We start from the raw sequence: 109,960 nt of genomic DNA, 5'->3' as shown, positions 1-109,960 counted from the left end.
CATTAAAAGGAAGAGTAAACATTTCTCCACACATTTTGTCCACATTTGTTTAATGTAGCAAGGTGAAAAACACATATATGCTCTTTGAAATGCATGAAAACAAATAAGTGAAAAAATGTTCTTTGGACTTTACTACATGGGGTCCTGTCCAACCATTCATCAAATGAATTTGAAAGCCAGTGCTGCCAAATGAAATAATCATATGAATAAGATAATAAGGCTTTGATAGAGCCCATTTCTTATTCTCTCAGTATACTGAAATACAGTGTGAGGTGATAAGTAGGACAAAATACAGGTTTAAAGGCTTGGATTCACATCTGGAAGTACTGACATTACCCTTGTGCGAATCTTTCTTATGAATTGCAAGCACGCAAGAAAACTATTTCTCATTTCATAAAGACATGGACTAGAATTCGTGTCAGCGCTTTTTTTGAAAATAATTTGGCACGTTCTGTACCCCGTTTTTATATACTCAGAATTCGTGTCAGCGCTATTTTTTACAAATAATTTGGCACTTTTGTACCCCGTTTCAAAACACGTTTTGCGCTTATTTTTGTAAGGTCTAACAGTTAGACCTGATACAAGAAATATGAAGCTATTGGAGCCATACCTGATACAAGAAATGTGAAGCTATTGGAGCCATAGCAACCCTCGGAGTTGGTTACACTGCACGTGATTGTGTGTGATCCTACTCCAAAGGTGCCACCAGAGATCGTCACTCCAGTTCCGCCTCCAGAATCAGTACAAGTGATGATTGCACCCACAGCATCGGTGGCAGTCACAGCGGTCCAAGTCACAGGAAGTGTTGTTGCACCAACATCTAAACACTGCTGGCTGACGGTCGTCACATTCAAAGATGGTGGTGCTAAAAAAAACAGCATCAATGGTCAATTGCGTGCTAACAGGGACATGAACATCCCTATCGTGTCCAAATTGTAAATCTTTATATATATGCAGTGTATGAATTCAGATTTTTACAATCGCCTGATCAATAAGAGTCCATTTGTTCACAGTCTGTATTTGGATTAAAATTGTCCTGACTTTGTAACTGTCATAGCTGTCCTCACCAAAATAAGGTAATCGTTTTTGTTGGGACAATAAACCCAACTATCTTGGCCGATCTCCCGGTCGAACAAAACACATCTCTAAATACTGGCTTTCCCAATTATTGAGGGTTTTTCTTCGCGTCTGTAGACCGGCACCTTTGAATGGATTCTAGAGAAAATGTGCTACGTCGTCGTCGTGGGAAAATCCTCAGATTTTGCTGACTGCGTCCACATTAGGGCGATACACATTATTATGGGGACATATAACTGTCGCCTTTTTGTAAAAACGACTCTTAGGAAAGGAATGTTGGTGTCGCAAACCATCGACTATGATTATTATTAGAACAATATTATATAATATAGAAGTATCATAATTATGTAACCAATCTCTTACCACATACAGTTGTTTGCGAACTTGAAATTGCTTCATTAAGAGCGGTGGGTGTTTCATCAGGAGGTGTGGTTGGCGCATCAGGAGGGGTGGTTGGTTCATCAAGAGGTGTGGTTGGTTCATCCGGAGGGGTGGTTGGTTCAACAGGAGGGGTGGTTGGTTCATCAGGAGGGGTGGTTGGTTCATCAGGAGGGGTGGTTGGTTCATCCGGAGGGGTGGTTGGTTCATCAGAAGGGGTGGTTGGTTCATCAGGAGGGGTGGTTGGTTCAACAGGAGGGGTGGTAGGCTCATCAGGTGGGGTGGTTGGCCCATCAGGAGGGGTGGTTGGTTCATCGGGAGGGGTGGTTGGTTCATCCGGAGGGGTGGTTGGTTCAACAGGAGGGGTGGTTGGCTCATCAGGTGGGATGGTTTGCTCATCAGGAGGGGTGGCTGGTTCATCCGGAGGGGTGGTTGGTTCATCGGGAGGTGTAGTTGGTTCATCAGGAGGGGTGGTTGGTTCATCAGGAGGGGTGGTTAGTTCAACAGGAGGGGTGGTGGGCTCATCAGGTGGGGCGGTTGGCTCATCAGGAGGGGTGGTTGGTTCATCCGGAGGGGCGGTTGGTTCATCCGGAGGGGTGGTTGGTTCATCGGGAGGGGTGGTTGGTTCATCGGGAGGGGTGCTTGGTTCATCAGGTGGGGTGGTTGGTTCAACAGGAGGGGTGGTGGGCTCATCAGGTGGAGTGGTTGGCTCATCAGGAGGGGTGGTTGGTTCATCTGGAGGGGTGGTTGGTTCATCGGGAGGGGTGGTTGGTTCATCAGGAGGTGTGGTTTGCTCATCAGAAGGGGTGGTTGGTTCATCAGGAGGGGTGGTATGCTCATCAGGAGGTGTGGTTTGCTCAACAGGAGGGGTGGTGGGCTCATCAGATGGAGTGGTTGGCTCATCAGGAGGGGTGGTTGGTTCATCAGGAGGGGTGGTTGGTTCAACAGGAGGGGTGGTGGGCTCATCAGGTGGAGTGGTTGGCTCATCAGGAGGGGTGGTTGGTTCATCCGGAGGGGTGGTTGGTTCATCAGGAGGGGTGGTTGGTTCATCAGGAGGGGTGGTTGGTTCATCAGGAGGGGTGGTTGGTTCAACAGGAGGGGTGGGGGGTTCATCAGGAGGGGTGGTTGGTTCAACAGGAGGGGTGGTGGGCTCATCAGGTGGAGTGGTTGGCTCATCAGGAGGGGTGGTTGGTTCATCCGGAGGGGTGGTTGGTTCATCAGGAGGGGTGGTTGGTTCATCAGGAGGGGTGGTTGGTTCATCAGGAGGGGTGGTTGGTTCAACACGAGGGGTTGTGGGCTCATCATGTGGGGTGGTTGGCTCATCAGGAGTGGTGGTTGGTTCATCCGGAGGGATGGTTGGTTCATCGGGATGTGTGGTTGGTTCATCAGGAGGGGTGGTTGGTTCATCAGGAGGGGTGGTTGATTCAACAGGAGGGGTGGTGGGATCATCAGGTGGGGTGGTTGGCACATCAGGAGGGGTTGTTGGTTCATCCGGAGGTGTGGTTGGTTCATCCGGAGGGGTGGTTGGTTCATCAGGAGGGGTGGTTGGTTCATCGGGAGGGGTGGTTGGTTCATCAGGAGGGGTGGTTTGCTCATCAGGAGGGGTGGTTGGTTCATCAGGAGGGGTGGTTTGCTCATCAGAAGGTGTAGTTGGCTCAACAGGAGGGGTGGTGGGCTCATCAGCAGGGGTGGTGGATTCATCAGGTGGAGTGGTTGGCTCATCAGGAGGGGTGGTTGGTTCATCCGGAGGGGTGGTTGGTTCATCGGGAGGGTTGGTTGGTTCATCAGGAGGGGTGGTTTGCTCATCAGGAGGGGTGGTTGGTTCAACAGGAGGGGTGGTTTGCTCATCAGGAGGGGTGGTTGGCCCAACAGGAGGGGTGGTGGGCTCATCAGGTGGAGTGGTTAGCTCATCAGGAGGGGTGGTTGGTTCATCCGGAGGGGTGGTTGGTTCATCAGGAGGGGTGGTTGGTTCATCAGGAGGGGTGGTTGGTTCATCGGGAGGGGTGGTTGGTTCATCGGGAGGGGTGGTTGGTTCATCAGGAGGTGTGGTTGGCTCAACAGGAGGGGTGGTGGGCTCATCAGGTGGAGTGGTTAGCTCATCAGGAGGGGTGGTTGGTTCATCCGGAGGGGTGGTGGGATCATCAGGTGGGGTGGTTGGCACATCAGGAGGAGTGGTTGGTTCATCCGGCTGTGTGGTTGGTTCATCCGGAGGGGTGGTTGGTTCATCAGGAGGGGTGGTTGGTTCATCAGGAGGGGCTGTTTGCTCAGCAGGAGGGGTGGTTGGTTCATCAGGAGGGGTGGTTTGCTCATCAGGAGGGGTGGTTGGTTCATCAGGAGGGGTGGTTGGTTCATCCGGAGGGGTGGTTGGTTCATCAGGAGGGGTGGTTGGTTCATCGGGAGGGGTTGTTGGTTCATCAGGAGGGGTGGTTTGCTCATCAGGAGGGGTGGTTGGTTCATCAGGTGGAGTGGTTAGCTCATCAGGAGGGGTGGTTGGTTCATCCGGAGGGGTGGTCTGTTCATCAGGAGGGGTGGTTGGTTCATCAGGAGGGGTGGTTGGTTCATCGGGAGGGGTGGCTGGTTCATCGGGAGGGGTGGTTGGTTCATCAGGAGGTGAGGTTGGCTCAACAGGAGGGGTGGTGGGCTCATCAGGTGGAGTGGTAAGCTCATCAGGAGGGGTGGTTGGTTCATCCGGAGGGGTGGTGGGATCATCAGGTGGGGTGGTTGGCACATCAGGAGGGGTGGTTGGTTCATCCGGAGGTGTGGTTGGTTCATCCGGAGGGGTGGTTGGTTCATCAGGAGGGGTGGTTGGTTCATCGGGAGGGGTGGTTGGTTCATCAGGAGGGGTGGTTTGCTCATCAGGAGGGGTGGTTGGTTCATCAGGAGGGGTGGTTTGCTCATCAGGAGGTGTAGTAGGCTCAACAGGAGGGGTGGTTTGCTCATCAGGAGGGGTGGTTGGTTCATCAGGAGGGGTGGTTTGCTCATCAGGAGGTGTGGTTGGCTCAACAGGGGGGTGGAGGGCTCATCAGGTGGAGTGGTTAGCTCATCAGGAGGGGTGGTTGGTTCATCCGGAGGGGTGGTTGGTTCATCAGGAGGGGTGGTTGGTTCATCAGGAGGGATGGTTGGTTCATCGGGAGGGGTGGTTGGTTCATCAGGAGGTGTGGTTGGTTCATTGGGAGGTGTGGTTGGTTCATCAGGAGGTGTGGTTTGCTCATCAGGAGGGGTCGTTGGTTCATCAGGAATGGTGGTTTGACCATCAGGCGGGGGTGGTGTTTCATCAAGTGTGGATGGCCCATTAGGAGAGGTGGCTGGTTCATCAGCAGGGGTGGTTGGTTCAACAGGAGGGGTGGTGGGCTCATCAGGAGGGGTGGTTGGCTCATCAGGAGGGGTGGTTGGTTCATCCGGAGGGGTGGTTTGTTCATCAGGAGGGGTGGTTGGTTCATCAGGAGGGGTGGTTGATTCATCCGGAGGGGTGGTTGGTTCATAAGGAGGTGTGGTTTGCTCATCGGGAGGGGTGGTTGGTTCATCAGGAGGGGTGGTTGGTTCATCAGGAATTGTGGTTTGATCATCAGGAGTGGGTGGTGTTTCATCAAGTGTGGATGGCTCATTAGCAGAGGTGGTTGGTTCATAAGGAGGGATGGTTGGCTCATCAGCAGGGGTGGTTGGTTCGTCCGGAGGGGTGGTTGGTTCATTGGGAGGGGTGGTTGGTTCATCAGGAGGTGTGGTTTGCTCATCAGGAGGTGTGGTTTGACCATCAGGAGGGGGTGGTGTTTCATCAAGAGGTGTGGTTGGCCCAAAAGGAGGGGTGGTTGGTTCATCTAGATGGGTGGTTGGTTCATCAGGAGGGGTGGTTGGTTCATCTAGAGGGGTAGTTTGCTCATCAGGAGGTGTGGTTGGCTCATCCGGAGGTGTGGTTGGCTCATCCGGAGGTGTGGTTGGCTCATCAGGAAGGGTGGTTGGTTCATCCGGAGGGGTGGTTGGTTCTTGAGTGGATGTTGATTGTGGTATGGTGCCCATTCCTAGAGTGAAGGTCAAATACACGACTTATCAAAAATTTACCTTACATATCAGTTATTATTGATTTTGGGTTAAAGACTAGTTACGCATCAGCATCTATTGTGATCTAGTCATATCTCATTCACAATGGAATTCTTGTTTCCTTACAAAATAAAGGAAATTCAAATATTTAATATAACACAAAAAGTCAACCATTTATAAAGCAAAAAATATCGATTTCAACCAACAAAAGACAAACATAAATTATCTTCATATCGTAACCGGTTTGCCGAAGCGACGAATCCGTCTAAAGCCCGGTTCATACTTCACTCGAAAGCGGAAGCGAAGCGAAATTCGTGACGTCAACAATACATTCGAAGCCATCCAACATTGTTGATGACATGAATTTCGCTTTGGACTTGCTTTTGCGTGAAGTATGAACCGGGCTTAAAACCGAGAATTTAAGGAATCTGATATTTTCAGTTTTTCCAATATTTTTTGATATCCTCCACGTGATAACCAAATTTCGAAACACAAAATATCATCGTTCGTTCAGCACGCTAGTTACGCAAAGTAATGAAAGTGCAAAACACTCAGTTTTTCGTTTTGACGTCACTTAGTCTCATAGATTTTACATGTGTTCTATATTTAGATTTAGCCTCCATGGTTTGTATTTTGACGAAGTGACGAATCAGCGTCCTGAAATGTATACATTTTATATACGCACGCGTGCAGTGTACAAAAGTATGCCACATTTGTTTGACGAAGTAGAATGTCTGTTTTGAAGAAGTGACGAATATTAATGTCTCCTAATTAAACATGATTTGATGAAAACAGACGATTTGTTTTGGCTATTTATCTACTGAGCTATCGACTAAGTTATATATTTTTCAATTCTGGGGGAGAAATGTACATGGAAATGTGATTTGAAAACTCGACCAACTTCAAACACGATTTTCTCAAAACTTGGTTTTGCAGCTGTGTGCACAGATTCTTTACTTCGTCAAAACGGTGACGATTATGGTGATCATGAGCGCATCGAAAGCTAGCTGTCTTCGATTTGAAAAAAAAATACCTTATAAATGATACACACTTTTCATGGCATGTCATTTTCAATGTTTTCTCAGTGCATTTGCACACATATCAACAGTTCCTGATTTGATTGGCCAAACAGGTCATTGACTGTTCAATTAACTTGAACATAACATTCATGGCTTGATGTCTTCAATAATAAACTGTTATACAAAACAAACAAAACTGAAGAAAAAAAAGTGGTTTTAATGGTCAAAGTGGTTTAATTTGCAGTGACTGTGCGTAAATCTGTAAAGGTGTTTATTTGACAAGATTGTAATTTCTTTTTAAATTAGCTTGATTTTGACTGGGTAAACATGTCATTTGTTTTTTCCATGCAACTTAAACACACTACTTAATCTGACGGACTGGTTTTAGCATACAATGTCCTCAATCAAACTTGGTTTACAGCGCGTTCTTACTCCTATAGTTATTTCCCTCCTATATTAGTACACCTAGAAACATGATAGAAAAGAGTTTCAAATTGCAAAATTTTACTGTACAGTGTGACATTGCATTAATCATGGCTTATTACCCATGGAATGAGTCAAAAAAGTGTATCTATCAAGTAAGTTTCTTGAAAACAAGAATTTTGTATGTAAACGCCTTTTAGATAGAATTTTTGAATTAGAATTCCAATTCTATTCAGGATTTGAACCAGGTTATCAAAGGCATCTGAGTTTTAAAGGAAAGTGATTCGAAATATTCCCCACACATACTGGTTTTTATTTTTCTTCAAATAAAGGGCATGATACATGCAATTACATTACCAAAGAGTTAAACTTGATTGTTACTTTAAAGAGCAAGAGGGTTTGTTTATCAGTGTGTTATGAGTGGCTCTTTACTCACACCACGGATCCTTCACACAAGGATTAACGACTCGGCCAAGCTCCTTGTTAGACGCGTGATTTAGCGGCCCATACAAGTGGGGTTACGACTGTGGGCTTGTGACCTTTCGTGAGTAAAGGAGCCACTTATCAAACACTAACATGTCCTCTTGCTTGTGTCCTCGCGTGAGTAAAGAACCACCTATGAAACACTAACATGACCCCTTGAATATGTTAGTACTTGATTAAGGGCACATGTAAGAGGGCATGTTGGTGTTTGATAAGTGACTCTTTAGAAACGCGACGACACAAGCAAAAGGTATTGTTGGTGCTCTTTACTCCCAAAAAGACACAACCAGGAGGTCTTTACTCAAAGAACAAAAGCAAGTAGTAGTGTTTTGTTAGTGTTTGATTAATGGCTCTTTACTAATGCGAGGACACAAGCAAGAGGGCATTTCAGTGTTTGATAAGTGACTCTTTACAAACACGCCACAAGTAAGACGTATTTTTAGTGTTCCTCAATCTCAAAAAGAACACAACCAGGAGGACCTTTGTGCTTGATTAGTAGCTCTTTACTCAAGCAAGAACAAAAGCAAGTAATAGTGTAAGTGTTTGATTAAGATGTTTGGATCTTTACTTGCTTGAGGACACAAGTAAGATGACTTGGTGGTGTTTGATTAGTGTCTCTTTACTCACATGAGGCAACAAGCAAGCCATGTTACTGTTTTATTAGTTGCACTTTACTCACGAAAGGACACATACAAGAGGCCATTTTATTAAGCTAACATTGTTAAAGTTTGATTAGTGACTCTTAACTCGAGGACACGAGCAAGAGGTCAGAATTGTGTTTGTTGATTGACTCTTTACTCACACAAGCACAAATCTTATATGACATGGATCTGTGGCTTTTTACTCACAATAAGCAAGAGGTCTTAAGTGCTTGATTATTCTTCTGTCTCCATATCTACTTTAACCCAAATTAATTTGTTTTCAATTAACCTGTAAATGTAGTCAATAATCTCAATCCGGATATATGTGTTGTGTGATTCCCATTTACTTTTTTTTTTCAAAAAGGAACGCACAAGTAGAAAAAACGTTCACTTTGTGTGACCGTTTCTTTTTCAGTTAATATTATACCTTACCGAGCTCAGTACTTGGATCTAGAATGGAGGTTAGTTCTAGAGTAGTGGTTGGTTCTTCAGTGGGAGTTGATCCGACAGTCGACACCGTCACATTTATAGCTAAGAAAACAAATAAACAAATATCAGTATAAAATATGCAATATTTGTTCTTAAAGGGACATGCCAACATTGATATTTATTGTTGACAGCTGTGCCGTGGGATATGACGTTTTTAGCACCAGAGGGCGAGGGGAGCATTGCACCCACGGTGAAGCCGAGGGTGCTTTGTGCCGGCCCGATGGGGTTAAAAACGGCACATCACAGCAGTCAACCTTGTTTTTATATCCTGTGTCAAAAAGATAAACGGTTGTAACTTGACTCGTCATCTACGCGCAGAGATACGCTGAATCCTTTATGCACGCAGACATTTTGATTTCTAGACTATAGATATAAACTATATTGAATGTGCACCCTAAGGGTGCATACCTGCAAATAAACTCCCATAGACACTAGTGCTAAATGCCCGTACTTCAAAATTCTTTTAAAAATACTCAAAACTCTCACAGGTATTCAAGCTGCACAGAAAAATGATGATCAATGTGTCATCTTTCATTTTCTTTTCAATTTATGGTGGGTTGACCATTGACTTTTCGAGATATTTTCACGCAAAGAAGACGACACCTATTTTCCCCAAAGCGGAAAAGTAGCCATCTTGAAAAACGATCCCTCCACAACATGGCAAAATAGCGCCACTTTCGAGCCCAATAGCATCCAAAATGCTCAGAATTGGAAGCCCCAAGTCCGGGCTAGAGGTTCACTACCATATCTCTTCAATTCCCCAATTTTACGGCGCTCAGAACTCTCTAATATAGAATATTTTGAGGGTATAACTTTTATTCATGAGCTTGGCGGATCGATTTACAGGTGTGTACCCTATAATAGCAGGCAACTTTTAAATTTTAACACAAAATCACATTCAGGACAAGCAGAATATCTCCAAAGTCAATATTTTGAAAAAAAAAATGAAAGAAAAATATTATCCGAGGTAGATATTAAGCCCGAAAATAGTGATTGTTTTGCCCCTGCTAAGCTGTAGAGCGCCCCCAGCGACAATAAATTGAGTTCCAGCTACTTTTAAGCTCAAAATGCCCCCCCCCCCTTTTCAAGTATCAATTGTTGTAATCGGGTGATAGCCTACTGCTCCCTAATGATTTGGAAGCATCCGTTACGGCAAAAAACCCTTGTTGATACCTTTAAAACACTTTTTCCCCCTCCCCGTAGGTTCCGCCCACTGAAAAGACCACTGCCGCGGCACAGCGCATGCGCGAAACGGCCATCTTTGTGATTCTTTATAGGGTGCATACCTGCAAATAAACTCCCATAGACACTAGTGCTAAATGCCCGTACTTCAAAATTCTTTTAAAAATACTCAAAACTCTCACAGGTATTCAAGCTGCACAGAAAAATGATGATCAATGTGTCATCTTTCATTTTCTTTTCAATTTATGGTGGGTTGACCATTGACTTTTCGAGATATTTTCACGCAAAGAAGACGACACCTATTTTCCCCAAAGCGGAAAAGTAGCCATCTTGAAAAACGATCCCTCCACAACATGGCAAAATAGCGCCACTTTCGAGCCCAATAGCATCCAAAATGCTCAGAATTGGAAGCCCCAAGTCCGGGCTAGAGGTTCACTACCATATCTCTTCAATTCCCCAATTTTACGGCGCTCAGAACTCTCTAATATAGAATATTTTGAGGGTATAACTTTTATTCATGAGCTTGGCGGATCGATTTACAGGTGTGTACCCCTAAATGCAACGCGCCATACAATAAACGGAAACAACTGTTAAGCGCGTCACAACTTTTAAAAGCGTCACGGCAAAAATCGTCTGCAGCGATGCCATATGCTGTGTATTAAGTTCTCAAACAGTCAATACATGTACCTATCACAACAAATGTGAAGCTACTGGAGCCAGAGCAATTGCCGGAATTGGTAACATTGCACGTGATTGTGTATGATCCTGCCGAAAAGGTGCCACCAGAGGTCGTCACTGCAGTTGCGCTTCCAGTGACAGTGCAAGTGATGCTTGCACCCACAGCATTGGTGGCAGTTACAGTAGCCCAAGACACAGCAAGTGTGGTTGATCCTACTGGCAAACTCTGGGGGCTGACAGTCGGCACATTCACAGTTGGTGTTGCTGTGAAAACAAAGATACAATATCAGAATAAATGGGCAATTTCGTTCTAACTGGGACATGAAATCCCCCATCATATTTAAACTGTATGCATTTATATGCAGTGTATTTTAATTCAAGATTTTACAATCGCTAGAGAAGAGCAAGGCTATATGATTTGTGTAAGTAAATTGTCCATTTGACAGTCATTCACGGTTAGTATTGAGATTAAAAGCTGTCATGAGTATATAAATGTCATAATTTGTCCTTACACCAAAGAATATGATTTAAAAATGACATCAAACCAAAATGATATTAAATAACGACTGAATTGCCCAAAAACATCTTCAACAGTGCCGCAAAACTGTTAATTTATAAAGTAAGTAAAGATAGCTGCCATTTTATTTTAAATTGAAGGCAAAATGTTGGCAGTTTTAGTTAATTACATCTATAGACAGTGCAGTCTTGAGGAAAAATAATACACAGTGTTTGTAACTACTGAACAACGCATGAATGCCAAGGGTAATTGTATATGAAAAAAAAAATCTGCACTTTTTTGGGAAACCATCCATCATGTGTAAAACATATAAAATATACAATTTCATATTTCAAAAGGAAAACAGTATGGAATTCCCTGTCCCCATTGTAATGCCACCGTATGCACATGTATATATCTTGGTGTTGTGAAAAAGTTAAAAGATGTCTTTGGAACTTTGCTTCATGCGATCCAGTCACATCATCAAATAAATTTCAAAGCCACTGTCTAGGAATCAATACAAGTTAAGTAAATGGCTGCTTACTTTCAACGATGTGAGTTTAGGACATGTCACTGCAACTGTTTACATCACCACTATGCAAATTCCGTCTCGTGAACTCAAGAAGACATGGCCTCAACTTGGAGTCAAAGCTAGCTCTTTTGCAAATAATTTGGCATTTTTCGTATTCTGTTTCGTTGAAAATATCAGATCCCTCCCAATAATTCATATATTCATGCTTACATCTGTTCACCTAAGAAATCAAATAAAGACTCGGCTATTACACATTTTAACACAAGGATTAATTTTTCAAAACACGTTTTGCCCTTATTTTCGTCAGTTCTAAACACAGTCCATACCTGATACAAGAAATGTGAAGCTACTGGAGACAGAGCAACCCACGGAAATAGTTACAGTGCACGTGATTGTGTATGATCCTGCTGCAAAGGTGCCACCGGAGGTCGTCACTACAATTGCGCTTCCAGTGACAGTGCAAGTGATGGTTACACCCCCGACACTGGCGGTAACAGTGGCCCAAGTCACAGCAAGAGTGGTTGCACCAACAGGTAGACATTGTGCACCGACAGTTGGCACATTCACGATTATTATTACTGAAAAAAAAGAAAGTAACAATATCAGTCAACATTGGGCAATTCCATACTTACAGGGACATAGCAACCCGAATCATGTCCAAACTGTATAACTTTATATGCAGTGTATTTGATTGGATCTATCTTCAAGCAAACTTGAATCCTCGCTAAAAGGTTCATGTAAAGCGTTCTAATTCCAACCGTATGGTTGATATTACTCGTTATAAATATGTGCTTGCGACTAATTTGGATTCCAATTATCTGGAGTAACGTGCTTTATCTTGCTCTGACCTTAATTGTACTATACATTGTAAATGTATCATCAATGATCTGCATGACAATATTCCTTTAGCCTTATTAGACGCGAGTGAGCCGGCTATTCCTGTTCGTAGATCGGCTATTAGTAAATCTATTGTTGGCTTGAATACTTTTGTTGATGAGGTTTTTATGTATCTTTAATGTGGCATGATATTTGGAAAAGTTGTTCACAAGATGGTATATATTATTGCTTACTTGAGAAGGAAATCTAGGGTCCAGTATCATAAGGCCAAAAAAAAAGTCTCCGGTTTCTGGTATGCGCGCGCGTCGCCGTAGCCATGCGCGTCGGCAATATGAAAAAGTTATTTTTTTTCAGTGAAAGATGATGTCTCAAAACCGCCAAACTCACTGGTTTGACTGGAATCCTGCTGTTGCACAATTTTAACGTGTTTTTAGATTGTGTTATGGTTGAGAATAAGCTTTATGTGGCCTCTCTGGACTCCCATATATTTGCACCAAGTTTAGTCGGGCACCATTTGCAGTCATCAGCCGACATTTGAAGCAAAAAAATCAGATAAAAAAAAAAGCCGCGTCGCCGCACCACTTTTTGGGCAAGCTCCATACCAGAAACCGGAGACTTTTTTGTTTTGGCCTAAGGCTTACAAGTTGGTCCTGCAACATGAGGTTGAGATTAAGGCTATATATAACAGAATTGCTGAGACATGTTGATGGCTGTACTGAAGATTTTTGTAAAGAGGTCAAGAAATACCACTCAAAGAAAGTTTTGTTTTTATCCTAATGTTGTTGATAATTGTGTGGGTACTGCAAACATTGCTGATGTGTTTGCTGACAAATTTGATGATTTGTACAATTGTGTTGGATCTAATAGTTGTGATATGGAACAACTTTTTAATGATTTTAATTGTAACATTCATGAGGATTGCTTGTCTGATTGTGTGCATGGGTCTCATTGTATAGAAACTTGTGACGTATCTCTTGCTATTACAAAATGGAAGCATTTTAAGTTGCAGTTTAGTTTCAAGCAGGGTTCTTCTACTACTCGATGTACTGCCATGGTTAAAGAGTCAGTGTCTTATTTTATGTATAAAGGGAGGGATGTTTATACTTTCTTATAAGAAATCCGCTAGACTTTTGATAGGGTTAATTACTCTAAACTGTTTCGAGTTCTTTTGAATCGAGGTAATTATCCCATGTATTGCCAATTGCTTTTAGATATGTGTATTAACCAAAAGTTAAGAGTCAGATGGGATAATCAGTACTCTAAGTAGTTCTCAGTTACTAACAGCGTGAAACAAGGAGGAGTAAGTTCCCCCGTTTATTCTGTGTGTATATGGATGGACTACTAGAGGAATTAGTTAATAGTGGAATCAGTTGTCACATGGGCAATGTTTATGCTGGGGCTTTTGCTTATGCTGATAATTTGAATTGATTGTCTCCGAGTGTAGTTGCCTTACATAAAATGGTTGGCGGTTGTGAGAAGTACGCTTATTGTTTTAATAAGGGAATAAGTGTGTTCGGGAGGTACTATAACACTTTTCAAGACCGGTGGGAGTCTGAATAGGTGATAACTACACCAGCCCAGCTGCGTTTTGCGCGACATCGCGCAGTATGCACGACGTGCACGCCAATGTCCTTATAAGGTAACGAGTTGTGGAGGGGCATTCCATATTATAGTCAGAGGGGTGTTTCGTAAAACATGAAGTAAAATTGTTGAACAAAATGGTTGGCATCGTCTAGTTTTTGACTTGCTTTGTTTTTGTTTTAAACGAAAAGATATTTATGAATGGGATTAAATATGTGTTCGGTCGGTATTAAACACTCTGTTTAAGACAAGTGGGAGTCTGGATGGATGATAAAGTATTGCACATGCATACACAAGGATTGTGAACGTTCAACTAATGAAAAGTTAAAAGGTACCGATTTCATGGGAGTCCAAATTTCATGTGACACTGGAAAAGTGTTTAAGACCGGGGCCCAATTTCATAGAGCTGCTTAAGCATAAAATTTGCTGAAGCACAAAAAACTTTGCTTAATATAATCATGTAACAGACCAAAACTCCAAGCGATGTACATTTCTTGTGACTGGTATTAAGCTGTTGTTTACTTCACATAACAATCGCATGGAGTTTCGGTGGGTAAACTGATCATATTAAGTAAACTGTATTTGTGCTAAAGCAAATGTTATGCTTAAGCAGTTCTATGAAATTGGGCTCAGCAGCTAGCCATGTCTTTTTCATCCGTTTAAGACCGGCCACGTGACAGGCTCTCGACCAATAGGAATGCGTAAACTGTCTTAGGTATGTACGAATATCAAATTTAATGCTACCAAAAGCCAGTTGATTGTTTTTACACATGATAATGACATTGAAGAATGTTGTTATTAATGAAGCTAAGGTGGGAGTTGTGGATAATATTATTCACTTTGGGCACATGCTGTCAATCAATATTTTGACCATTTTGGCACAAAGTGTGTTAATGATTGTAATCATCAGTGTAATATGTTTGTATCTGGCATGGCCGTCAATCGGTTGGGGACGGAGGGGACAAGTCCCCCATCACACTTTTTAAGTGTGTGTGGGGATATCATATGATTTGTCCCCCCCCCACACCTTTTTTCGTCCATTATGACTTTATAGCGCAGAATATCTGATTCAATGACTCCAAACTCAAAAATGATGTTTAAAAGAGGATCTTTTGCTCAAAACATGGTTTAAGCAGTCAGAAATTGCCTCAAATCGCTCCACAGAGCGTCTAGAGCGTCTTTTTTTTCGGGGCCCTTAAGCGGGCCCCGAACCCCACGCGCTCGCATTTGTGTTCATCAATGTATGTCCCCCACACTTTTTAGAAGCGATTGACGCCCCTGGTATCTCATTTTAATTACACTAATTTTTATGTAAGAAATACTCTGGAGAACTCATTGTTCTCTGCTCCCTGATAAATTATTGTCTTAGTGTATGGATATGGATTTTTGGTTTGCCAAGAGGTGCATTAAATTCATTAATACGGCATTAAACTGTAATAACCGTACCGTGAATACTATTTGTAAAATGGCCAAGTTTGGTTCTTACTCTATTATGGGGGGGGGGGGGTAATTTTAGGTTTCTGCATAATTATGCTCCAGACATAACATGATGTGCACCTATAATGTTATGAAGGAATGGAATGCTTTTTGTTGTCGACATGAAAACAGTTTCAGGGTTGCTAATCAGATTAAGAAGATTACTGCTATGAGAGACAGCCGATTTCTTCAGTAGGACCGAATGTAATGATATATTTTAAGAGCTTTTGTTTACTGTTTTATGTGTATTTTTGTATTTGTATTTTATGTGTGTGTAATTTGTATAATGTATACAATTTGAATTTCTATTTATTGTGCATTTTATGCGAATAAAGAATCTGAACTTAACTGTAGGCTACTGTGCGTCAGATTAGCTTGAAGTTAAATTTGTTATCTCGCTTGCTAGTCAATAGGCTTGTGGTAGCCCATAGGCCTATGCATTTGGGGGTACATGCTTTGAAACTCTCAGGATCACTAAAAGATACCTCAGGAAATTCAAAAACCACTTGGTGCCATTTTTGGCCCTTTTATGTGCGTTGCCATGACTTTCAAAAGTGGCGGTTTCGTGCGCAAAAATGAATCAGATAATTTCTCTTTTCTTTTTAGCATTTGGACAGCTCACGCAAGTGCTACATCACGAAAAGAAATTCCAGAATTTTGCCTTTTCGGGGGTGGGCTACATTTTATAAAAGCGGTGGACAAATGTCATCTACCGACAGAAAATCGAGCTGTAACGGAAATTTGTTTTGGTTTTTGATGTTTGTTTCCATTCATTACAGTAAACCGGCTGGACAAAATGTTATGTCAAATCATTAAAAAAAAGTTTCGCTTTGGGGGTGTGTCACCTTTTTTCAAAGAAGAGGGCATATTTCAAAAGTGGGGTTTGGGAGAGCCCATATGCATATGAGATATATATTCTTTGAAACTGTGAGGATCACCTTTATTGGACACCTCAGCAAGGCCAAAAAAATCGCCTCTGTCCCATTTTTAACCCAACTCTCCTAGGGTTGTCATTTTGAATTTCCAAATGGCAGCCATTTCAAACATCTATCCTTAGATGTTGTACATGCCGTACACATTGACAAAATAATTAAAAATTGGTAGTTACATTTTGTGGGAAACTTATAGGGCTTATTTTGATCAATTTTTGAGGACAGACGTATACAAAATAAACGCGCTTGCACATAGATCGAAACAAAACTGCTGTTCCGAAAGCCATCAAGAGTGAATTTTATGACCACGGCTTGGCATATTTGGTCAATATTTTTTTTCAATTCTTTGATCAATCTTTGGGGACAGACAGATGGACCGACTGACCGACCGACCGACCACCAAGTGGCATGTATAGAAGCTCCTGCCAATGCTAAAATATTGAGAGAAAATTACAAAGCTGTTTATAGCCCTGTTCATTTTCAATGGGCCGCTTTTGCTTTTTGTCTTATGGTCCATTTATGCACATGCGTGCAATAATTTGAAATTATTAGGGAATTGGTATAACGCTTAACGTAAGCATGTAATTTTCTGTTACAGTAAGCAGTCAGATTGGAGTCAGACTGTACTAAGTATGTTATTGATTTGTCTCCATGCACACAAAATAATATAATTTAAAAGTTACATGCCAAAAGGGTGATGTAAACGATTGAAATACCCAAAACATCTTAAACTGCGCCACAAAAATGTTCTAATTTTTTTAACCTGAAGGCAAAATGTTAGCAATTTCGAGAGTAATTATATCCATCCATTGTGTAGTTTTGTCATTCATGAAGAAATCACAAAAAAATTCACAAAGTTTGTAAGTGCTGAACAACTCATGGAAGTCAAGGGTACATAAAACAATAGTCAAGGATGGAAAAATCTTAAGAGCCTGTTCATGGGAAACCAGCTTTCATTATGTAAGCATTATAAAATTAACTGATTCATACACAATTTTCAAAAGAACAAATGTATTATGAATTTTCAAAAGAACAAATGTATTATGAACTTGTAACCATATACGTGGGTTTTTGTGTATTTCATGGAGTCGTGTTAAAAAAATATCAATAACGCATTCTTGGAGATCAAACTTATGCATATACCAACAAATACTTTTAGAAATTACCCTATAACACCCTTTCTAAAGTCAAAAGTAACTCTGTAAGCTATTCATACTCTATTAAAGCGAAATATTTACCACACGTGAATAGTGTTGTTTGAATGGAGGGTGTTCCTGGAGCGTTGGTTGTTGCTGGAGCTGGGGTTGGTCCTGGAGTTTGGGTTGGTCCTGGAGTGTTGGTTGGTCCTGGAGTGTTAGTGGGTCCTGAAGTGTTGGTTGGTCCTGGAGTGTTGGTTGGTCCTGGAGTGTTGGTTGGTCCTGGAGTGTTGAATGTTCCTGGAGTGTTGGTTGGTCCTGGAGTGTTGGTTGGTCCTGGAGTGTTGGTTGGTCCTGGAGTGTTGGTGGGTCCTGGAGTGTTGGTTGGTCCTGGAGTGTTGGTGGGTCCTGGAGTGTTGGTTGTTCCTGGAGTGTTGGTTGGTCCTGGAGTGTTGGTTGGTCCTGGAGTGTTGGTTGGTCCTGGAGTGTTGAATGTTCCTGGAGTGTTGGTTGGTCCTGGAGTGTTGGTTGGTCCTGGAGTGTTGGTTGGTCCTGGAGTTTGGGTTGGTCCTGGAGTGTTGGTTGGTCCTGGAGTGTTGGTGGGTCCTGGAGTTTGGGTTGTTCCTGAAGCGTTGGTTGGTGCTGCAGTTGGGGACACAAGCAAGATTTTTTTGATGTAGAGTTTGACTAATGATGGCTTTTTACACACGCAAGGACAGCCTCGAAGCAGGACATGTAAATTATTTGATTGGTGGCTCTTCACTCACGCAAGGAGACAAGCGAGAGGACATGAAAGGCCAAGTTCGGGCAAGGACCATTAGTCGACTAGTGGTTGATTTGTGACGTACCTTACGCCTGCGCACTGGTAGCAACGTGCGAACGGCTCTAGTCAAACGCTGGTCAAAATGTCATCGCAAAACTTCTGGATCCTGGCTCTCTGCTAGCGTTATGAATGCGCCAGTAGGCTGGTTCCAAATAGTCGACTAGCGTAGTCAACCATCGTCGACTAGACAGAGTTCGGGCAAACGTTAGTTAACCATTGGTCAACTATAGTCCTTGCGCGAACTTGGCCTTAGTGTTTGATTAGCGATTCTGTACTCACGAGAGGACACGAGCAAAATGACATGTTTGTGTTTGATAAGTGACTATTTGCTCAATCACGCGACGACACAATCAAGAGGGCATGTGAGTGGCTCTTTATACTCGAAGATGAAGGCTCAAGCAAGAGGACATGAGTTTTGTTAACCCTCCTGCTATTAATGTTTGATAGGTGGCGCCTCACGTTGATAGGTGGCGCCTCACGCCCGGACACAAGCGAGAAGGCATGTCAGTGTTTAATTTATATTAGTGGCTCTGTACTCACAAGAGAACACAAGCAAGAGGACATGTTATTGTTTGATAAATGGCTATATTTTGCTCGATCACACGACGATACAATAAAGAGGGCGTGTGAGTGTTAGATTGGTGGCTCTTTATACTCGATGACGAAGATTCAAGCAAGGGGACATGTCTTGTTAACCTGCCTGCTTTTAATGTTGTAGCGCATTACTCATGCGCGGACACAAGCGAGGAAACATGTCAGTGTTTGATTTATATTCGTGTCTCTGTACTCACAGGAGGACACAAGCAAGAGGACTTGTTATTGTTTGATTATAGTGGCTCTTGACTTGCTCAAGGATAAAAAGCAAGAGAAAATGTTAGTGTTTGTTTAGTTGCTGTTTTCTCACGTGTTTGATTTTGCTCACCCGCCTGAAATGGTAAACAAGTTAGTAACATATGTGTGGCTGTCTGCATTTCTATTTTCACATCACATGTAATTTTTATTTGATAAGTCCAGTTTATTTTTCTCTGTGAGATTGTAAGATTCAATGTAAGATTCAAGGCATGATTTTGAAAAATTAATGGTAACTTTTTCCGGTCTTACCCGATATCTCGAGCGACAACGGGGATTTATCGTTTCGATCCCCGTTTGTCTCAGGAGTTATAATCGGGGAATGTTTTCCTTCGCCAGGAATTGGTTTTCCGCATATCTATTAAGCCTTACAGACATCAATCGGCATAATCAAAAAGATTGTCCCCTCCAATATTCTTTGTTTTTGTGAACCGACATTTTTTTTCCGCCGAGTTCCGTATCCTGAGCTTCAATGGTGTCAATCACCAGTGTCAATGAGACCGACTACTAAAACTGTCTGTGGATTAGATTGATGGCGTAACAACGGAGGCGGATTCACTTGGAACCGTCCGTTTTTAGGTGGGTATACATGTGCCAGAGCGGCATAGTTGCGTTCGGGAACATTCAATTTGCTCAGTGTCTGTAGCAGAAAAGCAGATGGCCAATGTAAAACCACCATGACAAAACGTTTGATCTGCTTTTCTGGTAGTAGAAAAGCAGAAAAGTGGAAGAAAATATTCACTGTTATCAAACGCCTAATCAGCTTTCTGATATTCTGTTAGTAGACAAGCTGAAGTCCACTTTTGAACCTCCATACAAAACACACTGCGCAGTAGATTGTAAACGTAGGTAAAGTGGTATTTTCGTTTTCACAAAGAGACGGGCATCGTTGCCGATAACTTTTGTTAATTAACCACAGTTTCAGTTATTATTACTGGATTCACTAGAAAGTTGAGCTTTCATGGACGTTTTATTCACTGCATATCGCAGATGCATTGTGGTATATCTCTGTCGATTATCTCGAAACTTGTTTTTCATCTGAACATATCCGTCCCTCAGTGAGTTAACCAAACAATGACAAAAAGTGATCAGACTGTGTGCAAAGGTCTTTTTTTAAGTTCTGCACAAAAGAACATGATGTAATTTGGTGACATAATTCAGATCAAATTTTTTCAATACCCCCATTTCAATAGTCTATAATTCAACAGGCTTCCTACCAATTAGGATTTGTTTTTATTGCAAGGGTCCGATTTCGGTGTGTGTTTTTTTAACTAAAAAAAAATTTAATTCACAAAATTGCGGAGTCATAGTTTGAATTAAAAGTAGAGTACATCATTTGTAATTTCTGCATTTTGTTCGAATGGAGCAACACAAGAGCTCAACCTTTAAAGAAGGGTACTTGACAACTTACCTGATAGAGTTTCTATGGTTTCTTTATAATTTAAAGGTACAGTCCATCATTTGCAGCTATCCAAAAAGAAAATGACGTAATTATTGTAATTATTGTTGAAAAAACATACTTGGTTAGAAGCGTCATCGCATAGAATAATAAGCCGCATGTAGAATAATATGCCGTGTCAATCATAGATATAGTTCTATATCTATGGCGTCAATATGCCGCGTCCGCGCATGGAATAGAGGGTAAATAAACAATGGTACACTTTTCTTCCTCATAATCGTGTGCGTTGTTTGCACGAAAAGTTCTCAAAAACGCAGCGGTCAAGCAATTTGCCCCTCCCGAACAGGCACATTTTCAACTGGCCCTGCACTAGTCTATATTATACAACACCTGAATAAATCCCCGTCATCTGATTGGTGGATCGTTGATCACATGTCATTGAATTATTCGTACCAACGCACGGCGCGCAAAAACACGCCGAGTGACGCTAATGAATATGCTAATCTACAATACGATATTGTGTGGCTTAACCGAAATAGCGCCTAAGGCGCTTTGCTGAACAATGCATGTGACTTGGGTCGGCAGAAATCATCATCGAAATTTTCCATGGAGATCCTTCAAATTGTAGCACTAGCATTTGCAACAACATATTAGGCTGAAATTCGCAAAAAACTTGGATGATATAAGTGTTCAACTACTCCTGAAATAACAATTTGGAGATTCCTAGAAATTGATATCAATACATAGATTTGGGGAACGATTTCTTCCAGACTTGAAGGTCAGCTATACCAGTAACCAGTATTGACGTTTCGGCATCGATGACGGCGATTTTTTTCACTGACATGAAGCTAAGAATATGTTCTTCCGTTATAATTTAACTTTTCAATCATACTGTGCCTGTTTTCTGAGAAACACAACTTTCAAAAGGCCATGTTTGTTTGTGGTGCATAAATTTCACTGCCCTGCTATAGCGTCTAAGTGCTAATCGGATTAGCTTTGCTGAACAACGGCAGACGCTTTGCCTTAGCAACCACATGACTGGATGTGCCGCCGATTGATTACCGCATACGACACGACTTACGATGAGAGCATTGACCAAGGCTAACTCGAATGTAACCTTCCATGTGTTACCCCGCGAAGTTATTGTTACCATTGCACTCAGACATTACTACAGATCGACAGTCTATTTTTATATATATATTATTATATATATATTTGTGGGAGTCCCAATATTGTAGGAAACCTTGGCTATGGGTCGTTCTATAACTCAGTAGGGGTTCCATTTTGCTATGACATCGCTGCTGTGTATTGCGTGCGGGGGGGGGTACGGTTCTTCCAAATGGGGGCGCTCTTCAAAACTGACTATTATTATGCATACTTCATGTTATATGGACATTATCACGGCGCATTGGAATGGTTGTTGAGCGGGTTTTCTTTGGTGGGATTGATGTCAGAAGAACTCTATGAACATTTATTTAAATTATTGCTGACAAAAAAAATTGCCAAACAAATCCGCCGGGGGGGGCAAAGTCCCCCCCCCCCCCCCCCCCCCCCACTGGATACGCCACTGATTTTATCAGTGTAAACTTAGCAAAAACTTTGTTAACAAAATTAATGTTTCTGCGTACATGACTGTGTTACCACGTATAGTTCTATGTATTTTCACAGCGCAGGCGAAACGCACGTGCAGTCACCACTCAATTTATGAGATCGAGACACCGTTAAGGCTTGACTGACCTGGGTAAGGTTTTAATTAATTTATTATTGTTGAAGACAACTTACAATGTGTCTACAACTCAGATATGATTATCAAGCTTGTATATCTATGTAATAAATAGGCACTACTTTTTATGTTTTTTTGTTTTTCTGTTGTCCAAGCATCTTGAATAAAGTAACGAGAAGTCACTGAGTTGTCCAGCTTTATCAATCTTTCAATAGTGGACGGGCCCCAACCCTAGACTAAAAGTAGAGCAGACCACCACGTATTTATTTTGTACGTAGTTTTGGGCCAAGACGGCAGTCATCAAGAGTGATTTTAGTTATTGTTGTAGTGCGCCAACGTTCAACTGTTTTCCATTTTCTCTCACTAACGTCTTGGGAATTTCGAAGGAATAGGGGCGTGCCCGTTTTATGTTAGACCGTTGGTTGGTTCCTAGCCGGCATGCAAGTATATCATTAACAGTCAAAACATCGACAATCAGATCAAATTAGACATAAAAGAATAACCAAATTTTAAATTTGCATGAAATCATCAAATACTCGGTGTGCAACTATAGAGTATAAAAAAATCAACCATGATAGTCAGTTATTAATTGGATTATGATTTATTATAATTATGAGGCCCATATTATGGCTAAAATGAAAAGCAGAGCTATGAAAAGTGGCACGATTAACGCGCGCCAAGGCTGCCCAACCATGCCACGCATCAACCGGCCGGACGGCCTGCCGCACTCCGCACGTAAGTACACGGTGTTTAGCGCTTTGGGTACAATCAACTGTATGCATCAACTTAAAAATTCCTGCCCAAATCGCGGTACAGAACCGGAAAACCGCGGGCTGAAACACGGGCTGCGCCGGCACAAATGATGTCACCGTGCACAACGCTACTGTCACTTTGACCTTAAATCCAAAAAAGAAACTTTGAAAGATTTTTTTTTTTAAAGTCAAAAATAGCGCAGGGAACATTGCAACTTTAACTCACTGTGGAACACTCTTAACAGAACGTCAATTTTCAAGACACTACTGTCAAGCTTGTACATATCGTTTCCATTTATGCTTTCGAAAATAAAAACAAAAACCCTTTAACTCTTTTTAAGGTACGGAGGGTGAACGTGTTTATTTTCGCGTGTGTTTCTCTATGATTGGAAAAGGCGCGAGTTATGTACACCATTGTCCCAACGGAGGTTTTCTTTCAGAAACTAGGTTCCTGTATATAGGTTTTAGAGTAAAGGTGGAAAATGTGGCCCTACGACGTGTTAAAAATTAACAAAATAGGCTTTTTATTATAGGTTTTTACCGCTATTTTAAAAGACTTTTCACTCAAATTCACCATCTCTATCATTTAATTTCGTCCACGAAAAATGTCACACGCTTTTAACAAAACCAATTTAGTCATTAACCATTCAATTTCAAAGTTTGGTCATCCTCTTTAGTCACTGGGTCGAGAATATTCGTCCTTACGGATCACATTCGTCTAAGCTGTTGCCGAATGGCAGCATTCAGAAATCAAATTCGTCTATATAAATCAGTTAGACGAATTTGATTTCTGAATCACACGATTCGGCGTAGACGAGACGAAATCGAATACTCCGGGTCGAAAACGGGTGCTCATTGATTGAACTTGTTTGGACTAAATTTGAATTGTCTGACAAAAGCTGAAATTAAACATTAGAAGTGCACTAAATTGATGTTGATGGACGAATTAATAAGAATCAGTGAATTCGAAGGAAAAATATATTAACATAGCCGGGAAAACCTATAGTAGGCCTATATAGGTTTCCCCGGTGATTTTAAAACGTTTTTCATTCCAATTAATTCCGTTTCCATTCCAATGTATTAAATTCATCCATAATATCAGATTCTTTTGGCAAAATCAATTTAGTCACTAATCATTCAGTTTCAAAGTTTTTTCAACCTTAGTTTTTTCCAACTCAGAGTGTTAAGAGCCCGTTCTAGACGCCGTGCTACTGCCCTACCTACAGTGGGGTAGCCAGGAATTTTTCAGTGGGGGCGCTGAGGGGGCTGGAACATTTCATGGGGGGGGGGGCGTCATGTAGGGGCGTCAATCGCTTCTCAAAAGTGGGGGGGACATACCTTGATCAGAACTGATGCAAGCGCGAAGCGCGAAGCGCGAAGCGCGAAGCCCTTACGGCGTGGGGGTTCGGGGCCCGCTTAAGGGCCCCGAAAAAAATTGGATTCTAGATGTTCTGTGGTGTGATCTGAAGCAATTTCTTACCACTTTCCTCCATGCTTTAAATAATATTTTCTCAGCAAAAGATAATTATTTGAACATCGTTTTCGAGGTTGGAGTCATTGAATCAGCTATTGGTATTCTGAGCTGTAGGCGTGGGGTTCGGTGCCCGCTTAAGGGCCCCGAAAAAAATGGATTCTCGATGCTCTGTGGTGTGATCTGAGGCAATTTGCTGTCGTCGTTCCGAATGGCTGTGTAGGCGCGGCACTGTTTTAAACGCCGTGCCATTGCCATTGCCGAACTCAAATAATTCGAAGTTGGGGCAAACATTTTAGGAATGCGCGAATAATTTGATCGCGTTGAATGTGAACGTTCATTGAACGGCTTGAATTGCTTTATCACTCATTTCGATGAAGTTCGGTGCGGTGCGGCAGTAGCGCGGCGTCCAGAATGGGCCTCATCGTGGTGATTAAAGGGGCACTACAGGTCCTGAAATCCCCGAAAATGTTATGTTTTGGTTGTTTACTTAGCCTATTTCAAACATCTGGTTGAAAGGAAACCAACCTAATGTCTTACCGTTCCCGAGAAAAGACGAAAAAAAAACCCCGCTTGTTTACATCGGACATGACGGAGTACGAATACATATTTCGTGTCGTTCTCATGTACGCTATACACGTTGTGTGTCTCAGGAACAGCGCGCGGTGACCAATCACCAATGCAAATTGTAGTTTCTTCAACGTCCGCAAAAGGCAAACACTTTACGCGTACGAATGAAATCACAACTAGCATCCAAACAGCTCGAATTTATGGGGTCGCAAAAGTGGACCCCGAAATTCGTTCTCGCACGCATAATACAGGAATAACATGTGTGGATGTTTATATCCTACTTTAAAAGTTATTTCCGATTATCATCATTTCGTTTAAAGCGCGTTTTGTAGCCCAATTGGGCTGTTCCAGGACCTAGTGTCCCTTTAACATCCGCAACACCCCGACACCAACCCGTATATCTGGCCCCGCGTCTCTCTCCTCGCGTCATGCATGGCATGGTTATTGTCGCGGTCCACTCGATTCACTCGCTTTGCAATGCTCTTTCCGGTATACTACTCCCAACAATTTCCCTCCTATTTTGTTGGAAATAGTTTCATATTTAAAGTATAGTACATGTGTAAATAAAGTTCAGCCAATTTGTTTTTGAAAACATAACATGGAATCGATCTTCACAAACTTGACAGTCGTGTCCAGAAAATGGAATTATAGTTGAGAGCGTTCCATTCCAAACCAAAAAAAAAAAACCAACTGAAACCCTCAACTCTTTCAAACTAAGGTGCATGACAATGGAAAAGGCGCGAAAGATAATACAACAATGTCCCAAAAGTGTTTTTCTTTCAAAAACCAGGTTCCTGTGTGTTTCAGTGAAGGTGTTAATTTTGACCCTGTGTCGTGTAAAAAGTTACAGTGGGCTTCACGTTAGTTTAAAAAGTTTTGCCAATAAAATAGCAGCGGCATTGTTGGTAGAAACCAGGGGAATCGAGTGGCAGCCAGACCGGATTGAGTGTTTCGCAGGCCCTAGGCACCACCTGTGTTTGTAGGCCCGACTCCGCCCGAGGCACCGGCATCAAATTCATCTTGATGTATTAAAGTACAAAGCACTGTACAAATAAGTTTGGTGTGGGGGGCTGTAATGTAGACCGGTTATTTTCTCCGGACACTTAGGCCTCCGAAAATCAAAGGGGGAGGGGCTAGTGTACCATATTTTCAAGGGGAGCGCTAATAAAATCCTACAATCCTTCTAACATTTTGCTACTGTCATTTTTTATGGAATATTTATTGGGGGGGGGGCTAGACACAATTTTTAAGCCCCCCCCCCCCCAGTAGAACTGCGCCTGGTCAATCTCTTCTTAAACTTGAAAGTTATTGTTACATACATGTATCTTGATCAGAACTAATAAGAGTGCGAAACCTTAACGGCGTGTGGTTCGGGGCCCGCTTAAGGGGACCGATCTGAGGCAATTTCTGATCACTTTAACAAGTTAAAAAGAAAATGTGATCATTTTAACATTTTTAATTTGGCGTAATTGAATCAGCTATTCTTAGCTATAGAATGAAATATAAGCCACATATGATATTTGTTATATTTGGGGACCGTGCTTCAGAACGACTTTACACGTAAATGTTTTAAGTAGGGGCTACATGTATGCCTATGGTGTACAGCGTCAGTTGGTGAAATCGAACATTCTGAGTGAGACCCTAAAACTTTTTTAAAACATTTCTGTGTGTGTACGTGTTGGTGATGTTAGCTTGATTATTGCCTTTTTTCAATACACACATTTTATACAGTTTCTGTGAAACACTTTGAATTAAAAACTACCGGTATATAACATACTTTCAATTGACTGCATTGTCGAGTTTTTAAATTCGAATAAATACAGATTCATTCATCCCAATTGCTGTCTTTGATCTGTCGGATTAAAAATAATATGTCAAGTTAACCTTTCAATCCAAAAGCGTAAGTGCTCTTGCTTTTAAATGATTATATTGAATTTTAATATCGGTTGAATTCAACAAGTCTTAAAACAGCCATGAAAAGTTGGTTTTCGCCCGCATCATTCCATGGAAGCACTTATAACGTTCTTTAATTGTGTCGCAATTGAGGGATCACGCAGTTCCTCTTAATATTTTACAGGGGTTTTAATCCCGCTTTCCATCTGAAATGGAAACGATTGTTGGCCGAAAACAGAAAAAAAAAACACGTCGAAGTCAAATGATATATTACTATATTATAAATCAGAACTTACCCGCTGACGCTTGGATAATTACGACGAAAAACAGAAAGGCCGCGAAGAGCGCCTCCGGACTCCGTCGTTGACGCATTTTGCTCGCCTGGGATGGGGCGGCCGGCGATGGCCTTGCCTTGAAATTCGCCCAGAAATCCCGCTGTATCACTGTCAATAATTCGATCCAGCCACGTACAGGTGAAACACTGCTACTAGATCAATCTATAGGAGCGGTCTGGTAATATCATCGAGGTGACACGTCGGGTATTGGGGCTTGGATTGGAAGGCCCCTCCCCTATATCTGTGATAGACAGCTCGGAGTGTGATTGTCACGCATATTCAGTGCATTGTAACTCCGATTCGTTTTAACAGTCTTTTTTTTTCCTTACAAAAAGCATGACGTCATAGGGGAGCCAACTCGAAAGGCCTGGTGCATCAACACAAGGTTTTTTTCTCCGATATCGAATTTGCACTTGATGGTGCCTATTAAAAAAAAAACAATTCACAGACCATGTCCATGGTTTTTTTTCATAGAGAGCATCGAAAAATGCTGACTTTCTTTTTTCCAAAAAGAAATAAACTTGAAGGACTCGGCCAACGTGAACACCTGATGAATGGCGGCCTACACCTTTTAAACCTCAGGACCATTATCCAAGTTTGGTATTATAGCTCCTGTATTTCAACAAAACTTTGCCATATAGGCCCTCCGTTTTCTGTTAACCGCATGTTTTCATTATTATTAAGCGACATGTAGGGTAACTCGTTTCTAAACGCATTTGTATTATTTCTCGGCAACGATCTCAACAGAACTATGTAAAATGATGTCTTCCTGTACTAAAACGAAGGAGATATTTTCCCTCATGTTTTTTTCCCAGGATGGGCCAAAGGATTATCCCCTCGTTTTTTAAGTCTTTGTTCCGCTATGGAAAATATGATCGAACCTGGTTCGCAGGATCAACTTTATCAATCTGGATAAGTAGTTAACCCTCAGGCAGGGCAACTTGTTCTTCGCAATAGCAAGCAATTGATTTATAACGTGTACTTGATGATTTTATTTCAAACGTGTATCACGCAATGCAACGTTCATTGCGAATTATTAAAGACAATCGTCCGTTTTTCCATTTTGCTTATTATATAAATATAATACTGCATGTTGGATTGGTACGTTTCTAACATAACAGCTTGGAGAAATCACGTAGGCCTATTTTTCGATCTCACTCCACGACGAATTGATTCCGTTTGTACATCGGACAACGCGTACAGCAATAAACAATTATAGCATGGCCATCCATGCGTTTGATATAGATGGCTTTGATTTCCCTCAAAGCTCGGACTCAGGCGGGATAGCAGCTAGTTTGGCAGCGTCCGAGGTTGCGCATGATTAAACACATAATTATAGACCGAATTTGATATTCCTGTCCTAGTAACGCTTTGTGCAAGGGGTCCATTGTATCATTTCCAGCCTGGGGCCCGTCAGCAAAGCGATTCTCCATTGTGGTTGTGGTGGTTATTGCACTTTATCCCGTCACAAAACAGTACTGGTCTCGGTTGACTGGCGCATCCGGGATTGGCCAATACGAGCCATTCTTGTAGATTCGGATGAGACAAGGCACACTAAACGTGGGTGCAGAGTGCAGGCATTTTCCGTTGAAAAATCAAAATTTGTATTTTTAACTATGCTCACCTCTAATGTGAAAGCTCTCTGGGGTATCTGCTCTTACCATATTAAGCATAGTACAAGCCTCTTCCCTTTTTTTCGAGTGCCCGGGGTTATTTGTCCTACTTACGGCTTGGCTTATGTTTCTAAGATCTTAATTGATCAGTTGGAACGATACGCTGTATGAATTTTATTTTAAGGAAATTAGCTTCATATAAACATTATCACTGGACTAGTTTGAGCACAGGTCTTATCAATAGTAAACTCCACCATTTTCACAGATGATTCTGCTCCAAAGGATAGAATTCAGACGGTGTGGGGTTGGTTATGACAACGCAAACACTAAGCTCGGGTTCAAAAGTTTAGCGTAAACCCCATGCTATGATTCGGCCCCAGGCTTTTCAAATTTCCTCGCGCGATATGAGTTTTACCGCCCCGTCCAAACCTAGACGTTTACATGAGTGAGCAAATATGCATCTTGATTTATCTCACGTACTTACATTCGTGTTGTCACCCTTGTTGTGCGAAAAGTAAAATCTTTTAAATCAGGTATTTGCTTTCAGCAAAAAAAGGTCAGAATTTGTGTTGCAATCCTCGTGTAAAAGTCGAGAATTGGCCACAAATTAGTACTTCATGGAAGACGTCAAGGGAATTTGTCTCTCAGATTGTGGTATGAAAAAAATGGAATCAGGTTCTTGAGAACCAGCAAAAACTAGGTTTATCTTTGGATGCACAGTCCTATTACAGCCAACTTGTTTGTGCTTCCAATCTAAAAAGTGCAGATATTGTTCAAGGTCGAGTGTTGTATTGTGAGATTCCCCCTTTTTTACCTTTTACTCTAACAAACACGCTAGGTTCGAGTTCAAAGTTTAACCGAGCAACGCCCATGCAATTTGAATAGCATGAGGCTCGGGTATTCACATACCGCACTGGACCTTAAAAAACAATTTACAATGCATAAAAGCTTATCCTGGTAGTAGGTATTACATATGAAAGAGCACAATTTGTAAAAATTTACCGAAGGCCAATGCAGATTCGGATAATGCAGATTCGGATAAGTCGGAGCAAATTTAACTTGGATGCAGCAATTTTCCGTTGAAATAAAAATATGCATTTCACCTGTCCACGTCTCTATAATTAAAGCTCTCCAAAGGCAAATTGTCGCTCTACGTACTTATATTTAGCATATACAAGCCTTGATCTTAACTGTATATGTTGCTCGGGGTTATTTTTCTACAGGGCTTGGCTTATGTTTCTTAATCCCGCTTCAAACGTCGAACTTCTGCCGTGTCTAATTTAATTCATTACAGTTGGCAAATAAGCGGCAGAAGTTCGGCAGTTGCTTCAAACGTCGACTTTCTGTTGAACGTAATTCGGTTGTTCCACATGGCGACCTTTTAGACCTTTTAGACATGGCGACCTTTTAAAGCCGAAACATGAACAGCCAGCAGGCGCATGCGCATTTTAAATCGGTATACCACTGCGATTCGGATTTTTGCCGTTTGAAGCCGTGAGCTGCTCTTTTGTCCCTCAGAGCGGCAAGACATGTCGAACTTGCGGCAGGAAGCCGGCAGTTGCTTCCAACGTCGACTTTCTGCCGTGTCTAATTCAAATAATGTCAACTTTGGGGCCAGTATTTGAATTAAACACGGCAGAAGTTCGACGTTTGAAGCGGGTTAGTAGGATTTATTACATGACTGCAATATTATTCTGTCACTGTGACTTCTAACACTAAGGATATTGGCTTGATACATATGATTAATGGATTAGTTAAAGTAGCACTAACAGTAAGCTCTACCTTTGGTCACGGATGATTCCGCTCCAAAGGATGGAATTCAGTCGGTAAATATTTGGGTTGGTGTTCACAACGCAAACACCAGGCTCCGGGTTCAAATGTTCAGCATAAACCCACATGAAATTTGAATGGCTCGGCCCCTAGCTTTTCAAATTTAATAGCATCGCAATTGCATATTAAGGGCGTCTCTTTTAATTCTACAGTTGTCATATTATTTTGGCCTTGAAGGAGGCTCGGTCGCTCGAAATAAATATCTGGGGTAGAAAAAAAAGTACATGTTGAATGCACAAAAGGGTAAATAGAATGACGCAAACTATTGAATATATGACTGTCTCGTTCTGAATTTGCTTTTATTTCCATCATTTTAAAATAAATGAACCCATCTTTGGCAACTACAAAAAACATTTTAGACTCTGTTTTGGTATTCATAACCCTGTTATGTTCAACAAAATACGGGTTTATCGCTTGAAGTTTCCGATCTCGTTCAGTGGTGCACGAACGAAATTGTTCGGCTTTATACCTGTAATTGTAATTTTGAAGCCCAGTTTGACGTTCATGGGGCGGCTCCCCGTGTCAACCCTCATTATCTCAAAAGACATTAATTCTGTTTCTTCACATTCATCTTCAATCCAGGTTTAATAAGTAGATCAAAACTCCACTTCCAGACTTTTTCTGCACTATACAGCTTATAAACGTTTTCACTATCGACGCTGCTGCAACATGAACACGTTATGATCATCAACATAAAACTTAGAGATGGTTCAATATCCCTGATTGTCCGGTCTGTATATCTGTACTGTGCACACCTGCAACACGTTTGCGCAATTTATGAGAGGTGGATTTATTTGAGATTTGAGATTAGTAACCACCTCACTTTGTTTGTTTTACTTTAAAAACAAACTTCCTCGAGATGAATAATTGAGTTTTACCGCCCGTCCAAATCTAATGATAATAATAATAATAATTATGATAATAATAATAATAATATTGGGTATTTATAAAGCGCACGTATTCACCAGGACTGGTGCTTAAGGCGCTACATCATTATTTCCCCTGCTCGTTGGGCCCATGAAACATTCCAAATACCATCTCAGCTCCGAGTATACAGTCGATGCAGCCTGTTAGGCGCAATGAAGCTAATTCAATCACAATAACCATCTCTGCCCTCACAGGTACCCATTTACTCCTGGGTTTAGAGAAGCAATGAGTGACAAAGTGCCTTGCCCAAGGGCACACGCACCATGACCCCAGACGTTTGCATGAGTGAGCCAATATTTATCTGTCTTTTATTTCACCTACTTACATTCGTGTTGTCGCCCTTGTTGTGTGAATATTGAAATCTTTTAAATCACGTATTTTCTTTCAGCAAGAAAAAACGCCAGAATTTGTGTTGCAATCCTCGTGTAAGAGCCAAGAATCTGTCACAAATTATTACTTCATGGAAGACGTCAAGGGAATTTGTCTCGCAGGTTGCGGTATGAAATAATGGAATCAGGTTCTTGAGAACCAGCAAACAGTAGGTCTATCTTTAGCTGCACAGTCCCATTCAGCCAACTTCTTTGTGTTTCCAATCTAAATAGTAAGCTCTGTCTTTGGTCACGGATAATTCCACTCCAAAGGATGGAATTCAGTCGGTAAATATTTGGGTTGGTTTTCACTACGCAAACACCAGGCTCCGGGTTCAAAAGGTTAGCGCAAACCCCCATGAAATTTGAATGGCTCCGCCTGTAGCTTTTCAAATTTCCTTGCATCGCAATTGCATATTAAGGGCGTCCCTTTTAATTTTATGGTTGTCCTATTATTTTGGCCTTGAAGGAGGCTTGGTCGCTCGAAATAAATATCTGTGTTATGATCATCAATAGATAACTTGGAGATGTTTCAATTACCCTGATTGTCCAGTCTGTGTATCTGTACTCTGCACAACCTGTAACACGTTTGCGCAATTTTGGATGTAGTTGAGATTTTAGATTGATAACCAGTTTGTTTGTTTTTTCTTACTTAAATAAGTATAGTCTATTCCTTTACTGGAAACTCCATTTACACGTCCACGACAAATTGCTGTAAGGACTTGAACTATCGCTAACGCTAACAAAAACACAAACAAAGTCAGGCACCAGACTATTCCTCATTTGCATACGTGCTCAAAACTTTTGCACATGCAATGATCCAATACCAGGGTGAGAGAGCAGGTGGTGGTGGGCGCGTACTGTTTGACACGCTGGAGACGAGGTTGAATACATCATGGTTTGAGGGGAAGTAGTAGGAATTTCTGGTCCCGAGGTGTAGGTCAGCTTGACTACACCCCCCCCCCCCCCCACGCGATGCGGAGGGAGATAGTCAAGCCTTCGTAGATTGCATCTTTATTCAACACAAGTTCGAACTCGTAGACGCCATTGATGTTTCTGAGCTGCACAGTTCCGTGTATCATGGCAACAGGGTTGAAATAGTCTGGTGCCAACACTTTTTAATGTTTCTTTACTGCAGTAATTACAATGACTACAACAACCAAGGGCGGATACGGGGGGGGGGGCAAAGGGGGCCATGCCCCCCCCCCAAAAAAAACCCAGTTTTTTATATGTGACGTCGAAATAAAGGCAGGCAATGAGTACACCACCATCTTTTCCTCAAAAAAAAATGGTTAAAGTGGTCAGATATTGCCTCAGATCGCACCACAGAGCATCTAGAATCAAAAAAATCTTTCGGGGCCCGCTTAAGGGCCCCGTAATTGTTTTGACCCACTTTTGGGGGGACCAAAATTGTTTTGGCCCCCCAAAAAATTGTGTTCTGGATCCGCCCTTGACAACAACAGACTGGTTCCGTAAAGATTGCATGCCACAGACTACATGTCTACGAGGCGGCTCCGAAACGAAAATTTTGGTGCTGCCAGAAAAAAATATCGCACGGACATCGAGCTGGATACTCACCGAGTTGACGTCACCTGGGCGCGCGGCTAAATCGGCCAATTAAGTGCTCCGGAGGTGTTCCGGTAGTTATTCCAGTGTAGCGTGAATATTCTACTCCATGAAGATGGACTCACTGCTAGTACCGCGCATGCCTAAGTACGATAATATGATATACTTAGGATTATAGGGAGAGAGACCTGTCACGTGCGAGGGATTAACCAAAAATATGGAAAAAGAGTCCGATTTTCATAGGAGTCGGATTTTCATAGACACCGGCTCATCGACAGTTTCGGATAACTTGATTAAATAAGTATTAACTGAACTGTAACCAAACCTTTTTTTTCCAAACCAAGACGCTTACATCATGTGAGCCAGTATGCATCTGTGCTTTATTTCACAATCTCCTTGTGAAAGCAGAACATTTGCCACAAAGCCTTGGTGTAAAGTAAGACGTCATTGTAGGCTCTACAACAATTCGAATTTATCTCCCAGAAGGAAATCAAGTTCTTGGGAACTTGCTAACATATATCTTTAGATGCACGGTCTCATTATGCCATCATGTGTGTGCCTCCAATATTTTCAAGGCTGAGTGTTGTATTGAGGGATTTTGCCCATTTCCCCCTTTTCTCTCTAACAAAAATGCTAGGTTTGAGATCAAAGTTTAACCGAGCAACGCCCATGCAATTTGAATAGCATGAGGCTCGGGTATTCATTAGCCGAACTGGACCTTTCACTCCTGGTTAATTGAGTTTGCGACTTGACAATAGACTTTCGTCGTAATGTCGAAAGTATTTGTGTTATTTCCCCTTCAGGCGCTGAGCAACTGAGTTTCCATCAGTCATTTTTTTATAGAAATGTTCATGTTTACTTATGAGCATGAATGTCCAATCGCTGAATAAAGATTTCGTGTTTTCGCCGAGCTTTGGAGCCACATCTATAACGGTCCATGGAATTGGAACTGAAGCGTTTATTCAAGGAACGTCTCTTAAAGGCTTACACAGGATCATATGCATTTCACCCAAAAGTAACATATTACATCATTATCAAACAGCTTACTTGGATTAAAGAACGTACTAATACTCCGTGATACTATTCAGTCTGACTTGCTGACTGTCATTTAAAAAAACACCATGAAATGTAGGTCAAATCCAACGATCAATCAAGTAACTGTAAATAAAGAGTACTATTGTATGATCGCTTTTCATGATCAACAGTTTGTGCAGGGTCTTGTGCTGAAACTTCAACAGGTTGTGTTTTGAACATTTGTCTTGGGATTTAGAGTGGAGTTATAGTTGGAAACGAACAAAATGCATGAACAGAAAATGATGCCTTTAAACGTCTCTGACCAATTTTACTGGACCAAACAATCATGCATGCCTAGATATTACTTGCCTTTTTGTTGATTTCTGCAGTTGCTGCCAACCATGAGGCCTTTCAGACTATCGTTTCACTGTCCGTGTTGAAATCAAGATGGGTCCGCCTTGAACAGAAATGGGTCCCAACGAACACGGGTTGGCAAGGCATGCCGTTCACACACAGTTTTGTACACGGGCCGGCTGTAATTTTTGAATTATCTACCCGGGTAGATCCACTCAACCCTGGTCCCAATCAGGGTTGAGTTCACCCGTGTAGAGCGATGGACCCGTTGTAGAAGCCGTGTTGGATTACTGATAGTGTGAAAGGTGTTCCTGGATTGTGGCAAATATTTTTCTTAAATAGCCCACTTCACTTTCAAGGCAGGCATCAAAGAAACCAGTTATTCCTACAGTAACAACTACAAATAACTAGTCATGAATCAAGATCTGCATTTCCTTCAAGATCTGTCGTCAGATAGTTTGGGCAAAAGTGGCTTGAGGATGGGACACTGGTACAACTATATGCAGTGCTTAAATGCTTTCACTTGAGAAGGTGTATTCGGCTAAACAAGTAAATTCAAGACAAACGATTAGAAAGAGCAAAATGTAAGGACAAACAAGGTTGTCTGAAAAATGCTTCAGCTGTTGATTAGTCTCTCATATTCATTAAAAACTATTGTCACTCTAAAAAAGAAATACCTGACACGCGATATGCACATTGTGGAGATTGCTGACAACACACGCTATGAAAAGTTGACGAACAATAAGGAAGCAATGCCATGCATCGGCAGCCATACCAAAAAAAAAATAAACAACTATTCGAAGTTTGGTTCTTATAGGAATGCGAAAACCATTGAAAAGACGCAGGCCTACTCAGAGAGACGGATATACAAAACGGTTCATTGAATAACAGTAAGCAGCTTACACACAAAAATATGTTATTGGAAACTGCGTGCAAGCTAATGCAGGGGCGAAAGTACAGTGGTGGAGAGCGTAAAAATGATTCTCACAGTTTTTCGTGGGAGATCCGCGCATGTTCTGTTCAAACATCCGCCATCAGTAATGATGCGCGTACAAGGCCTAAGCCAAGTTCGGAATTTCAACTGCGCATGTGCACGTTAAGATTTGACGATTTCCTTTGGGACAAACAGTTCGCCGTATGCGTGTAAAATGATTGTCTATTTCTGAAGTATAAAGCGAAACATTTCGAAAACTTTGGACAGCGATTTGGACACCGATTTGGCTAATTTGGCTCTGAAGAATTTCTGATAACATCAATATGCTGCAATTAGCTTTTCTGTTATCCTTCAATCGGGGATGAGTTTGTTAAGTTAAAAATCGTAACAAAGGTCTGAAAAATGCATTTCTTTCTATAGACGAATATTAAATATGAATTGGTGCTAAGCCAAATTCGGTCGCGTCCCGAGCCACGCCGTCAAGTCCGAGTCCAAGTTCTTTGGAACTTGCTAACAGTATCTTTAGATGCACAGTCTCATAATGCCATCATGCGTGTGCTTCCAATCCCTATTTAGAGACGTATTCAAGGCCGAGTGCTGTATTGTTGGATTTTCCCCTTTTTTGTTTATTTTTACTCTTACAAAATCCCTAGGTTCGAGTTCAAAGTTTAATCGAGCAACGTCCATACATATCGAATAGCATGGAGCTCGGGTATTCATAGTGTTTGAGGCTAATTGAAAATAGACTTTCGTCGTAATGTCAAAAGTATAGGCGCTGAGCAATTGAATTCCCATCAGTGGATGGATTAGATCTGCAAGAAGGAAGCTTGTTATACGGTCCTTGGAATTGGAACAAGCGTTTAATGAAAGAAACTTCTCTTAATGGCACATATAGGATAAGAATGAAAAGTTGCATGGTGAAGATAACAGCAAGGCAAGTTTGCGGTGGCACCATGTGACATTAGTCTATTTTGTGATTGTGTCGTGGTTCTAAGAAGAACCGGTCTCAACTCGACGTTTCGGACATCATACCCCGTCTCCTGACGACGGACCGAGTATGCTGTCCGAAACGTTGAGTCCAAATCGGTTCTTCTCGGAACCACCGCATACTCACAAATTAATTTCACATGGGGTGCCACCGCAAATTTACCTTGCCATATGAAAGATCATTATGCGTTTATCCCAAAAGTAACTTACCAAACTAATTTCAAAAAGCTTTCTTGGATTAAAGAAGAAGATATCACGAAATGTAGGTGATATCCAACGATCAGTGAAGTGACTATTTTTCTTTGGGGGGGGGATTAAGAGTGCTGTTGAAGAAATCGTGTATCGTGATCAACAGTTTGTGTATGGTTTTTCACTGTGAGATCGAACACTGAAACCTCAACACTGGAACTTCAACAGGTTGTGTTTGGAATATTTTTCGTTGGATTTAGAGTGGAGTTAAAATTGGAAACGAACGAAATGCATGGACAAAAAAATTATGCCTTTAAGCGTCTCTGGTCAAAACTGGGATGGTTATAGCAATTTCACTGGACCACACAATCGTGCGTGCATAGATCACTTCCATTTTTTGGTAATTAAACCAACAAGATTTCTGAGGCTGCTTCTAACCATAATGAAATACTTGACACCCGATTTTTACAGCAACACGCTATGAAAAGTTCACGAACACTTTGGTGCCATACATCAGCAGCCATACCCAAGAAAACTAACAACAATTCCAAGTTTGGTTCATAGGAATGCGGTTTCCAATGGCCATGCAATTGAAAGGACGTTGACCTATTCAAAGAGACAGATATACAAAAAATACGCTGAATCACAGTGTGGAACACATCAATATGTTATTGGTAATTGCACGCAAGCTAGTGCGGGGCGAAAGTGCAGTGGTACCGGCGGCTTGAAACCACCCACGTGACGGGCTTTTGACCAATAAGAATGGGTATAAACTGTCTGAGGTATTTCGAATTGCACTGTATATTAGCAGTTTGTAATTTCACTCTTTGAAATTCGCTTTGGCAGTGCAACCGTTTTCTGACTGCCTCATTGTCACCCTCACTGAAGAAACTAAATATCCATGTCAATCATAAGTTAGTTAGGACTTGCCGAATCAGTCCAGTGTTCTTGCGAATACGTAAATTCTCTAGTTGAATGCATAAAAGAATTGAAATTACAGAATAACAAAATACGGTGCTCATAATTAACCTGTCGCCGTTTGCGAGTTAGCCACGCTCCTTAGACAACCCTATGGAATTTTGGACATTAAGTTTTGTTTGTCTCAGATTTGGCGTCTTCCGCGTTTCTTTGTATATCATGTAATTGTACAATAGTTCACAAGGTTCGTTGATGCGATCCTACCGCGATAGGTTTATTTCAGAGAAACTCCAATTAATATTTCAAATTGATACAAAACTATACTTTAAAAACTGTCAACAATTCGTAAATACAACTTCAGGAAGACAAAAATATATATTTTGAATTAATTAGGCCACCACTATTAAGTCATAAAACGCTGCTAAGAAAATAAGTTTCATAAACTTTGATTTGGACAGACTGACATAAAATGATATGATACTGTAAACTTCTGAATGAAAAATGTTGATAGGGCCTGCTTAAGCTAAGCTAAGGATAAAACATGACGGTGTTAATTAATTGTTTTGTTTTACCTGGGTAGCCCCACCGGATGTCTAGGAACTGTTCTCCCTTGGAGGTCTAGGTGTAACTGTTGCCATTTATGTCATTACTCTGAGTTAGGCCTATTACAATAGATTGTGCACAAAAAGTTTACAAAGTTTCTATGCCTTGATAAAATACAACGGATGGTAATTCAAAACGCAGCTGCAATGTTAAGCCGGCGATTATATAAACTGTTTCGAATGTTCTAGATTCGACAGGAACATTACTTTCAAGACACAAAAGGAGTGTTGGCTCCATACACTCTTTCAACAACACTCTTTCTTTAACACACAGAGCATTTATTTTTCCATCCGCTCACTAATATAATACAATAAAAAATAGATTATAAAATGTTGTTACTAACAGCTGATCAAAATACACAGCAGCATATATCTTGTAAAAACAGCCTAAGAACTGTTTTATATCTAAAAATAAAAGACATACATTTATTTACCTCGTAACCCTATTATGGATTAAATACACCAATGAATAAACAAAGAACTAAAATAATAGCTGCTTTACCACAATCACTTAACAGTTCCATCCAAGACTGTGTGAAAGTTCAATGGGTTACCCACAAAACAATATGGAATACATGTGCGGTAGTGTGTGAGGCTAGGCCATGATGATAAGGGGGATGAGACATTTCAGATCATATTAACACAGAATGTATTTTATCTTTATGTAATAGTAATGAAGCCAACCACAAAGTAAGATATGTTCAGTTTTATTTAACATCAGTAAATGCCCCCCTCCGGTGGGGATAAGTGTATGAAATTAAAATCATGGAAAAAAAGGGTATAAAACAAGCATGCTTCACTGGATTCAAACAAAGTTTCAACTGAGATAGTTTTTAAGAGGTTAGTTTTGAAAATGGGTGTTTGCTTTGTCTTCTCCTACAAGAACCAAGAAACACCTCAAATCAAGAATAAGATGGGGAGAGACACGGTACCAAATTGGGTGAATGCAGTATGTGTGAGGATTCATTCCACACAAGAACTTGGATAACTGTGGAACTGGTAATCGTGGTAAAGCTGCAAGCCTTCGCTTAGTCGTTCAGTCTACTTATCCCATGGGCATTTTGTCCAGAGCTGCATCTACAGCTATGGAAGCTGTGACCAGTGACGAGGTTTAGTAGTAGAGGGCGGGATTGTACACCGTACGGCCTGCATGAGCCCTTCCATCACGCTGTGAAATAAAACACCACAAGGGGAGAAGTCACAAGTCTTGAAATAAAAGTTGTTGTAAATTGTACACCGAGGGTAAAACATTCAATATTTGAAATTTACAGTGTGAATGTTATTTCGATCCTGTAAAACTCACCGCTTCGTTTTCTCGGTAACGTTCCAATGCCTCGTTCCCAGTCACCACGTATGGTCGGATGAAGTCTTGGCGATTCTGCATAGACTGTGTGTCATATACAAAGAAAACTTAAATCAGTAAGTTATATATGACGTCTTAAATAATACATAGATATCCAAAGACAGTATATTGATTGTGTTCACGCCTATATACAAACACCTTGTCTACTTGTATCAGGATCCATTTTACCCCCCAAGTACATGATTCTTGTTTTCACGGATCATCAAGCCGCATGTAAAGCAACATTGGCTAAGATCTACTTTCCTGAAATCAACAACAACCTTCAAAACTTCACTGTGGATTGGGAAAGATCTTGGAAGGCTAGAGTTATAGATCCAGCAACTTGACAGGCTCTTTCTTTAGAAACCTCTCTAAGAGAAAGAACACAGTTAACCTGCCTCACCTGTATGTAAGGTGACTGGCTCATGACATGAGCGAGACGATTCATCCTCCTTTCTTCCTCCCTGTAGTCGGTTGCACTGTAGCCTTCGTCAGAGGACACGCTGCGATCTCCAAAATCGAAGGGTTCCCTACTAGATCGGAACTGTCTACTTGACTGATGGTAGTATTGAGCCTTAATATGGTTTTGACGCCTCATGAGCATGCAGAAACACATGGCTATTCCTGCTATCGCCAACAGGAGAACAACACATCCGACTATGATGAGAACTGTAGCTAAAGGTGAAACACCACCTGCAACAACGAAAACAATACAAAATATCTCCCAGGTGTTTTTCGTCCAAAACCTTCAGATTGAAAACGGAACGAAGTTGAGCAACAACTCATTCAGGCCTACCTGATCTTTTTTGCAAAACACAATATTATTGCAAATACTCCGAGATACATAAACTGAATGCCAGGAACTGTGTCCTCTTAATGAGAGAACGAAAGAAACAAGTTGTAATGAGATTAATATCAGTACCGAGGGTGTAAAATCAACATGCTACAAAAAGGCCCGGCTGTAAATATAGTCCTTTAAAATGAACGAACTGTCCATGACATTCTTATTTGTTTGGGAAAAAAAGGGATATTTAGGGAAACTAATTCGAATGGGACGTACCTCCTGGGGCTGCCGTAGTCTCTGGGGCTGTCGTGTCTGGTAGTGAAGTGGGTACTGGAGTCTCGCACTGCTCGCCAGTAAATGACGCTGGGCAACTACAAAACACAGACAGATTACATCCCACGTTTGTATAACATAATATCTTAATTTCTCAACGCGTATCAAAAATAAATATGTGTCTGAAGCATTCCCTTAAAGTTTTTTTTTTCAAAGAACCTGGGCCAGCATAAGGAGGAATTGCACCGTCGCCATTGTTCAATCAAATCATGGATGTGTAAGTGGCATATGGACTCGGTCAACATCAGCATTTTCAATTACCGATACATCGACCAACTAATATCAATTATTATCAATGTATCTTAAATCATTTGAAACACACATCAGTTCATGCCGCCTGGCATGAACTGATGTGTGTTTCAAATGATTTAAAATGTATGTATTGGGCTGATACACAAGTTGCAAAGCAAGCACGTGAGAAAAAATGCATGTATTGGGCTGATACACAAGTTGCAAAGCAAGCACGTGAGAAAAAAACATCAATATATTGATAAGTTTCCCCTGAACAAAACATAATAATAATACAAGGTGATTGTCCACATTCAGCTTTGGCCCTCTCTATCAATTTAGCTTTCAATTCATAATTAAGTGATTGGGCAGTGCAACCCATACTAAAATCATTCAGGCACTTTCCTGCCTTTTTGGTCATGTGCTGCTTTTTAAGGTTATAATAATCCAACTCCTTTCATGCAACTCCAGCTCCGCCCCCTAAATTACCTGCAGGTTAGCTGAGGGTTGAAGCCTGTCCTCTCGCACGTTCCGCCATTCATACAACCATCTTGTGTGCAGTCTGATAACAGTGCTGATAACAGAACCAATTACAAAAAGTGCAAATGTTCAAAATGTGCAAAATATCCACTGGTGGATTTTTTTCCCAATGGACCACTGCTTTACCGAACACTTTGTGCTTAGGTTGTCGCAGGGATTGCATTTCTAATTCAGGAAGTTTCCTCGGTCCATCTATTATTCACATTTTTGTCAAATACGTTAACACAGCTGTACTCAGTTCAAAGTCTGAGACCATTTAAATGATTGAGTGTCCCATGGTTCTAAATCGATTTCATATTTTCTTTCGTATTGATGTCTCTGTTTCGGAGGGTAACTGGAATATCAATAACGAAGGGAAATATCCAAACAAATGTTAAAAAAGCTTACACGCCTTCTAATCAAAACATTCCTTTAACCATTACAAGGGCGGATCCAGGGGGGCCAAAGGGGGCCATGCCCCCCAAAAACGAAACCAATTTTTTTTTTTTATGTGACATCGCAATAAAGGCAGGCAATGAGTACACCACCATCTTTTCCTCAAAAAAACATTGGTTAAAGTGGTCAGAAATTGCCTCAGATCGCACCACAGAGCATCTAGAATCCAAAAAAATTTCGGGGCCCTTAAGCGGGCCCCGAACCCCACGCCGTAATTTGTTTGACCCACTTTTTGGGGGGACCAAAATGTTTTTTGCCCACCCCCCAAAAAAATTGTGTTCTGGATCCGCCCTTGAACCATTTGTATAACACTGTGTTACATAGTAAATACTCATTGATGAATCCATAAGCCATACTAGGGCTGGGCATTTTTGGGTAGTACTGGTAGTAACAGGCAAGTTGGTTTGGGGAGAAATAGGAACTAAGACATTACAAAGCCTTACATGTGTTTGTGTAGCTGACAGAGTTCGGGACAAGAGTTATGTCTGTAACACCATCGTTTATTGTGCCACCCGCTGCAATCACATTGGTGATGACATCCACCGATGGTTGTTGCCCTTGGAATGCTAGCGCAATATGTGTAACCACACTGCCACTCTCAAATCTCAAAACTTGTACGGCAATCACACGGTTAGTCAAACTATCTCCCCGCAGTTTGCTCAGAATCTGGAAAAAGGAGAAAGTAGCGTTCAGATGGTAAACAGACGAGGTCAGTTCTTATTCTTATTGCAAATATGAAAGTCACTTCTGACATTGAGGTAATTTGCCTCAGGAATTTGCAAAGTTGAATACATTTCCACCACAGTAAATTTTGTAGTGGATATTTTGTCATAATGAATCACTATATTTTGTCACGATGAACCCATCTTTACTGTCATTCTTATGACAGGGACGACAGCTGGTACCAATTACCCGACAGAAGATGCCAGAAATTAAACCCGGTTCCATATCTGGTTCTATTACCTGAAAACCTTCTTTGCATAAACACAACTTTTCGATACTATAGGGAGACACAACTTTTGCACTGATCAGTGATAAGTAACCCACAAACAAATGGAAAAAAATGTGTCTTTGTTTACCCAACGAATACTTAAACTACGAGGCTTTGCGAGGGAGGTGCCTTTCTGCTTTTGCAGTCGACCAACTCGTCAATGATCAACACGCATACTGAAGTTTGTATCCTTGTGGAGTCATTTCTTTGTTCTCGTGTACTAAAATTTTAGAATGTGAAAATCTAGTTTCAAAATGCTCCTATTTTGACCAGAATTAACTTCCTGGGCTAAAATTCGGACTTCAGGGTACCGTGTATGATCAGATCTCGTGAACACATAACATATATATATACACACACAGGTGTGTATTTACCTTGATCTTTCAATACGACAACGGGTATAAGGTTCCAAAATTACCCGCAAAAGCACACCCCTATGCAAATTCCAGCCCATGGCCAGAACTGGCATATGGATTGTAGAGGAACTTGTTCATATCCCTGTGTTCACAATACCCAAGCTTTAAGCTCATTCCCATAGGTGCGTGCACTTAAATACATGAATGAAACAAATTAATGGTATATTACCGCTGAAATAACCCTTCTGGCAAGTTGTTTCCAAGCAGCAGCTGCTGGGTTACGGTAGGCACTGAGGAAAGGCAGGTCTAATGACATGACAAATCGGAGTGCGGACCCTCGTTCTGAAAAAACAATAGCATTTTTTTGTTTCAAATTAAATTTGGTATACCTGTTTTGAACAAGGGCGGATCCAGAACACAATTTTTTGGGGGGCCAAAAAAAATTTGGTCCCCCCAAAAAGTGGGTCAAAAAATTATGGCGTGGGGTTGGGTTTCGTTTGTTTGTTTTTTTTTTGGGGGGGGGGCATGGCCCCCTTTGCCCCCCCCCCCCCCTGGATCCGCCCTTGGTTTTGAAGTGATCTTGAAGATACTGTTTTTGTGAATTATAAAGCTGTTCTTGGAAAAAATGAAACGTAGAACTTGCATACTGTAATCATATTGTAATGATAAATACCCACTGGCATATAGCGAAGGGAGGGGGTGGTGTGGTAACAACAACAACCCATATGCACACAACCTGTTACAACTGATAATGTAATAACCAACGGATAATGTATCACCAACCGATAACGTCACAAAAATTGACAGATATTGTATCGCTAACCGATTATGTAACAAAATTGACGGAGATTGTATACTGAATGTTACAACGCTATCAGTCAATTTTTTTTTACAACGGTTACGACCGATAATGTAACAACAATTGACCGATAGTGTGCTAAATGTTGTTACATATCGGTTAGTGATTGATTACAGTGTCGGTTGATTTATGTGACATTTTCAGTTGGTGATACATTATCCGTCGGTTACATTATCAGTTGTAACACAGCCTGCTTGTGCATGGTGCGCTGTATGCGAAGGGTGGCTTAAACCATCAAATTTTGGGGAAATTGTATAACCCCCCCCCCCCCCCCCCCCAATGAAAAATGTCTGGCTACCCCACTGCAATTAGCTTGCAAGGTTTACTTTACACTGCTAGTGTTGCATGCATCTTTACTTAAGATGCATGGCACATCATACAAGTTTATGGCTACGGAGTTCAAATGATAGCCCTTCAAATTTACTGAGATATCATCTCGGGGTTCTCTAGACCAGGGCTGACATTTTCAACCCGGGTTGAAACTCTCGCCAGTGTTCATAAACTATAGTGAGCAAAATAAGCTGGGTTTGCACAAAACAATGTGCACCGATGCGGGGTTGAACACCATGTTGGAACTCAAAAACTCATCCAGGGACAGCACTGGGTTCGCTCAGGATTGAGTTCAACCCGGGCTGAGAGGCTCTAGTGTGAAAAGACGTATAAAAGATCTGGAAAGCTCAATTGAGAAAACCCTGGTGAAGCATTCCACAGGCCTCAGGGTTAAAGCCTTGTTCCATCAATTTCTAAGCTTGTAGAACACAGACTTACGTGTACATGAACCATCACTGTTAGTGAAGAACCCTTGATAACCATTGCATTCGCATGTGTAGCCCGCGGCATTCGTAGCCGGTTGACAGAACTTCCCTGCAGCATTTGGGCACAGAGAGGTGTCTGACAAACATGGATTGGCAGCTGCAAAACAAAGTAAAAAAAATAAGGAACAATGAAAAATGTTTCCAGTATTGTTACGTTAATGCCAATACAAGTACAGGCCTTACCATCTTAGTAAACAATAATATTAATAGGGCTGAACTTCAACTTTAACTTCTTGTAGCAGTTGAAACACACATTTTGCTCGTAGATTGGTCAACACATAACATGAAGTGGAAATAAATCGTGTAAACATGGAGAACTGACGTGAGTAAAGACAAGACAATTTCTTGGAGAATTTTCACACAAAGAGCTGTGAAACTGCAGCTTGCGTTTCCTGCCTAAAGGCTGTTTCATATATGATTGACGTTAAAGCCTAAGCGAAGCGAATTCGTGACATCAACAATTATTTAAGTTACATTGTGATATTTGCCGTACCCCTAACGAATTTGCTCTTATAACTCGCTTGAAGTATGAAATTATATGTCAAAAAAAAAATTTAATTCAATGTATATTGGATGCTATGATACACCTCATGAAATGAGTGGGAAAAAATCATGAAGGAGTTGTCAGCCTTCCATTTCTGGAATCAGAAGCAAATAACTTTGGATGAAACCAGCATCTTAGAAAATGAAACAATCATACTTATTACAAAAAGCAAGCTGTAGCTTTGGAACATTGTGAAGTCAGGAAAATCGTTTTTGTTTCAATGGGAACTCGTCGCAAAACCTTACCTGCACAAGTTGGTCCAGCAAAGGCGTACGGACATCGACACTCACAAAAGTCTGAGTCGAATTCACCTCCATTCAGGCAACTAGATGCAGACAGCGGGCACGCTGGTACAAACAAGCACACAAACAATGAGCCGGATGAGAGTTAATTAATGGCCATTGTAAGTGACAGGTGCCTAGGGATCATGCTTCAAGTCTCAATGCTAGCAACAATAATGCATACTCAGATCGTTTATGGCTTCGTTTAATGCGAATGTCTTTGCATGAACAAAGACATTCCCATTTTGGGAGACTGCCAATACAGGCTGAAACAGCACAAAAACGGCAGGGTGATCGGGTAGGCCTACAGTTTTCAAGATCTAAGGTTCTTTTGACGTATTTCAAGTGAGGCCCTTTGGTATGATATGAACAATGAAATAACAGTGTAGTTTGTGGGAAGAAACCTGGGAATGGCATTCCATGCAGGCAAGACCCACTGAATCAGGTACGGACCGAAAACATATTCACAATGAAGGCCCAAGCTGGATTCGAACCCAGGTCGCAGTGGTGGAGGGCACGAAAAGTGGAGCTGTGCCAAACTGATCCCCAAGGGACATGATTATGAGCATGTAGAGTTGGAATAAGGAACTGGGTATTATTGAGAGTTTTCTGATGCACAAAAATAGCATATCAAAACGTTCAGGAATACTTTCCAATCAGTTAAGAATTTAATTAAACAATTTAATTGTAAAGTGTGAATCAATGCTGGATAAAAGTGCGGTACATTGGGATGCAGTTGAATTGCATGTCTGTCATATGTTGCAATCACACCTACTTTTGTTGAAGTTTAATTAACTAATGTTAATCCAATAATGGACTGTATGTTATGTATTTGGCCAGAAGCCCCGCCCTCTGCGGACGTGGCTGACAACACCTGCGCATCTTGCATGTTCCAACTTGAACCGTAACACCTGCGCCTCTTTCATGTTCCAACCGTAGGCATCATGACCGTGTAAGGACACACTTGTCAGAAGGGCCTAAAAGATCCCCCTTTTCCCAGATTTTAGTGGACACATGGTCAGTTTTCAAGGATCACAAAAGTGGAGTTTTTCTCATTGTGTGAAAAGGAGATAACTAAGGTATCCAGAAAGTCTAGCAATTGTATACATGTATATGGCAAACGAATAGTGAATCAAACAATTAAGACAAACGTTTATCCAACCTCCAAGAAAGACATGGTGTTCTAGACTAATTTCTTTCCTTTGAAATGTATGGGAAATTATGCCAGCCTCCTGACAAAAATCCTGAAACCTTTCTTGATATATCACTGTAAATCACACATCTGTCTACAACTTTGTTTCCATACCTGAACAGTCAGCTCCAGTCCAGCTCTGTGCACACGAACACTGGCAAGTAGCAGTGTTGAGCGTTCCGCCATTCATGCAAGTCAAGTTGCAGTCTGCAACAAAAAATCTCTATCAGTAATTTTTTTTTACTGTACAACAGTCCCCTTCTTCAGTGGTAGGCTACTCTATACAAACAACTAATGTTTATGAATGAAAGGGTAAGAATTATTTCATGAAATTTTCATAGAATTTTCGTCGTGGAATCGAATATTCAATCAAATGGCAGGACTTTATTCAGGCGTTGTATAAATATCAATACGTGTATATATAGCTTATCAGCTTTTCTCAGCAAAACAGGTCACACTGAGATGTGATACCGTATAACCATGTTATAATGAAGATAATTGGGTCGATATAGTGCACAGTGGTCACCATTTTAGGCTGCAAATGCTCTGGGGCCGCAAGTTTACGATTATTCTTTCAAACAATTAATTGTTCCCTGTTGGATTACGTTTGCGATTAATCAAACGGCCGATTTTCTTGCGGAAAATGTGGGTTGAGAAAAACGACGGCGATTTACAATATCACCTATATATATCTCGATTTTGTCTAACTTAGGCGATTTCCATTGGGTTTTTTAAACCAATATCATAGGCCTATTCGTGGCGATATTGTATCGCTATGTTGTCCAACGCTACATGGAATGTTTGAGATTTTTGGTTTTAGACGTTTTGGGCCGTTCTCTTAAGCCTTTTGAAAGGAAGCGTTTGTTTCCACAAAGTGGTTTTCTATTTAATCAAATAGAAAATGCAACCGGATAATCGACACTTTGATAGTTTAATCGAGTAACTGAATAGTTCAGCGCTCTTAAAATTGTACATACAATTTGGGAGCTAAAGAGGCTGTTTGTATATAGCCAATTTTGTTATGGTGGTGTTTTTGTTATATATGTTCTACTGTATGTACATGCCTATGACTGGTCCGGTACTCACCAGTGCAGGTATTTCCCATCCAGTTTTGGTCGCATTGACACTGACACGTTCCGTCATTCGGTGTACCTCCATTTGCACAGGAAATTTGACAGTCTGAAAAAACATCACAGTACTTTTATCATAACAAAGTATCTTAAGATATTGTTAATATTAAAAAGGGTATGAACGGAGCTAGTGTGACATTTCGTTTCATGTTTTCAAAATGGGTTTTCTTTTGTTTGTTTTGGTTTGTGTACTACAAAACAAGATTTGAGCAGCTAGCCAGTTTTAATTTTGGTAGAATCCTTAATTTCCCAGGAGGGATATGCAGCTACAATTAAAAGCAAAACTCACCAGAACAGGTGGTTCCAGTCCAGCTACCTGTACATGAACACTGACATGTCTCACTATCGAGATTCCCAGCATTTGCACAGATCAGTTGGCAATCTGTAAATAAGGTTCAAATTCACCTCTTTCATATCATACCATTTCTTTTTATAATACCTTTTGTTACAGATTCAATACCTCATTCAATTCGACCTTACATCAGTTGCTGGGTTCACAAAAGAACTACGGTTCATCTCAGGACAAACTTCCACTTAATCAATGTACGAGTTTATTATTGAATTTTATTACAGGAGCAGATCTAGGCTTGAAAATTGCGTACATCAGGGAACTATGCCTTTACAGTTGTGACTACCACTAGTTTGACTGTACAGCTTGTTTGGACTTTACAGATTTCACACAGGGTGGAGGCTACATCACATAAGGTAGAGTAATTGAACTCTTTTCCAGTTGATTAACATGAAACGTCCTCTTCTATAAAGACAAATGTATTGTATTGTGTCAAATTGTTTCTTATTAATCATCTTAACATTTTCCCCCACAAAGATCGCTGCCTTGATTTGTTACAAGATCGATGCACCTAGTTCAAGGTGTGCTAACATCATGATTTTCCTTCAGTTTCCACACTGTTAAATAAGAGCAGTGATAGATTTTTCGGTGAAATATTCAATGATAATGTAACGAACTGAATTTCACTTTGTTGTTGCTTTTGTTCATTAGCCGCTGCCGGAGAGCACCGGCGGCGCATTGTTGGCGCGTTGGGTCACAGGTGCGCTGACCTAGTTCTTTTGTCTAGCTAAGCGCGTGATCCGAGATTGCCTTTTATAGATAGGTAAGTGAAAGTTTTGTGAAGCTGTGCTTGACTGCTTGTCTATGCTGGAGATCAGCAGTTGTAGTTCTGATGCAAGTTGCCCACAGAGTCTGTTTGGTGAAATAAATAAGAGCTTCTTTTTAAGTTAGAAATCCTGTGTGCTGTGTGTCCCCTTTTTTTCTTGTGAACACTCGACTTGGAGGACAAGAGCACATAGGTAGACAACAATCCGTATTTTTGAAAAGTAAATACAACACTCACCAGAGCATGTTGTTCCCATCCAGTTACCTGTGCATGGACATTCACAGGTCTGACTATTCAGCTGTGCACCATTTGCGCATACTAACGGACATACTGCAAACCAAACAGATGAATGTTTGTAAGCACTATGGAGATTTTAACAATGTCAGTTCACATTTGATTTGCCAAGAAATGTTAAACACTATAAGTATGTGACCACATAACTGCCGATGAGCCAGCTTCCCGTGATAATAAAATACTTGAAAGACTTGAAAAGAGGGGCACATGCTGAACATATTTCGTATCAAAAGGAAATGTTAGAGTTGGATAGTATTCAACAAAATCTTGCACCTTTTTAAATTTGTTCATAAAGGCCTCATTATGCCAATGATTAGTCAGTTCTGCTGACAAGGGCGATCATTTCGCTACATGAAATGGGCTACATGAAATGGGTTGTGCATGTATGATGACCCAATGAAAAATGAAACAAAGTGGTGGTGTATATTGACTTTGGAAAGTCCGAGAGAGCATGCATTCTTGATATTGACCAAACTGACAACTGGGAATGGAGTTTAACCCAAGACTCCCCTCTCCCGCCTCACTCATAGAGAGAGCGATAGAGAACGTTGAAAAATTCGTGTTGTGTGGTGCAACTGTCTGCAATGTCAGAGCGCCCTAATTCACAGAAAGAGGCAAGATTTCCTACTTAACAGACAAATATATTAACATAGTAGAAATCATGATTGGTGTTCAATTACCTGAGCAGTTATTCCCTGTCCAGTTCTGGTCACTGTCACATGTACACTCACAAGTTGTCTGATCCTGCACTCCATTATTGAGACAGGTGGATGAGCAAGCTGCCATACAGACAACAAAAAGGGAGCAATGAGTAAAATAAACCTGTGTTGCTTTATTTTTATTTTAACTTTAACACCCAAAAATGAGAGTGCAAAAATGCAACTGGATTTTTCTTGCATTTATTAGGTTTATTGGCATGTTGCCGTCATTTTGAATTTTAGAATGAGAACAAGTAACATAAAAAAGAACGAGAAGAAACAGCCACTGTAACTCGGAAATTATTGGTATGGGTGGGGTCATGTATAATTTTTTGCCAAAATCTGCAAATTCATGTCTTGTAAATATCAGAAACATGAAAACAAAATTGTAGTGGGGTAATTTTCACACGTCCAATATTGTCCTTATTTGCCCATACCTGAACATTGACAAGTACTGGTGAACAGATTCTCTCCTGGCGGACAGGTACTTAAGCTGCACTCTAAAAAAAAGAAAAAAAGGGAGAGAACCAAGTTTATCCAAATCATTGTCCATAACACTGCTCAATTTTTTTTCTCTAACTCAAATTATTTTTAGAGACTGTATCCTTATAATCAGCTCTTTAATGTTTTGTTAACACCAGCGAAGAATGCTACATGGTGAATTTCCATCATTTTGTTTTATCATATGCCAAACCTTTCCATTTCATTTGTATACTTGCACTGTGCCCAATTGGCAACTGAGCCCAATGACGTGATTTTCTGCACACAAGGCGTCTGTCTATTTCACGGAGACCGTCAGTACGAAGACAGAAGACAGTATACACGCACTCTGACTTCGAAGACAGAATTTTGAGAGGATTCAAATCTCCAAGCGTGTTGTCAAGTACGCTGAAGGTCAGCGTCAGTGCAACAGTTTCTGCTACAACTAGCACAACTTTTCTGCTAAATAATCTCTGTAGCGCCATAAAATTGGGTGCAAGTACACATCCAACCACAATGACACAAGAAACGGCAATCATTATATTGTAATTACCAGTACAGGTCGTTCCACTCCAATCGTTTATGCATGTGCACTGGCATGTCGCCTGATTCACATTACCACCATTCATGCAGTCCAATGCGCAATCTAGGTCAATCACATAACATTTAAACAATTAACATCTGCACCACATTGTATTACATTGTATGTAATTTACAACGAATCTATTAAACTGTGCAATAATTGGGCTTTTGAGATAACAGGTGCATGTGGGGCATTGAAGCGACTATAATGGGCTAAATCCTGCCTAACATTCCCATTCATAAAAAGATCGACCACAGGTGGTCTTATGTTAATCTTTCATTCCAAAGTGTGGAACGTCATGTTTTCCCGACAAATATTGCATTTTAAGGCCCAAGCAAACTGCAAATAAATGAAATCAAGGGATAGAAATGATGTGGTAGGTGGGGCTTGAAATCAAGAGCACAGGCTTAATTTAAACTAAAAACCTGTGCAACGTTTTTTTTTGAAAATTTAAGAAGCCATGGCACTATAACTGAAGAAGTTTTTTCACCCTGACCTTTACATTTTAATTGCTGTTCGTAGAATGGTTACCCAAAAAAGAAAGTTAAGTAAATGATTTAATATCTACATCTGATGAGGTATGTAAAGGTCCTACTTTTTGCTCCAAAAAATTTACCAGGATGACTTGAAGTCTATTATTCCATTTTATACACTAGACCAATCAATCGTCCAGTAGTGATATCGTAGCTATCTGGTCAACTAAATTTAAACTCATGGCCATAAACTCTGCTTTCTTCAGATCCCTTTTGACACTAAATACAACCAGTAAACACAATTTTGTTCGTTTGTTTTGACTGTTTTTTTTTGTTAACTGACCGTTACAGCTCAGTCCGCTCCAGTTGTCGGTGCATGCACACGTGCATGCTGCAAGATCAAGTTCTCCGCTATTCGCACATGAAAGCGTACACTCTGAAAAGAAAACACGTATTCAGCGCTCATTTTATATTCCTGTCTCTCGAGTCTCCTAAAGATTCTCAAGGGCTTGTTTCATATTACCATTCTGTTACCCAGAGTTACTAGAAATATCTGACTATTTTCAAACACTTGTCAACCTTTTCTGACTATAACTGCTTGTTGTTTCTCAAGGGCATGGATTGGACTTTCCCCCACTATTCCTCTTTTATTATAATTTCAGTGAGCTAGATAGTTTGTAAGGTTTCCCTATACTGTGTGCTAACTACTATTTGCACCATCACTGATATCATCAAACCCATAAAAAAAAAAAATTGAATATTATCAAAAACCGATGAATGATTGAGCTAAAACTTAATTCTTTCTTCAACAAGCATAACATTTAATTTTGTTACCTATTTCACAGTTTTCTCCCATATATCCTACGTCACAGCTGCAGGTGTACCCACGAGGGTTGTTCAGAGCGTTGTTGCATGTTGCTCCGTTTACGCAGTCGTTGCCCATTTGACAAGGTGCTTAAAAGAATATAAAAAAAAATATCCAATTCAATCACAACCCAGAGGAGGGTTGGAAATGTTTTATTACGTGCTATATAAGCCAGAGATCAAGGTAAGCATGAAAACCGACTCCACAATAGATTCCTCTTTCATTAACTTTAATGACCTTTCATGAACTTGAATGACCCACCAAACTCTAGTCGTTCCATACTTGTTCCATTCCAATCTCTACTTTCTCAATTGTGGCATGTCGTTTAAAACTTGAACAAGAGTCACGGCCAACAAATTCTTGAGGAAAAGCTTAAATAAATCTCTCAGCTGAGAGAAGTTTTTATTCAGACGTCAAACGTCCTGTTTAGGTAATAACAGTGCATACATCAATGCTTTACATCCATGAACGTGGAATGAGATATCGAAACATATGTAGATTTTTAGAATTACCATAAAGCCTTTACAAAGAACTTTCAAGTAATAAGGGTCAAGTAATAGACTATGTAGAGTCATGCAAATATTTTTAATGATCTGTATTTGTCTTTAATCCCTGAACATTTGACTATTTGGTGTCAGCCTGCTATGCCTTTGATTTCTTGACACTGACAAATGAAAAGCACATAGTTCCTTCAGTTACCTATTGTTTCGCACTGAGGGCCACTGAACCCCTGACCACAACTACAGGTGTATCCAGTGTCCGATGTCGAGTCAACTGCGCAATTCCCACTATTCATACAAGGGTTGACGTCACAAGGTGCTGTGAAAAAACACAATCCATGATAGTATAAATGTCAAACAAAGTTTCCCTGTTTCGTTGGGTTTGATGACATATCCCCTGTCCATGATAGCCATTCCCTACATATAACAATTGTGCTCTTTGTACGGAAGTTCACCTACCAACTTGGCAGTTTTGTCCGCTGTAGCCCGGCGGGCAGCTGCACGTGTATCCTCCCGTGGCCAAGTTGTCTTCAACACACTCACCACTGTTCACGCATGGCGCCGCATCACACTCTGGTTTGAAAAAAAAAAACATCAGAACATGAACTGTTAAACTGTGAATGTCTCCTCTGCTCGCTATTCCCCTTTGTTAGAATAGAGGTTGATTTATATCTCATCTTGAGAGTGAGGACTTACTGGGGTCGCCGATGATGAATGTCCGTCTGATCAGCTGGTGGTTGGGAGCCAGCTGACCCCCATTGCCACCCGTCACCTGGCCAAGCAATGCCATGATGATGTCCAGATCCGAGTGTCCAGAGCCACTGTCGAAGTTGATGACCAACTCCAGCAGAGCTGTTGATGAGTCTGAGTTGAGCGTCAAGTTTGTGATGACCACATCCCTGAAGGAGCTAGTCAGTGAGGAAGCTATGAAAGCTGCCTCCATCTGAGTTCAACATGAGCCATAAAGAGTACCAACAATTCAGGATGGGAATCACGTTTAATATGATAAACATTCAACAAAACTTTCACGCACTGTCTAAACGTTTCAAGTTTGAAAGGTCCAGTCAACATTTCACAAAAGTAAGCCACCACCTGCCTAAGTATGCGTCTGGTTGCACATGGAAGAGGCAATGAGCACTGAACTTGTTGAAGCAAAAACCAGTTGCCATGTTGCAAATAGTTAAATCAAACCTCCTGGAATGTCATCAAGTCAAAGAAATAGACAGGTGTATAGACAATGTTGATCTCATTGGAGTAATGATCTAATAAATTTCAGTTTCCTTTATAAAAGTTTAATTCCATTTGAACGGTTAAGAAAAACTCTAACAAAAAAATTTTTTTAAATGCACCACATCCATACCAGCAGGCACCATCAATCATTTCAAAATTATGGGGGATTAAATTGTTATTGGTGTAATCTATGTACCGAATTCTTCAAATCTTGGCGGTAGGTGACGGAGCCTGTTGCCAGATCAAATCCAGCACCGCCCACAGCCAAGCCACTGATGATTTCAAACACGGCGGATGACGCTTTTGAATAAGCCGCTGGGAAAAAAACATACACATTAAAATAATAAGGCTCTGCAAAGATGACCTGACAGCCACAGTCTTGTTATATATTCATCCACTATATTCTTCTAGCTATTTTTCCTATTTCTTTTCGGACTAACGTTTTGGGAAATGTTTGTCCGCATTAGCACACCGGTCATGCTCACACCTTAATTTTCCCTTTATATCTATACAACGTTTGTCGTGGAGATCAAAGTTTTAGTTGCAAATTAAACAAAAAACAAGTCATGAATGAGTGTAACGATTTCCAACAAATCTAGAACAATATTTACCCTGACATGTTGCGCCTTGTTGATAGAATCCCAGCATGCAGTTGCACTCAAATGTTCCCGGCAGATTAGCGCACATTGAGTTGATCATCGTACATGGAGTACCAATACATTCGTTCACATCTGAACAATGGGAAAATGTCAACAAACACTTCACTAAACCAAACACACCCTGAGTATTTTGGCCAAGAACCTTCCTGAATCCTCAGGACAATTAACCAACTAAATTAAATGGGCCATCAAACCCAAATTTACTAGTGTAGGTGGTTGGGCTCTACGTACCTTCCATCGTTCCTGCAAAATCCGTCAAACATCTTAGTTTGACAGATCGGGAGTGCAACAAAATCACAATAAATATGATAAATGTGAAACAAGGTTTTGCAAAGTTGAAATTACATCTAGGAGCAGTTTTGTAGATTGAGACGGGTTAAGGCTTTTTCAAGTTTACATACAGAGCAAAACCAAAGGCCTCAAGTTAAGCTATGGACACAGATTCCCAATGAGGAAAGACATTATTCCAGGAAGAAAAATTGGAACGTTTTCAGTAATTTGCAAAAAGATAACATTTGTCAGTTTAAGCGGGAGGATGTCCACCCGAATGAAATTCACTTTTGGCAATGTATTTACAGTGCTAATACTGAAAATCGACATTTGAAATGAAAGATTTAAAAATGATGTTAATCCTACAGTATTAACTGTCCAAAAATAGAACAAGTGAAAATGTATCATAATATAGCTCAAATATTCAGCACAGCACTGTTTTGACAATGCAGTTATTACCTTCACATTGGCCCAATACATTCTCTTCATACCCCTCCAAGCAATCACACACGTAGCTACCAATAGTGTTGTTACATTGAGAGGTTGATGTTTCGCAGGTGTCAGTATTCAAAGCACACTCATCAACATCTGGAAGAATCAAGAGACAATCATTAGTATATGAATTCAATATTCAGTATTTGCCTGATAACTCACAAACATCAATCGGCAGGATTCTAGCTCCAGGCTCAACTGAATGGAAAGAGATGCACAACTAGAGCATGTCTATAACTCTTTCTCCCAGGGCATCCTTTGCGAAGGAATTTTCCTAAATACTGCAAATTTCATAACTGAGTACAGGACCCAATTGCACAATCTTTGTACTTCATCGTTCAAGAAGCATCAAGTAGTGATCTATCCAGTTTAATTGAGGAGGGGGCGGGGGCGTAGGGGAGCACATGGGAGGGGAGGGGAGAAACTTGTAACCCCAGCGAAATGATCCCTTTGATAAATTGAGAGCATCAGCGTTTTACTACCAGTACTGTTTGGAACATCTTGTATTGAATTAATAAGCCCAACTTCCACCGACCAAAACATAGATATGCTAATGGCATCATGTCATTTTGTAGTTACAGTGAATAGGCTCTACCTTCTTGTTAATCCTGCAAAATCCTCTGAAACCTGATTTTGGAATTTGAGGGATCTGGAATGTTTACACATTCACATTAGACCTCACAAATTATTTAGGACCAAATTCACTCCAAGTTGGAAAGTGCTTGTGCAAGTTCCATACACTTGTCCTGGCATCGCATGACCCCCTCCCTGCTCACATTCTAGCAAATGTATAACCTGAGCCATAGGTTTTTAACTTTTGTATTAAAATAAAAGAGAAGGTGTTTACCATCGCACTGTCTGCCAGCTGGGAAGCCTGCAGAGACATAACCACCTATGCAGGAACACATGTAGCTACCGACATTGTTCGTACACTCGGCAATGTTGGCTGCACACTCATCGGTACCGGTCATGCATTCATTTACATCTACAGACAAGATCGATTCTCAAATATCAGATTTGATTTCATATGTAAATTTCGAGTTTTGGATGTGGAAAGCAAGTCGATCGGCAATTGAACAGATCTTCAACAGCAATGACCCTTTTTCAAATGTTGGTGAACTACCTAGCAGAAAGGAACTTATTCAATGGAGTCTAAACGTGTACTCCTGTTCGTCAAAAATCTGGTGACTTCGTTAGTTTCCAAAATGCGAACCATCATCACGAAATCTTGCCCTTTTCAACTTTAAAGTACAGTGAGACAAGGCCTCATTTGATGGGCCGGTCGACTTTTTGGTTTGAGGAGTTAATGTCCATCTATAAGTCCTCTTCTACTTGTCCTCAACTTTATCTTTAAATTCAGTCAAACATTTCTGAAACCTTTTTTTAACCCATTTCAACTATTTCTCTCTCTTGATCCTGATTTTTATCCGTAGTTCATGGTGTTTGAATTTATTTTGCAATTTCAGTGGTTGCCTCAAAAACTGAATAAAATTAGTTGTTTGTGTTTCCATTAACGCACTCACCACCCCATTATATTCGTTATTGGAAAGGGCTTGTTTAGCAGTATCCAGAAATATGTCAATTCGTAAAAACAAAATCAGACTTTAAGCTCATTTCGTGTAGTCAGGTCAGAGATGAGAAAAGTATAAAATCGGTTAATTGTTTTACCTTCACAATATGTTCCATTTCCTTGGTAACCCTGGTTACAGTCGCAGCGATAGCTCCCCTCGGTGTCTGTACACGTCGCTAAGGAGTGACACACGCCAGGGTTCTCCTGACACTCATTGATGTTGACGCACGAGGTGAAGCCATCACCACGGAAACCATCGTCGCACGTGCAGAGATAACTGCCTGGGTTGTCCGTGCAGGTACTGTTGGTAGCGCACACGGGGATCCCACTCTCACACTCGTCGACATCTGGTGAAAGAAATGGGTGTTGTACATGTAATTTTACGGTCGCAAAATAAATGTGGGCGCATCAAGACTTAAGAAGGCCTACCCCATTTTTCTTACCAGGTGAAGTGCCTGAAGAAAATGGGAAATGTATTTTAGCTCATAATGTGTACAGGTAATTAAAGAGTGGCCTCACATGTTCAAAATAAGATCCATTTGATGTGGACAAAAAAACTGGTTTACGTTTTCGAGGCCAAAGTGGCCAAGGTTAACTCTCCCTCCCCTCTTTTTTGTTTTTAGAAAAAACCCATATCTATGATCTGTAAATATGAATATTAAATCAGTACCGTGTGTACTTGCTAATTTATGCTAGCCCCGCCTATTGGTCATCTGAAGTAATAACTAAATTCTAATTGGCGGAACGATTTCACGTTGTTTCCATTAAGATACACTCACACTAAAAAAAATAACATTGTATGACAAACTTCAAATATATTTGGCATCATGTGAGTAAATACAAAAGTTCCATGCACCAAACAGTTTTCTGCCATATGGCCATACAGGAATTGGGATACATTTTTTGGACTCCATGCATAGTACACAGTGCTTCATTACCACTCTTGAGAGCTCCAATAGAAGGCATTCACAGCTCTGCACTTGTCCATTTGCGTATGGCATAAAATACACAGTATTTATTTATTCTATTATGTACAACCCCATGGAATCTTCACATTTAAAGTGTCAGACACTGTAGGCAATGCATTCAAGGGTCCCTCGCATCTCTGTGTGTCCCAACTTTCTCTTTCCAACCATAACGGGGGCACTTGTGATACACAGTCCATATGTTTATTGATTGCTTCTGCAACAAATCCAAACATTCAAGGTGAACCGTAACAATACTTTGCCACAAGCCTGTCTTGGCGGTCATCTTTCTTAGTAAGGCCGAAAGCAGATTATTTTTTTTTCACATACTTTGGCAAGTTTGCCCGTCCCCTTCGTATCCCGTGGTGCAGTTGCATTGGAATGAGCCCGCCAGGTTGGTGCACGATGCGAAGGGACTGCAGTTGGCGTAGTTCGGGTCGTTGGTGGGCAAGGAACATTCATCAATATCTGGGGGAAAACAAATTCAACTTCAAATGTTAATAGACCCATGAAGTTTTTTTCAATTAACTTCACATTGTGTCGATAATGCGTTTACGATTTCTGATATTTAAAATTATTTTTTTTAAAAACCAATAGAAATAGGACAAAGTTGTGAAAGCTAGCCGAGATCTTCAGGAATATTAGCATATGTCAAACTTACATCAGGTATTCCATTAATCAACACCACAACTGAAACAGGAACATCATTTCAAGCATTTGGTGGCATGATATCATACCAAGTGTGAATTCAAAGCACGCTACAAACCGTGCAGGGCTAATAAAACTGATGGAAATAGAACCCATGGTTTTATTGTAAAGTCTAGCACCCCCTCAAAAAAGCATCATAAAAGGTCTTATGCTGTTACGAGTATCTAACTGCATAAGATAATACATGGGTTATAAATGTCAATTGGGGTCTCGTAAAAAATGTAAAACACCAAACAAACACTCACATTAAATTGTAATCATACCAAAACATAAAAAAATACATTCACAAAGTGCATTACCAAAGCATAGCTGTCCTGTGCCAGTGAATCCGTCTTTGCATTGGCAGGTGAAGGAACCGTTATTGTTCAGGCAGTCAGCGTCGATGTGGCAATCATTCAAGGTGTCGTTCAAACATTCGTTAATGTCTGTCAACATAAACAAACATGAATCTTATTTTTCTGACAGAGTATAAATTGAACTAAAGTGGGAGCTGCACAATGTCCCAAGCCGTTGATGCCTTGGTTCTTGGGAGTGTCAGTACAACATAACTACAATTAATTTTTGGCAGTGACAAGGTCTCTTTGAATTGAGTGGTTTTGGATGCGACTCTGAGGGTTTCTACCAACAACATGTTGCAGTGACTATCCATAGCCATATTGACAGAATTACAGATATGGCTTATTTTGGTCTTCACAGGTTGTGGTTGACTACTGGTACACATGTAGGTCCTTAACTGACTTTCGAAATTTGTCTAACAAATGAAAAGTTAACAAAATTTGTAATTAAGAGGCTAAGAAATTCAAACTGCAGATTTCAGCTTTGTTTACTCCTGTTCACAATACTAATCTTGGTGTGCATTTTGTGAATCGACTTTTGATATTCTCGTTCACAATCATAGAACAAAGAATGAGCTGACATCTCATTGAGTTTTGAGCCTTCTGGAATACATGCCCTGCATTTTTCCATGATTCACTCACACTCACAGGAGTACTGATAATGAACATGTTGTAAAGTGCACAATAGGCCAATTCCCTAAACAAGTGGGGGTGGCTTCGTCAACCCTCAAAGTGGAACTTCGTAAAGTTTCCAAAGGTCCCTAGGTACACACGCCTAGCAGGAAAGGGTCCTCACCTGAGCAGGATCCGTTGAAAAATTCGCTGCTGAAGCCAGACTGGCAGTCACAAGTGAAGTAGGGTTCATCGTTGACGCACATCTGGCTCATAGCGTCGCAGTTATCAGTACCAGCCTGGCATTCGTTCACATCTAAATATCATGAAATAATGACATGATGGTTTGTCGGAGCTCAGATTTCAAGCAAAAATCAAGTAGACTACAGTGCTTGTTTATTCATACACATTCTACCAGAAATGAAGTACTTTTATTTGAACAGTGCCCCTCCCCAAAATACACCTATTGCGGTTGATTCAGTACTTTTGCTAAGCAATATTTCTGCTCAGCAGCCCCACGAAATTGGTTCCTAGTTTCATTGTTAGATTGACATACCTGAACAGGTCCGTTGGTCACTATTGAGAGTGTAGCCGGGATAACAACTACACTCATAACTGCCGTCCAGGTTATCACACATGGAGTTGGCACCACACATATGAGGATCACTCTGGCTTGTACACTCATCAATATCTGAAATGCAGTCAGAAAAGGTGAAGTTATAAGAATGTTCTCTTAAACCCACGGAACTGTTTTCCGCAAATGTTTTCCAGAAATACAAAATCGCTCAATTCTTGAAAAGAAATCTGATGTTAAGCTCATTTTGTTGTGACATACCAACAAATAAAAACAAGTTTCAAAGGAAGAAAGTTTATGAATATTATACCTTCACAGACAGTGAGATCACCATCGGCTGCATATCCTGAGTAGCAGCGGCACATGTCTGCATTGCTGGCTCTGTAGCAGTCACCCTGGGTGCAATTTGTATTCAAACACATCATTCCAGCTGTGGGAGAAAAATAAATACAAATCGGTCATTGCGATGGCAAAGAAGCTTACATTGTATTACATTGTATTACTTGAATTTATTTACTGATGAATCTACAAAACAGACAGTGCTGGGGCAGTTTTGGGCAGTACACTGACCAATGGGTTAAGATATTTGGAAGTAAAGATAATTACACGAAATTATTAAGCTTCTTTCGAGGGTTATCGGGGAAGTATTTTACTATGATGTTTCCTAACTTATTCAAATTCCTTCATTTTTTTTATGATATTTTTTACTAAAATCGAAAGAAGATATCAATTTGCTCATTGTAAAAACTGATCATTTTATAGCATTTTTTCTCCATCTTGATTTACAAATGCACAGTTGGGATCCCAAACTGGCCCATTCAAGGAAAGTGAGCAACTGAAAGTCTCACCTCGACAAACTCCTTCTTGGAGGATAAAACCAGCGCTGCAATTACAAGTAAATAATCCCTCGGTGTTGGAGCACTCTTGCTGGCAGTCGTCTAGACCAAGAGTGCATTCGTCAATGTCTGTACAAAAGGAAGTGCATCAGTGAATCGCAACAAATAGCACAACTAGTAACATACTGACAATTTTGAAAAGGGTCATCGTTCTGTTATTGCAAATCCCTTGTTACTGGTCTTTTGAACTGACCTGATGCAATTTACTTAAGAAGATATTTGTGTTGGACAATGGACTTTAATAACGATAATGGAAGAGGATGGTTGTAGCTTGGGTTTAAATGGCAACAAAGGCTTTTTTACAGTTATTTTGATATACTGATATAATATAATTGCAACATCCAGCAGAAAAGTTTCGACTAAAGAAAATAAAAAGTCTTCGCCTGAATACTTGAAAGTTAGAGAATTTATTTACTGCGCATAATGGCTTTGACAGCTGAAACAATTAACCAAAACAGTCACACTTTGCCAATGTTCTTAAAAAGCAATTTACAATTTCTGTTTTGCCTTTGACAAAGATTTTGTTACAATGTCAGGGTGCTGAAGTGTAGACCTTATTTGACAACTCACCTGTACAGGTCTGTCCGTCCCCTGTGTATCCAGTCACACAGTCACACTGATAGCTGCCAACCGTGTTGGTGCAATTAGCGTTCGCAGAACAATCATTGCTTCCCTGACACTCATCGATATCTACAAGGATCAAAGTTTGTGACAAGAAAGGAAAGATTTGTTTACCCCAAAACAATACTTTCATTTCAATTGGTGTCAATGTCATATTCCTTATTCAACAACGTGTTTGCAGAGCAAGAGGCAATTAGGCAGCGCATCAAGGGGTGTAGCAAATAGGCCGGAGTTGTCACCAAAAAATATTTCAGTCAGTCAGAGCCTCAGTTGGCTACTGAACCACCATGGGCGTGGCTGCAATGAAGGGTGCCACCTATTTCCGATAAGGTCCAAGGGATTTGAACATCGCCTCCTTAAGTCAGTTCCTGGCTTCCTTCCAAAACGGGGGATCGGTCAGCAAATATGTTGTCACACACCCAATCGAAGTCTTACTATGCCCCTGATATGAGCACATCTTCCCATCTTGTCAACTACCTCAAGCCTACAAATTTAAAAAGTATTCCTTCGACACAAGGCACTGGCAACATAACAATAATACAATTTTGCCCTTTCATTTTAGAAAATTGTATCCGTATCTGCGAAGAAGGTTTTGGTAAAAAAAAAAGAGAGGATACCTCCCATTTTCAGTCCGCTGTTTTGTTTCCGTCGCAGGCCTAATAACATGTTGGAGCTACAAGGGACACTACTAAATGTGCACAGCACACTCCTTATGTTTGATTTACCTGTACAGTTAGTCCGACCGTCTCCAGTATATCCATCCTTACAGCTGCAGTCAAAGCTACCAACTGTGTTGCTGCAATCACCAGTAACGGCCAAACAATCGTCCTGGCCCGTGGTACACTCATTCAAATCTGGAATCAACAACAATGGCAGAAAAAATAACTTGGCTGCATGCGCTGAAGATATTTTTCGGTTATGTGTTTGTTCTACGGTGTGCACTTATAATAATGAATATCTTTAGTCATAGATGTTTGTTTTAAACACATCCTAAGTTGGTGAGGGTGATGGAGTTATGTTAGAAGTTGACAAATCAGATTGACAGCCCTGGCCTATGTTCGTCATACAAATGAGACTCTGAACAGAGTATAGTATTTTACAGTGCATCTCCAAAGATCCCCCTGGCGGTCTGATATCACTAAAGCAATCACAACAATAATTATCTCTACACTACAAAATTGTGACAACATTACTTACCCGCACACATTATTCCGTTGCCAACATAACCAGTGTTGCACTGGCATATAAAGCTGCCTTGAGTGTCCGTACACTCAGCGTTCTCATGACAGACTGGCAACGATGCGGCACATTCGTTTATATTGGTGCAGTTGGTGCCGTCGCCAGTCCAGCCATCCCCACACGCACACGTGTATGACCCCACGGTGTTTGTGCAATCGGCTTCAGCGTGACAGTTATCATCCAGGTTCCGTGTGCATTCATTCAGATCTATCGATATACATAAAGTAGAAAGTCATGTTGCGAACAACAGTTTCAGCTGAATGCGACTTTGTAACGTCACGCCAACTTTTTGACGCTGCCTGTTCGAAAAAAATTTGACCGCATTTTAACACCGACGGGTTTTGCTATGAAAGTTTTGTTACACCAGATTCACTTCACATTTGCATTGGCAATGAAACAGAGATAACCATGTGTTGTATCTGCTTGGTTCACTGCACATTGCTTGCATCTAATTAAGGCAATTAATTCCCAAATCAATTAGTAATTGATGACCTTACCTTGACATGTCTTGCCATCACCTTCATATCCTGCAATGCACACACACATGTACGAGCCTATGGTGTTTTCACAGTTAGCTTTCTCGTCGCAAGTATAGGTACTATTGTCCATGCATTCCAAGAGGTCTGAGAGATTATTGGGAAAAAAATGAAAAATCATACTTTGATTCCAAATTCATGAAGATTATGTCATTTTGTATGCCTCCATTACTGGAAATACTGACTTAACAATGAAATGAGAAGAAAAGTGAAAACAGCAGAATTTCTGTGCGTATTTTTTTTTTATCATTATTTGTTTGTAATAACTGAATTTCCACAGAAGACTTTTGAGAGCTTTGCCTGACTTAAATTAAACTTCAGAAAGCCAACAAAAAGAGGGTTTTGGTGCCGCATTACTGTGTGTTACCATTCTCATTTAACTCTTATTCCTCGGTTTCTTATTCACCTGTCTAGGCTTAATTGCCTAGCTACACATTTTAAAAAACACCTGAAAATATACACAAATTCCCACAAGTCGCCACAGGTAGTGACAACTACTCAAATCCACAATAAAACAAACAATACTTCCTTTCCCAATGTCCCTCCCCTGCATTTTTGGGTTGACCGCATTGTAACTTAACTTGTGAATGATTTGCAGTTGTCGTGGCTGTGACTTTATTGTTGTGGTATGTTCAGTACCATCATTTGTACAGTGAAAAGGCAGTGAAAAAACACCGTTTTATCAAACATTTGGCTATGATGAACACCCATTTTTGCTCCCAATTTGTTTGTAGAATTTTATACCAAGCACTGACATCTGAACATTACTATCCTGAGCTGTATACATTTTGGACTCTTTGGACGCTTTTTGAGCGTTTGATAAAAAGGTAAACTTTTTCCACAATTATGAAATTTTAAAGAATACAAACAAATCACAACAGCTGTTTCTAAACTTGTTCGTGTTTTATTGTTTTCTTCAATTTTGCTTAACTCAACACCATAAAATAGAGTCCACACTCATTGGAGGGGTCTTAATTTTAAATCTGATCATCTTAAATGATACAGTCATTTATATATAAATTTTGGAAATGTAAAATGTTAGCTTCATTTTCCAACCCCGTTTGCCACCAAAGACTGTAAATCGTCCAAGATTGACAACTGTTCATGAAAAATGATGCAGTTTGAAGAGTTGAAAATTGAAAGAGTACGCGAGTGGCAATCCGCTGCGTGACAATGTCACACTGCCCGAAACGAACGGCAGGGAATATCGCGGATCGCACAATGCTTGTATGCATGAGAGCACACGACATTGAATTACCCGTGCTTTGTGCGGACAATGTGTAGGGGTCAATCACGGTCATGTGTGGTTCCGCTTAGCAAATTCTCCTCGCGTAAACTTTAAATTTCCAATTTTTCAAACTGCATCAATTTTCATAAACCGTTGTCAATCTGGGACGATTTAAAATCTTTGGTAGCAAACGGGGTACCAAAATTTAGCTAAAAAAATTCCCCAAAGGTCTACATAAACGACGTCATCATTAACACGATCAGATTAAAAATTATAACCCCTCCAGTAAGTATGGACATTTTTTTGCGGTTTTATATAAAACCTATGGATACTGAGTTTAAGCTGGCAGAAACGGTTGGGCTTCTAAAAGCTAACAAAAAAGCTTTTATCGCATTTTTGAAATACGCTGTTTAGGTGTCTGTAGTGACGTACATCAGCGGTCCAAATCTCTCTTTGTAACCATCCAGAGGGTACATGTATTTGTTCCCAGAGTACAACACATTTTGACAACATCTCGACTGTTTTCAAACACATACCTGTACACGACGTTCCATCCATAAAGTCGTCCCTGAAGCCTGGTTTACAGTCACACTCGTAGCTGCCCTGGGTGTTGTTACACACAGCGTTGACGCTACAGTTGTGCAGGTCCAGTTCGCATTCGTCGATATCTACATCATCCAAAATAAACACAACCATTCTCACTTACTGGTTTGACAGAGTCCAAGCCTGACACACACAAAACACCGACATGCCCCAAATCCTCAGATAACAAAGGGGGAAAATCAGATTTGAATGAAAAAATGCTGAAAATTGGAAAACGCCTTCCAAGAAAAGAAAGATGCTAAATTGGGGTAATTCCATCTCAGTTGAAAGAACCTAGTTGAGGCTTGTTGTGTTTTGGGGGGAGGGGTGGCAGAAATTGAGGAGACAATTAGAAATTACCCTAAATATTAGTGTCTGCGTCACACAAAGGGAATGATAACTTCAGCACAGGAAGGTTTCAGGAAAGCTACAACTATAATACCAGATATAATGGGCCTAAATTGCGGATAACCTTTTCTGAACTTGATCCTGATAATAATGAGATGACTTCTTATGTAATCCATCCCTCGATTTCACAACACTATAACGGGCACAACCAACTTTCTCTCTACAGGTTTATCTTGGTATTTTGCAGGTTTGTCTTCGTGTTTGTGAATACAAAGAACACAGGGCATACCAATGCATCGCCTGTTGTCAATGTACAAGGAGTAGCCAGATTCGCAGCTGCAGTTGTAGTCCATGAGGATGTTGTTGCAGATCTGATCGCAGCCTTGTCCACCGCTGCTGGCTGGCTCGTCTTGGTACAGCTCACACTCGTCAATATCTGCAGGAAAATCAACAGCGAATCTTCAGGGTAACACGATAAGTCATCCACAATTAACGTGAGATCCATACATTCACAAAGTACTCACTATCAAAATTAGAATCGTTCTGAAGTTTGTTGACATCATCTATCAGAAGCTGTGGGAGGGGGAGTAGATGTGGTTCAGTATGTTATTTCTATTGAGGGAGGGTGGTTGGGGTGGCTAATCTCCCCTCTTCATGTTGATTCCAGGGACATTAGTCTCCATATGTGTTGACGATGTCATCCCCTCATTCCACCCCATTAGAGGAAAATCCTAATTCAGAGACTCACGGTAAGAGTACTTAAGATTGACAGAGGATGAATGATGATGATGTGCTAAGGGGCTAATGTTGCCAACTATACACGCAAACCTTGGCCGACCAAACATCATGGTGAAAAAGGGTATCTGCTCCTAGCTAATTTACTTTATGCACAGGAGGATCTTTTAAACAAACTAATCCTTAGCATAGTAGCACCTATACTACATTGTACTGCATTGTCTCTATTCCCTGATGTACCCATAAATCCATACGGTCGACGAAAGTTTTTGGGCAGAACACAGAGAGTAATAGAACATGTCGCATTTGTTTAAACAATTTAAAGTTGTGGTCATGTGATGCAAACTTTGAGCAATCTGTTCTCTCCTGCACTGCAAGTATATTTCTTGAAATATAAGTGGTTTAAAAGTGTTGACATAGCTGTTTATTGTTGGCAAAATAACTTGCACAAAATGCTATAATTTGCATGTTGCTTGCTTAACTCAGCATATCATCACAAGGGAATAACGGGTTAAATTTCAATGCTCAAACCAAGGGAGTCTTGGCCTACCCTGACAGAACCTGCCGTCACCCTCAAGTCCTTCAGGACAAGGTCCACAGGTGTTGTTCAACGACGGTGGTACTTCATCGAAACAAGCCACGCCCATGAAGCAGGGGCCGTCCTCACATGCGTCGAAATCGACTTCACAGAACTCACCACTCCAGCCAGGATCACACTCGCATAGCACCACCTAGATATGAAATGATTGCCAATGTCCAAAAATATAAATAAATAAATGAAAGTGAAGAAAAACCGAAACAACTTGATTTTTTTGATTATGTTGTTACAGATATTCACATAGCCTAATTTAGGTAGTGTCTATCAAATTGGGATTTAAAGCCTCTCAAACAGAACACCTTTCTGAGGAAACCCTGTTTTGTGTTTCAGTTCGGACCCAAGCTGAACCACTACATGTTGGGAATCCCTTTCACTCTATACACAAGCATCCAACACAACTTTTACATGGGTCTGCTCTCCACAGTGGTAAGGTCGAGTCTCAGGCTCTATATCTACCTGCCTAGAAAATATGACCCAATGTATGAACTGCTTTAAATGTGAACAATTTGTCTCGTCTCGACCGGACCAAGTTCCAGGCTCACAGTGGACCAATGTTGAATTCATCATGGATAGGCCAGATATGTAGTGTGAAAAGGCTTACATTGTTCAGCCAGGACCAGAAGTTTGACAGCAGCTTGGGAAGATCAGGACAGTATTATGGGGAGAAAGTCAGTCAGGCAGTCAGTCAAAGAGTCGGGGGGAGTCAGTCAGAGATTCGGTCGATCACAGGACAACAGGCTCGCCCTTTGCGTCCAGCAGAAATTCACTAACCACTCACCCCAAAACGGTCTTCGACAACATCCGTGCCCATCACAAACTCATCCCACAGGCACGTGCCACCGTTCATGCAGTCACAGAGCTGTACGGTTGGTTCGTGAGTTGCATTAGCCTTGCCATCTGTTGCTAGGAAACCAACCATGACCTTTGACTTGTCCGCTGGTGTCCATGTGAAGAGACCACCTGTAAGAAAATATGGAAGTGGGCATTTGTGCTAGTTTTTGAAATTTGAAAAAAATAATTAATTTGCTGTACTCATGCTTTAAGATGTGTTGTCCGAAGTATTTTGTTGCCCAACAGGGTGGATTGACGGGGCTGGTGTCTGCCCCAATCATAATGGTTGATGGAATGATAACCAGGCTACTTGCAGGGCAGATCAATAATAAAAGCCCATTTTCCGATGGTTGCAGAAGCCCAAACTAGAACGGAGAGGGAGTGTTATTAAAATAAGGCATACAAGTTGAAAATTCGTTGAGAACCAAAAAAATTGTTGAAAAACATGGATAGATAAGTCCAATGGTTGACTGGTCAGTCGCGGCGGAGTAGGGTTGGGGAGGGTGGGGGAGAGGGGGGCTAGGGGCTTGTAAGCCTTGACAAGAGCTATATGCCGTTGGTTCAAGTCACACTCATTTACGGCTTATGAGTTTTTTCTCATAGATTAATTTGACTGCAAAGCGTTACACTGCTCTTATCAAAATAATGTTGATGGAAGGCAAGGCCAAAACTACTTCGTAGAGGCTGTGTTTACCGTCTTCGGTGATGGATGCACCTTCGATTGGCTCAACCAATGCAAATGTAACATCGTCTCCATCAGGATCCACGGCTTCCAGTTGTTCTGTGAATTGCACTCCCACCATCACCCTGAAGGTATCCGAAGCGGTTATGTTTGGTGGAAAGTTGGCTGCAAATTGTGCAAAAATAGTACATTTTATTGCCCTACAGTAGAACGATACATAAAACAAATATCGATATACTTGACATTTGGCCAAAACGATCCCGAAAAATGTTGGCTTCCAAATGTTTGTACAATCATACAGATCAATAATGGCCGACAATTGGTTTCACAAATGACCACTATACAAAAATTAATAATCTTTTGTGTACCCCATTGTGTCCATTGTATAGTGAAGTTCTACTGCAATTAAAATATCATTTGTATGCACGATTGAATTATGGGAAGAGCTCTGTGTGAGGGACGAGCTGCCTATATGCTGGTTTATACACATACTGGGTGAGTAAAAAAAAACCGAAACCCAAATTGTTTTAGTGAAGTTCTGCATGTAGCGCTTTTAAAATCTAGGAAATGAAAGCCCAATTCTAGCTTGCTTTTAGTACAAAAATCATTCAAATCACTCAAGTACATTTTAAGTTACAGAATTTTAAACACAACCACTGTTTTAAGGTTCTGTCCACGGATCACAAAAAGTCCAGTGTTCTTTCAGCAAAAAAAAACAAATCACAAAGGGATGTGTGTGAATTGTTTTCGTTTTGCTGAAAGAACGCACACCATGTAGAACTTCAAAAAACAATATTCCCGACATTTGGGTTTCGGTGTTTTTTTTTACTCACCCTGTACAGCAAGAAGTATTCACAACTTACTTGTTTATTCTGAATACTGCGCAAACCTGTGGTGCCTTCGCATGAGCATCGCCAGCGTACGGTGTCAACAGCATCCACAAGATACTGCTCAACCCTGAGTCACCAATAAAGGACTGTTGAACAACAGGATTTACTTACTTGCTGCACTTTCGCTTGCAGAGTTCATTTCATTCAGCATCACTGTAGACTGTCCGATGCTTTCATCGTCGGTCGCCAGTGTGTCAAACAAACACATCTTGTTGTCTCCGCACAACTCTTGAGCCCTTGCAAGTTTTTCCGGAGTTGCAGCTGCTACAAGATCTTCATAGAAACTTGGCACGAAGGAGTGTTCGTTTGATAATGCATAAGTCTCATCACCCACATAATAGAAGAGAGAATTCGCTTCAGTGATACGCCCTGCATGCATCCAAAGATAATATATATTTGAACAAGAGGATAAAAAAAACAGAACTAGGAAAACATTCTCTTTGTTTGGCAAAGAAATATCTTACGTGTCTGGTAACTTTCGTATACAGTTGCTAAAAAAAGAGACTTGGACTATATCAGGGGGTCAAGTTAATGTAGGAACACTTTCCACCCTTTCATCACTATGTGACCTTGGTTTCAATCATGTGGAATATATTTTCGGTCCCTACCTGATTGCGTGGGTTTTTCTTGGAATGTCTTTGCGAAGTATTCCTTCAACCTTTTTCTGATCTACCTTAAGGACTCCATTGAATCCTTCCATGGGGTATCCCGGCTGAATGCTGGGTTATGATAAATAACCTAAATATAAAGATACCATGCAAAATGATTTCTCAACGGTCAACAACTGTAATGATTGACTTACAGGTTTCACCAAATGTATAGAAGTCACTTTCAATCATCTCTCCGTTGTCACCGGTGGCTGGTTGTATAGTATCATCACGTCTGGTTGCATCATTGCTCTGGTCGCCATCCCAAACACCTGCACAGCAGACATTCAATCAATCAATCAATCATGCTACACAGACTGAGAACCTGACCTCTAATTACACGAGTATTTGAGAAGGGCAACTGCGTCAAAGTACTTGAAAACTTTATATAGGATGCTTAATTGCTTATTGGCTGCCATGTGGCTTGATGAAGCCAGCTTTACCTGTAGCCTGATTGGGCTACTCCTCCAGCATTCTTCTATGTCGTATGAAATGTAGGGCTGTATTTGTTTGTCTTTGAAGATCTAATTTAAGTAGAGCCTATACTTAAAGGGAATATACATCATTTGCTTTTGCTGTAATTTTCAGAAATGGATGGAATTGGGGGGTTGGAAATATAAAGCAAATATAGTTACACTGACTTTTTGGAGGTTTTGGGTTCGAAAATGCTATAAAAACCAAGAAAAACGATCATTTTCCTGTAGTCTGGTTCCCTGACTCCATATAAGAAGAAACAGAGCAGTTTACATACATTGGGGAATTGTAAGGTCAGGGAACCAGTCTAGCTGGCTCGTACCCGTTCATAGATTTGTAATCGATTGCAAACAAGTGCAATGGTCAATTGGGGCCAGTATTTGAAAAAAAGCCAGTTGTTTCCAACGCTGATCGGCCGATCAGCGTTGGAAATTGATACAAAAATACCACTTTTCTTGAAAATGACAGTATACCAGGTGCCATAATTTTACAGGATGCTTTAGACTGTCATTTACCAACATCCTATTAAGGTATTTCGTAAAAACGTGGTAGTTTTATTTTTCGATGTTTGCAAATGTTGTATATTCCCTTTAATGGGACAGTAGGTCAACATCGCACCCGCTTTTCTCAGACAATAACTCTTAGTATTGTAGTTGAGTCTAATACAGGTATTAAAATCACAATATTGTAATGAACAACAAAGGAATGCCTCTGTCACAGTTCATTTGAATATACGCATGACTTGACGCGGGACTGGATGCCACTGAACTTGTGAGGACTTATAAAAGATGTGTGCATATCGAATTGAAGTCACAATGCATTGTTGAAATTTTGTCTGGTTTAGGCAATCAATTCTGTATTTGTGGAATTGGTTTTCGTAATTTGAGTTGTACTCACCTAGTAATCCTTTGGTTTTTCCTCGATATGTTTGCCCAAACTGGACAGTGATGTCTCCAATGCTGTTGTTTACTCCTACTGTAAACTGAATATCGCCAGGGAACATGGTGACTACTTTGTTAGTTGACGCATCCCTTTTGACAGTCACATTGCCAATTAGCAATCCTAAAAAGGGTGAATGAAAATACAACTCATCACTACTGATGAAAAAAAAGCCAGTGAAAAATCCTTTGTAACAATTTTTTTCACCAATATAATACTAGGTTAAGTGTTACTCAAGTTTTATCTTTATTAAGGCTCCTGAACTAAGAAACCACGACAGGCACAAGGGCTGCTTGTTGCATTCTCAAAACAAAACTGAGAGGTATGGTATAAAGGTACAGGGTGAGTTCAAAGAAAGCGGAACCCAAACCCCCAAAATATATTTCATATAAAAAAAAATGTAGCACCAAACATAATAACGACTGGAAAGCCAAGTTCATAAGCTACTTTTAGATGAAATATAAATTGCTGAAATTGCTCAATCTATTCAACAAAATTTCACCATTTTAAACGCAATGACCTTAAAACCTGTCTCGTCCAAAAAAAAGCAATTTATTGTATGTTTTGACTGTTTGGAACAACAAAGAAAATGACACAGAGTACTTGTTTCAACAACTGTCAACAACTGTAAAACACAATATCGTTATTAACAACCCTGGTTAGGCAAACAATATGATTTATAAAATCCCCCTTTTTTTTAAAGACGGGCCTTCAAAAGGACTTTGTTCTATATTTTTTACTTTTAAACTGGGGTTTTATCTTTGGTGATGTTTGAAGACAACTGTGACGATGATTTTTGAATCGCATTTTTGAACAAGCAATTTAAGTAATTTTTTTTCATCAAAAAGTAGCTTATGAAATTGGTTTTCCACTGTCCAGTCATAATTATTTTGGGTTTTACTCATTTGTTTAAATAAGAAATTTAATTTGGGGGGTTTAAGTTCCGCTTGTTTTGACTCACCCTGTATGATGTCATCTGAAAGGCTCAACAAGGGTCTCGTAACAGGTTGTAGTTTCAATGAAGAATCACTAGAGGTGAAGGATTGCTTGATCAGCACAGATTGTGTAATAATATACCTCTATTAATCAGGGTGGATGCACCGGATCAAATTAAACTCTATCAACTGCAAATGTACCTGCTGTTGTAGGCGTGACAACGTCTCCGTTGACAGTTGTAATCAGACCATCAGCGTTCTCTCTTTTGTTTAATTTCACTTCAACCTGCGGGGAAAAAACACTTCTTATTGAAATATGACAGGTTAGGAAAGCTAGGGCATTGTTTCCTTTCAACTAAACATATTCCAAAAGTGCTCGATCCAGTGCAAAATACGTGCAGAAAATGTGCATTTTTTTTGTTTTGGGACTAGGTTTTTGCATTTTGTAATACGCGTACCGTATTTTGAAAGGAAAACAAATAAGCGCAAAGATCACAATGTTTCTCCCAAATAACATGTACATGTTATTTGGGAGAAAAATTGTGCATGTGGGAGTTTCTATATTTAAAAATGCCATAACAATTCTAGCTCTTAAGAAATATATTTTCAATCGTATAGATATTGGAACAAGGAGTGTATAGCTATCCTTTCTAATCTACAAAATAAATGTAAATATATTTCCCCTTACTTTGTCAGATGAATTGGCATTTTAACATGTAGATTCAAAAGAATGACCAAGCTCATAGCAACGTGCCAAAAACAAGCATGTCAATTATCTACTTAATTAGCTACAGCTGGCAATTACTCAAGTTTAATAATCAGGTGCAATTCAAATTCAATATAGAAAAATATATTGAACTGTTGCTACATATTCATAATTGAAAGTGAAGTGTTACAAACCCTCCCTTCTCCTGGATACTCTGCAGCAAACCCAGAATAGAATGTTGCATCCGTTAGTTGACCAGTTTCTACATTGGTAGCTCGCTGCGTCCGGCCTTGCAGTTCAAAGATTATCCCTCCGTTGTCGTCTTGGATTAGTGCTACTGTGTATTCACCAAGACCATTGAAGGTGTACTCAACTCCATCCAGGGTTTTGATGTGGGGGTCTCCCCAGAACCAGACTTTTGAGAATTTCCAAAAAGAAAAAAACATTCGACCAAATTAATTTGACTCAATGCCTGCATTTCCATCTGTTCTATGAAATCAGAAAATGGTCTGAGAGGTTTCAAAACAATCTGCCAGACTCTCTCAATGATTATTGGACCAACCATAATTGTGCATATCTAATTAGTAACTACGCAACCTTTTCCATTGACAAGAACAAGGGCTCAGGCGTGGACCTTTGGAGTGGGTTTTAAACTAAAACTCCCTCTGTCGCAATGATTTGAAAATGTGCAGATGTAGTAAGAATGGATATCAATGATTGGACAGCCGTGATCTGAAAGGTGCGGAATATTCTTCATCAACCCTTGCCTGCGTAAAAGTAACAACAACAACGGCTTCTTAGAGTTCTTCAATAATGCCAACTTACACCAAAATGGTGGTTGATATCTCCAGCAACTCATGGCCGGTCTGTAGTAATTGTAGAGGTTACAGAGTGTAGAAGCTGAACAGCAGTAATACCGAGGCAGTACTTCCTTATCTGTGTACAAAAACACGAAGTTTGCTTAATGGCGGTTCAAACAAAACAACAATTACGGAACGTACCCCAGTATTGCTTCTTTCTTGAAATCAAACATCAGATCAACATATTAGATTCACGACTAACAACACCTAACTGCCACAAAACTAGGGCCTAATGTCACATAGCTCCTGTAAACAGAACACACGGCTTTGGATATTGACATGCTATGCACAATTGTTTTTTGTGCAAATATCGGCCGACAATCAGTCTTTAGCAATGTGCACTGCATAAAATTTGGCTGGAAAACCTGTTTTATACTTGTCAAATATTTTCCTTTTTTTGTGTGTGACATAAAGCAGCTCCGTGGGGATGCCATTGATGAATCTATTAAATGTCTCTCATCTGTGGGTCGATTCAAACATGCCTCATCTCCCGATATCTGACAGAGCTTGCTTCTCATTTGTATTTCAGCATTTTGGGGGGTTCTCTCTTAATACGTACTGTTAAATGTTCAAGCTTAGGTTCTGTCTTGGTACAACTGTCCGTGTGTACTTGTTCTTGTTTAGTCCATCCAATATATATGTTCGCCGTTTACATCTTTTTGACAATTCTATTTACTGATTTACTTATTCGTGTATTATAATGCTTGTATTTCTCATTTGGTATGGAAATTATTGTGAGTTTGAATTGAATTGAATAAAATTTTAAATACTGAAATTTCACTTTGACATGTGCATTTTGATGGAAGCTAGGTTGCTCCCATCCCAGCTGCCATTGTACATGTATAAGCAAAGGTCAGACGTTGTTATAGTTCAGATGTAATGGTCTCTGGTTTAAATCTAATGTTGCAAAGCTGTTGGGGACATTCAATTATTCAATTGGGCGCTTTCTTATTAAGTGCTTACCAAACCACTGGTTAAACAGACTAGGTGTGTAAAACAAGGGACTGACTGGATAATGCTCAAAGACAGAAGCAACTATTGCATTCCTGACGCCCCGGAGAAGACTCCATGTTTGTGTGCTGTAGCAGCATAGCGGGCCCGGGGTATTAGGAAACTGAAACGTCCGGACATAGCAAACAGCAGCTGCAAGAAAATTACAATCAATTAAAGAAGTAAACTGGGAGATATTAGCACGCAAGGAGGTTATACGTCTTAAATAAAGAGAGGGTCAGGTATGATCAACATTTTGTTTGTGCAAAATGAAAGTGTAGGACTTTCATGTCGAGGATTTGACAATTTCGTCTTTGCGAAATTGAACAGCAAAATGTATTTGGAGATTGTATGATTACCATTTATATTGTGTCTGCTTTTAGTCAAGGATCCTAACATCTCACCATCCAGTTTTTGTCGAGTAAATATTTGACTCATCTAAATAGTTTTAGAAGTGTCAGACTTTTTTAATTGTTATTTACTTAAAAAAAGAACCGCATAGTCAAAAGTGAAAGTGAAGGGTCCAACACTGTTCATGAGGTCATTCAAACATGCTCTCAAACATGCCCTCATGATGTAAGGAGGAAGTGGATAGGCTACTCACCGACTGATGTGCTGCTTCCTGAATCTGGGAGGAAATAACTGTAACCGATGTATGCCCATCTTGGGTCCGCACTTGCCTGGAACCAACTGCATGGACAAGTGTGAGCAGTCGCAAACCAGTAGGAAAGGATAAAATTATCAACAACCTGCTCACTGTACCAGTTCCGACAGAACAAGCGGGGATTGACAAAATCGTCGGACAGGCTGTCCAGTCGCTGGACCCAGCGCCCGTATATCCCGGTATTCCCAACCATATTTCCTGGTCGGAAACGCAAGGCACTCGGTATGTCCAGGTAGAATTCAGTGCCAGGTTGTCCGCAGGTGAAGCCCTGGATGACGTTGTCGTTAGGCAGAAGGTCTTTGTTCCAGTTCATGCCGCAGCGCTCGTAGTTGAAGATAACATAGCCATGAGTGTAATCTGTCACAAGCACAGCTTGGAAAGAGTTGGTACTCTGAACAGAAAAAAATAATAAAGATAAGTCCATTGTAAGTGGCAACACATACAATGTATATCTTTAAAATATTACATCAACCGATTTTTCGACCAGCTGCTCGAAATTGTCTGTTTTTGACAGAAAATGTCACAAATACTTACTTTATCGGGTGAGAGGGCTTCTACATAGCGCCATGTGATGACTAGGGCCCAGGCTGCAGTGAAGCTGCAGTTATACTGGGCAGTGACGATGCCACTCAACGTAGACAACATGGTGGAACTACTGTCATCATATACCTGGGGGGGAAACCAAGGGACCAAACTTGGGTTTTTTTTTGGTTGATTAGGCTCTGTGCACAAGCATCCTTTCACTCAAGTACAAGGAGAGGAAGACGATACGTAAGTTTTAAAAAAAATATGGAAGTTTGTACACATTCAGAATGTGGGAGAATCTGGTTGGTGTCCCGGTACTTTCCTCGCCTTCCACCGCTGTGACCCAGGTTCGAATCCCGCCTGGGCCAACATGTGGATTGGGTTTTCAGTTCCTGCCTGACTCTGTGGGTTTCCGCCAGAATGTTCTTCTGGGGTTTTCCTGCAAACTCTAAAACTGTACTTTCTTCTCGTTGTCTTCTTTCTACAGGTTTCTTCAGGCTATGGAGCAACAGTGCTTATGGTGGTTTTGAGGTATCCTTGGTTTTATTACCAGACATTAATAATAATCTTTATTATATCAAGAACACACTGGTATACTCCTCTCGTTTTTTATACAATATCTCTCAGTTTGATATCTAAACGAATATGGACTTTAGAAGGTTGGGAATGTTGAGAGTTACTTAAGATTCCGATTCCGCAACATTTATGCAACAAAAGCTTCTTTTTTTAACCAAGCCACTTTACAACTGGAGTGACTAGTCACAGGTTGCTGAGCTTTGTTAGTAATCTAGGTTGAGTAGCTTTGTTTGGTTGATTGAAAAAAAGTACGCAGTTTGATTTTACGTAGTCCAAGATGGAATGGATGAGGTTACAAACCTGAATCAAACTCACCTGAAAGAAGACATCCCTTGTCTGAGAAAACCTTCTGCTGTTGACGTCTGCCCAAAAGGCAGCTACCATTTTTGTTGGGCCACTGAAGAATGTTTTTGTGGTACTTGGGTAACTGCGTTTATATAGACTTTGCTCGTTGGAAAAGACAATGACGCCATTATCTGTGAACTGATAAAGCAGACGACCAAAGATGTGTCATCAGGACCGTAAAATAATTCCAGTGTTAAATTTGGACGTGGGTCCAGTTTCAAGACAATGCAAAGCACACAAGAGCATACATCAAGGGAAACTTCATAATAACATTAGCTCCATGTATTTGCACTTATTATAAGGATAAGTTGTTATCATTGTGCCTAACACAGATGCTACACCTTCAATCGCTAAGAAAGTACACTATTTTCTCACTCATTAACGCTAGCGATACACTTTTATAATCACAGAATTATAGCAGAACGTTAACGCAAGAATGGGATCCCTAATAAGCTTGTCCAGTAAGTGGTTTTTTTTGTTATAGCAAGTGTGGCTGCCAATACTCAGTATAAATATTATTACATCCAATTTGAAAGTACTCTAGGTTTTCATTTTAGCGAGCTCTACTGCATTTGATTGATAAAATACGGGCCACATAAGCCAATATCTTCAATTTCAAAACAGAGGCCAATTTCACGGCACTGCTAAGCACAAATATTTGCTTAATACAAAAAAGGTGTGGCTTTTAAAAACAAGTTTTCAGCCAAAACTCCATGTAATGTATATTGCTCCAGATCAGTATTCAGCTGTTGTTTACTTAGCATGAAAATCGCATGGAGTTTTGGCTGATAGCCTGTTTTTATAAACCATTTTTTTCTGTGCTGAGCAAATTGTTGTTCTTAGCAGCGCCGTGAAATGGGGTCCGGGTGTTATGTTCCATAAATTGCATTTTTGTCATGCTTTTTATTTGTCATACTTACATAGATTTTCTCATGCAGCTCATTGCAGAAAGGAAAGAAATTTGGCGGGCTGATGGTTCGTGAGATCATATCTTTGCTAGAGGACAGCGATGACTGTTGGGACAAAAATGAAAGCATTTATATTACATTGTGTTACATTGGGATTCAATGGCTTAGAATGTGCTGGGGTGGAATGCAGAATTGAGCAGCTTCTTTTTACCACTGCAATATCCCACTTTACAGCACCATTGGCCTCTCTTAACCAAATCCTACTGTCTGTCATTTTATAATGACAGACGGAGTCAGCGAGTTCCTTGCACTATAACCAGGATGCCGCAGGCAGGTGGAGCTCGTTAGATGTGGCTGCAGTTCGCCTAGGAGAAGGACCACTCTTATCACAACTCAGGGTGGAACTCGTTAGCCTAAGTCGGCAAGCTGCCTAGAAGAATGACAAATCTGCTGATCACAAACCTGCAGTAGAACTCGTTTATAGCCTTGGTTGGCTCTACCAACAATCACCTGATCGGATAGTGCCAAGAGTGGTAGCGCGCATGGCCCGTCGGTGTGCAGACACGTCCCGGCACTCATCACAACTACCCCCCCCCCCCCACCTATTCGACAAAATAGGAAAAGTACCCCTGGGTTAGGTGCTTTCAAACACCAGGCAGCTACTGTTGAGCATCTTCAATGCATCTGCTCCTGTGCCCAAGCACTTTACTGATAGTGGCTCACGTCTTGTGAAGTCATCATTGTCGTCTCCCAAATTTACATCGCAGGGGACAAGTCAGTGCAGATGGACTCAGCTATGGGTGGTGGCCAGGGGAGGCTCTTCTGAGTTCTGACCGCCGAGCAGTGCTGAGAGGACCAGCGACCCACAGCACATATGAAGGGCCCTTGTGATGACTCCCAATATGCAAATCCTATACCCCCAGTAGCGGGATTCTGCAGGGACCAGCTTGGCAGCTTCCTACGCGTTTCACCAAGCCTGATGACGGCGCGCTCTTAAACCAACTCGGGCGGGGAACGGTTGACTGGCGCAGGAGGCCAGAAGCACGAAGCTTCTCAGATGCAAGAATTAAGGGTCTCATTCTTTCCACCTACAACATCTAGTCCATGACCAACAAAAAGGTGGGCTTGGACAAGAGGCACAAGCTGGCTTCTTCCTAATACAACTAGAAGTGGCAATGTGCGGAATACAGGAACACAGAATTGTCCACAAGGATGAAATGAGTGAACATCTGGTCTCTGTACGGCAAGAGAACGGCTACATGCTCTACACCTCCTTGGCCTGAAGCAACTCACAGGGAGGGAAGAGGAGGGAGCAACAACGGCCGGCATCAGAAAGTGGCTGAGCCCAGTCGCTGCCAAGATGCTGATCAGCGCAAGTCGTGTGTTCGGCACTCTAAGCTGGAAGCCTCTTCCCTCATCTTTTGGGAACCAACCCAAGGAGAGGAGTCCAGGGCCAAGAGAAGGGCACCCTACATCGACGTCCTGAAGAGAAACACAAGAGTCACAAGAGTTCCCAGAGCTGACGACCTGTGCTCCTGCATGGAGGACCGATCAGACTGGAGGGTGAGAATGGGAGGGGCCCGTGCTGCTGGAGGACAGCCCCCTGCCGGGATCTGAATAGGTCTTACATTGTATTACATGCTGGGATAGTTTTGGGTGGTACAGGGAGTAACAGGTAGGAGTTTGGGGCAGTTAAGACACTAATGAGTTAACAACCCATTAACAACTGAATAATCATTTTACTACATTGTCTTATTCACAAATAAACCCAACAAACCACATGTAGAGTAGCCTACTCGGGTGGTTTGGCATTACAGGGAGTTAAACAGGGCGTGTCACTTATTCACTGGGCAGTAATGATTAATGATATAATATCCATACTGACAGCGTGTTTTGTAAGGTGTACAGTTAAAATCAGGTTTCAAAGTTGATACAAATCAAATATCAAGAAACTTGGGTTATTTTAATGACATGATGTATTACTTACTGGTTGTGTTTCCTCCGAAAGGCGACTATCTCCAACTGCGACTCCAAAGGGAACAAAATTGCCCTCTGTTTTTAAAAGAGATGAAATCATTTTTAAAAAAATGTGACCCTTGAATCCCATTTTATGGACCAAATGCACACACTTATAGATGGCTCATTGGGACAACTTAAAAGAATTCCTAGAACTGAACACATCTCGTATACATGAGTACAATGGTTCAAGTGCGTGGGTGTGAAGTATGCACAAATCTCAAATTTCAGTGGCAGGTGCAGTTTGAAATGCTCCGAATGTATCACTGAGTATTCTGTGGAGCAATTGGTTGACGTAGGTGAGCATGCAGCTTCTAAGTAATGGTCAAATATCACCCCCGCAATTGCCCGTTTCCACAAATCTACCCATATCTCAAAAACTTCGGTTGAATGCCAGCACGTAGTGTTTTCCTGCTCAGTTTCAGGAATCACGATAAAAATTTGCAAATTAGGACCAACATCACAGCCCTCCTCCAAAAAATGTGATTTAAACAGAAACAAGTCATTCGCAGCGACAAAATCATAATTACTAGTCAAAATGAAGCGATCACTAAAAAAAGGCAGTTTCAATAAGCAGATACCCAGCGATATTTTTGCTAAAAACCAGTCCCATATTGAAAACCAGTCCCAGACTCTGATATCACATGACATGATTTGTCTGTTGCCTGAACTTGTAGCACAAATATTTTCTTTTGTTTGAAAACTTGTGTATGTGCATGGCAGCACCACGACATTGGCTCCGATTCACCATGAAATTGGTTCCAATTGGCTGAATTTAACAAAATTGCCAATTAAAAAAATACTGCTCTGCTGATAGAGAAAAAAAATCAGCCATGAACTCAGTGGAATTCGGTCACATTTTCCTAGCTTTAAAACCCTTTTCTTGTTAACGGAGAACCAACACTCATGAATTTCTTACCATAGACACTGAATGAGAAGCTCCTTGATGTGCTGCAGATTTCAACCGTAACACCGCAGGTCACTGTGTGAGATCCAAATCCAAAAGAGATGCCTCCGCTCAGAGGCACAGCATCTCCGTTCTGATCAGTACAACTGATGGATTGGCCATCCAAGTATCTGCCAGTCACTGCAGGCCACGAAACTACGACATCATTCTGTCCAGGCAGGGTACACTGGTTAGCAACCGATGGCACCGTTATGCGTGGCTGTGCTGTGGAGACCAATGGATTAATGACTGAATGTAAATCTCGAGGTATACGAATGTTTTAAATACTCAATTAAATCCACAGGTGGACAAAACTTCAATCAAACAAACTACAGAGGGAAACTCACTAGGTGCATAACAAGATTTAAAAACAATTAAAGTTGAACAAAGAAATTGACTGGGGCGAGGTTTGAACCTGTGACCTCCGGGTTACCGGTCTAGCACTCTACCAACTGAGCTGTTGAATACACTTTCGACACAAGCTTCAATGAAGCCCTTAGTATGGCACAATTGATAGTGAGGCTGAACTGCCAAGTTAAAGGTATAATGGCAAAGACATTTCTCTGGATATCAGCAGTTTTCCCATCAAATAAAAATTACCGAGAGTATGAAAATCAGGGAAGGAATTTGACAGCATTTTATTCTATCCGCTCCATTCACAAGTACCCCCTCACCGGCAAAGAAAGTACAGTTGAGGGTGACCGACCGACGCCATCTTGCCTGACTGCAATTTAGTGCCGCTGTAGCGTGAAAATCCGACTCCATGAAATGTGCACTCATTGGTAGTATTGCGCACGCGTGAGTATGATACTATGCTATTTTTAGGATCGTTTAGGGAGAGTGACCTGTCACGTGCGAGGGATTAACCAATAATAGGGAAAAAGGGGTCCGATTTTCATAGGAGTCGGATTTTCATGTGACACCGCGACGCGCGGCCGTATCACTGCGTGCACATCGAACAAATCCCCTGGTGTACGTGCGTCACACACAAGGAACGGTGCGTGTCAACGAGCTAAATGTCCCACCCATGGGACGTCGTTGCTATGTAAAAGGGCGCCCTCTTTGTTGGCGCACGGAGCTCATAGGACAAGCGAATGTCAGAATTTTGCTAGTGGACACTTACACCTTCACAACACTGGTTAAAAAAACGCAGGAAAATTATTACGTGTTAAGTAAGCCTTCCCATGTCTTGAATTTTGGACTTGTTCTTACCGAATACATAGAAATCGAAGGCTCCTACTGCCGTGCAACCAGCATTATTGGTGACAACGCAGGTGTGGACGTGTGTATAGTACTGCAAGTACCACCAACCCCCTGTGAGCGGCATGGAGATTCCCCACGCTATACAGACGATTGGGTTGTTGTCGCTGTGCATGGCGGTCACTTGGGGCCATGACACCTGGGCATACACCCACCACGGGACCGCACAACGATCAGCTACGGTTGGCAGGTTAAGAATCGGTGATTCTGTGTTGTTAAGAAAGGGGTAAATTTTTAAGAAACGTTTTGCACGCTGTTCAATGCAACACAGATTTTTACAAACCACCAAAATGAATCATTTACATTACAAACTTATACTTTATCAATCTTCACACCAAATCCCCAGGCTGGACTCAAACCCACTCCACACTAAACCTTAATGAGCTTTCTTACTTACGTCGGACAGTGAACGAGAAGCTTTTCAAATCTTCACAACCATTGATGGTGACCTGACAGGTCACGGTGTGAAAACCGACAGAAAAGGCGATACCGCCACTGAGAGGCACTACAACTACTCCTTCACTGCATGAGATGGCTTGTCCACCCAGGTTGGTGTCAGATACTGCAGGCCAGCTCACAGTGGCAGTAGCTACGCCGAAATCAGTGCACTGGTCGTCCACATTGGGCACTATTAGCGATGGAGATGCTGCGGACAAAACAAAACAAAATACTCGTATTAAAGATCTGGATCGTGTTTAATCCATTAGATTGTTCCATCCCAAAACTGTCCTAGCTGTTTACTCCCTGTACTGCCCCAACACTGCATGATTCTGTGAATTCATCTGGGAATAAATACAATGTAATAGAATGTAGTAGAAGTACTAATGGTTAACTCAGCTGTGAGTTTTGTGGCTATAACTGAGTGGCATGCTGAGTTGTGGAGTAGGGTTCCTTCAAAGGCTTTCCAGTCTAGTTGGACCAACAATTTTCAGTTCAGGACATTTTTCCTATTACAAGGTTTCGCCTTGCCTGCTTCCCTGGGTAGGCGGCTTTGCTGCTTGCCGCACGCTTTGCTTGGATTGAAGAGCAAGGATGAGGCACCCCTCTTCCCAACAGACTAAGATGAGGACGGACATGTAAGTCTCACCTGCAACACCAACTGCAAAGCTTTTTGATGCCATGCAACCACCGTTATTTGTCACTGTGCAGGTTACGGTGTGACTTCCTACCGGGAAGGTACCTCCAACCAGAAACACAGACAAAGCACCCGATGTACACTGAATGGTTTGACCATCGGTGTTGGTGGCAGTTACTGAACTCCATGTCACGGTAACTGTCGGCTGATCGGTGCAGAGAACAGGGCCCACGGGCACTGAAATTGATGGTGACGCTATTGGGAGAAAAAATATACCAAAAAAGTGAGATGTGATCTTCATATATCCCTAAAGGCAGCGGTAGTTTTTTTGTGAGTTTCACAGATTAAGTTGATTTAACAGATGTCAGAGTGAGTCTGGTTAGAGTCAAGATGTCAATCAGCATGAACATCAAAGCACAGTGTTCAATGCCATCATAACTGAGGCATTTATTACCGCAATCAAACGATCAGCTCTCAAAAGAACTGTTTTATTTATGATCCCAGGATGTTTATCAGTGTTAAGTTCTGATAAACATTAAAACAGGGTTTCCGCATTTGCTTCAAAATTGAATATCCTGTCATCAGAGGCAAATGTTTTCATAGACTATGCATGAGCTAAATTATACTGCAGCTACAAAATATAATGCCTGATACCTGATACAACAAATGTGAAGCTTTTTGAGCCTGGGCATCCATCGGAATTGGTAACGCTGCACGTGATTGTGTGTGATCCTACTCCAAAGGTTCCACCAGAGATCGTCACTGCAGTTCCGCCTCCAGAATCAGTACAAGTGATGCTTGCACCCACAGCATCGGTGGCAGTCACAGCGGCCCAAGTCACAGTTACTGTAGCAGAACCTTCATCGGTGCACTGTGGACCCACCGTGGGCACAGTCAGAGACGGGGAAGCTGTGTCGAACACAATATCAAATGGCTAATATCAAATGCCTTTCAAAAATTTTTAAATGTAAGGCTGAAAGAAAATACTTTATTAGGACTTCATTCTGTGGCCTCTGGAATACTGTACCGGTGTTCTATCGACTGAACTATACCAAGCCCTATGTTGACAATTTTTCCAACTTGTCAATGTGTTTGTTCATGGAGTACCGGTCAGAAGTCATCAGTCTTCACTCAACCAAAGAAAAGTCCCCCTCCCATACTTTTTGTCTAACTCAAAAACTACTGGGCACCTCTTGCTCAAAGTACGACTGATCTGTACAGACATTCCTTAGCAATCCAGCCATACTCTTTGTTTGGCCCAAAACAGTGATAGTGTGTGCAAAATTATGCAATTAATGACAAATTGTACTGGGAAAAAAAGTTGCACTTTTGTATGCGTGCAAGGTGAGTGTGAAAAACAACTTCCACGTATACAAAAGTGCAACTGGTTTCGGTATCATTTGTCATAAATTGCATATATTCGTACACATTACTACTGTTTTGGGCCTAATAAAGAGTACAGCTGGATTGCTAAGGAAGTGTTGTACTGATTAGTCGTTATTTGAGCGAGAGGTGCTCATTAGTTTTTGAGTTAGACAAAAAAAGTATTGGAAGGGGGACTTTCGTTTTTGGTTGATTGTATATGCAGCATGTAGCCAGGGATCACGCCAAAAGACATGATACAAGCAACATGAGTAATTCTGCTGACCTGGGTATGGCGAACAGGGATCACATATGAAGGAAATTTACTTAAAAACTAACAAGTAAAAAGGAAATGGACCGGGGGAAAATACAATGCATATTAGGTTGAACATATATAAATTTACTAAGCGGGACTCAAACTTCCATTGAATTGGCACTCAACCAACTAAACTATAATATGGTGGCAGTATTCTTATGTCTTGGTTAAGAATGCCGCCAAATTTTGAGACAGATGATTTGCAGGATCAATTTCACAATACATTTAGCAGAATTAATGGTTCCAGACTTGTTCAATACCTGCTACAACAAACGTGAAGCTATTGGAGCCTGTGCAACTGCCAGAATTAGTTACGGTGCATGTGACTGTGTGCGATCCTACTCCAAAGGTACCACCAGTGGTTGTCACACCGGTTCCATCTCCAGAATCACTGCAAGTGGTGCTCCCTCCCGCAGCATTGGTGGCAGTTACGATAGGCCAAGTTACAGAGGCTGTAGATGCACCAACATCTGCACACATGGAACTCACCATTGGCACATTCACAATTGGTGTTGCTGTGTAAATGACAATTGATCAGTATCAATCAGTTTCAATTTTTTAACAATAAGACAATACGCGACTCAACCCTACAAATTTGAAATAAGAAGATGTTTTAGCCCTTAAAATCTTGCACAAAGACAGCAAAAAGAACAGTCAACTTTTCTGCCTACATGATGTCCACATTCTGTGTGCCAAATTCTTTGATGTTGCAAGATAAAGAGTTCAATGCATGCATGAAAGTGAATAAAGGCCGGTTCGTACTCGACGCGAAAGCGAACGCCAACGCGACAATTTGTGACGTCAGGGGGAGATTTGCGCAGCGAATTCGCAAAAGTTGAGCACATTTCAACTCTGGCGAATTTTGCAGCGAATGCTTTGTGACGTCAAATTCGCATCACATGAAGCGGCCTTTAGTGCGAAGATGTGCTGCGGACTCATTACGTGGGACTCGGTAACAAATATCCAAATAAATTTGAAAGCCACTGCTGCCAGTTTTCAAATCATATATGCTTTGGTCGAGTCCATTTCTTATTCTTTCAGTATGATGTGTTAAAGTAAGGATCAATGCAAATTAAAAGGCTGATTACTTTGAATGGTACAAGTTCTGGACATTAATCTGATGCAGGTATTCTAGAAAAACAAAATTGACACAAAACGACTGAAATTGAGTCAAAGCCCTGTTGCCAATAATTGGCATTTTCAGCTTACTTTTTGTTAAGATACTTAGATTCCGACCCACAATTCTACTCAGTCCAATTTGTTCATGTTTAATTCTTACCCAATCATGTCCGTTCACCCAACGATATCAGAAAACGACTCAGCGATAACGTTGTTGTAGGCATTACTTTTCAAACACATTAGGTCAAATACTTTCATTTCTTCCAAAGATAATTAGTACCTGATACAAGAAATGTGAAGCTATTGGAGCCATAGCATCCCTCGGAGTTGGTTGCACCGCACGTGATTGTGTGTGATCCTGCCCCAAAGGTGCCACCAGTGGTCGTCACTCCAGTTCCATCCCCAGAATCAGTACAAGTGATGCTTCCACCCCCATCATCGGTGGCAGTTACAGTGGTCCAAGTCACAACAAGTGTAACTGCTCCAACTGGTAAACACTGCGGACCAACAGTCGGCACATTGACAGTTGGTGGTGCTAAACATACAAAGTAATGATATCAGTTTTCTCAATGAAAGAAAAAATACATTCAAGTCTGTTTATAAATGGTCAATTTAGTAGTTACAGATGAAGTCCGGTTTTTTTTTTCATGATTTCTTCATGACTGACCAAAAAACCGCTAATTTGAATTAGCTTTATGTTTTTACAATTGTTAGAGAACAGTATTTTGAAAAGAACTGTAAGTAAAATTTGTCCATCTGTTCACAGTCACTACAGGGATAAACTGTAACTATCATAGCTTTGTCCCCACAAAAATATGAGTTAAAAGCTATGACACAATGAAAATAACAGGATGCCAAAGGGTAAACGGTTGAATTGCCGGAAACCTGTGCAATTGTGTCGCAAAAGTATTTTAATGTTTGGAAATTAAAATGTGGGCAGTTTGAAAGTTACATCCATCCACTGCGGTTTTTTTTGTCAGTCATGAAGAAATCATGAAAAAAAACACTGACTTAATCTGTAACTACTGAACAACCCATTGATGCCAAAAGTGTAAAGATTGTCAAACAAATGTAAAAGGGCTGTTAACAGTCAGTCAGTATCATGAGTAAACATTTCTGTTATGTAAAAATAGTTCATAATTCAAAAGAACAAAAAATATTGACAAAGATGATGTGCCCTGTTGTAGTGTGAGATTGTGACCATACAAGAGTCTTTGTACAGTGTCCGTCTGGCTATTTTAAAATAACTGCAAAACCATAATGTCAATTTGGAACTGTTTCAATTGTGCAGATATTCCTTTTCCTTGGCCTAAACCCATGTGAGTTTCATTTAATTTCAGTCACGAATCACTACACAATTGCCAATTAATCACAACGACATTTTTGGACACTGTGACCAAGTCACTTGCCATTGCTGTGTAAAATCCTGCGTGCTGTGAAGAGGGCTTCAGTTGGGATTGAAATCATTTGCCTGGCTAAGTATCAGTCATCATGGCAAGACCTCATCAGTTTAATGCTCAAGGGCAAATGGTTCCAATCCCATACCATTAAAGCCTTTTTTATACAACATGCAGGATTTGACACAGCTTGCATAACATAAACATAGACTTTATAAACTAACGTCGTGTGAGCCCTATCAAACAAGACACGAGAAATATTTACCACATGTGGTGCGTCCTGGAGTGGTGGTTGGTTCTGGAGTGGTAGTTGGTTCTAGAGTAGTGGTTGGATCTTGAGTTATTGTTGGTTCTAGAGTGGTGGTTGGAACTTGAGTTGTGGTTGGTTCTGGAGTGGTGGTTGGTTCTGGAGTGGTGGTTGGTTCTTGAGTGGTGGTTGGTTCTTGAGTGGTGGTTGGTTCTGGAGTGGTGGTTGGATCTTGAGTGGTGGTTGGTTCTTGAGTGGTGGTTGGATCTGCAGTTGTGGTTGGTTCTACAGTTGTGGTTGGATCTTGAGTGGTGGTTGGAACTTGAGTGGTAGTTGGATCTGCAGTTGTGGTTGGTTCTACAGTTGTGGTTGGATCTTGAGTTGTGGTTGGTTCTGGAGTGGTGGTTGGTTCTTGAGTTGTGGTTGGTTCTTGAGTGGTGGTTGGAACTTGAGTGGTAGTTAGATCTGCAGTTGTGGTTGGTTCTACAGTTGTGGTTAGATCTTGAGTTGTGGTTGGTTCTGGAGTGGTGGTTGGTTCTTGAGTTGTGGTTGGTTCTTGAGTGGTGGTTGGTTCTAGAGTGGTGGTTGGTTCTGGAGTAGTGGTTGAATCTTGAGTGGTGGTAGGTTCTTGAGTGGTGGTTGGATCTGCAGTTGTGGTTGGTTCTACAGTTGTGGTTGGATCTTGAGTTGTGGTTGGTTCTGGAGTGGTGGTTGTTTCTTGAGTGGAAGTTGGTTCTTGAGTGGTGGTAGGTTCTTGAGTGGTGGTTAGTTCTTGAGTGGTGGTAAGTTCTGGAGTAGTGGTTGGATCTGGAGTGGTGGTAGGTTCACGAGTGGTGGTTGGATCTGCAGTTGTGCTTGGTTCTACAGTTGTGGTTGGATCTTGAGTTGTGGTTGGTTCTGGAGTGGTGGTAGGTTCTTGAGTGGTAGTTGGTTCTTGAGTGGTGGTTGGTTCTGGAGTAGTGGTAGGATCTTGAGTGGTGGTAGGTTCTTGAGTGGTGGTTGGATCTGCAGTTGTGGTTGGTTCTAGAGTAGTGGTTGGATCTTGAGTGGTGGTAGGTTCTTGAATGGTAGTTGGATCTGCAGTTGTGGTTGGTTCTACAGTTGTGGTTGGTTCTTGAGTGGTGGTTGGATCTTGAGTGGTGGTAGGTTCTGGAGTGGTGGTTGGATCTGCAGTTGTGGTTGGTTCTAGAGTAGTGGTTGGATCTTGAGTGGTGGTAGGTTCTTGAGTGGTAGTTGGATCTGCAGTTGTGGTTGGTTCTACAGTTGTGGTTGGTTCTTGAGTGGTGGTTGGTTCTTGAGTGGTGGTTGGTTCGGGAGTGGTGGTTGGATCTTGAGTGGTGGTTGGTCCTTGAGTAGTGGTTGGATCTGCAGTTGTGGTTGGTTCTACAGTTGTGGTTGGATCTTGAGTGGTGGTAGGTTCTTGAGTGGTAGTTGGATCTGCAGTTGTGGTTGGTTCTACAGTTGTGGTTGGATCTTGAGTTGTGGTTGGTTCTGGAGTGGTGGTTGGTTCCGGAGTGGTGGTTGGTTCTTGAGTGGTGGTTGGTTCTAGAGTGGTGGTTGGTTCTGGAGTAGTGGTTGGATCTTGAGTAGTGGAAGGTTCTTGAGTGGTGGTTGGATCTGCAGTTGTGGTTGGTTCTAGAGTAGTGGTTGGATCTTGAGGGTGGTACGGTCTTGAGTGGTAGTTGGGTCTGCAGTTGTAGTTGGTTCTACAGTTGTGGTTGGTTCTTGAGTGGTGGTTGGTTCTTGAGTGGTGGTTGGTTCTGGAGTGGTGGTTGGATCTTGAGTGGTGGTTGGTTCTTGAGTGGTGGTTGGATCTGCAGTTGTGGTTGGTTCTACAGTTGTGGTTGGATCTTGAGTGGTGGTTGGATCTTGAGTGGTAGTTGGATCTGCAGTTGTGGTTGGTTCTACAGTTGTGGTTGGATCTTGAGTTGTGGTTGGTTCTGGAGTGGTGGTTGGTTCTTGGGTTGTGGTTGGTTCTTGAGTGGTGGTTGGTTCTAAAGTAGTGGTTGGTTCTGGAGTAGTGGTTGGATCTTGAGTGGTGGTAGGTTCTTGAGTGGTGGTTGGATCTGCAGTTGTGGTTGGTTCTACAGTTGTGGTTGGATCTTGAGTTGTGGTTGGTTCTGGAGTGGTGGTTGTTTCTTGAGTGGTAGTTGGTTCTTGAGTGGTGGTTGGTTCTTGAGTGGTGGTAGGTTCTGGAGTAGTGGTTGGATCTTGAGTGGTGGTAGGTTCACGAGTGGTGGTTGGATCTGCAGTTGTGGTTGGTTCTACAGTTGTGGTTGGATCTTGAGTGGTGGTAGGTTCTTGAGTGGTAGTTGGATCTGCAGTTGTGGTTGGTTCTACAGTTGTGGTTGGATCTTGAGTTGTGGTTGGTTCTACAGTTGTGGTTGGTTCTTGAGTGGTAATCGGTTCTTGAGTGGTGGTTGGTTCTGGAGTGGTTGTTGGTTCTGGAGTAGTGGTTGGATCTTGAGTGGTGGTAGGCTCTCGAGTGGTGGTAGGTTCTCGAGTGGTGGTTGGATCTGCAGTTGTGGTTGGTTCTACAGTTGTGGTTGGATCTTGAGTGGTGGTAGGTTCTTGAGTGGTAGTTGGATCTGCAGTTGTGGTTGGTTCTACAGTTGTGGTTGGTTCTGGAGTGGTGGTTTGTTCTTGAGTGGTGGTAGGTTCTTGAGTGGTGGTTGGATCTGCAGTTGTTGTTGGTTCTACAGTAGTGGTTGGATCTTGAGTGGTGGTAGGTTCTTGAGTGGTGGTTGGATCTGCAGTTGTGGTTGGTTCTAGAGTAGTGGTTGGATCTTGAGTGGTGGTAGGTTCTTGAGTGGTAGTTGGATCTGCAGTTGTGGTTGGTTCTACAGTTGTGGTTGGATCTTGAGTGGTAGTAGGTTCTTGAGTGGTAGTTGGATCTGCAGTTGTGGTTGGTTCTACAGTTGTGGTTGGATCTTGAGTTGTGGTTGGTTCTGGAGTGGTGGTGGGTTCTTGAGTGGTGGTTGGTTCTTGAGTGGTGGTTGGTTCTGGAGTAGTGGTTGGATCTTGAGTGGTGGTAGGTTCTGGAGTGGTGGTTGGTTCTGGAGTAGTGGTTGGATCTTGAGTAGTGGTTGGTTCTCGAGTGGTGGTTGGATCTGCAGTTGTGGTTGGTTCTACAGTTGTGGTTGGATCTTGAGTGGTGGTAGGTTCTTGAGTGGTAGTTGGATCTGCAGTTGTGGTTGGTTCTACAGTTGTGGTTGGTTCTGGAGTGGTGGTTTGTTCTTGAGTGGTGGTAGGTTCTTGAGTGGTGGTTGGATCTGCAGTTGTTGTTGGTTCTACAGTAGTGGTTGGATCTTGAGTGGTGGTAGGTTCTTGAGTGGTGGTTGGATCTGCAGTTGTGGTTGGTTCTAGAGTAGTGGTTGGATCTTGAGTGGTGGTAGGTTCTTGAGTGGTAGTTGGATCTGCAGTTGTGGTTGGTTCTACAGTTGTGGTTGGATCTTGAGTGGTAGTAGGTTCTTGAGTGGTAGTTGGATCTGCAGTTGTGGTTGGTTCTACAGTTGTGGTTGGATCTTGAGTTGTGGTTGGTTCTGGAGTGGTGGTGGGTTCTTGAGTGGTGGTTGGTTCTTGAGTGGTGGTTGGTTCTGGAGTAGTGGTTGGATCTTGAGTGGTGGTAGGTTCTGGAGTGGTGGTTGGTTCTGGAGTAGTGGTTGGATCTTGAGTAGTGGTTGGTTCTCGAGTGGTGGTTGGATCTGCAGTTGTGGTTGGTTCTACAGTTGTGGTTGGATCTTGAGTGGTGGTAGGTTCTTGAGTGGTAGTTGGATCTGCAGTTGTGGTTGGTTCTACAGTTGTGGTTGGATCTTGAGTTGTGGTTGGTTCTTGAGTGGTGGTTGGTTCTTGAGTGGTGGTTGGATCTGCAGTTGTGGTTGGTTCTACAGTTGTGGTTGGATCTTGAGTGGTGGTAGGTTCTTGAGTGGTGGTTGAATCTGCAGTGGTGGATGGTTCTACAGTTGTGGTTGGATCTACAGTTGTGGTTGGATCTTGAGTTGTAGTTGGTTCTGGAGTGGTAGTTGGTTCTTGAGTGGTGGTTGGATCTGCAGTTGTGGTTGGTTCTACAGTTGTGGTTTGATCTTGAGTGGTAGTTGGTTCTTGAGTGGTGGTTGGTTCTGGAGTAGTGGTTGGATCTTGAGTGGTGGTAGGTTCTGGAGTGGTGGTTGGTTCTGGAGTAGTGGTTGGATCTTGAGTGGTGGTTGGTTCTCGAGTGGTGGTTGGATCTACAGTTGTGGTTGGTTCTACAGTTGTGGTTGGATCTTGAGAAGTGGTAGGTTCTTGAGTGGTAGTTGGATCTGCAGTTGTGGTTGGCTCTACAGTTGTGGTTGGATCTTGAGTTGTGGTTGGTTCTGGAGTGGTGGTAGGATCTTGAGTGGTGGTTGGATCTGCAGTTGTGGTTGGTTCTACAGTTGTGGTTGGATCTTGAGTGGTGGTTGGTTCTGGAGTAGTGGTTGGATCTTGAGTGGTGGTAGGTTCTGGAGTGGTGGTTGGTTCTAGAGTAGTGGTTGGATCTTGAGTAGTGGTTGGTTCTCGAGTGGTGGTTGGATCTGCAGTTGTGGTTGGTTCTACAGTTGTGGTTGGATCTTGAGTGGTGGTAGGTTCTTGAGTGGTAGTTGGATCTGCAGTTGTGGTTGGCTCTACAGTTGTGGTTGGATCTTGAGTTGTGGTTAGATCTGCAGTTGTGGTTGGTTCTAGAGTAGTGGTTGGATCTTGAGTGGTGGTAGGTTCTTGAGTGGTAGTTGGATCAGCAGTTGTGGTTGGTTCTAGAGTTGTGGTTGGATCTTGAGTTGTGGTTGGTTCTGGAGTGGTGGTTGGTTCTTTAGTGGTGGTTGGATCTTGAGTGGTGGTAGGTTCTTGAGTGGTGGTTGGATCTGCAGTTGTGGTTGGTTCTACAGTTGTGGTTGGATCTTGAGTGGTGGTAGGTTCTTGAGTGGTGGTAGGATCTGCAGTTGTTGTTGGTTCTACAGTTGTCGTTGGATCTTGAGTGGTGGTAGGTTCTTGAGTGGTAGTTGGATCTGCTGTTGTGGTTGGTTCTACAGTTGTGGTTGGATCTTGAGTTGTGGTTGGTTCTGGAGTGGTGGTTGGTTCTGGAGTTGTGGTTGGTTCTGGAGTGGTGGTTGGTTCTGGAGTGGTAGTTGGTTCTTGAGTGCTGGTTGGTTCTTGAGTGCTGGTTGGATCTGCAGTTGTGGTTGGTTCTACAGTTGTGCTTGGATCTTGAGTGGTGGTAGGTTCTTGAGTGGTAGTTGGATCTGCAGTTGTAGTTGGTTCTACAGTTGTGGTTGGATCTTGAGTTGTGGTTGGTTCTGGAGTGGTGGTTGGTTCTGGAATGGTGGTTGGTTCCGGAGTGGTGGTTGGTTCTTGAGTGGTGGTTGGTTCTTGAGTGGTGGTTGGTTCTGGCGTAGTGGTTGGATCTTGAGTGGTGGTAGGTTCTTGAGTGGTGGTTGGATCTGCAGTTGTGGTTGGTTCTGGAGTTGTGGTTGGATCTTGAGTAGTGGTAGGTTCTTGAGTGGTAGTTGGATCTGCAGTTGTGGTTGGTTCTACAGTTGTGGTTGGATCTTGAGTTGTTGTTGGTTCTGGAGTGGTGGTTGGTTCCAGAGTGGTGTTTGGTTCTTGAGTGGTGGTTGGTTCTTGAGTGGTTGTTGAATCTGCAGTTGTGGTTGGTTCTAGAGTAGTGGTTGGATCTTGAGTGGTGGTAGGTTCTTGAGTGGTAGTTGGATCTGCAGTTGTGGTTGGTTCTACAGTTGTGGTTGCATCTTGTGTTGTGGTTGGTTCTGGAGTGGTGGTTGGTTCTGGAGTGGTCATTGGTTCTGAAGTAGTAGTTGCTTTAAACAAAAACATTATATTCATTATATAAAACATTATATTCTTTGTTTTTTTTCTCACAAACACAAACAGTCGTGTATACCATTTTGCACACACAATGTTAATCATAAAGCGATCCTTGGGCAAGGACGGAACACAATATTTTGGGGGGAGGGGTTGTTGGAAAAAAATTAGTTCCCCGAAAAAAATGATTGTTTTGAGAGCTTTGTGGGTGGTGTACGCAGTGGCAACCTTTTTGCGACAGCGCTTCAAAAAATTGGGTTCGTTTTGCGGCGACCAAAACTCAAACTTCAGAGAATACTTTGGTAGCACCCTGCTAACTGATGTTGGGCGCTTAACCTGCAATTCAGGAAAGATCTATACACACCACTTATTTTAGTGCTCAACTGAAGTAGTTAAAGCAACCACTCTCGTTCATGCGCAAAACATTTACGTTTTAATTGTTCCTAGGATCACTTGCATCAATTCAATTTAAAATGATTAGACTGGGTTTGTCAGTCTTATATTAAAGATAATAATATTCAATGTTGAAAAAATATTATGTCTCCCGGGTTGATTTCGAATAGAATAAATCATGACTCCCACCCCCTTTGTAAAATTGTGAAAACACCTATGTATTTCTTTTACATAATCATGCACATGAATATTCTGCCCAATTTAGTGCAAAGAAAATAATTGCGTCGCGCGAATCAACTTAGTTCGTCACGCACATGCACTCGGTGCGTACGTGCATGCAGTGTTTTCCCCAAAGTTTAGTTGTTTCAATAATAATGTGTTATGTTGGTTTTGTTCCCCATTGAGTGTTAATGAATTGTGATGGTGAATAATTCACATTTTGTGCTGGAAGGTGAAGTATACGTTATGTTTTATTTTATCGTCGGCACTGATTACAGTGCAGGTTATGCCATTTTGGTTACATGTCATCACTCGCACTTGCTTAAAACTCAACAAAATCTATCGAAAATATGAGGGTGTCCGATGTCACGAAAATGCCATCTTAGCAATTAGGGCATCCACACATGAGTGGCTCGTTGCTCATGCATACAAGTTTGTATTTGCCTGCAATCGGGGACCCCCTATTTATTGTCCCTATCTTGTTTGTACTCAAACTTTTTAGAAAGACCTCCCATATGTTTCGTACACGATCGTCAATTGGGGACCATCGGGAATTGGGGACCCTGTTGTCCTCTATTGCATGTATTGTTCAACGTCCCCCATTGAATGCAGAGACAAAGTCAAGGACACAGGCAAGAGGGCATGTTAGTGTTAGATTAGTGGCCCTTCACATACGCAAGTACACCCACCCAGCCTTGTTGGAGTTTGTTTAGCACATTTTATAACACAAACAATCAAATGCATTATACTCAACGCAATCATTTTCAGTTGGTGACTGTCGTGTACAAATTTCCCTGCTTTCCGTATTGTCTCGCACGATTGCGGACATTGAATCCTAAGGTAGCCAATCAGTGTAAGGGGGTTACCGCCAAATTGCTTTGGCCAATCCTTAGGCAGGGGTATGTGTGATTATTTCCGGCGCTGTGTTTTTGTATTTATTTATTTTTGCATTCTTTGTCACGGCTTCAAAAGATAAACATGCAAGTTTACTTTGAAAATAATGTCCCTCCTTCCCTGCATTCCTTCTTTTGTTTAAGAGTTGCAATTGATACGGTGCAAGAAGAGGAGTCATTTTTCGTGCCGAATAAGAAGACATCCAATCTTGTTTGGATATGGGATTAGCTATAGCTAACTTCAATAGGATGGGACATACATGCACATGTTGCCTATACATAAACCTCTAAAGTTTCATCATGTGCGAGATGTCATTTTGTAATGTAATAATACAGCGCCGTGATGTGCCACGCGGCCTGGTCCCTACTATACCTAGGAATACCTAACATACATTTGAAGAAAAAACAAATGAAACGGTAGTCCTCAAAGGACTGAAATCAAAGACATCTTAAAAGGTGTGCACAGACAACTTACGTCATGATGACAGACTTGCATGACTCGTGACTCGGACTCGGACTCGAGTCCGACTCGGGTCCCATTTTCCGTGACTCGGACTCAGACTTGATTTACTTTGATAAATGACTCGGACTCGGACGGGACGCTGCGGACTCGGACTTGGTCTCGCACTTGGACTCGGACTTGACCTGCGTGACTCGGAAATCGACTCAAACTGCCACAATACTCACAAGTATACATTGTATAGCTGAAATGTCTCTAGATATGAATATTTATAGATTTCGCTCACAAATTTCTGAACTGGAGCGCGCTATTTAAAACTCCTTTTTAAAACTATATACAGGCCTACAAATTTAAAGAAGCAAATGTATTTGTTACAGGACATTATTTTCCCTTAAAATTTGTTTGTAAAAGAAAATCAATATTTTGAAAAAGCACGTAACCAGGGGCGGCGGAACCGGGGGGGGGGGGGGTGCTTGGGGCATGTGCCCCCCCCCACCCCCAAGTTTTACCCAAGTGCCCCTCTGGCTGACTCAATGTGCCCCCGAGCATAAATGTGCCCCCTCCAGATGAAAACAAAACTTGCACTAAAATTTCGGTTAACTTCTTTTCAGTAACCATTTCCCAAAATGATATGGAGAGTTGGGATACGAACGAGGATTATGAAAACCAAGCCCAAAAACACTTACAATGCGCCCTGAAAATTAGCACATTAATGCGTAGTTTGCATGATGGCCGGTTTCGAAGAGCGCCCCCTATTTTGGAAGATGGTACCAGCCCCCCCCCCCCCCCCCCCCCCCCCCTCCCCAACATTTGAATTTACGGAGGCCAAGTGTCCGGTAAACAAAACGTGTACAAAAAAAACACAAAATGCTGGAAACGCTGCTGCACCAACGGAAGATGCCTTTTACTGAGCAAGTGCCACTTTTTGGTGAAGTCCCCCCCCCCCCCCCCCCAGTTTGAAAACCGTTCCGCTGCACGTAACTATACACCTTACCTCGCCAAGCTGCGTGCTAGCGAGTGATTACGTTCCATTCCCTGAGACTAATAGTCCATGAGCCAGGGGCTGAAATTATTTTTGGTACCATCTCAAGGGACTAATCGCCACTATGATTTTTCCTTTGCTACATATGTATAGATGTCAGAAAAGTATGATAGACTTTTGTAAGTGGTAGTTTAATGTGGAATTTGGGGCATTTTCTATGACGTCACTATTGGAAGCTCAAATTAGATATTTTTACATCAAACAATAAAAACAAACTTTATTTTACTCCATAAAACACTTGCTTGATGTCCTCTACGGCATCCCAGCATTAAATGCCTTTGAAAGGTTACACTTATTTCACCTGTATTTGGCTAAACCCTGTATTGCGACCACATGCCTAATGTGGCCAACATGTCATTGCATCTCATACGCCCAATAAAGGGAATGTACACCAAAGCTTTTCCTGTATTAATTTTCAAAAATGGCTGTATTTGGGGGTTTAGTATTTTATAGCAAACATACACGGACTCGTATGAAGTTTTGTGTTCGTAGATGGTGGAAAACCCAAGAAACAATCATTTTCTTGTAGTCTGGTTCCCTGACCCCTCTTTAAATGAAAAACAGCAATTTATAGACGCCGGGGAATTCTAAGGTCAGGGAAACAGTCTAGCTGGCTTGTACCCAAAAGGTGTGTAATCGATTGCAAACAAAATGTGGACTAACTAAATATGGTAAATTGGGGGCAGTATTTGGGGGTAATAACAGGTTTTTTTTCCAACTGGTCGGCCGACCAGCGTTGGAAATTGATACAAAAATACCACTTTTCTTGAAAATGACAGCAAATCAGGTGCCATGAGTTTGACAGGGTATGCTTTGGACTCGCGTTCCTTCACTAACAGTCAAGTACAGACAGTATTTCATAGCAATTTGGTAGTTTTATTTTTGGATGTTTGCAAATCCTATATATTCCCTTTAAACTGCTCACTTTGCTTTTGAAATTGCACACGAACACTATACTGACCCATGCGTGTTATTTTAATGAAGCGCATTGCATGCTGGGGCACATAATAAGTGGAGACAGTTTTTTTTTGGTGGGGGGGGGGGAGTGTAGACGGTTCGTTTAAAATTAGCTTTTGAATTATCAATGGCTTCATTCTACAGGTTGATGGTTGAGCAGAAAATGCATTAAAATTGGTAAAAAAAGTCGAATGTGACTTAAAAGAACATGTCCATTTCGGAGGGCTGAGTTTACTGAAGGCCATGGTTGTTTCCTTGTACTATAATTGGCAGGTTGTATTTTCATGAAACTGTAACTATTAGATCATATGACAGAGATACCTATAAAAGGCTTACATATCTAATATATGAAAAAAATGCACATGTATTCCCATAAAATTACTGCACAGAAAATGTCAGTTTTCATGGGGAAAAAAGTTAAGAAATGTTTGGTCTTCTTGACAATTGAATATGATTTTGTTGCCACTGCCAGTATTTTCGTACGTTCATCAATGTAATAAATATTGTATCTTTTGCAACCAGATGAACTTTAGTTTCTTCCTACATACTGTAAAAGGGCTTATCTGATTTACCAATCCCTCCCAAATGAGCTTAACTAATTATGAACATTTATTAACTTGAAAATGTTGCCTGTATATCACTTTTGAATCTGTTGAAACTCCCTGGCAATCATTCAAATTTACCCTAATTCAGAGTCAGAGTCTGTATTTGAGCTGTCATCAAGACAGTCTTGATCATCAACGTCATGATCATCTTTGCTGATTTAATTGTCACAATGTAAGTTGTTCCCTTGTTGACCTCCTCTGTTCTGTACTACAACCTGCCAAAACATCATCACTCTCAACTTATGACTGTATATGCAGTGTGTCTGGGATATGAGTTTACTCTGAAACACCAATAAAACTGTATAGCGCCCTCTATAATGTGTTGCTATGTTAACCAGACATGAAGTTAGAGGAGTTAAGAATACACAGTTAGTCAGAATACTGTCTGAATAAGTGTCGTCTTTTCAAGCCTCAATCATGAATAGAACCACGTAACACAGTGCAGCGACTTTTTTTGTGTAAATGCAGTTCTACAATTCCTATGATATAAATGCAGTGTATGTCAGGGAAAGATGTAACTGATAATTGATGAAACCTGCAGAACGGGCTCAAAGGCACGGGATTTTGCAGCATTAAGTAGCCTGACCCAAGCAGACGAAACTTTGGGGCGGTACGAGTTCTGCATTGTTGTCTCCTGCCACAAGTCTGTATTTGGATTGGGAACATGTCATGCGAGTTTTTTTTAGGGTGGATAGCTCTAGGCTTATATTCTTCCTCATCACTTTCCACATTCTGTGCAAAGAAATGCTAGCCAGCTGAAGAGTAACCCCAAAAAAATTATGGGGAAAAAGTGAAATATTCCTATTTTATATGCAACAGCAGTCACATCACACTTCTTATATGGAATAGATCAGGTACATGTAGAGCAACTAAATATGTACGTGCAATAAAGTGTCACCTTGAACAAAACCAGTGTTGCCACTGTTTGAACAAAAATCATTGTTTACCCCAAACTCCTACTCTGAAAATATGTGAATGTATTTTATTAAGTTTTATAAAAGGTTGTGTAAATTGTAATGATTTACATAGGCTTGAAAATCTTTAAATCGGATGCCGATCTTGAAAAAAAAAATATGGAGTGGTTACACTGAATACAACTGTACTAATAAAATCTATGAACTACAATGTTTCGCCACAAAATGTGGCACTAGGCAAGCAGGGGTACATTTGGTTCTGGAATAAATAAGACATGTAAGAAGCGCAGAAGACATGTAGGATTCATTAAAAATGAATGTAAATTACAATAGAAATAGTGGGACTACGGATTAAATGGAGAAAGCAACTGATTGTTGCTGACCACACATAAGCAATTCACCAGCAGTCCAGACCATTCACACAGCACGGTAATGGGCTATGAACTCAGTACAGATGGGCCATAGACTCAGTACAGATGGGCCATGGACTCAGTACAGATGGGCCATGGACTCGGAAGAAATACCTCCATGGACATGATGGATGGGGCCTAGCAATTGAAGACCAAAATCTGGGCTATAGTATATATACAGGTAGACCCGTGAACGTGACAATAAATCCCCGAGTGAGAATAATCAGTCTCCGAAGATTCCCAATTAGTACAAGGTCACCCCAATACAACGTTCACGGGTCTACCTGTATATATACTATAGCCCAGATTTTGGTCTTCAATTGCTATGCCCCATCCACCATGTCCATGGAGGTATTTCTTCCGAGTCCATGGCCCATCTGTACTGAGTCCATAGCATATTTTCCATCATTTTGGCCAAAAAACCGACAGAATCCACCGATGTTTGTTTGGTGCACATAACGTGAGTATGTCATGAGGTATTGTACGGAGTTTAGGGGCAAACTGAGCAGCGGTTCTGTGGAAAATAGCTTGGTTGTGATGGATGTTTTTGTACTTAGTTGGTGTTTTGTAGAGGCAAACAGTTTTGCGGGTAAGCTGCCTATAAGGCTCCACTACGTGGAGCCTCATAGTTCTAGGAGTACCCAATACATACAGATGTAAATACTAACGATTTATTTGTTTTCCATGGGAAAATAAAGAACGGATATAGCTAGTACGTACTTCTGAAATCAGAAGTAGCTAGTACGTACAGAAGTAGCTAGTACGTAAACTCACATTGAATGATCAGCCCATCGACAGGTGGTATTACAATCAAAAACACCTATAAACACACACTTTATCAATCCCTAAAAACTTCTAATTTATCTAAATCCATCACTGACCTGTCAACTAATTTATACCTTTCAATCTTTCATGAAACACTCTGGCATTTCAGAGTATTTCATCGCAAACTTTCTGTGTCTGCTCAACGTAAACATCATGCAGACGCAGCACATGTTGAACTACAACGGCTGTTTATTGTTGGCTATAGTTTAATTTCTTCATCACTGCATATGAAACTGTACAGTGCAACATTTAACTGATCCTCAAACAGCCGTCTGTTGTGTAAAAGTAAGAGGCTGTCGGCATTTTAACATTTACGCTAAAAATCTTTTTAAAAACTAGTCATAAGCTACCGTTTTAGAAGGTCTAAACCTTAACGCACATGCTATGAGGAAAGGAACTTAGCCCGCTGTGGCGAGGGAGTTGTTGTCGACCCGCATATAAATCGCCACATGAATAATGAATGCAATAACACGACAGGTGCTGCATCAGGGTGAACTCCTGTATAACATTTCCCATAGACACCAGGGATAAACGCCCATATTTCCAAATTCTTTTTTTACAATACTCATAACTCTCACATGTGTTCAGGTTGCACTAAGAACAATGATGATTAACATGTCATCTTTCATTTTCTATTCAATTTGTGTGGGTTGACTATTGATTTTCTGGAGAAATTCTCACCCAAAGAAGACCACTCCTAAAATGAACAATGCTTCCAAAACTGAAAAAGTAGCCATTTTGAAAAAGGATCCCTCCACAACAGGGCTAAACAGCGACACTTTGGACCCAATTGCATCCAAAATGCTCACAGAGTTGGAAGCCCCAAGTCCAGGCCAGAGGTGCAGTGCCATATGTCTTCAATTCCATATTTTCATGCCTCTCGAAACTATTATATGTAATAATGTGAGTTTATAACTTCATGAGCTCAGCGGAAGGATTTTGGGCCAAAAAAGTTAGTTATTTTTCGCCAAACCACTTTTACGGCAAGCAGAATGATCCATAATTCATATTTCATTTTTTTTAAATGAAAGAAACAAAATCTGAGGTCGATATCATGGCTGAATATGGGCAGCTTTTATGTGCATTCCCCGGCTATAGAGCGCCCTCATGGCATTAATTGAGTTGCAGCTCCTCCCAACCTCCAATCCTTGTTTGTCTAGTTTTTTTCTCCACTATAGACCGCGTGACAGTCGGCGATTTGTCATAATATCACGGGGGCTCATTGAAATGTTTTCAATTGCTAGTTAAACAAGTTCACGCTGCGTGCTTTCCAATTTGTACGACCTTGGAGGAGCACAAAAGGGACAATTATCCCTGAGGCACTATAGCCCCCCCCCCCCCCCCCCCCCCCCCCATAGCAGAACCCTGCCTTTGAAAAAAAAAATATTGCAAAATAGGCTATAGTTCGCTATCGGAACTGCGCATGTGCATAAAAAGTACATGTAGGGGATGGTTCACATGTGCAATGGGGAAAAAATGGGATTAAAGACGTGCATTCATATTCAGACGAAAATATATTAATGGCCGATTTCAGAAATGAATGAACATTTCAGAAAATTGGCCGGGAAAACCAATAATTGAATTCTGTGACCGATGGAATGTTCCATTCTAGCAGGCGAATGGAACATTCCATCTGTCCCTTCATGAAGTTATTCCTACCCTTGCACTCGGACACATGCATTATGGTATAGTCCAAAGTTTTTGGAATTATTTTGTACTTCTTAAGCCTACTCTACAGTATTGCACTAGTATTGCTCTTGGTTCAATTTTTCTATTTTCTATTGATTTATCTATTTTCTATTTTTCGGTATTAAAGTCGGCAATAGCATATGGTCAATACAAATTTAAACTCCCTTTGGAACACTCTGAACGGCATGTCAATTTTTCAGACACCACCGTCAAGCTTTACCTATATCGGTTCCATTTATGCTTTCGAAAATAAAAACACGAAAACTACAACTCTTTCAAGCTGCGGATGGTGAACGGCATTGTGTTCGCGTGTTTTTCTGAAGTTGGAAAATGCGCAAATTGTACACCATTGGCCCAAAGGTGTTTTTCTTTCAGAAACCAGGTTCCTCTACGTTCAATGAAGGTGTACAATTTAATTCAACGAAGTGTTATAAGTTACAGTAGGCCTCAGTTTACTTTAGACATTCCCGAGAGTACGACGCGAAGGAGAATTCTTCTACATAGCGAATGTGTACAGGTTATTTAGGTTGTACCCGTTTTCTAACAATTTGAGGTTGTACCAATGGCCTTAATTTCTCAACGAATTCTGGATTTCAGATTTATCCCCCCCCCCCCAAAAAAAAACATACAAACGAATACCAACTAAGCAAGGGAGCGTTTCAGTCAGGCTGAAAGCCGTATCCATTGCTGTACCGGTGTTGTTCTTTGCGGTACCGCATTCCATACCCCTAACCTGGCTGATGAATGGAAAGCCGTCAGGCGGTAGAACTGCAGGGTTTTTAAATTTTATTTATGTCATCTTTAGTGAGGGTAGCTCCGATCAGTGCAGGGCACTGCTTTCCATGGAGGCCCTCAATATGAGAGATATGAGACCCATTAAGTAGCACCTTTAAGGGTTGACAAGGTGCATATTGCAGCCACTGCCAGAAACACCGGGGCAAACCCCTTCTCTTAGCGAATAGTGTTGCTTGGTTCTTTAACGTGAATTGCGGAACACACGGGACCTACGGCTTTACGTCCCATCCGAAGGACGAAGTAATAATGGTAAAGTTCCTTGCTCAAGAGCACAAGCACCATGTTTCCACGGTCAGGATTCGAACCCATGCACCACGGCACACGAGTCGAACACCGTAACCATTGGACCACAGCGCCCCGGTGAATAATAATTAAGGTAGTAAAAGAAAATTCAAATTCTTATTTAAAAGAAATTACAACACCATATAAACTTTTGCGCTGCATCTTCACGGCAAGGTAACATGATTTCAGTAATATATCGACAGAAAAAAAACGTCTGTTCTGATCAGTCGTGTTTCCCGACGTTTCCTGTGCGATAGGAAAGGATATGTTGACGGGTGACAGACGGCGAGCAGAACGATGGACGACAAACGACGCGTTATTAGCGCGTTACGAAAAAAAAAAAACAGTCAAGAAAAGGCGAGTAAAACCCCCTTTCTGTCATTCGATAAAACTAGTATTAGTACCTTAAAGATACAGTCCATCATTTGTAATTTCCAACGATGCGTCTAAAGACGCGATAGGGTAAATTGTTTTCAAGCCGCACGTCCACCTGTGCGTTTTGAAGATCAATGCACCCTGTGGTAAATTATGTCATGATGTCGTGACCCTGCTTCCAGGATGGCGTCATCCGATTACAAACTATCTAAGGATGTTGTCATCCTACTTTCAGAATGTCGTCATCCCATAATAAATTATAGGAGGATGTCGTCATCGTATTTTCAGGATGTCTTCATCCCCTGATAAACTATCTCAGGATGTCGTCTTCCTCATTTTAGGATGTCGTCATCCCCTAATAATTTATCTCAGGATGTCGTCATCCTACTTTTAGGATGTTGTCATGCCATAATAAATTATATCAGGATATCGTCATCCTATTTGCAGGATGTCGTCATCCCATAATAAATTATCTCGAGATGTCGTCATCCTACTTTCAGAATGTCGCCATCCCTAATGAATCATCTCAGGATGTCGTCATCTTGCCTGTATTATGTTGTCATCCTGAGATAAAATAAGTCAGTATCTAAACAAGTCGGATGGCACTTCCAGAGCTCCGTACTTCCGAGAGATAGGGCGAGAGTAGTTTGTGGGATTTTCCCTAATTTTTCAATTAATTTTTACTCTGACAAAAACGCTTAGTTCGAGTTCAAAGTTTGAACTAGTAACGCCCATGCAATTTGAACAGCATGAGGCTTGGGTATTCATTATTTGCACGGGTCCAGGTAATTGTGTTTAACAATCGACTTTCGTCGTTATGTCGAAAACACTTTTTTCCTTAGAGGCGCTAGCCCACTTCACTTTCACGGCAGGCATCAACAGAATCAGTTCTTCCTATAATGACCACTACGAATATATAAAGTCTTGAACCAAGAACTGCTTTTTTTGGAGATCTGTTACAAGAAACTATGGGCAAAAGTTTGTTTACGTTACAATACAGTACAATTAAAACTTATTATCCCATTACGTGAAATTCCATTGCCTTTTTACACGTATTTCTTTTAACACATAAAAACCGTGAATGTAAAAAGTACAAAAACACATACATCAATACAATAATTCAAAACAGAATAAATTAGCGAATGAAATCTTTAAGCAAGTAAGATATATCTATTTACTGTGTACCTATTTGTCATTCCTATTTGTTTTGCAAAAGTAGACGAACGTCGTCACCTAAGGATAAGAAGTGCAGCATAGCAGCTCAGCGTTGGATGAGTTGTCCAGCTGGGTTTTACAGTCCAGCAAACAGCTTTTATGCAAAATTCAAGTCTGTATTCTACCTACATGCTAAAATGCTTACGCTATTGGACTAAACAAACTAATAGAACAGAAAAGGGTTGTGTGGAAAAAATATTAAGAATGCATCAGCTGCTGACTATATATTTAAAAAAAAGTGTTACTTTTTAAGGAAAAAAAATGCCTGACTAGCATTCTTTTTACACTCTGGAGATTGCTGCATGACAACACACATTGTGAACAGTTCACGAACAATAAGGAAACAGTGCCAAGCGTCGGCAGCCGCACCCAAAGTAATAACATTGCCAAGTTTGGTGCATAGGAATGCGGTTTCCAATAACCATGCAATTGAAAGGACGTAGACCTATTCAAAGAGACGGATACAATGTATACCAGAAAAAAATACGCTGTGGAACACATCAATATGTTATTGGTAATTGCATGCAAGCTAGTGCAGGGGCCAAAGTGCAGTGGTACCGGCAGCTTGAAACCCCCTACGTGACGGACTGAGTGAAATTCATTCAATCAAATTGATGCTGTTTTCTCTCGGAGTTTTCACTGGAGTGATCCTCGTTTTAAAATACATGTATTTCAATTTAAACAGATAAGAGTTAGTTGCTCTCTAAATCGCCAGATCTTTTCCGTTTTGAAAATAATAAAAAAGATCGTCATAAGGATGTATGTGAATTGTTTTTGTGTTGCTTGAAGAACACGCACCTTTTTTGTGATCTGTGGACAGAACTTTAAAACGGTGGTTGTGTTTAAAACTCCGTAACTTAAAAAGTACATAAGTGATTTGAATGTTTCTTGCACTAAAAATACGCTTATGAAATCGACTTTCATATCCTAGATTTTGAAAGTGCTACATGCAGAACTTCACTAAAACAATGGTCCCGACATTTGGGTTTCGGGTTTTTTTACTCACCCTGTATAAAAAAAAAGTATGTACAGTGTACATGCGTGTGTCCAGATCACCCCCCCCCACACACACACACACACACACACACACACACACCCACCCATACTTGTTTCACATGACTACCCATTGCTTTCGTGTAGTTAAGAAAAACCAGTGAAAAAACTCATTTTTCTCAAACTGTGAAAACTCTTCAACCCAATTCTATGATTCCCTTTAGTGTTTCTCTTCATTCTGCTACAGATAAACCTAACCCAAAAATGCCTCTAAACCTGTTTTCCAGAAATGGGAAACACTGTGTGGACGTGGGGCAAGTCCACACAACGTCGGTGCTACCTACATTACGTCTTTTGTTCGGAAGTCCACACTGCGTAAGACAAACTCACACCACCCACCCACCCACCACCCACCCCTGCGACATACACACCCCTTCTCCTCGCTTTTCGGATATTCCAAGCTGCCCCGCGTTGTAAATAAGCCACCTTACATAATTCAGACTAAGGCCATAATATTATGCATGTATTTAATCTGAACAAAATTGTACTTGTTGACTTGTTGGGGGAGAGGGCGGGGTTCTCTTATGAGCATTGGGAGTGGGGGTGGCAGAGGAAGGGGCTAGCTGTAAGACGGTTGTTGGTGTAGATTGTAAAAGGTTCACTTGCAAATTGATATCTAGTATTTACAATTTAATTTAGGCAAATACATGTAGAAATCAAAATCTGAATTGGTGGCAAAAGAAGGGGAGGGGCCTAGCTGGGAGAAGAGGACTGGGCATCATTTGCATAATGGTGCACTTTAATCAGAGGACAATGGATATGGCCATTATTATTCATTGCGGCGTGCAAACACATGATTTTGCCCATGTGACATTGATTTTACCGACAAAGCCAAGTTATTGGTAGGTGGGCACACCCCAGCCTCAACCCCAAGCAATGCCCGGGGGGCGGTGGTGGAAGGGGAAGCTGTGTAAAGGAAGTCTTTGTAATTTCTAAAGTGTTCACTTGCAAATTGTTTATTTACATTTGTTTCGTTATGCAACATACAATATCTAAATTCAGTGGCAAAGCGGGAGTGGGCGGGGCCTAGCCAGGTGTGTGTGTGGGGGGGGGGGACTACACTACCTACTATTCATCCACTGGTCTAAAATTGATACACAGTGAGATTCTGTATGTGAAAATGTCTTAGATTCATGAACAATACCAATTAAACAAGGTATTACTCAAAACAATGGGAAAAAACTGAAAATACACTTTTTAAGGTTTTTGTGAAAATTATATTCTTGTAGCGCTACTGCACAAAGGATATACAATAACCTAAGATTTTCTCACCAGATATGAAAAGACCAATGTCTGAACTAACCATAGCCGAAGAGAAATTATTCTGAGTGCCCTGGCAAGTGCAATTTTGGAGGATTAAAAATGGGGTAAAAAAATGCAATTTTGCTAGTTGTAAAAACATGCTGTATTGTAGGGCCTGAAAAATTATATAAAGGTGATTTTTCAGAAGTGTTTTCATTTTTTCTTGTTAGGGTAAGGATGATATTTTGTCATGATATAGTTACTTTTGTGACATTACTTTGCATTTTGGCTTGCTGACCTTTGAAAATGATGCAAAAAATGAATTTTTGCAGCCTCAAAATTGCCAAAAATGGCCAAAACACATGATGGGCGTAACCATGGCAACGGGCAAAATATCGGTTTAAAAACGATTTTTTAGCGTGGACACTTATATGGAGTATTTACACAAAATGACTCTTAATCAGTTAGAGATGTTTCCCAACTCAATCACAATTCACAAGTTAGGCCAAAAAAAAAATAGGTCGGTCTCTGGTCAGCGTGCGCGTCGATTTTAATCATGCGCGTCGATTTTTTTTGTCCAAAATGTTCCGCGGTAGCTCCAACAGCGCCCTCTATTTCCGCACCTCCTCAATTTGTTTTACCAAAGAGCACCAAAGAATGGGAAATTGCGCCAAGGCAAATGATCGAAAGCACCAAGGCAAATTATGGAGGACACCAATGTACATGAGGACACCAAAAAGCAAAATAGTACCCCACCTTGTCTGTACAATCCAAGCTTGAAGAAAAAAAAAATCAAAAAAAAAAAAAGCCGCATCGCCGCGTCAATTCCGGAACTTTGGTCTGACCAGAGACCGAATATTTTTTTTTTTTTGGCCTTACCATGGGTGACTAAATCATGTGCGACATAACTGGTAATAAACAAACTCGATTGGAAATATCTCGGAAGCTGTGGGGCAACGAATTTGTGTTCATGCATGAGTCAGGTTATTGTGTCATGTAATTTCATGAAGGAGTAGTGTCTTGAGTAAAAAGAAAATCGGATTTTTGACCCCAGTGACACCATGATGACATTTGACCCCAGTTTAGTCATGTGACTTGTAGGGGCTGGGCTTCTGAACTATTTGACAAAGTTTGGTTGAATTCGGTCAAAATATGTATAGGAGCAGTAAACAATGTCAACGTTTGTTACTAACTTACGGACTAACGGAGAGATATGATAATTTGTTGAGCTGCCATCCCGCAGCAAAAAAAAGTCAAAATGCTGAAATACAGTAGGCTTTGCATGGGTCGGATAATCGGAGTTTAATTTTCTCCCAGCTAGAGTTGTTAAACTCTAGTGTTTACTTTTGTTTGTGTGCTAAAATTTAATTTCTTTTTCACAGCTTCATACGCAAACATAATTGCATACATCCTTTTCCACATGTACTGCTGTCCTAATGATCACATGTAAATTGGCAACTTATTAAAAAAAAAAAATAATGTCATTTTATCACTCACCACATTGGCAGACGGTTGATCCTGGTGTGGTGGTTGATCCTGGTGTGGTGGTTGATCCTGGTGTGGTGGTCGATCCTGGTGTGGTGGTTGACCCTGTTGTGGTGGTCGATCCTGGAGTGGTGGTTGGTCCTGGAGTGGTAGTTGATACGGGGAGGGGGTAATGTCATGTACAGATAATTTCAAAAAGTTGAAAAAATGGCCAACATGACGGATTTGAATGTGTATTTAAGAGAGCAAAAAGTCCAACTAACATTGTGGAGTGAGATTATGTGAAACACTCTCCACACAGATACGAAAGTCAATATGGATTTCTTCGCAGCTGAACAATGAAACCATATTACTTTATCAATGCTGGTTTGACCTAAAACAATTTTTTTTATAAATGCGTTTTTCTAACATAAGAAGTACTTATTTTTTTTTTTTTGTTAAGAATATATCAATTACAGTCCACGAAAAATAAAAAAGAACTGGCAATGTTTGTTTCGTTCGGGTGCTAGAGTTTCTTTCCTTTTGAACATCTTCAAACCCGGTAACCAACATTACTAATGCACGAGTACAATCTAATTCATTGGTACTGCTCTGATGACGCGCAATTCGAACCTGACATTTTATATAATATAATAACAACAAAAACACCACGTCTATTTACTCACCACATGGGCAGATAGTTCCTGGAATGGTGGTTGGTGCAGTTGTGTGAGTTTTGTTGGAGGGTCCATTAAAGGGGGAGGGAAAAGTTGAAATAATTGTTAATATTACATCATAAAATACATGTTGTTCCAGATAAACAAAAATGTGCGATTGCTGAAATACAACTTGTCCTATTCTGAAACTTTGTTAGTTCAGCATTAAAGACTTTGCATGGGTCAGAAAATCGTGGGGTCAATTATCATCAATGCAAATAATATGAATTGTTATATCATGTGCTTAGATACTGCAAGTTCATAGGTCGGGAACGGCCATGTGAAATACGCATGAACAATGGCTATATCTATGGGCTAACTTCG

The 109,960-nt window shown here is 41.2% G+C and overlaps 1 protein-coding gene across 1 annotated transcript; it reads right to left on the bottom strand.

Annotated features, from left to right (window-relative positions):
* Positions 1–38,155: 38,155 nt before the first annotated feature.
* On the bottom strand, positions 38,156–109,737 carry LOC119734560. Its single transcript, XM_038208093.1, is given in 65 exon segments — positions 38,156–39,680; positions 39,816–39,899; positions 40,258–40,547; positions 40,915–41,009; positions 41,689–41,773; positions 42,618–42,840; positions 43,751–43,863; positions 45,149–45,292; positions 45,985–46,086; positions 47,327–47,419; positions 48,299–48,391; positions 48,632–48,724; positions 49,695–49,787; positions 50,432–50,530; positions 50,887–50,949; positions 51,483–51,575; positions 52,329–52,421; positions 52,820–52,939; positions 53,550–53,669; positions 53,810–53,923; positions 54,047–54,293; positions 54,777–54,895; positions 55,192–55,311; positions 55,969–56,097; positions 56,849–56,986; positions 57,670–57,918; positions 58,867–59,004; positions 59,544–59,669; positions 60,376–60,507; positions 60,748–60,882; positions 61,076–61,195; positions 61,614–61,730; positions 62,232–62,351; positions 63,008–63,136; positions 63,480–63,728; positions 64,019–64,144; positions 65,822–65,953; positions 66,505–66,651; positions 67,501–67,681; positions 68,327–68,508; positions 69,074–69,226; positions 70,063–70,320; positions 70,754–70,870; positions 71,970–72,134; positions 73,148–73,232; positions 73,847–74,067; positions 74,478–74,588; positions 75,476–75,655; positions 76,107–76,557; positions 76,701–76,835; positions 77,583–77,750; positions 78,533–78,625; positions 80,508–80,572; positions 81,456–81,707; positions 82,695–82,949; positions 83,140–83,388; positions 83,830–84,072; positions 84,472–84,726; positions 85,756–86,010; positions 86,895–87,149; positions 88,277–89,979; positions 89,982–93,357; positions 93,469–94,083; positions 108,954–109,082; positions 109,607–109,737. Coding segments are annotated over 63 exon segments (14,943 nt in total). The 5' UTR covers positions 94,064–94,083; positions 108,954–109,082; positions 109,607–109,737; the 3' UTR covers positions 38,156–39,623.
* Positions 109,738–109,960: the final 223 nt, after the last annotated feature.

The sequence above is a fragment of the Patiria miniata genome, unplaced genomic scaffold, assembly GCF_015706575.1.
Source record: "Patiria miniata isolate m_02_andy unplaced genomic scaffold, ASM1570657v1 HiC_scaffold_27, whole genome shotgun sequence".
NCBI lineage: Eukaryota > Metazoa > Echinodermata > Asteroidea > Valvatida > Asterinidae > Patiria > Patiria miniata.
This window is presented reverse-complemented; position numbering and strand designations above follow the sequence as displayed.